Here is a 136,788-nt window from a genome sequence, read left to right on the forward strand (position 1 = left end):
AGCTCAGCGACGTGTCTCACAGATGTCTCCCCCCAGTTTTTGGAAGGCAGTTTACAACAACAGATGTTTCCCATTTCGAGGGAGTGGATTCGCCCGTCGATCCTCGAGTGATTCATGAGTTGTGTGTCTTGCTTAAGAAACCCGTCTCCACCCCAAGGTGAGGCTGGTTTTCACCCAGGCTGCTCCCGCCGGCTGTGCTTTCACGTTTAAGCCCCCCCCCCTCGGGACTGAGGGTGTCCGCGGCGGGGGGTAGACAGCTATTTCACACGCCCCACGTGGGAACACGTTTTCTCAGCCCCGTATACGACACGGCCCCTTCTTCGAAGCGGCCTCTCGGGACATGATTGTCGCCGATCAAACCTCCGTGTCGTCCCTGGTCTGTGCCTGTGCCCTTACCCCGCACCCTGTCTCCTTGATCCACCCACTGCCCACCCACTGCCCACCCACTGCCCCTGCCGCACACTCAAGCCATCACCCGCCGCAGGGCCGCGATTGGGTTGGTGTGGGGGCAGCTCCTTCGTTTGTTTCTTTACGGGTTGTTCTCTGGAGGCGGAGAACGTGCCTCTTCGGTCCCTGTCTCCCCGGGAAGGGCCCGCCGTCCGTCCGACGCCTCGGATGTTGTTTTCTGGCCGTTTTTGTGAGCGATGCCCTGTGAGCCAGGGGGGAAACGCGAAGCCAGGACCCCTTTCCGGCGGGTCTGCCCCGAGCGTCGCGTCACAGCGAGAAGGGGCCGGTGGTCCGCGGGGCCTCCCTGCCCACTTCACCGGGACACGGGAACAGAGCCTTCACTGGGGACTCGACCTCGTCCCCCGGGCGCCCCGGCTTCTCTGAGTGGCCAGGCGGCCCCGCTCCAGGGGGCGGCCCTGTCCCGCCCACCTCCTGGTCCCCCTGCCGCCCACCCCTGGATCCCTGGGGCCCGGGCCCTGCCGAGGCAGTGGGCACCCGCACACGTGGACGGTGGGGGTGGGGGGTGGGGGGGTGGGGGGGGCTGCACCTTCGACGGGCAGGCCGAGGGGCCAAAATCTCCATCTGGGGGAGACGGGAGTGCTAACCCTTCCAGGAACCCCGGCCGCCAGGCACCGGGAGAGCACAACCCGGACGCGGATGGAGCGCGAGCCCCCCCGAGGCGCAGGGTGGTCTCGGGAGCCGACCAGGACCGGGAGCAGCCCAGCCACGGACGCACGACCTCCCTCCGGCCAGCCACTCGGCAGTGGTGACCTCCGCCTGGCCTCTTGGGCCCCAGGACTTGGGAGGGGCAGTCTCCATGGACCCTGTGAATACACAGCACGAAGCACGAAAGACCCCGGGAGCCACGCTCTCGAGGCCGCAGGGAGCAGAGTTGGGTGACCGTGTGTCCTCTCGGCGTGGCGCCTGGACGGGGAGGGCCAGCAGCCCCCGACGGGCCCCGGACGGACACCCATCCCACACAATCGTCCACAGGGGCCCATCCAGGGGGGCCGCAGCTTGTGGCCAAGGCCAGAAACGACGCCGGGCCGCAGAGGGGCTGAGGGCCGTCCCAGGGCCGCCTGCGGCAAAGGCCGGCTGTTGGGCCTGTGACAGGTGCCGGGTACACGGCTCTGGGTCACCGAGGCGGAGGCTGCATCTGGGAACCCAGGGCCCCTTCGGGCCAGAGCTTGGCCGGTGGCCTGTGGGCTCCGAGCCTCCACGGCCCGGAGCTCGGGGCAGCCGGGGGAAGGGGGACAGCTGGGGGAAGGGGGGGCGGCTGGGGGAGGGGGGCGGCTGGGGGAGGGCAGCGGCCGCAACATTCAGACCCCCCCCCGTCACGCACACGACTTCCAGCCCTCGCTGTGAACAGACTCGTCCGATCTGTGGTCACGGTGCTGAGCGCCCCCAACCCCCGTCAAAGGGCTCTTATTACACCCAGTTTTCATGAAGGAAAATGGTGGTTTTCATTAGGTTATTAGGAAAGAGAAACCTATTTTTAACTCTGGAAACTTCTCTACAGCCCCCTGGGGACGCGGGGACCTGGGCGTGCCGGTCGCTGTGGAAGCCCGTGTTTCACAACGTGGGCCTGAGGGGCAGCAACGAGCAGAAATAGCCAAGGCCTCCCGTGGTCTCAGCCCCGACGCGCCGCCCCCCGGCCCCTCTCCTGGGGCTGCGCCCCGGCCCCCACCCCCCGCCGGCCCGGGGAGCCAGGACCCGGGCGGCTGAAATCGAGAAAGCGCTTCCACTGTGCACTCTGGTTTGAAGACCCTTGAATTTTATGAATAATTCCCCTTTGGTTAAAATGTTCCATTGTCGGCTTTTACCTGTAGGTGGTTTCTTGGTTCGTTTTGGAAAATGGGAGGATATTTAACTGTTCGAGAATCAGAATATGAATATATCAATTTTCTAATGGACTTTGTTGAATTTTTAAAAAACTCTCACCTGAGGATACATCGCTGATTTTAGGGAGGGAGGGAGGGAAGGAGAGACGGCGGGGCGGGCGGGGGGCGGGGACACGGATCGGTGGGCTCCCGTGGGGGCCCGGACCGGGCACCAGATCTCCGAGCTCTGGAGCACCGGCGACGCTCCGGCCGCTGGAGACCCCCGGCCGGGGCTACAGGGGGTCTTCTGCAGTCAGAGCCCCGGGGCTTCCGCCCGAGTGTAACGAGAAAGCGAACGAGCAAGCACACCGGTGGGCAAAGCCCAGAGCAGACGGGGGGACCGGAGGCCAGAGAGATGGCCCCCGGGGGGCGCGGGGCAGGCGGAAAGTGGGGGGCACGGTCAGGGGCCCACAGTGTCGTCATCGGCCGCACGGGGCCGGGGACCCCCGACCTGGTGGGGCGACCACACCGACGTGTCGCGTCAGCCCCTGTGCCCCGGACACCGGCGTGCCCAGCCCACGACTCTCCCACGACTGTAATTCAGAGAGACGACGGTGGTCGTCCTGGAAAAACAGGCGCGCCTTCCGCGCGAGAACAGGAGCACAGTCAGCTCGCGGAGCCGGCTCTCTGGGCGCCGGGGGCCAGTGGTCCCCGACCCTGACGGAGGGAGGGCGGGCTCCCGCCGCAGCCAGTGCGCTCCCCTCCCGCCCCCCCCCCACCCCGCAGGGGCGAGGACGGGGCGGGGGAGGGCCGCTCCCGGGCCGCGGTGCCCCGTCTGGAAGTCCCCGGCACTCACGGGGAGCGAAGCCCCCCTGCCCCAGAGGTCCCCTGATTCTCGCCCCCGCCTGCGCCCCACACGGGCTCCGGGGGTCTGCGGGTCCTCCTGCGATTCTCTCTGGGTCTGAGCTCCTCCCCCTGGAGTGGGAGGCAGAGCCCGCCCCTCAGTGTCTGGGAACGTAGGGGGCACGTGCCCCTCGCCCCAGCACAGAAGGACAAACGGCCGAGGGCGCAGGCGGGAGACTGCGGAGGCGGGGCGGGAACCCTCCTGTCAGTTCTGTGGCCGCGTCTCTGTACCGACTCGGTCACTCCTCGGACGACGCCGGTTTCCCTGTGCGCACCCACTGACCAGCGGCCCGTGTCCTCACAGCACAGCTCCCGAGAGGGGCCCGGGGATCCACCCGGCGCGATGCACCATGGTCCCCGGGGCAGACGGGGCCTCTGAGCCCCGGGGCCCGGCAGTGTCCACGTCCGTCCGTCTGCGTGGGACTCAGGTCGTTCTCACACGACCCTGGAGAAGTGTCACCGGCTCTGCTCACTGAGGCTGTGTCTGGTGGGGGGGGCTGCTCTGGGGCAGGACAGAGGATGGCCTGGGCGACCCCCCACCCGGCACCGGGTGCAGGCCCTACCTCCCCCTGGAGCTGGGGAGGGCGGGCGAGCAGGGCCGGGCGGTGACAACCCTGGTGGGACGGTCAGACCGGGAATGTCCACGACACACTTGACACACTTGGCCACGGTCGGCTCAGAAGCACGCTCCCGGCCGTTCCCGGGGGCCCTGTGAGCAGATGCCCCGGAGACCCCGCGGCGCGGCCGGGGCTGCAGCGCGCGCGCACGCACACGCACACACACGCACACGCGCACACACGCACACGCACACACACGCACGCACACGCACACACACGCACACGCAGACCGCGTCGGTGCCAGGGCTGAGGTGCCCCGTGCACAGAGCTTTTCCACTCGCGAAGGCCGGCTGGGCCCGGCCTGGGCCTTCCTGGTAATCAGGACGGCGTGACTAACCAGCGCCCGGTGCCGGCGGTCTCCGCACGCAGACACGGACGAGGCGGAGACGGTCTCTCCACTTCCCCCGGCCCCGAGTGCCCTTCCGGGGGGAGGGTTGGGGGGGTGGGGGTGGGACTGGGGTCCTGGGGGACACGAGACGGAAATTCACCGTTTGCACGAACGGCAGTGGAACACGTCGACCCCGGCAGGCGAAGGGAGACGACGCGAAGACGCCAACGTCGGAGCCCGAGGGGTTTGACTTCAGATCGCCCGAGGGAGGTGGGAGCGGCACGGGGGGGTGGTGGGGTGGCGGAGGTGCTCGGCCACCAGGGGGTCCCCGCGGCCGTGCTGTCCACGCGTCCCCGGCCACCGCCCAGCTGCCGAAGGCCTGGGGTCCCGGCAGACGCCACGCCGAGGTCCCACCACCGGACCCGGGCCAGCCTCTGCCGGGCCTCAGCCTGGGGGCGGGGGGGGGGTGCTTCCGAGGGAGGAAAACCAGCTCCCTGGGCTTCAGGTCCCAGCTCCGCCCCTTCCTGGCTGGAATCCTGTCTTTTTTTGTTTTAACACGTGTGAAGACACTGTGTGACAATATCGGCGACCGCAGCAGGTGGCTTTGCCTCAGACGGCAAGTGGAGTGCGGGGGGCACGAACCTGCGACCCACCGGGGCCGTCTGTCTCTGGGAGGCCCCGCCACGGCCCCGCACGAGGTGCCCGTCCTCCTCCCACCTGGCTCTCCAGCCCCCGTCGCTTCCTCACCATCATTAGGCCGAGGGTGGGACCCCGGGGTGGGGGTCCCCAGTGCGCTCACGAAGCGCCCGCAGAGGGGTGAGGGGGCGCGGTCCTGTCTGGGCACGGAAGCCCCCGCCGGCCGTCCCTCACGTGTGTCCTCGTCAGGAGGAGAGGACGAGCGCAGATGTTCACAGGACACGGCGGGGAGCTGGCTGGAACGTGTCCACTCCCCTCCTGACCGGCTCGCCCGCCTTGGGGGGACGCTCAGCGGGTGGCGGCCTGGAAGCGGCCGTGGAAGGGCAACGGCTTTCCGACCCGTCCCCGGCACAGCGACGTTCGGGACCCGAGGCAGCTGCTCCTCACCGCGAGCCCGCGTCTCCGTCTCCGGAGCCGTTTCTCTGAACTTCAGGTCGCGACACGCAAAACGCGGAGAATTCGACACGGGGGGCCGTGGGGAAGCAGGCGGAGCCGTGCGGAAGCCGCGAGGAAAAGCCACTTCTGCGTCCTTTTGTCCTGAAGACGGAGGCGGTGCTGGGGGAAACCGTGGGAGACCCCTGCAGCCGTGAACACGCGTGGCCCGTGTGGTAGCCGGGGCCGGGCGTGGCCTCGGAGGTCGTCCAGGCGGCTGGGGGGGGGGGGCTGAGCGTGGAGCAGCCAACCGGTCTGAAACCTTCCTTTCCCCGGGACGGCCGCAGGACCCCTCGGCTCCCACACAGACCGAGTCTGGTCACCGTGCCCAGAGCTTCAGCCTGCGCCCCTCCCCTGAACCCGAGATCACTGCCACCGTCAGGGCAACTCCCACAGGCCGGGCAAGGTGGCGCTGGCTGTCTGTGCGTCTGCCCCAAACCCTCACAGACCCTGGACAGCGGGGACTGGGGCAGGGGCAGGGGGAAAAACCCAGAATTATCCTCAGGAGGGCGGCCCCCCACAGCACAGGCTTCTGCCCCGCTGGTGAGTGCTCTGGGGACCCACCTGTGCCAGCACGCCAGCTGGCGTCGTTGTGAGAGGCTGCGTTCGGCTTCAGTGGATTTGCCCATTGCATGATGGGTGGTTTACAAGCGCACCTGCGCACACCTCGCTGAGTGTTCGGCAGTTTCTGACCAAAACCAGCATGACCCCTGGGCCCCACCCTCCCTGTTCACCCAATCTCGCAACTCTTCTGTCCCCCCAGATGGACAAGGCCTCACGGGGGAGCGTTTTGCTGATGTGGAAGAGGTGGCACAGAAACAGCAGAAGCCCTAAAAGTTGGCATCGACATCAATGGGTTCAAGCGCTGTTTTGAGCGGCAGAGAAAACATCTGGACGGACAGGTGTCTCGCATCCCGTGGGGAGGACTCGGGAGGGGACTGAAGTTCAAAGACGTCAGAGTGAGTTCAGGCTCCTCTCGTTCCCTGGGAGGGCGGTTTAGGCAACGAGCTCCGGTTGCCATGGCCCCAGGCGCGTGGTGGTGCCTGTGAACCCCGTGGAGCGGTCACCGCTTCTGCCCGCACCTCCCTTCTCCCCCTGGGGAGGGGGCTCCATGCAGGACGGGTGTTTCGGTCACTGGGGGGCTGTGGCCAGAGCCCGCCCGGGGTCAGTGTGTGCACACGCAGGGGGCGGAGCGGGAGCCGGGGGCCTGGGTGGGTTCAGGCATGACGGGCTGAGGAGCACGGACCCTCCCGTCCTGCGCATGACAGTCGTCACCACGTCACGACGGTCTTTCTCACTGTGGTCGCACACGCCACCACCGGCGTGCGGACAGTCAACCCGTGCTCTCCAGTGCCCTTCGAAGTCCTGCACCCGGAGGTGCTGCAGGTCCAGGCCGGGCCGGGCCGGGCAGGGGCTTCCGGTCCCGAGTTTGCCCTTTGCAGACCTGCCCCGGGGCCAGGGCGCCGGGGTGGACGTCCCAGGACCAGGCCAGCGCACAAGGACGCACCGGGACCTCGGCTCTTGGTAGAGAGGGCTGCATGCTCCCTGGTCCCCTCCCCGCTCCGGAGCACCTCCGTCCCCCACCTGCGGGACAGCGGGGGCCTGGAGGGTCCGTGCGCATGCGGGACCTTCTGAGCCACCGCCAGCCCCCCCAAGGGCTGGCCCCCGGTCCCTCCGCCGCTGGGCCCACAGCCCCTGCCGCTCCTTGAGGGCCTGGCGGTCCGCCCCGGTGCTCCTGGCTGGGCCCGTGGAAAGTGCATTTATCTTTGGCAAATGCCGATACAACTGGGCTTTTTAAAATTCCGGGAGGCTTTAATTGCAGAAAATCACTGAAGGTTGAGTCCTTTATTGTCTTCCTGTGTGTGTGCTCTGGACGCCCGGCGAGGGAGCGGCAGCAAACTCGAGGGTAATGAAAACGCGTTCCCGCTGGACACGGAGCCCGTCTCCCGCCCGCCCTGAATCTTCTGTCCGCGAAGCAGCGCCCAGCGGGCTGCGCGAGGTCAGCAACTGCTTCCAATTTGCACTTCCGACCCCCTTCAGGACACGGGAGGAGAACGCTCGGAAAACACGGGCCGCAACGTGGCCCCGGTCCCCACGGCCCTGCGCGGCCGCGTGACCTTCCGCCGTGTTGGGGACGGGGGAGCAGCAGCCCGAGGGCGAGTGGAGAGCACGCGAGGGGCCCTGCGGGCAGGGAGGGCGGCTCTGCGGCTCCCTGAGGTGCCCGGCGCACCCCTCCGACCGCGGGCGGCCCTGCGACCCACGCGCAGCGCTGGGCAACAGAGTCCAGAGCGGCAGGGCCGCTGCGTAACGACCTGCAAACTCAGAGCCGTGTGCACCTCACGCCAGGCCCCTCACTCCCGGGCCGGCCCCTGGCCGGTCAAAGCCAGGGCGCTCGGTCGGTCAGCCTCGAGTTTCGGACAACCCGGGACCCGGGACGGGGCTTTCGTGGGGGTCCCGGACAGTGCACGGGACGCCGACGCCCCGAGACAGGGCCCGCCGCGAGCTGACCCTGCTGGCGGTCTGCCACGGTCCTCGCTGCCCCCGGTGGCGCTGACCCCCCCCCCCACGAGGCCCACCGTGGGCTGTGCAGGCGGCCGCACCAGCTCGGCTGCCACTCAGTGTCCAGAGACACGATGGCGTGTGCTCGGCAGGCGTGTGGACGCCTGTCCACGTGTCGTTTCTGGGCTCTGAGACAGAGGGGGAGAGGGGCGCGGGGAAGGAGAGCAGAGGGCCAACGGGAACCGGGAGGCCGAGGAGCGAGACTCCTCAGCACACGCCGGTGACAGACCGCAGACACAGACGCGGCCGTGGCCCCGCCCCCACCTCCGGCCGAGGACCAGCCCCGGCCCCGACCCCCGTGCAGGGCGGGCGTCTGCGCCGGGAGCCGCCTGCCCGTCCCTGTGCCGGGCCCGTTCCGCGGAGAGAGGCGTCCGCGCCCCCGTGTTCCTCCAGTACTTGCGCGCACGGGCCGGCCTCCCGTGACTGGCTCACAGGAAGCCGGAGGACCCGACGCCGGGGAACCCAGCGCTGAGGCGCGGAAGCCGCACCCGCGGGTCCCCGCGCAGCCGCAGTGCTGTCCCGACCCCCCCCCCCGCCGTGCCTTCGCTCACGCTCTCCCCCCCACCCCCCTTCTTCCCCAGCCCCCACTCTTCCTGGGGCCTCAGCCCACGTGTCGGATGGGGGACTCTCCCTGCCTCAGCCCCGACGGCTGGCAGCCTCGTAAACCCGCCCGCCTCCCCGACACGCGGTCGCCGGCCACGCCCCTCCCCCTCTGCGGGCAGAGGCAGGTGAGGAGGGCGCCGCTGGGCCTCCGGGGGCCGCCCCCGCCCGTCCCCTCGCAGGCGCACGGGGAGCGTACTCGGACCGCCGAGTGTGCGCGCGGCAGCGACCCCCTCGCACGGCCGGATGTGGCCGAACGAGGGAGGAGAACTCGGCGGAACGTGTCTGATGTTGGTTGTGACCTGGTCTCTCCTTCTGTGTAAAGGGAGGGTCCGGCGTTATTCCAGCACCAAAGGGCGTTGGGTTTTGCTGCTGTTGCTGTTTTCTGGCCCGAAAACGCTGTTCTCCTCGCAGGGAGTGGGGGCGTGGCGGGGACAGAGGACAGAGGTCAGAGGACAGGCACCCCCCCCCCACCCGCACAGGGCCCCCAGGCCGCCGCCGCCGCTGTTGTCGGCGTCAGTAAGCAAAGGGGGGGGGCCTTGACCTCCCTGACCGGCAGTGGCTCCGCTGGGCCCGCAGCTTTGCTTACATCCCCGCCGGTCTGTTTGGTCTGCAGCCGGCCGGGTGGCTCCGGACTCCCCGGGGGCTCTTCAGCAGGGCCGGCCGGCCCCCACGTGACTCGGCCCGTAGCCTCGGTCCCGGCCGAGGGATGTCCCTCGTCCTGGCTGAGGCGCGGGCACTGCTTCCTGCTCGTGCTCCGGGGCGCCGTGCGGCGAGGCCGGGAGGAAGACGGCTGGCTCCCCCACAACCCGGCGCCCAGGTCGGCACCTCGCCTGGGGCGGGCCACGCGCCTCACGCATCTTGTGCCCGGGGGTCCCCTGGGGGTGGACCCATCAGCGAGGGGGTGTCCTGCCAGGGGCAGAGCCGGAGGCCACGCAGACCACGGCCACGGGCCTCTGAAGGCTGCAGGACAACGGGGTTATTCCTGAAACATCCCGTGGGCCTCAGGCCAGGCCCCGAGCCGGACGCGCCCACCTCCGTGACCCACCCAGAGGAGACCCACTCTGTGGGCTCAGCGCCTCTGGCCGGGCCCAGGGCTCTCGCCACCCGCCCTGCCCTGGCGTCCCCCCAAGTCCCGACACGGAGCTGGCCCTGGACGCCCCCACATGGCCATTTCCGGCCAGTTTCCAGCAACACGCAAGAAGGCCCCACAAGGGCTGCGTCGATGCCATTTCCAACGTGTGCAACACCGGCGTTTCCGAAAGCCAGAACTCTTCAGGGAAAACCCGGAAAACCGGCCCCTCCCTCGGGCCCCCGGACGGCCCGCCGCCCACCCCTCCCTTCTGGGGGTCGGCTTCCTGCGTTTCAGTTCCTCCGTCTGGCCCTTGAGTTTGGGTTCTCGGTCGCCAGACAAACACGATCTGTTTTGGTGACCATTTTACTTTCCACCACAGAGTTTTACTGGTTCCCCGCCTGTCTGCCCAGAGCCTTCCCCGCTGTGGCTGACGGGGCTGCTCCGCGGTCGCCCCCGCGGCGTCCACGCAGACCGTCCCTTTTTATCCCCCGCACAACGGCACGTTCTCCTCTCTGTGCCAGGGCCAGACTTCTAAAACTCGCTCTCCCATATTGGACATTTCGGTGGTTTCCAATGTTTTGCAACGGCAAACAGCGCCCCAGCACACGAGCGTGTGTCCGTGTGTGTGCGTGTTGTCGGAGGTGCGTGCTCAGGGCAGACGCCCAGAAGCGGGGTCGCCGGGTCGAAGGGCGCAGGTGTCTGTGTTTGGGTTGGTGCCCAGTTTGCCCCCGGGGGGCGGGGCTGCCCAAGACCCTGGAGAGCACTCCCCGCCTGGGCCGGGTGGTCTCTCGGGAACTGCCCTCTGAGAGTGCACCCCCCCACGTTTCCCCGAGGACTCGGGTCCATGAGGGACCCCGGGCCCGCAGGGCTGGCTCAGGGGAGCGGCGTCGCCCGGTCAGTTACCCGCTCCCTCAGCGTCTCCGAGGGCGCTCTCCGGGGCACGGGCAGCGTGGTCTCCGGGTTTTTGAGCTTCTCCTGGGCGCCCTCCCCACGCGCGCCCTCCCTCGTCCCTCGTCCCCCCCTGGGCCCCCCCCCCCCGTCTCCGCGCCCTTTGTGCACCCACACGTGCCTTCCTCGGCGCCCGTCCTGCCCTGCGCTCCGAGTCCCACCTGCTCGGAGACCCGCCCTGGGGTCCTTTGTTTTCCAGCACGTTCAGGAGATGGCAGAGCCCGTCCTGAACTGAACTGGGCTCCGCCTCCGCTCCCATCGTCCCGGACGGTCAGCAGAGTCGCTGGGTGAGGACCCCGTTGCCCCGGCCCCCCGCCCCAGTCTCCTCTCTCGGGCGTGTGTGTCATTGGTCCTCGGGCCACGCTGCTTCCTGCCTGTGGCACCGGCCGCCTCTGGCCGAGGGACCGGTGTTGTCGTGCCTGACATGCCGCACACTGACATCCGCCCTGCGGGGACTCTCGCCACCGGGGACCCGCTGATGGCGGGGGCGGGGGTGGGGGGGCGTTGGTGCCTGGAAACAGCCTCCTTGAGGTCGGAAAGCATATGGTCCCTTTAAAGGAGCCAGACGTGTTGTGTCCTCAGGTGTCCCCGCTGAGCGGTCGCTCAGTGACCTGTGAGAGGGACAGAGGGCCAAGGGCTCTTCCAGGGCCCTTCCTGCGCACCTGGCCCCGTGGCCCAGACCTCCAGGGCCCGGCCGAGACCTGGGCCGGGGCCGTGCTGCCTGCAGCCCAGGGGGGGCCGCTCCCCCGCAGCCCCAGCCCCGGAGCCCACGGACGCCCGCTCCTCCCCGTCCCCATTGAGTGCACCTGCGTGGCCCCCGGAGGCTGGTCTGGGTGACGCCGGGTGGAGTCAGGCACGTGCAGGTCGAGGAGGAACACGGGGTTTAAAGCAAACTCCCGGGTTCCTGTCTGAGGCCTCGACATCTCACGCCCCCCACTCCCCAGCCCTGCGTCTGCTCGTCCCCCCCTCCCCAGCCGCTCCCACTGCCCTGGCGCCTCGCTCTCGGTTCACGAGCTCACATGCAAGTCACGGGAGTGGAGCCGTGCCCCCAGTGCGGCCCGGGTTTGTGGGGTTCACCTGGCAAGGCCCGGGCTAGGCCTCCCTCCCCTCAAACAGTGAGAACAGACCAGCGGCGCTCCCGGGGCTGGCGGACCGGAGAAGGGGCAGGGGGGTGGCGGGGGTGGGTGGCTGAGACCCAGTTCGCCCCAGAGGTCGGCCGACAGCACTGACGGGGCCGAGTCTCGGGAATCCCCACGGGCGACGGGGCCACAGGTGGCTGGTACCAGCGGCCTCTGGGTCTGTTCAGCTTTCCCACAATAACTGTGGTGTCACAGCCACTCTGTCCCGGGAACCGGTCTGCGTTGGGTTTGGGGAACAGACACCGAGCTTGAAGAAGCCCCGTTTCCTGGTCCCCCCGAGTCTCCCCCAGGTTTTAGGAAGCCGATTCCAGAGCCGTGAGGAGACCAGGCTGCTGCCTGTTCGGCTCCCCAGCGGCTCTGGCCTCGGAAAACCCCTAAAAGTCCCTAAAAGAAACAAATTGCATTTTTAACCTAGAATCCGAAGGAACAAAACAATTAGTGTTTATGCACACTGTGACCCTCCCACAGGCCAATTAAACCACTAAGTGCCAGTAAAGTTGTTTATTTTTCCTTCTGCGCCTGGGGGCGTGCACCTCGTGCAGGGAAGGGCCTCTCCGTCTGCGCCCTTCAGCCCCGCGAGGTCGGCTCGTCCGCCCTCTGCCGGCCCTCGCCTGGCCGGGCCTGTCGGTCCCAATCACCCTCCGTGCGGGGTGAGGGCTGCGGACCCCCACCCAGCTCCTGCCCGCCCCCGAGGGGGCTGGGTCCCGCAGGGTTGCAGGTCACCGGCCTCACCTTTCACCTCTGGGTCAGACGGCTTGACCTCCCCAACGTGTGTACCCTTGGGCACGTCCAGTCCTGGAGCACCCCCTCTCCCCGCGCACCCCGAGAGTGGGCGGCCGGAGGGGGCGCCAGCCCGGAGGGGCTGCTGCGGGATTCAGGTGAAGGACACGGGCGGAGGCCCCAGCCCCGAACCAGGCGCTGGGAGCGGGTCTGTGTGGCTCGGACGCGGATGGAACCCCGGCCGCCCGTCTGGGCGCTGGTGCCGGGTCCCCTCTCGCCCGGCACAGGCCGGGGGCTGCTGCAGGTGCCAGGTGCCAGGTGCCGCCAAGGGGGGGGGCGGGGCAACCCAGGGGCCCCGCCCTGCGCAGCCAATGCCTCCACCGCCCGGACGTTCGGACAGGGCCGCGGGGGCCCGGCACAACCGTGTGTCCCAAAGCACCGCTCACAACGGAGGGGGGGGGCGGGAGAGAGAGAGAGAGAGAGAGAACACACTCATTGCCTGTCCCCCCGAGAGGCCTGTTGTGTTGAGGGCGACTGACCTCACGGCCTGCCTCTGCCATGAAGAGCTCTCCCTCTGAAAAAGGAAAACGTCGATTCCGACCTCAGAGCCCGTTTGTATTTATTTTTCAGAAACGTGCCAGCTCACATGTGCACCCCATCATCGGCTGAAGCGAGGCCGAGGCCGCAGCCACGCGGGGGGCAGCGAGACCTGCGGTGGGCGGGGCCGGAGTGGGCGGGGCCGGCGATCCCGGGCAGCCTGAGGTCATCGTCCGGGAAGGCGCGAGGCCGAGAACCCGGCCGGCGGAGAGGAGCAGGCCCGCCCTCGCTGGACCAGCCCTGGGTCCCGGCCGGGGGCTGGGCTCGGCGGCTGCTGGGGGCCGGTCCCAACCACCCCCTGGGTTACAGGTGCCCCCCCAAGTGTGCTTCTAGGGTCAAACACATCACAAATATCTTAGTCCTGTAGTTCTAGAAGTTTCCCCCTGCTGCCGCCAGGCCGTGCCCCCTAGGCCTCAGGCGGGACATGCCCCGCTGACCTGCGAGGTCTCAGGTCCGAGCCCCATCCCCCCCTCGGCGCCTCCCCTGAAGCCCCGAGAGCTTGGCCGCAGCACCAGGCTCACCGTGAGGGCGTCTCCCCCAGCAGGAGCCCCCAGCCCCTCACAGGACGGCTAATGGGGGGGGCGCGGCTCCAACCTCGTGTTCCCTCCCCCGCAGCCGGTGAGCTGGTGCCGGCGGGCTGACCTGCTGGACGTTCGGCCCTTCACTGGATGAAGCCCGCGTGGGCGTCTCAGAACCGCCCGGTGGGGGTGGGGGTGGGGGCGGGGTGCAGGAACCGCGGTCGCGGCAGGGACGCAGAGAAAACCGTCCACTCCGCGTGGGCTCCCATCGGTCGCCGTGGACGTCACAGCGACCGCGCCAGACCATGCGACGCCCTTCCCTGCAGCACCGATCGCTCAGCCCCAGGGGGCGGCGAAGGCCGCCCCTGCAGAACGGTGTCCGCAGAGAAACGCGTCGGCGGGCGTTTAGGGAACGGAATCCTGCTGCCCTCACTAAAATCTCCGCGCGCACGAAGCCCGGTGGCAAAGTCCGTGGTCTGACGCACCCGCTGGCTTCTCCCGGGGGCCAGGCATGCGAGTTCGCCCGGTCTCCGGGTCTGAGATGGAGCCCCCCCCCCCCACACACATCAAGTCCTGCTGCTTCCTCGGGGAAGGTCCCGCCCAGGGCGCTGCGGCTCGCAGAAAGAATCCGGGGTTGTCCCCCCCCCCCATGTGCTGAGTCACTGCTGGTGGTGACCGGCTTTCTGCACGGACGGCCGTCGAAGATCCAGGGAAATCAGGTTCTTCTGCGGTTTCATGAATGACCACAGCACGAGAGACTCCCCGTTATTCCAGGACCTCGATCGCATCGGATCAGCCATTCGCAATTTCTCGCGTCCGGGAGCACGCACGCAGGTCATCAGGTCGCGCTCCCCGGCGGGGACGTGGGTGCTGTGTTCCGTGCAGGTGTTTGACTCCTGCCGCCGTCTCGGCCGTCGGGTTTAAAGCGCAGGACCGCCTGGTGTGAGCTTCTGGCCCCCACTTCCCGGGGGAAGGGATGGAGGGGCCCTGCCCGGCAGCCGGTGGGCAGAGCCGGGTGGGCATCGGGCGGGCGTGCGCTGCCCCACCTCAGCACCCACACGGTCGGTCGCGGCTCCTTTTATCCTGAGCCGGCGCGACGCTGTTTCTTGTCCCGCTGGGTGCCGTGGGTTCATGGTGCCGTGGGTTCCTCCCCGAGTCGTCTGCTGAGTTCCTGACCCCCCTGCACCTCGGACAGTGGCCTTGTCTGGACAGAGTGTCTTTAAGGAGGCAATCAAGTCTCGTGAGGCCCGATGTGACCGTGTCCCACAGGAAGAGCAGGCGAGGACACAGACACGCACACACACGGGCGGCCACGTGAGGACACGGAGCAGATGGCTGTCCGCCCGCCCGGGAGCGAGGCCTCGGGAGGCACCACCCGCCGGCACCCGGGTCTCGGGCGTCCAGCCTCCAGGACCGCTGGGCTGCAGCGCCCGTGTGTGCGCCCCGCCCGTGGCGCGCCGTCACGGCAGCCCTAGACCGGCTGAGTGCGTGGGTGGGGGACACGGGCAGAAGCCCAGAGGCCAGTGACCCCCCCCGGCTCCCGGGGTGGCCTCCCTCCTCTCCTGGTTCTCGGGGAGTACAGAAGGACAAACAGCACACAGACCGGGCTGCTGTCGGAGGGGTGTCCACTCACCCACCCCGGACACTCGGACGGTGAAGGACGCCGGGCACCCTGCCCTCCGCGGCCTCCGGGTGACGGCACCCGGGGACCTGCTCCTGGGCCTCTGCCCACCGCCCTCCGCCATCCCGGCCCAGGCGGCTCCAGGGAGGGGCCACAGACAGCCCTCTGGCCGCCCAGCGGGGGTGCTCAGGGCCCCAGGCTGGCGCCGGTTCCCTCAGGCCTGTGGTCAGCCGGGTGTTCGGTCTGAACCGGGTATGAGCGCCCTGTGTGGGGGCAGCTCTGGGCCGGCTGCTGGGTTGGCTGGAGCTCGGTGGGGCCTTGGTGGGACTCACCGGGCTCTGGAGCACCTGGGGGTCCAGCCCAGGAGTAAGACACAGCACAGGGGTGAGAGCGGTCCCCAAGGCCCCCCTCCTGGAGCCCAAGGCCCGTGTTTAGCTAGCGGGGAGGCACCCTCCACCCCTGGCGGAAAGGGCATCACAGTCACAGCGCAAATAACTGGGGTGCAGAAAACGTGGAAGAGAGACACACGTTTGCGATCCATTGGGCACGCGCCGCGCACACCAGGGCCTGTCGGGGGGTGCCCTCGGGCTGCTCGGGGGCCCAGAGAGCCCGGCAGGGCAGGCCCAGTGGGGCAGGGGGGCAGGATGAGGCACCTGGCAATCACCAGACGGAACCTCCGTCCGGGCAGAAGCCCCGGTGTTCCCCACCCTGAGCGGTAAGCCTTGGGGAATGCGCTGACACAGCAATCCGCAACCTTTCTCTTCTCGGGACACACGCAGACCAGTTCCTACAATTCCGCGCACACCAAATCATGTGTATTTTTTGCTGACCCAAACCAAAATTTTGATTTTTCACACTGGATGGCTATGGTGCTGGCTGCTGCTGCTCTTCACACCTGACGACCGCGGGAGGCGAGTCGGCGCCCTGACCCAGGTGTCAGGTGCCGCCTGTTGTGGGGACGCCCGTGGAGCGCCGGGCGAGAGCCCAGAGCTGGCGAGCACGGGAGCACACGCACCCACACGTGTGACTTAAGGCCACGCTGCAAGCCAGCGCGGTCTGGCTCCGGCGTGCCGCCAGCCCCCCCCCCCCACTGTGCGGGCTCTCTGGGGCCAGTGCTGTCCCCCCTCAGAGCCTGGGGCTCAGCAGAACCTGGGGCTCAGGACCCGAGGTCGCCGCTCGGGGGGCCCATGTGTTTGCAGGAAATGGTCCCGGTGTCGGGTGTCGGGGTGCACGTTCCTCAGAACACGCGCGCTTTTGTCCATTTCACCCCGAATGAGGTCCCCAAATCCCTGCCTCGCGCCGGCGGGCGGGGGAAGCTTGGGGGCCGACGTGGGGGGGACACTCGAGGCCCCCCGGACCTCCGGACACGCTGGCACCGCGTGTCACGGGAGGCCGCCCCCCCCAGGGCCCCGGACGACGGGCAGAGGAGGACAGGAACCAGGCCCAGAGGACGAGGGTCACTCAGGGCCGTGTGACGTGTCCCCATGGAACCTCCTGTGGGGAGAACAGCGTGCACTCCGGGGCGCGGTCGACACGCAGCCTGGGCTTGTGGGATGCGCGGCGGTTGCTCCCTCGGCGCGACAGACCGTGAACGCCGCCACTGCATGGGTTGTCGCCCCTGAGCCCATCTGCCCGAGGGAGGGAGGGAGGGAGGAGGGAGCCCGAAGGTGCGTCTGGGCCCGGCAGGCTCGCGGGACTTCCGAGGGGCTGCCGGGGGGACGCCGCCATCCTGGGGGCCGCACGTCGTCACGGGCGCCGGCACCGCTCAGTCCTCGTCCTGCGGAAAGGGGACGCGGCCGGCTGCCCAAGTGTCCGAGGCCCCGCCCCGCCGCGCTGACCCGCGGGGGCAGGTGGGCGCCTGATGGGGGGCGGGGGGGGGTTCGCCGTGGGTGGGCGTTGGGTGCGCAGCCCGCTGAGTGGGCCCCCGCAGTGGGGGTCGGCAGCCCCGCAGTCGCCGTGTCCCGTGAGCGGCCGCCGTCACCGCCACCGAGCAGGGGCGTCTCCAGAGGGACTCGAGGCAGACCGGCCGCCTCCACGGGCAGGACGGGCCCCCGAGGGGGGAACTCAGGCCGAGGGCGTGACACACAGCAGGGGCGCGAGGGGCGGGGGGGGCGGAGGAGACGCAGCGAGGAACCCGGGGGCAGTGGGTGGGGGGGCTGGACGTCCAAGCACCTCGGGTTCAAGCCGCAGGAACGGGGCAGAAACCCCATCGGGCCACGCGAGAGCGGGCGTGTCCTCACGTCAGACCTGGCATGCGGCGGCGGGAAGCTACACAGCACCCCCAGCGTGGGCTTTCTCCGCACCCCCAGGAGGAGCCCTCACTTTCCCGGAGCTGGCCTGGGCAGCCGGTCCCCAGATTCCCGGTGCGACGCCGCCACCTGCTGGACAGAGGACCCGGCTGCAGCCGGCCTCTCCGCCCAGTGGCCGTGAACTGCAGGAGCTCAGCCGGGGGGAACCCCCACCACCACCACCACCCAGTCTGTCTCGGGGTTCAGACCGATAACTGAGGCTCGGCCCTGTCTGGTGCTGGCGGAAAGTTCCAGAAGCACTTGAGCTGTCCACCGCGGTGTTGAGATGAGGCCTCCAGAACAGTCCGGAGCACCGAGCAAAGCGTTCGGGTCCCCAGTGCCCCCCACCCTGCTGCACCTGCCCCGGGGAGCGCCCCCCCACCCCCAGCCCCCGCGCCGGCCCTCCCCCGCGCCCGTCTCCGAGCCCCCTGGGGCCTGTCCGCACGCACCTGGCTTACAGTCAGTCACATGTCCGCGCCCGCGCTGCGGCAGCTCGCCAGGTGCTTTCTGAGAGAAGACTCCGGTCTGCGGGCTCCGCCCCCTCGCCCCCTCTGTCCCCAGAGGCTGCTTCTGCGTCCCCCAGGCCTTCGCGGCGGGGGCTGGGCACTCGGGGACAGGGCCGGCCGCGTCCTCACCCGCAGCCGCTCCGAGGGGAATGCGTCCCCGTGCGGGGACAGAGGGCGACGAGGTCCGGGGGATCCACCCCCCCACCCAAGGACAGGTCCCCATTTGCCGCCCGTGCTGGGAGAAGCCCCGACGCCCGGCACGAGGGCCCGGATGGAGGAGGAGCCGACTGGGACGACTTCCTCCTTCCCTCCCCACCGGGGCAGGTGCGGCCCTCACCCTGGCCAGCGGGCCGGGGTCACCCTGGCCGACAGCACCCCGCCAGGCCCGCAGCAGCCGGGGTCCCTCCTCGCTGCGCCCCAGGCCCCGGGCAGCAAGGGGCGCCTGACCTGCGGGGCCCCGAGAGCGGTTGGGGCCCCCGGAGAGGAGGCAGGCGGGACGAGGGTCAGGGGCTTTGGGGGGTGCTTGGTCTCCCCAGCTGGTGCCCTGCTAAGGGGTTTGGGGGCCTCGGAGACCCCGTGCCGATGGCTGACGCCAGAAGAAAGCAGAGCTTCCCGCGGGTCAGGGCCTCGGCCAAGAGCAGGCCCACCTGGCCCTGACCTCGGCCACTGGCCTTCCCGTCGGCGCCTGGACACGGCGAGCCCTCCCCCGAGGCCTCCGCGCAGGGCCTCCCGCCCCAGCACCCGTCCCCACGCCTGCCGGCGGCTGGCCACTCCCTCACATCCCCCCCTACCCCCGCTCCGGGATCGCCTCCCGCCTGTGCGCTGACCCTTCGCTGGCCTCTGTTTCCCTCGCTGCCCCGGCCACTCTCAGAAATGACCCCTTGTCTCCGTGGTCACTGCCCTGCCCCCCTGCCCCCGGACGGACACAGACGGCTCCGTCGGTCCCCTGCCCTGGTGGCGCTGAGACCGCGAGTCCGTCCCAAGCACTCACTGGATGACCCCAGCCTTGACCTGCACCAGACTGTCCTCGGTCACCCAGGACCCCCGGCCTGGTGTCCTCAGAACGGGGGGGATGGCGTCCATCCAGCTGGAACGTCACGGCTCGAGCCCGGTCAAGGCCGCTCTGCGAGAGCAGCAGGCCCCTCTCTCGCCCCGGCGGACGAGTCGGCACGACCCAGGGCCTTTCCATCCAGCTCAGCCCCCCGCGGCCCCGGCACACCCTTCCTGTCCATCGTTCCCAGGGGGCGTCTGTCTGTCTGTCTCCGCCGCGCCCCCGGGGACCCTCCGAGTGGCCCGCGCCCGCAGCTGCCGCAGGGGAGGGGCTGCGCCCGTCGCTAGGGAGGGCAGCGGTCTCCAGGGAAGGCCGGTCGCCCCGGAGGGCTCACGAGGAGCCGGCAGGACACTCCGGACCAGGGCGTGCACCCTCGGGGCGGCTCTGGGCCGCGCTGGAAAAGAGCGGTCTTGGGCCGCACGTTAAACACACACACACTGGCGAACACCGATGAGCAAAAAAAAAGGGTTTTCAGTAAATCGATGATTGTGTGTGGGACCTCGGGCTGGGCACCCCTGCTTTCAACCGAACTGAGTGTCTGGGCCGTGCCGTCCAGAGCGAGGGGGCGCCGTGCCCACAGCTGGGGGACAGTCCACGGGCGACTGGAGACGGAGGAGTAGGCCCATGGGTGCAGAGAGACAGGCAGAGACGGAGGGAGGGACAGTGGGGGGGCAGAGGGGCGGAGGTGGAAACGGGGGGAGAGAGAGAAGGCGGGGCCCTGGCGTGGGGGTGGGGGGCCCAGGGAGGACACCCTGAAACCAATGCCGGCCGTGTCCAGCCCCCCCCACTGCTCAGCGTCAGGCTGTGGGTCGAGACCCCGAAGGGCACGAGGCTCCCTCGGTCAAGGTCCCCCCACTCACGGTTGTCTCCTCGGCCTCGGCCGGGACCCCCAGCGCTGACTGGAGGTCTCTGAGGCGGGAAGGGCGTCTGACCACGTCACACCCGCCACGAGCACCCTTTCCTGCGATGACACAGGGGCGGACGCCCGGCCCACGGCACGGAGTCCTCAGACCACGGGCAGCGAGGACGGGCGAGGGATGGGCCGTGGTGGGGAATGTTCCTGAACGCAGTGAAGGGCGCAGCCCCGCAGAGCCCTGGGCGCATGCCCGGCGGGAGCAGGTGGGGGCGGGGGCAGGGTCCCCACTTGGGGTCTCAGCTGTTCAGTCACTGTGACGACGGACACGGGGACCTCGGGACCGGCCGCCTGGGCCCGAGGACCGGCAGGCCCCTGCGTGCAAACTCACGCAAGGCTCGCGCACAGGAGCGGAGGGAGGGAGGGAGGCGAGCCTGGTGGGGGCCTGACGGGTCCGAGCCCCGCGGGGCGGGCCGGAAGCTCGGGGCAGTGACGGTCCAGCCTGGAGCCTGGAGCCCAGGGCGGGCGGCAGGCGGGAGACAGAGGCCGGTGGTCGGTCCCCTGGCGGCCTGGCGGCCGAGCCGCCTCCCTCCCTCACGGGGTCGGTCCGGCTTTGCTGGGGAGGGGCTGAGACTGGGGGAGGCCGGCCCGCGGGTGTGGGGGTCATTGTCGTACCCGAGTCCCCTGGGTGTGAACCCAGGTGCCCCTGAGGTGCACCTTGAGGGCATCGTCGAGACTGCCCACTGGGCACGGGGCCCGGCCAGGCTGACCGGGAGGCCCGTCCCCTCGGCCCTGCACTCAGAGGACCGGCGCTCGGGCTTGAAAGGGCTTTTCCGCTCGAGGTGCCCCCGGCCCCGCAGACGCGGTCCCCGCCTGGCAGGTCAGCGTGGCCCCGGGTGCCAGGCCCCGGCCCAGGGACCCGGCCGAGGACACGCCCTGCCCGCTGGCTCTCAGCTCTGGGGCTTTTCGCTCCGATTGGTTTTGCGTCACGACCTCCGAGGGTCTGTGTACTCCGTGTTAGAGCCACTTGACCCGGTGACTCTGCCTGCCCCGTCTCCTCCGCGCTTCCGGCCGACGCGGGGCCCTCTCCCCGGTGTGTGAGTCCCTGTGTTCACTTCTTTCCATCAAAAAAAATTTTAGCGACTGACACTCCGCCTGGTTGGTGTGCAGCTGGTGGCCTCACCCGGCCACGGGCAGCCTGGCCTTCGGGCGTGGGCGTGGGCGGGAGCGACAGTCGGCCTTTGTTTCCAGCGCAGACTGACAGGCTCAACGGAACGTTACCTGCTCCAGGCCCAAGCCTGGGAGACCTGCCTTCGCTCTTCCTAGAGCTGCCTGTGGGGCCAGCCGGCTCGGCCGGGTCACCTGCTTGGTCCAGCCCCTCCTCCCGGCCTTCCCAGCCCCCGGCCGGTACCACCCCAGGGAGACGAGCCACGCCCTGGCCCCCAGGCCCGGCCCGCCCTCCTGGCTTCCCCGGTCCCAGCATGAGGCCCCCCAACCCCGGTTGCCCGCCCGGACACGGAGCCAGTCCTGAAAAGCCACCGTGGCTCTGAGCCCAGAGCACCCAACGACGAGGAGCCACGGCCACTGGGCCCTGGCCGTGGCCGCCGGCCATCCTCCCGGGAGCACGCTGCCGGGTCACGTGGGTGGCACCGCTGGGGATGACCCTCACCTCCCACCACTCTGCTCCTGCCCCTGGAAGGGGCGCCGGGCGCTGCCGAGGCTCCGCCTCCAGAACAGCAGGCGGCAGCTCTGGAGCAGGAGAGAGACCCGAACACAGACTCCCAGCCCACTCCGCTGTCCTCGGTTTGGACGCCCTGGGGGGGCGGGGAGCGGTGCCCGGCGGCATGCCCTGCAGGGCCGAGCCCAGCTCGGGTGGTCTGACCCAGTTCGGGGGCCGGAATTCCCTGGAAAGTCTTTTGTCCCCCTTCAGGTGTATTGGTGGCCACAGGTGACAACCCAGACACAAGAACTGGGCGAACGGGTTGCCCGACGCGGGTCTGCTCCCGAGAAACGGACGAGGAGAAACAAACCAGCTCCGCTTGGCCGTCCAGCCCGCGGCCGAGCGAGAGGTGTGCTCGTGGTTTGTGGTCACGGGGAGGGCGCTGCTCTCACCCCCCGCGCGGAAGCTGGGCCGGGAGCCCCGTGCGCTCAGAGGGCACGTCCGTCCGGGAGGAGGAGCCCCACGTGGAACGTGCGCCTCTCGCCTCCAGGAGGCCTGGGAGGACGGCGACAGACCTCGTGCGCACCGCCGCCTCCTCTGCGCATTGATTCGTCCGCGCAAGTGCACTGCGGCGCCGCCGGGGGCGAGGCGGCCCTGGGGGATCCTGACCCCTCAGCGTGTGCCTGCCCCTCCCCCCCACCTTGGGCACGGGCGTGCGGGGCAGGTTCCCACGCGAGCCCCAGACCCGCCAGCCCTGTGACCCGGGGGGCAGGCCCAGCTTCCTTGCAGGGAAACCCGGTGCAGAGCCTTCCGGGCTTCTGCAGGCCTATGAGGCCAGGGCGCCGGCGCACGCGACAGGCGGCTGTGTGCTTCCCACGCAGAAGCACGAGGCCGGGCCGCTGGGACCGGGCTCCGGGGGGAGGCCGCGGGGCTGCGGGGCTGCGGGGCTGCGCTCACGTGCCGGTCACTTTCCGGAGGGATCCTGGCACAGACCGCCAGTCCTCCTGGTCCCCGCGTTCGCCTCTGTTTGGTTTCCAATGGCCCTTCTCCAACTGTTACAACAGCTAACCTCTCTCTGTTGATTTCCAGAGTCCTCATTAAAAAAAACAAACAAACAAAAAAAACAGTCTAGGAAACTTGCACAGATCCCAAACCGAAGTGATCTGTTATTTCCAAATTTGTTATTTGTAACTGTGCCCACCCCCCTTCCTGAGGGGATCTCGGGCGTGGGGGGGGGCGGCAGGGTCGCAGGGTCGCAGGCCTGCTCCAGCGCTCGGGGCGGATGGGGCGGCACACTCCACATTCCTCTTTAATTATGGGGCTGGAGTAAACATCCGCGGGCGCCAGGCCCCGTGGCCGCCGGGGACAGAAGTGCACGGCCGGGGGAGAGGCGGCCCCCTCCGCCCGGCCCCGCGCGGAGATAAAAGTGACGGATGGGCCTGTCATCGCCCTCGGAGGGAGGACGGGGCGCGCGAGGCTCCGTTCTGGCAGTTCCCTTGTTTACAGGGGAGGGCGGGCGGGCGGCGTTTTGTGGCTTCTCCGAACGGCTGCTAGGGATCTTGGCCTCCCCTCCCGCCCATGTGCGGCGCTGGCGCGGGCCCCCGTGAAGACCGAAGACCCTCGCAGGTCCGCCCTGGCCTGGGGGCTGCCCGCAGAAGCTGGGGGGCAGGGGCGGACCCTGGAGGGACTGTGAGGCCCCGGCCCAGCCGTCAGGCCCCCCACTGCGGGCAGCATCCCCCCTCCTCTGCCCCAGCACCCCTGCCCCAGCCCATCATGGGGCGCCCCGGGCCCTGCAGGGGGGGCCTCTCCGGGGTCCTGGCTCAGCCCCGCACCCCCCCTTCACAGCCGGCACCCCACTGCTCCATAGCCATTATGGGTGGACCGTGCCCCCGCCCCACATTCCCAGGGCAGAGTCTCAGGTGCTGGGAGACAGGTCTCTGAAGAGGCGAGTGAGGGAGTGAGGCCACTGGGGTGGGCCCTGCTCTCACGGGGCGGGGCCCTTGGAAGAGGAGATGAGACAGACACAGGTGGGACCGCCCTGCGGGGCGCGGGCGACGGGTGGCCGCCTGCGTGCGGGGAGAGGAGCCAGCCTCAGCTCAGACGGGCGGCCTCTGAGGCCACGGAGGGTGGGTGGCCTGACCGTCGAACCGTCCCACACCTGCAGGCTGGGCCTTTGCACTGCGTGGTGCCACCTCCCGAGGATGGCCCTCCGGTTTTTACGGTGGAGACAGACACGCGCCACGCAGTCCACCACCTTCACCGCTGTGCGTGGGCAGCCTGGCGGCACGGCACGCTCGCAGCGCCGTGTGACGGGTGCCTCGCGCCGTTGCGGAGGCTTTGCCTCGCTGCGCAAGGAGCCCTTGTCCCCAGGAGGCCGTCGCTCCCCGCCTCCCCTCCCCCGCTCCCCGCCACCCCCACCCCCCAGGCCGGCCTGTTCTGCACGCGTCACGTGAACACACCCCACAGCGCGCGCTCCTCGCGCCCAGCGTCTCCTGCTCGCGGTGTGTCTGGAGCTCTCGCTCGCCGTAGCGCGCGCCCTGGGCCCTTTTCAGGGCGGAGCAGCACTCCACTGCGCGCACCCGCGGCTTTGGGTGGCTCCGCTCGCCGGCCGGCCGGCGGGCAGGCGGGCTGCCGGCGCCCTCTGGCGGCTCTGGGCGGCGGCGCCGTGAACACTCGCGGGCGATGCGCGGACACCTGTTCCCCGCTCCTCGGAGCGCAGACCCAGGAGCGGGGCCGCGGGGAAACGCGAGGGTGACCTCGCCACACGGGGTCGTGGCGACGGCCGCACGACAGTGTGAACGTATAAAAAGTCACTGGGCGCACATTTAGATTGGGTGAATTTTACGGCATGTGCGCCAAAACGACGAGAGACGTCCGTCGTTTTAAGAAAGACGGTTTCTTCACGCGGGCGTGCGGCGTTTTACTAGGCTGGCGAACAGGTGCGGGGTGACCCTTCCCCTGTTCTAAAGGCTTCGGCGCCGGCCTGTGTTCACAAAGCCTGCACTCAGGGCCACGTGTCGGCGAGTCTCCAGCGTGAACGTCCAGGCACAGGCCCCGCGACACCCTGATGCCGTTCCGCGCCTTCCCTTCCCCGGGGAAGGTTCAAGGTCGCACACACCGCGAAGGCCAGACCGGCCGGTGGAGCCGCGGCCAGGACGCACGCGTGCTGAGAACCGAGGTGCTCGGGAAAGGCACCAGACCGGCGCGCCTTGGCCAGCCCTGGCGGAGCCGAAGACTGGCAGTTGTTGTGGGAACCATAAAAGTGAAAGAGGGGGATGAGGCCGTCCCCTGAGTTCCTGGAAACGCTATCTTCCAAGGTCATCCGATTGGGCGGCCGGCGCTCCGACGCCTAAAGTAAACAAAGGAGCCGGTCCAGTGCTCGCGGAGTCAAAGCAGGACCTGTCCCTTCTGTGACCCCGGCGCCGCGGGCCCTGAGGTCTGTGCTCGTCTCCCGAAGGAATGGGCTCGGGTATGGCGGGGCAGGGCTGACACTGAACACCTCGGAGGAGGCGACGCCCCAGGACCCTGGGTGGGCGCTTCGGAGACAGGATAGCGGAGGGGCAGCTTGAGCTCCGCAGCAGTCCCTGTGGGACAAGCCCCAGCTCCGGTGCCCGCCTGGGCAGCGTGGGGTCCTCCCCTCCCCGCTTTGCCCCTTGTGGGCTGGGGACAGACGGGGGCGCTGGGGTCGCACAGCCGGCCCTTGCTGAGGCCGGCGGTGGGGGGGCGGGGCAGACCGTCTCGCAGCAGCGCCCCCTGCGGGTGTCACCCGCGAGCGCTGGGGATGCGACAGTGATGGACGACCCTGAGACCCACGCCTCCCCGCGCGCCCCCTGCGGGCCCGGATGCGCGCGCACCCCCTACGGGCGGTCCTTGGACAAAGGGCTTTAGCCCCGGGGCCGCGTCTGAAAATTAAAAAGAAGGTAAACTCCAGTCGGTGCGGCACAACAGCCATTGTGCTGCCATTTCGGGTATTTCTCGTCTACCCCCCGGTGCGTTCGTCTTCTGCAGCGTGGCGCAGCGAGGAGGATGCGGCGGGGCAGGAACGCACGCCCACTCCCTCGGGGAACAGCGGGGTGGGCGCGCAGGGCGGCGTGGGGCCTCCAGGAGCCCGGAGAGCGCGGCTCCCGCAGCAAAACCAGGCTGCGTGGCTCCCCGCCCCCGCGCCCCCCGCAGTTCGGCGCCTGGCGGCTGTAAGGCGCGCGGCCACCAGGGGGCGGCGCTGCCTGCCCGCTCGGCTGCACTGCGCACGCGCCTGGGGCCAGGCCACCCGCTCCACTGGGACCTCCCGTCCAAACCCCGGGCCAAGTGCGGAGGGAGGGACGGGCCCAGGGCCAGTTTGCCAGGTGCAGACGCGGGGCCACGAGGAGGACACGGGGGTGGTGTACACCAGGAAAGAAATACTGTGAAACCAAAACGAGAAGCACCCGTGAAGAGCCAACCCTGCACGGTGTCCCAGGCCCGCCGCCCAGAGTGTCATCACCTGCAGGTGGGCGCGGGCCCCCCGCTGTCGCCGCCGCCGCCAAGCTCGTGCCAGCAGCAAAGCCCTAACCCGCAGGAGCCGCCGACGCGCTCTGGATGACAGAAGCCAGCCGCAGGCTCTGCGGAGGCTGTGTGTGGCTGTCATCAGCGCCCCGGGGGACCGGTGTGGGCGTGTCCCAGCCCGGGGGGCGGGAGGCTGGTGCTCCCCAGGCCCCCGCGGGAGGTGCCGGGCGACGCCCCAGCCCCGGGCTGGCAGCGCAGGGCTGGCAGCCACCTGACACCTGCTTCCTCGCCCCCCTGGACACTGTCTTGCCGGGATCCAGGCCACCTGACTCGGTTGGTGACACAGCGGGCTCCCCAGACAGACATGCTCACCCACACCCCTGCGCACACCCTCCAGCCGTGGTGCCAACAGCAGAAGCAGACGCCTGGAGGAGGGTTACGAAGGTTAATACTTTATTGTTTTCTGACTGTAATGGTGCTGGAAGAGCAGAGACAGCGGCTACACAGAGACCTCACAGAACATTCGTTTACACACTGCATATGCTCTTGCAACATACGAGACGTGGGAACGCCCACTGGCAGTTAAGGCAGATCAGGAGACGCAGGGCGTCTCGACGCCAGGATACACAGGGAGAGGCTTACAGGTGAGCGATGGGGGGACATCGTAGGGGACCGAGGGCTGAAAGGGACCCTGGCTGCGACGCTCACGGGCACACTTCTGGCGAGCGCCCAGGCCTGTGCCTGGTGCCCGGGGCACCCGGAGACCAGGAGCCTGGGGAGGGGTCTGCCCCTGCGTGGAGCCAGGTGGGGGGTGGGGCTCACCCACGGCCTGGCGCCAAGGTCATGGGTGTGTGGTCCTGTGTAATGCGTGTGTAACACGCAAAGAGCCCTGTCACACCAGCTCGTCAGAAGCCGGCGCTGGCTTCCTCAGGAGCCGTCTGCTTGGAGCAAACCTCTGGGGCCCTCGGCCACCGGGAGGTCACGCTGCTGCCAGGTGCCCGGCTTCTCGGCATCCAGGATGCCACCTCGAGGGGGACCCCGGTCTCCGAGTCCCGGGGTCCCGAGTCGCAGACCCACGCCCGCCCGCCCGCCCCCCTCTGCCCGAGAGACGAGGGGCCTGGCCTCTCTGAGTCAGACGTGGGTGCGAGCCATCTCGAGACGAGCCATCTCCCAGGGACAGCTCCAACCCGGCCCCCTCCCCGAGTCTGACAGCGACAGCATGTGTGCCTCCACGGGGACCAGGGCGTGGACCGAAGAGATGCCCGCTGTGTGGCGGACGAGGCCCGCCTTGGGGGACAAGGCGGTCTTTTGGCACAGAAAGGAGGCACTTGGGATTGGAGCTGAGCGGCAGGGCCCCCGCGCCCCCCGGTCCCAGCTCCTCGCCCCGCACCTGAATCTGCTTCACCCGGGGTCCACGAAGCCACCCCACCCCAGCCTGTGGCCCGCCCCTGCCGACTCTGGGGGACAGAGGGGCCGGTGCTCGGCGTCCACAGTGGAGAACTGGAGTTCTGGGCAGAGCCGCTGGCTGCTCCCCAACCCGCGACTGCAGATGGGGCAGGTGACAGGCCGCAGCACTGCCACAGGCGTCCGGGCGGGTGCCTCTCGGACCGTGACTGAGGCGAGGTGGGGCCCCGAACCCCCGTGAGACTGAGACGCCCTCCACCCAGCTCGGGGGGCCGGAAGCACGCAGACCCTCCAGGAGCCCGCAGGCGTGGTCGTGACAGACCAGAGGGGAGCTCCTGGAGGTCAGCCTGTCCCACCCTTCCAGAACCTTCCACTCCAGAAAGGATGTCGCCTGCAGCCTGGAAACGACACTCTGACAGTGGTCACCGCACACAGGAGCCAGTGCACAGTGGCACCCTCTCCTCTGGTGCCTCCGGGCTGAGACACCCCCACAGGCCGCAGTGACAAATGTGACCACAAGTGACTTGGCAAAAAAGCGATAAAGTACGTGGAAATGGCGTTTCACTTCCGTCCTCGCCCCTCCTCTCCGCAGCCGGCACACCTTTGGGCCCCACAGTGACACCCTGGTTCTCACGGGCCATCACCTGGTCCCCTTGTCCAGGCCCCGGCGTTCCGGAAGGGCCCGCGTGAAGCCGCATCACACGTGCGTCCCTGTCCTGGGAGGGTGGTGGCCGAGGGCGTTGGTCGCAGTGCTGGCTGCACTCCGTGGTCACTCGAGCCACGGCCCAGTGGGCCAGGTGCCCCCAGACTCTGGCATGGGAGGTGCACAGGACCCCGCGTTTCCTGGGGCGGTCCTGGGCGTGGAGCTGGGCAGGTGACCTGGTACCCTCTCCTGCCCAGAAAGGGCCGGGCTGCAGACGGACACGGGCACCGTCTGTCTCAGGAAGGGCGCGGGGGCGGGGCAGTGTGGTGCTCGGGAAACGGAAGGAGCCGGAAGGTCAGGGTCACCGCAGGGGCGCGGCGGGCCGCCCCAGCCCCCGGGCGTCTGGAGCCGGCGGGGGGGGGCTCACATCTTCTTGGGGGAGCCAATCATGACCTTCGACACGAAGTTGACGATGGCGCTGGCAGGCTGCTCGGGGTCGTGCTCCGCGAACAGGTGGCACTCGTTGTCCGAGGTGCTGCCCTGCTTCCGGGCCACGAACCCGAAGGCTCTGCAAGGAGAGGCGGTCAGAGCGTCCTGGCCCAGGCGGGGAGGCCGGGAGGGCCAGGGCTCCGCTGCCTGCCACCACCTCCGCTCCCTCCGCCGAGACCATCCAGGCGCAGCGCCACGCGACGGACTCCTGCCCCTCTCCGCAGGCAGGGCCCTGCGGGGCAGCACAAGAGGTGGGGCGGCAGGGCCCTATGGCGGGGCCCTGACCACAGCACCGCCCCACGCCTGGCGCCGTCCTGCAGAGGCTGGTGGGGTGGGGTCGCGAGCCCACTCCCCCGAGTCCTCGCGGAGTCCCACCAGATGGGAACACAGGCCAGGCCGGCACTGTCCCCCCACTGGTGGTTCCTGAGATCGAGGGGGACGCACCGGCCACCTAGATGCCGCCCCCCGCCCCCCACGGGCCCAGGTCCCTCCTCGAGGCTGGAGGCCGACTGCACTGCGTGCCGCGCGGGCGGCGGGAGCCGGGACTTCTCGGCAGAACCGCAGCCGCGATCCGAGCAGGCGCCCGGAAGCCCCGGCTCAGCACAACGCCGCCATTGTTCACGCCCCAGCGCCGGCGGAGGCTCCCTTCCCCCCGCAGAGACATGAAGGGGCTTTTTGTTGGAGTTTAGCGGCCCCCACGCCGCGGGAGGGAGCGGCCCAGGGCACTCGAGTCACCGATGGGGTCGCACATTCCGCGCGGTGGGAGCGCAGCCAGCTCTGCAGCCGAGCGCGGGGCTCGGGCGGCCTCTGAGCCCCTGGTGGGAACCCTGGACAAAGGGGCTGGGGAGTGGGACCCCCGGGAGAGGGCGCTGTGACCGGACATCGCCGAGGTCCACGGCAGGCGATGGGGCCGGCCCCCGGTGGGCGTGCGCTCCGCCCCCGCGCTGCCCGGCCCCAGAGGCAAGGGCGGGAAGCCACGTGCGCCTGCGCCTGCCGCCCCCAAGCACCACGTCTCCGGGCCCCCGGGTAGACCCAGCCCACTGGCATCGCTGAGTCCCTTCCTCACGAGGACCCCTCGTGGGGCCGCGCTGGCAGCTCACCTGGAGCCCACGCCGTCCGCAACCCACCTGGCGAGTTCAAGAGAACGGAAATCGCGTTAGTTTCTGTACGGACTGAGCGGGCGGGCCGCGCACACGCACCCACGCGGGCCTCGCGGGCCTTACTTCCTGCCCTGCGGGTCCAGCGCGCAGAAGATGACGGTGTTCACGGGGTAGTGCTTCCGGAAGAAGAGCCTGCGGGGACGTGGGCGGGTGACCGTGGCGCTGGGGCGGCCCCCAGGAGGACCCGCGCGCGGGCGCCCCCTGGCGGCCTGCAGACCGGCGGAGCGCGCGCCCCCCAGGGTGGCAGAGGCGCGAGCGTCCGGGGAGGGGCAGCGCGCGCCGGAACCCCCACCCCCCTTCCCCGGGAACCGCCCCCGCCGACGCCCGGACAGGAGCCCGCGCCGCCGCACTCACTTCCTCTGGTTGTCCGTCAGGGTGATGCCCTGCGTCGACACCTTGAAGTGCACGACCGTGGACAGGGGCGGCGGCTGCTGCGCCAGCGCGAGGCTCAGGGCCTTCTGGACGGCCTGGTGGCCGGTGAGGGACTCCGTGCCCACGGAGCCCAGGTACCACACGTTGCAGGCTGCGGGGCAGGGGCGCGTGTCAGCTCGTCTGCGGGACACGCAGCGGCGCTGGCGCGTCGGAGGCAGGGCTCCCTGCCCGGTGCCGGGGGTGGGCAGTGAGCAGCCCAGGTCCGTGTGGGGAAGGGACAGAGCACTGGGCCACCGGGGGCTCCAGTGGCCCCGTGTCCGGCCGGAGGCTGGGGCACCTCCTGGGCGTCACCGTGGCCTGGGTGGGACGAGAGCCCGCCCCCGGGGAGAGAAGGGAACCTCCGAGGAGGGGCACGTGGCCTGGGCCCCAAATCACGGCCCTGCCAGGGGCTCTGAGCAGGCGGACACCCGGGAGCAGCCGTGACTCAGGGCTGGTGGCCGCCCAGGGCCTGTGCCTGCCGGCCGGTGCGACCCGGCTGCTTTCACGGAACCGGGGGTCCGCCAGGGCACCGCTCTCCCGGATGGCCCAGCCACGTTTATCGGATCAGAAGAGCCGCCCCCACCGGCCCGGTGTCCCAGAGGTGCTGCCTCTGAGAAGGGACAAGGGACACACCCGTGACACAGGGGTGAAGGTGTCAGCCACGTCACGCCACAGTGGGAAAAGCTGGCAAGTCATGTTCTGACCAAGAGAGCAGCCAACACCCCTCCCCCACAGAGCCCAGAGCAAGCAGCCGGTGGTCACCGTGGAAACCGCGGCCGTGTGGGAACCAGCCGCGGTCAGCGGGACACGCAGGAGGAGGACCGTCTCCGTGCGGAGCCTCCGGCGGGAAGTAAAAGGCATGTGTGTGTGTGTGTGCGTGCGGACAGGCGCTGGCCGGCCGCCTGGAAAATGTAAGGCTGCTCGTGGTCACGAGAGGGAGGGCCTGCGTTTGAGTCTGGTGCTGGGGCGGCTGCCAGGCAGTCCCAGGAGGGGAGCGGAGAAAGAGCTCTGGTCCGGCTGCAGCGAGGCCCCCGGAGCTGGCGCCCTGGGAACCTGGTGCCCACTGGCGCCCACGGGTGGCCGGACCCGCATCCCAGCTTCCTGGTGGTAGCGCCTCCGCCTCTGACAAGCAGCAGGAGGCCGTGTCTGGGGCCCGCTCCCCACGGGCAGAGCCGTGTGGGGCCGTCCGAGCAGACGGGCACTGCCCCCAGTGAGGCCTGGGCAGCTCTGCGGGGCTCACTCCTCCCCCGCAGTGCACAGCCGGGCCTGGCCTGATGCCCCATCCCCCCCAGGGGTGCCCTCGTCTGGGGGGGCCAGGTGTGATGCCCATGGGACACCACACAGTGCCATCACCCCAGCATGGGCGCTCTGTGTGGACGACAGCGACCCGGCTATGGGGAGACCCGTCCACGCGCTCCGGCCAGCCCCACCCTCTGGGACCGTGGGGCCGGGAGGCAGCCGCACGGAGCTCAGCCAAGAGAGTAGCCCAGGAGAGTGGCCTCCCGGTGGACCTCAGGTTCTGCGCCGCCGGAGACAAGCTAGGGGGACAGCCAACCCCAGGGAGCTGGCCGCACGGCGCACCGACCGCCCCTCAGCTGCCGACGCCATGCCCCACGGCTTCAGAACCGCGGCCACGTCGCCACGCCCACGAGGGGCCGTCAGCTGGGGTCTGCGTGTGGCCGCCAGGCCCGCGCCTGAGTCACTCTCCCTTTCTCTCCTGCGTCTCCTTTTTCAGCTTGAAGGACGCGCGTTACTTCATGCGGAAAACACACGTCACACGCAGCCGGTGACGCCGCAGCCCCGAGCCCCGTGGGCAGCGCGCCAGAGGTCGGGGCAGGGGGGGGAGCCCTCCTTTCGGGGCTGGGCCGCATGTGTGTCCCCCCCTCCCCCCCCCGCAGCCCCTCCAGGACCGAGGCTGCGGATGCCGACAGCAGGGCTCGGGGTGGCCCAGACCCATGCTTGGGTCGGATGGAAGGGGCCACACCGGGGAGACGTGGAAATAAGTGTGGCCTCGCGCTCCGGGCTGCCCCCACCCCCGTCTTCCTGGCTCGGCCCCGGCCTCCCCTCGAGGAGCCGGCCCGGCAGAACCCCGGGACGGGCGCAGGTCCGGGAGCGGAGGTTCTGAGTGAACCAGGACAGCGAAGGGGTTCAGTTTAAGAATACCCCCCGCCCCCCCGCCCCAGCAGCTCCAGCCCAGTTCCGTGTCCTGACTCGCTCGCTGGTCTGGTCTTGTCGGCCATGGCGGCTCCTGGGCAGATCCCTCGGCCCCCACCTCCGCCACGCCCCACAGTGACCGTCCACCTAAGCAGAAGACTCCCAGAGGGGACTCGGGGTCTCTGAGCTGTCCCCTCCCACCGAGTCCCTCGTAAACGGGGCCGCCGAGCCGGTATCCGATGCTGCCGAGTGACCAGACCTGCCACGAACCAGCGACCACAGCAAGGTCGCAGGACACAGGCTGGGCGCACGGAAGTCGGCCGCTCTCCTGCACGCCCGCGGGGGACACGGCACGCACACTCGTACCCCACGCCCAGGTGCGAATCCAACAGAACACACACGAGGCCGGTGTGAGGGAAACTACAAAACCGACAAAAACACCGAAGACCAAACCAGTGGCCCGGATGCCGGCCCTTCCCCCGTGACCTGCCGTCAGCCCCGCGGGTTACTGGCAGGGAGGGGCCAGCGGGTCCTGCGCTGAGGAGGGGCCACAGGACACTGCAGGGGAGGGACGGGGGGCGGGCGGGGGGGCCAACTTTCAGACTCGGGGGGACACTGCGGGAAGCCAGCCAGGGCGGCACCGGCGGGAGAGGGGTCAGGGGAGGGGCGGGGAGCCCCGGACAGGACCCCCCAGAAATGTGGACAGCAGGCTGCTCCCCGACACAGGTGCAGAGACGGTCTTTCCCACAAGGCACCGGGGCCGCCGGACTCCCACGCGCAAGAAAGCGCGTCTCGACACAGACCTCGCGCCCTTCTCAAACACCAACTCAACATGGACCGCAGACCTCGGGGTGAAATGCGGAACTCGGAAACTCCTCGAAGCTGACACCTCAGAAAACCCAGACGACCTTGGGCTCAGTGACAGCTTCTCAGGCACGACACCCAAGGCCCCCGAGGCCCGGCCCCAAAAGGAGGAATCGGCAACCCGGGTCGCACTAAAACTCACAGCCCCTGCTCTGCAAGAGACTCCGTCCAGAGACAGGAGACAAGCCACCGGCCGGGAGAAAGTGCGTGAGAAACACGCCTGATGGAGGGCTCCGGTCAAACACACGGAGAACTCCTAACAGGAGGAAAACCAACCCCCGACTTCTTGAAGCAACGGACCGAGGACGGCGGCAGACACCTCGCCAGGGAGGACGTGCAGGTGGCCAGCACGCCCGCGGAAGGACACCGCACCTCAGGAGTCGCCGGGAAACCGTGCACCCCAACGGCAGGGAGACCCCGCAGAGCGCAGCTCAGAACGGCTGCCGCCCGACGCCCCGGCCGCATGTGACTCGGGCAGCAGGGCTGTCCCTCATGTCGGAGGGGCATCGGCAGCCTGGGGCGCCGCCCTCCCGCCAGCTGTGTGTGCGAGGCGCCTCCAAACACACAGAAGGGAAGGCTGGGGCGGGGGGGGGGTGGCCCTGACCCCGCCGGCCGCTGCCCGAGCCCGGAGCCGGACTGACCTGCACCCTGCTTCAGCAGCTCGGCCGCGGAGTTGGCCGCCGTCTGGGGAGAGCTCTCCGAGATTTCCTCCAGCGGATCTGCAGGAGGGAGCGGGGAGACAGGAGGCTGAGTGTGGTCGCTGGGGGACCTCCCACGACGGGAGGGGGGGGACGCTCGTGACCGACTCCTAGACGGCCACCCGCTCTGCAGGAACGAGGGTCCAGCCCAGAGGCGCGCCCACCCCTTTCCCAGCGAGAGCTGGGAGGGCACGGTCCAGCCGGCGTCCTCCGGGCCTCGGGGTGAGCCCCGGTGACGTGACTGGGTGGGGGTAGGCGACGCTGGCCAGGACTCGGACGGCTGGAACCCGGGGCCGGGGCAGGACAGCAGTGGCGCCACCCTGTCACGCCGTCGTGGGCGTGCTCCTTCTCCACTGTCTGTTGGGGGGGGTCTTCCCACAGCCCGAGGGCAGAGAGGAGGCTCACGCAGCACCCCGCTCAGCGGCATCAGTGTTTCCCTGACTCCGCGGACTCATGAAGATGGGCGTCGGGGACCCTGGGGCCTCTGGGTGCCGGCACCTCATCTGTTTGGGCCCCTCAAGAAGCCCAGGGGGGGACAGCGTGGTCGGGGACGTGGGTGCAGCGAGGCCACCTCTCTGGTCCCCGACTCGGGCGCACGGGTGGCACCCTGCAGGCGTCACCCTCGGGGTACAGGGAGGAAGCGCCTCCTGGCCCGGCTCTCCCGCCGGGCCTTTACGAGCTGACCCCGCGTGCCGGACACGCCACGGGGGAGGCCCCGCTGAGCACCAGGGTGGCCCCGGGAGCCGGCCGCGTACCTCTGTGGGGAATGAGCAGCTTGCAGGGCAAGGCCAAGGCCGTGATGGAGTGCTGGCACACCAGGGCTGTCAGGCTCCCTGCAGGACACAAGCGCAGACGAGGGTCAGCGGGACCCTGCAGACGGTGTTCCCCAGCAGGCTGGCCCGCCGGGGGGCCGGGCCAAGGAAGGGCCGGGTCTTCCCAGCAGCTAACGCGCTTTGCCGTCTGAGGGACCGCATGCAAAACCTCGGCAGAGCCGCGGAGGACTGGGGGCGGGGCCCCGGTACGCGTGCGTCGCCGTCGCCGTGGCTCTGTGCGAGCGACCCGCAGCCTGAGACGCAGACGGCAGCGTCCAGGCCTCCAGGCCTCGCCCCGGGCGTCCCGCACAGGGAGGGAGGCTGGGTGGCTCCTGTGCCCGTGGGGTGGCCGCGCTCACCGCCCCTCCCGTCCACACAGGGGCCAGCACGGTGCTTTTCAGGGGGTTCGTGTCCAGACTACGTTAGCTCAGGGCAGTTCAGAGAGGAGGCAACTCCGACTCGGGGACCCAGGGCCCGACCGGGGGTGGAGCTCTCCGCACGCCGGCCCCGCCCCCGGGCCACGCCCTCGCCCGCGCCGCAGCCCCTCACCGAAGTAGGGCTCGTTGGCGCAGCCCTTCAGCCGCACGCCCTTCGGGGTGCACTCGATCAGGAAGTGCCGCACCAGCTCGCTGGCCAGGTCCCCGCCTGTGGTCGGACGGTGGGCGGACAGAAAAGGGACGATCAAAAGCCGAGCTCGAGGGAGGACGGGGCAGGGGCGGCGGGCGGTGCAAGGAGAGGCCACTCTGCGTGGAGGCGGCCGCGCCCGCACGCGAGTCCGCCGTCCGGCCCGCACGGGAGCCGGGCTGCAGGCAGGCACCGCCCTCGCCTCGGGAAGGGGCAGCGCAGGGACCGCTGCCCGCCAGGCCCACTTCGGCCGGGGCGCGGGGACCAGCGCCGTGCGCGCAGCGGGCCCTTCAAGTGAGACCAGAGGGGCGCGGGCGGCCCGCTCAGGGGCGCGGTCCCGGCGAGGCCGGAGGGGACGGGCACGCCTGGCAGCCCCGTCCCCACCCTGGCCGGGGAGAGGGCCGCCCGGTCAGAGCCGCGAGGACAGAGTTAACCTTACGCAGAGTTGACCTTCTGGACCCAGGACGGTGCCTAACGACACGCGGCCGAGTCGGCCGGGACAGGGACCGCCGAGAGCCGCCCCCGTGAGCGCTGCTGCTCTGAGCCGGCCCCCGGCCCTGCCCCCCCGAGGCAGGCACAGAACCGAGAGGCGGGGTGGCGGCCCCCCACACCCACCTTTCTTGTTCAGCTGCAGCACGGAAGGCGGGGGCGTGGCCACCTTCAGGGCCAGGCCGTAGGCGCCGCGGAAGGAGTGGCTGTCCCGGACGACGAACGACCCGGGCTCCTTGTCCTTCAGCATGGCGATGGCTGCAGGGGCGGAGAGGCGAGAGGGCCCGCGGGCACCCGCGAGTTCCCACGCTGAGCCGGACCAGACAGAGTGCCCCCCCGCCCCTGCAAGTGGGGCCCGTTGTGACGCAGGTCGCCGGAGCTTCGGGTCACAACTGTGTCCCACTCCTGTGGAAAGGAGGCCCATCCTTGGGCCAGAGCTGGGGGGGGGGTGGGCCCAGGGCAGGCCGGTCTCGCCCCCGAGTCCCATCCCCAGAAGTTGGGAGGCCGGAAGTGAGGCCACCAGCTCCATGTCCATGGGGGGGGGAGCCTGGGGACAAGGTCAGACTCTTCCTACTGAATGAGCCGGCCAGCACGGCGCGCCGAGGTCAGGGACTGAGCTCCTGCCTGTGCCAGGGGCGACAGGTGGGGGCCTCAGTGTCCGGCTGCGGGGGGTGGAGGGCAGAGCCGTCCTCGGCCTCAGCCACCCCTCCCCCCCCCAGCCTCTGGGGATGGTGGGGCGGGCGAAGTCCCGGGGAGTGCAGCCGGGACGGCTGTGTCCAGCTCTGCTCGGCTGCAGCCGGGTCCCTTAGAAACAGTGCCCAGGGAATACCGTCCCCTCGGAGACAGGGGACAGGTCCCGTTCCGAAAGAGACTCGGGGTTTTCTCTCCCGCGTCTTCCTGAAATGTCACGGTCACTTTGACGGGAAAGGCACAGCCCAGCAGTTAAATCACATCCAAGCCCAGGCCCGCAGGCACGCAGAGGTGACAGGCACGCCCGCAGGACACGTGTCAGTGTGGCCTCAGCCTCACAGAGTGTCTGGCAAGTGACGCTTTAAATTCAGCTGGAGAGACTGCCGCCCAGGACGCAGGGCAGCTGTCCTGAGAGAGGCCCCACCCAAAGGACCCCTCCGCTGTGTGCTGGGGTGGCGGATGGCTGGGGGGCTCCCGGGGCACCGGCTCCCCCACCCACGGCGTGTCGGGTGAGCCATCCCCGCCCACTTCCCACCAGCCGTGGCTGTCCTGGCAGAGGAGGGGGCAGCCAGGCCGGCCCAGCCCCCGGTCTACAAGGCTGTCCTGGTGGAAGGTGGGGTCCACACAGAAGCATCTAGAACACGGGGCTCGACTAGGATGCCTCACAGTCTGTGCTGAGGGCCGAGGTGCCGGGCAGGGCTGCCTGCTGGGCCGTGGGGGTCCTCCCAACCCGGGGTGGGCCTGGAGCCCCCGACAGGCAGTGCTCAGTCGGCCACAAAGGCCGATTCAGGAGGCGAGACGTCCCAGGGCCGCGGGCCACCCCCGTGCTAAGTGACAACAGTGTCATTGAGCCCATGGGAGAAAAGCACATTCTTGCTGTGTTCATCACCGACTCGGCCGAACAGAGGAGTTCCAGTGAGGAGGCTGGCAGAGCTGCTTGCGGCCACCTGCCTCGGTGCCCACGTGTTTCTGGGAATCCCTGGGTGCGAGACCGAGGCGCGGAGGGGCCGGGCGTGGTCCAGGGGCATCGGGGGCTGGGGCACCCACCCTCCGCGAGCAGAGCTGTGACACCTCCTTCTCAGCACCCCCCAGAATGCCCGTGAGGAACTTCATTTCTGGTGCCTTCGCTGCGTCTCCCAGGAGAGAGAGCGCCCCCCCCCGCCATGTGGCTGAGTCACAGCCTCTCCCGGGAGAGCAGGCCCCGTGAGTCGGGCCACCAGGCTGTGGGGACCTCGAGTCCTGCTAAGGGGGGCGGCTGCTGGTCAGCCCAGGGGGACCCCATCTTGGCTCCCTTGGGGACGTGTTTGCCCACGTTCCCATAAAAAGCGACAGGGGACTGAGCTGGCCGAAGCCACGGGTGGCGTGCCTGTGAGCCAGCCAGCTCTTCCCCGCGGGGGTGCGTGTGAGGTGACGCCGGGGGACGCCCGTCCTCCCTCCTGACCCCGGACACGTGCTGGGGGGCGTCTCCTGCCACTGCCTGCAGTTGTGACTAGCCAGGCCTCGGGCTGGGCTGGCGGAAGTCTCTGGAAATCACGCCCTGCGCGCTGGCAGGACCTCGGCGGTGCCCCTTCCCCGGCAGCCCCTCCAGAGGACCTGGCCTCGGATGCGGCGCTCCCAGGTGTATAACGAGGTGCAGGCCTGCTCCGTGCCCTCGTCCCAGGCACGGCCCCAAGGCCCCCCCGGCCCCGCCTGCCACGCACCTTGCTCTCGGGAGATGTCCGCCTTGTACCAGAACTTGGAGGTGTCCTGCACGAAGTTCACCGACACGTGCTTGTCACCAGGGTCACCTGCCGACCGAACCAGAACCGTTGTTGTGAGGGGCGCTGTTTACCACGCGCTCACCGCCCAGGGGACTGAGGGTCTGAGGCCCCCAGGGTGCGGACGGGGAGTCCGGGGAGGGTGCTCTTTGGCAGGGGTGGGGGGGCACGAGACAGAGCAGCGCAGCACCCGGGGCGGGGGGCTCTGTGGACACCCCGGCACCCGGTGTTAGTCGGCACAGAGCGAGGCCGCACTTCAGGGTGCCGGGACCTTCCTCTGGTAACGTGAAACAGTCCGCATTAAGTTTCAAACGAAGCCATTTAGTTCGCAAAACAAAGGTATTTCTGGAGGGCACTAGGGCTGAGTGGATGGAGAGACCCCCCGCCGTGTTTCAGCCATGGGGTGCATCCCATGTGGACAGACGCAGACCCCAGGGTGGGGGAGGGGCCGGGAGGTGGGCGAAGCCCGAGGCGCTGGGACCCGTCTCCGGGGCGCGCTGGGCAGAAGAAGCGGGCCTGCTGGCTCCCAGGCCCCGTGTGACCCCGGGGGTCCCTCCCGAGTGCCCGAGGGGACACAGGCTCCCCCCCACCCCCCCAGGGAGACGCACGTACCCAGAGAGAGGGCGGCCGCCTCGGGCGACCGGGAGAAGTCCGGGAGCACGCTGGGGAAGGGGATGCTGACGGTGCTCCCGCTGCGGGGGCTGGAGAAGCCGCTGGAGGAGGGCGAGGCGGAGCCGCAGGAGCGGTCGCCCTCGGACGCCCGCTTCTTCTCGGGCAGGGGCGGGCCGGGGCCCGGCAGGACGGGGCTGTGGCGGCCGCTGCGCCCGGGCGGCGACGCCAGGTGAAAGCCGTGCGGCAGGAAGCCGTTGTCAGCGGCTGCCCGCGGGGGGCTGAGGGGCTGGGGCGAGCTCTGGGAGCCGGCCGGCGGGGCCCCCGGGGCCTCCCCAGGGGGCAGGCCGGTCCCCACGGAGGCCCCCACGAGAGCCGCGCCGAAGCCCAGGAAGGCCTGGTTGCTTGGGGGATGCAGAACTTCCGGGGGCTCCGCCAGCACCAGCGGGTGGCTGTGGAGAGCAGCCTGGGGCTCAGCAGGTGGGCGGTGCGGCCACCCAGGGCCGGGGCCGTCCTGGAACTCGCCGGGGCCGAGCAGGCTCCCCGGGGACCGGCGGCCCCCCAGCAGGGCCAGCATGGGCCTGGGGCCGGTGTCTGCCCACTGCGGCTCGGCGGATGGGCTGTTTGGGAGACACGGCGGTCAGGGCGGACCCGGGGCAGCATGCGAGCTGGACCCGGGGCAGCACGCGAGCGGGACGCAGCCCAGGCACGGGCACCCCCTCCCGGGAGCCGGTCCCTGCCCACCTGTCCCTCTTTGGGCCGGGGCCGCCGCCGGCGCTGCCGCAGGGGGACAGGAACATCCGAGGGAAGGGCGATGCCGGGGTTCTGGGCCCCAGGGGGCTCTCTGACATCCCCGCAGGGTGACCGAGGACCTCGGGGCAGCCTTGGGGATCTGCAGCGGGACAGGAGAGCAAGGGACATGGTGACGGTTGGAGGTGGTGGAGCGAGGGCAGACCCACCGGCAGGGGAAGCGGGATGTCCCGGAGGCTCCACGTGGCCCAGGGGCCTGGGTCCCGGGACGGGATGGCCCAGGGGACGGCGCGGCTGCTGCTCCCGGCCACGGACCGCGCCCCCGGGGAGCCCGAGGAATGCCGGACCCTTCAGCTCAGAGGCAGCAGGCGGGGCTGGGGGTCCGGAATGAGGCTCTGCCGAGGGGCCAGAGGCAAGCGCGGGTCTGGGGGCCCGGCAGGGGCTGGGACACCGCAGGACGCGGACGCTTGCTGAGGAGGAGGGGCGCAGGGGCCCAGGGGAGGCCCCGCGGGGCCCAGTCTGCTGCCGGGGAGAACATCTCGTCCTCTGGGGGGGGCACGTTCCTCTGGGACCTGCCTCCGTCTGTGTGTCTGTCCTTCTGCTTTCCGGTCAGTCAACCCACCTGTCCTTTATCTGTCGCCTCTCCACCCACCCGCCCACCGGTCCACCCACCCTTCCGTCCGTGTGCAAGGGCCTCGGCCCCTCCCTCCCCTCCCAGGGAGCCCGGGGAGCCCCCCAGGTGGGGCGGAGCTCTGCCCCGCACCCTGTCCCCTGGCCCCAGAGACAGACGGCAGGCGCTCTCCACAGCAGCCGCCAGCTCACAGCTCAGCGCCGACCCGGACCCTCTTCCCAGCAGCAGGCAGTCGAGGACCTGGGCACGGAGACGCGGGCCCCCCGGCCCCCTGTCCCGCCGGCCCAGGCCGCGGGTCCTCAGAGCCGCCCGCCCAGCGGGCTCGTGGCCTCGTGCTGGGGGGGGGGGGGGATGGGGGCGTGCCTTCCGCTCTCAGAGACGCACTGTCCACAGCGTCGGGGGGAGGGAGGCTGCCCCCCCGACACCCGAGCGACCGGCCTTGCCAAGGACCAGCAGATGCTTCTCTCAGCGCCCCCCACACCCGCAGGCACCCCCCCATTCTCCTGCTCCTGCTGCCCCCGAGGCAGGGGGCAGCCTGTGGGGCTCCGACCAGTCTGTTCCTGGTTCCCCCCGTGCCAGCTGGCGCCCCGGCCTGTGGGAGGAGGGTGCCCCGTCCCTCCTGGCGGCTGGCCTCCCCTGCCTGCACTTCCCGTCCCCAGAGCAGGGGCACAGGCGGGTCGCCGGCCGCTCCACCAGGCCCATTTTTATGCCCCCGACGGAGGAGGCCCCCACGGGGGCCAGATGACGGCAGCCCCACTGTGCACTGTTTACGGCTGGACGGTCACAGGACGAAGGGGACCCGCAGGCTCCCCGTCCCACAGCCCGAGGCCCCGCCCGAGGCCGGGACCTGCGCTCGGGGAGCAGCCGGAGAGTGACAGCAGGGGCGGGCGCCGGCCTCAGGCCCATCCAGGGTGCGACTCGGACCCCAGACGCAGGGTCCGGGCCTCAGCAACGCAGGTCAGGGCACGTGACCTTTGACCAACCAGCCAAACAAACAAAAAACCCCAACGTCGCCCGCCTGCCCGACGACGACGCGAAAGCCTCACGAACGTGCACGAATCACTCGCTCGAGTATCGGCTGCTGGTGGTGACCACCAGTGACCCCTGAGCCCCTTGCGTGACCTTCAACTGGAAACAAAGCGAGCCCGACAGAGGACAAGGTCGCACCTGCCCGTCCAGCGGAAGACACCGGGGCTCATGACCTCCGACCTGGGACATGGGACACGCAGCGTCGACCTCTGACCCGGGACACCCAGACCGGCCTCATTCCTAAGAAACCTGAAGGGTGGCTGTCTCCTCCCCCCACTTCCTCCCCTCGGTCCCCTACGCCTGTCGTCTGTCCCCATGTCCATCCCCTACGTCCGCCTGTCCCATCCGTGCACCCTCTGCCCCCGGCCCTGCGCCCTCCCTCCCAGTCCCCCCGGGGTCTGGGCTGCGGGACACGGAGTCCCCTTCACCACCCGAGCGCGACGAGGTCTCCTGTGGGCCACAGACTTGTGTGGAGCCCGCCCTCGGCCCCCACCGTGGGGGGGCGGTGGGGGGGGCACCAGCAGCTCAGTGTGAACGCCCCCCCCATCCCGCCTGGCGCCTGGCTCCAGCTTCTCCAGCAGGGGGCGCAGGCGAGCCCAGGAGAGGCCCCGGGGGACGGTGCGGCCACCGGGACGCACAGCACCGCCCCGGCTCGGGGCAAGCGCATTTTTCTGCGTTTTCTCGGTCCCAGCGGAGGAATGTGCCGGGCCGGGCGCGCCGCCGGCGAGCCGCACATCCGCGAGCCAGGCGCCCCGCGCCCCGCGGCGCCGGCGCGGAGGAGTGCGGCGTTGGACCCCGAGTCTCCGGGACCCGGGGCCGCCCCGAGCGACCGGACGCTGGGACGAGTCGCCCCCCCCCCGCCCCCAGCTTCCCGGCTCCGCACCCCCCCCGCGTCCCCTCCCCCACCGCCCCGAGATCGGGTGTCAGCACGGGCGACCGGCCTGGCCGGCGCGGGGCGGAGGGCCGCTCACCTGGGTCGGCCGCGGGTGGCTCCATCCGCGGAAGGGCCGCAGGCGGCGCGGACCGGGCGGAGGCGCTTCGCGGGCTTGTGCCCCGCGGCCCTGCGTGGGGAGCAGCGTCCCACACCCACCCTGGCAGAGCCGCTCTGGATCCCGGCGTCCCGGGGGAGCTGGGGCGGGGCGCTGGGCGGCCACCTCCCTGGAGGCCCATGCAGAGGGCGGCCGGAGAGCGGGCTGTGGGGGGCCGGGGGGGGGGGAGTCTGGACCGCCGGCGCGGCCTGGGGCTGCGGTGGGCGGGCCGGCCCGTCAGTGCCTCCGGGCGGCGGCTCCGCCTCGCTCCCTCCGCCGCTGGTTCGCTGCCTGTCCCCTCCTTCCCCTTCCCCTTCCCTCCCTTCAGTCTCGGGCAAACGCCCGGCTGAAACCCTCGAACGCTGCCAGCCCCGGGGGCCTGCGTCTCCCAAGGGACAAGCAGCTGGCCCAGGGGAGGTGGCCACTCCTGGGGAGACACCCAGACCGGCCAGGGATGGCCACCTCCCCAGAAGTCCGCCCGAGTCCCTGGGATCCCACACCCACAGGGCAGCAGCCTCCAGCACCCGCCAAGGGCCCCTGGTCAGCTCTGCACCTGGCCGGCTGGGGTCCACACCCTGTCCCTGTCCCTCCCCAGGACCGGGGCGTCGCCTCACCTCTGGCGCCAGCCACCGGCCCAAGGCCCTTCCCTCCAGCCCGCCCTCCCCGCCGGCTCAGCCCTGCAGTCCCTCCCGGCCCAGGTGGGCTCCGCCCGGCCCAGCCCCCACCCGCAGACTCCTGTCTCGGACCCCTCAGCCCTGCTGGCGGCCCTAAGCCCACCCTGGCCCCGTCTGCCCTCCTCTCTCTCGCGTTCCTCCCTCCGTCCGAAAGGCCCATCCCTAAGCCGACGGGTGACGACCCCCTGCACGGCCTCCAAAGCCGTTCCAAACGGCCCCACGCTCTCACAGGACTTGGGGCACCGGGAGGGTGTGCCCCCTCCTCGTGGGCTGCACCCCGATGGGGACAAGTCTGCGCGGCAGACAGGCGGGGCTGTCCCTGTGCCACCTGCACAGCGGGAGCCCCGGGCCGGCAGCGAGACCCCCGGTGCCCAGCCACCAGGCGCGGCGGGCAGTGCGCTCTGGCCCCTGGAGCCTCACGGGTCGGGCACGTCCCACGCCACGGCCAAGCCCTAAGTCCCCCCAGTCCCCCCTGCGAGAGCAGGCCCACGCCCATTCCTCCCGGGCCTCCCCTCCCAGCCCGCAGGCCAGCACTGCCTCCAGCACATCGGACAGGAGCCCGGGCGTCCCCCAGGGCTGCGGACCGGCCCCGTGCCACCTGCGACCCACGGGTCGTCACCTGGGGGGCCTCCGACAGGCGCACGCCCCTCACCGGGAGGTTCCTCACCGGAACCCTCAGCTGCCGCCTCCGCGCTGCAGGCCGGAGAGATCCCCCGGACCCTCCCCCCACCCACCGGGGTCACGCAGGGTCCATCCTGTGCACTGTTTACGCGTCCGCGCCTCGGGGCAGAGAGGGTCTGCCGGAAATGCAGGCTCAGCAGCGGGGGCCGGCCTTTCCCACGGCCCATCGCCCCCGGACAGACAGGAAGGGGGGTGCTGTGCAGCCAGGCCCGGGAGGCTCTGGGACGGATGGACGGATGGACGGAAGGACGGTGCTCCCAGGGCGGGGCCGCAGCCTCACGGAGGAAGAAGGGGAGGGAGGGGGGAGGGGGGAGGAGGAAGACAGGGAGCGGCCTGGGGAAGGCCTGTGGTCTGGGGTGTGGCGGGGAGGGGGCTGGGGGGTCACGGAGGCGGAACGGTCGGCCACGGCACCCTCAGGGGTGCAGAGAAGGGGCGGGTGTTCCCAGGGGCTGCCCCTTCCTGGCCCGGCCACGCCGAGGTCACACCTGGACAGTCTGACGCAGCCCCCCCAGCCTCCCGGCCCCCGGAGCCCAGCGGTCCGTGGGGTCACCTCCCCGTGCCCTGCCTGCCCTCAGCGAAAGGGCACGTGGCCTCCCCCAACCAGGGGCCGTATTGGGGCGTGCTCAGCACGTGGTGCACGCAGGGCCCCGCACAGGAGCTGGGGGCCTTGTGTGTGCGTGAGGGGGTAGGGGGGCCGGGCTTCCCCGGGGGCGCTGGAGGGCGGGGCCCGGGTCAGGGGCCCCCGTGACCGGCACCTGTGACTTCAGTCAGCAAGAGCCCCGCAGCCCCAGAGGAATGTGAGGACGCCCCCATGGGCCAGACACCAGACAGGAGCCCGGGGGCCACTCGGCCGCCCCAGGTCCAGCCCCGTGCCGGGAGGCCCTGCGGGGCTGGGGAGGCGCCGTCGCACGCTCTGCAGAGAATTCCAGACAGGCAGAAGCCGCCCCAGGACCCCCGCTCGGCCCCGACCGCACAGCGGCCCAGCCGCTGGCTCCGCACGCAGCCCAAGCCCAGCAGCTGGCCACACGCGTGTCTCTGTCCTCGCTACCCGCCAGGCCTCCGCGGCGCCCGACCGCGCCTGCGCCGGCGAGAAGGGCGTCCTGTTGCGGCAGCGCGGGGCTCTCGCTTCTCCGGCTTTTCGTCTCTCGGCAGCGCAGCCCTCCTCTCCGTGTGCACGCGCGTGCGTGCTCAGAGAGCCGGGCACCGCAACCACGAACACACGCGTGTGCACGCACCGTCTCGGGTCCGTGAGGCCTCGACCGCGACGAGACCGACCTGAAACGGACGCTGTCCGCCTTCCCCGGGCGCCGGGCCAGGCGTCGGTCGGGGAGGCCCCCTCCTCTGGGGCCCCCGGGTCACCCTGCGAGCTCCCCAAAGGCCCCCACCCCCGCCAGGCGGGGCCCCAGCCAGCAACAAAGGGCAAGAACAGGTGACACGCCCACCCCCACGCCCCTGGTGACGGGGGACGGCTGGCCCTTCTCAGGTCCCACCCCCCAAACGCTGCCCCAGTGGCTGCGGCGGGGTGTGGCGGCGGTTGGAGCAGGGGGGTGGGGGTGGGGGAGGGGGGCAGGCAGCCGAGGGGCAGTGGGGGCGCGTTGCCCGCAGGGCCGGGAAGCAGGGGGCATTCGGAAGGGAGGTGAGCCCCGAAAGGCGCCGACTTCCAGAAGGGGGAACGCCCCGAGTTTTACGCGCCACCCCGTCCTCCCCGGGAACAGGCACCGGCCGAGCTGCGGACGCCGGGTTCCGCCCCCCGCGGCCCCGACCCGTGCCCTGGCTGGCCGCGTCTGCACCCCAGGACGGAGCGTCACGGGGAGCCACAGCCTGGCTCTGTGTGGCCGCACCGAGGACAGGGCCTGGGACGGACGAGCCGGGACTTCCCACCTCCCCTAGGGCAGGAGCTGCGGGCCCCCGTTTCTGAGACGGCCCCGAGGGGCCGTGCACGCAGGGGCCTGACCGCTGCTGCTCAAGTTTACAGGACGTTTCCAGAGGCGGAGCTCTGGCCCCTCCCTGTGCCTGTCACCCCGAGCCCCGGGCCCACTGCCCGCCCCCCCCCCCCCCGCCCGAGGGGCCGGCACCCACGACAGGCGCTGACCCCTGCTGGCCGCACAGGGGACAGAGGGTCCGGCGCTGAGGTCCCAGGACCGCCCACCAGAGGGCCCCCTGAGCTGGCGGGGAACCAGAGACACACGCGTCCCTCCGAGCCCAAAGCAGGGAGACGAGACGGGCTGCACCCGCGTCGGGAAACAGCCACTCGGGTGCGGGCGCAGCCCGCGGCCAGCTGTGGCTGAGGTGTCCGGTCACGCGGGGCGTCCTCTGGGGCTCTCCGAGCTGCCCCTGCTGACCGCGACGGCAGACTGTACACGCACACGCCCGGGCCCAGGCTGCCCGCAGAGCCCGCCCGCCGCAGGCTTCGGGCGCCCACGCTCGCCTGTGTGCTTCCTCTGCACAGACACACGTGGGCCGAACAGGAGCACGCCAGCCGTGCACGCACCTGGACTCGCCCCTCAGCGTCCGCAGACTTGAAGCCGCTGAGGACGCCTGCGAGGGTGACCCGCGCCCCCCCCCGCCCCCGCGCGGGCTCTCGGCCCCAGTGCCACCGCGTTCTCGTGACAAGTTCACGGACCTTCCTCGGGGGAGCCAGTCGGGCGCAGGAGGGGAGGGGGCGCCGGCGGACGCATTTACGTACGGGTAGCTCTGACAGCCTCGAATCAGAACAGGAGGGAGCAAACGCGCGGATCGCCTCGGGGTGCCCCCCCCCCACCGCGCCCGAGGCCCCCGGGGGCTCCCCTCCACTTCCTGCCTCCGGCAGGCGCCGCCCATTCCGGCCTCCGAAAGCAGCCCCAAACCAGCTGGCTCAGGCCTGGACTGGGGGTGGCGCCGGCCTCCCAGAACAAGCCGGGCCGCATGCCCTTCTGTTTTCTGGGGGGGTCGCGTTGGTTCCCTGTTAAATGCCAGTGAGAGCCCCCCCGCCCCGTGGGCCACCGCCTGCACCTGGCCACGCACCTGCCGCAGGGCCTCTGGCTGCTCCCCAGGGCCGGCTGGGAGGTGCGGCCGCTCCACCCGGGGGTGGGGGGGCAGGTGTTCCTGGGACCCCTGGCCACCTGCCCCCACTCTTGCCCGCGTGCCCCAAGGGCCCGGCCTGGCGGCCCTGGGACCCCGCTGGGCTCCTGCCGGACCCAGCCCATTCGAATTGGCCGCCAGCCGCGGGGGCTCTGGGGACGGGGCACCGGGGTTGCGTCTGTCGAGTTGCTGGGCTGCAGAGGAGCCGGCCCGTGGGAGCAGACCTGGCACCCACGGCCCGCGCACCCAGCACCAGCAGGTGCAGCTGTGCCACCCCCACCCTTGGGTCCGACCCCTCGAGAGGGCAGCAGCCTGACCGCCATGGTCTGCGCACCGAGCGGCACCTGCGGCCCTCGGACCCGGGAGGAAGCTGCTTGTTCGGCAGGCGAACGCCGTGCCGGGCGACAGGCAGACACGCACGGCCGATGCCGAACCGGCGAGAGCCACCCCGGCGCCCGCGGCCGAGACGGGGCACGGGACCCCGGAGAGGGGGCTGGCTGCTTACCGTGAGCCGCTCGGCACAGACCGCCGGCGCTGCCGGCGTGCGGCCCGGGCAGGCTGAAGGCCGGGTGGTGCGGGGGCGTGGTCACTGGAAAAGACAGCAGAGCGGGCGGCTGCCCCGGGTCCTTCCTCCCGGAGGGCAGGCCGGGGGCTGGGGGGGTGCGGGGGGGGGGTGCGCTCCGCTCCTTTCTCACCGTACGGGGTCTGCGGGGACACCGGGAACGCCGGCGTGGGCGGCGCGGACTCGCTGCTGCTGCTCTTGCTCAGAGAGAAGATCCCGCTGTCCACCCGGTCCAGGTCGGGGGGGTACCCGGCCATCACCGTCTGAAAGGGACATGGGGGGGTGGTCAGGGGGAGGCCCCCCACCCCCGAGTCCGCTCGCTGAGCGTGGGGATGGGGAGCAGGGCAGCCCCCCCACGCAGGGAGCGGCCGGGGAGCCCTCTGGAGCTGCGCACAATGGCGGGCGCGTGTCAGGGCTGATAGTGACTCTTCTCCGGTCTGCATGGGGTCCCCACTCCTCCCCCCGAGAGTGAGCGAGGCCCGAGTTTGCAAGGGCTCCTGGGGTGGGGGTTTGCCCGCCCGTCTGCCTCCAGTGCTGGGGGGAAGCCTTCCCTGGGCCCCCTGGCAGACGCTGGCCCCGTGACACCCCCGGGGCCCCTCGCCCAGCAGGCCCCACCGTGTGCACGCTGACCCCCGCGTCCTGCTTCCCTCCGTGGCCCCTGAAGACACTGGGGATTCCGTTCACCTGTGCCGCTGCCGACCTCCTGCTGACCCCCCGCCCGCAACCCCTGACCTCCCACGTGCCTGTGGCCCCGCCCCTCAGCCCAAGGTCGCTCCAGGCCCGAGCAGAGGCCCAGGCGGCCGTGTGGCCGGGAGTCGCCCAGACCCGGCGGACGGCACACCTGCCTCCCGGGGGGACGGGGCTCTGGGCAGGGGGGCCGTACCTCTCTGACGTCGGGTGGAGACAGGAAGGGCACCAGGCCCGGAGCCGGCTCCGCACCCGCGGGCTTCCCCCACCCGCCCCGGGAGGAGGCGGGCTGCCCCGCGGCGTTGTTGTCGTACTGCCCGAGGCTCGGCTTCCGGAACCTTCTGCGCAGCGGCTCCTCCCCCGAGGGGCCTGCGAGGAGAGACACGGGGGGCTGCCGCTGGAGTTCCTCCGGGACGCCCCGGGGTACTCTGGCTCCGCTCGGGCCGGTCACCTTCCAGCGGCTGTGGGGTCTGCACTCGCAGCCCAGGACGGACGGCCCAGGGCTGCCCACCAGCGGGCCCGGCCCCAGAGGCCGTGCGCCGGGGCCGAAGCCGGGGGCTGCGGCTCCCAGGCCCGTCCCTGACCCCCACCCCAGCATGGAGGTCTCACCGCGGCCCCCCACCGCCCTTCCCCCACCCCACGTGTCCCTCGGGGCCTCTGTGCAGACCAGCCAGGGTCCCCCCGGCCAGTGCCAGGAACCCAGCCACCCCGAGGCCAGCACCCTCTCAGCAGTGCCTCCGACCTCCCAGGGGCAACCCCCCACCTCTGAGACAAGGCACCGCCGTGTGGCCCTGCGGGGCCCCCTCCACAGGGCCACAGACTGCCCCGGACACGGGCCCACGTCCACGACACCCTGCAGCCGGATGCCACAGCCTGTGCTGCAGCTGGAGGTCCCTGCCCATCCACCACAGCCCCCGCCCCCGGGCCCCCCAGGACGAGCACCTGGGCAGGGAGGCCCGGCCTGGGGCTCACCCGCCACACTCCAGGGGCGAGGGCTGGTGCAGCCCGCCTCCCCGAGCCAGCGCAGCCCCCTGCTGCAGGGGCGCACGTGGGGCCCCCGGCGGCTGCACCCTCGCTGTGCTGGGTCCTGGAGCTGCCCCACGCGGCCTGGACTCGCCGCGCCACCAGTCAGCCCCGTCCGCAGAAGCTGCCCCTCCCCTCCCCTCCCCTCCCCTCCCCTCCTGCTGTCTCCCCACCCCCCAACCCTCCCCCACCCGCTGGCACAGCCCTGTGCTCCGCCGCCTGCTCCCTGCATGGCCAGTTCAGGGACACCCGGCGCACCAGGCTGTGGGGCTACCTTCCTGTCCCCATGAGGCTGCCCCCCAGGGCCGGCTGTCCACCTCCCTCCTCCTCCAGTGGAGGACCGACACGCTGCTCTAGCGTGCCGCTGCGAAACGTGGGCACGCCAGGTGGGCCCCCGGGAACGCCAGCTCACCTTGCTGCGTGGGGCTCCAGCCGGGGTCCTCCCCTCGGTCCTGCAGGCGACCGCCCGCCCGGAGCCCGCCTCCCACGCCGTCCGGGGACGTGGAGCCATTGGCCTGGACGCCCGGCGAGCTCAGGTGGGTGGGGAGGGGCTCGAAGGTGGGGTCCAGCTCCAAGATCAGCCTGTTGAGCTGCTCGATGGACTGGTCGATGTCCAGGGTGGGCGAGCCTGGGGAGGGGTCCGGGCCGGGCCCCGGGCCTGTGCCGTTTGCGAGGCCGACGTCCGGGAACCCGGCTCTCAGCGTGTTGCTGGGAGGAGGCCGCTGGGTGTCGGGCGGAAGTGCCCCGGGGCCTGTGCCCCTCTGCGCGGGCCCCCTGCTGCCAGCCCCCTGGGCGGGGGCCACCGGGAGCCTGGGCAGGGCCTGTGCCAGGCGGGGGCCGTCCCCGGGGCCGCGGCCCACGAGCCTGGCCTCCCCGTCCAGGGCGAGGCCGTACTGGTGGGCGGCCACCATCTGCTGCTGGCGCACCCAGGTCTGCGTGGAGTAGCCGCTCTGCTCGAAGGCCCGCGTCTGCGCGGCCACGCAGGGCGCCCCGAGCGCGGGCGGCGGCCGCCGGGGCTCGTACGGGGGCCCTGCACTGAGGCCCAGGTCCGGGGCCAGCTCGCCGTGCAGGTCCTCCCCGGCGCTGCTGCCGAAGCCCTCGGACAGCAGCGAGTTGTGGCTGCTCGGGGGGCCGGCGAAGGGGCCGGCGGGGGCCGACGGGGGCCCCTCAGAGGAGGACAGGGTCCCAACACTGCTGCCCGCGCTGCGCAGGGCGTGGCCGGGCACCTCGTCGTCCAGGATGTCCGTCTCGCGGTCCCTGGGCGCCGCGTCCCCGTTCACGTGCACCTGCGCCGGCACCACGTGGCGCGTCCCGCCGCGCTGGCCGGGGGCCTCAGCCATGTCCCGCGGGGGGCTCCCAGAGTCGTCCAGGCCGAAGCCGCTGAGCAGCTGGTCCAGCTCGGCCTTCTCCTGGGCGCTCAGGCCCCTGCTGGGCCCCGGGGCCAGGGCCTCCTCGGTCCTGTCCGTCCGCGCGGACGCGGTGGAGTGGCCCGAGTCGCTGCTGACCGACAGGGTGTGGTCGGGGCTGCTGGCGGCGGGGGCGGCCGGGACCCCGCCGGGGACGCCGGGGTCCGAGACGCTCTTCTTCCTCACCTTGGCGTAGAGGCTGCCGTCGACAGGGCCCTGGGTGTGTGGTACTGCGGGGGGGGGAGGGGGGGCGGGAGAGGTCGGTCAGTAAGTCACAGGGGGGGTGCCCAGATGTGACTTCGTCACCAACGACTCACGGTAACGAGGGGCCAACACGCCTCCGGGGTCCCCGGACGGCGGCGAGAAGCAGTTCCCGGGACCAGCGGCGGGACCCCCGGCCTCCCCACCGGGTCCCTCGGAGCCGGCCGCTGGGGGTCGCGTGCCGTGAGGGCGCGCGGGCGGTTCCGGCTCAGCCTGAAGGCCGAGCTCACTCACTCGGCGCGTAACCCCCCGGGACTCGAGAACGGACCGTGCACGAGGTTCAGTGTCCCCCCAGCCCCCGCCCTCCCCCCGCCCCCGCGGCCGAGGCCGGGCAGCCGGTGCTTCTGAATCAGCGACACCAGACGCACGCACCCCCGCTCACGCCCGAGTGTGTCACCCACGGGAAGAGGAAGGGCAGGGGCCGGCCCCGGGTCCAGCTGTCACTGCGGCGTCTCTGGGCCAGAGGCGCCGATGCCAGCGGGGCGGGGCTTGGACGCCGGAGCGGCCCCCGACGCCACGTCTGCCCCCACCGGCGTGGCCCGTGCCGCAGTCCTCACCCTCTGAACCCGACCGTCCACGGGGACGCGGTCGGTGCCCCTGATGCACGGTCGGGCACCGCACGTCCCGCCGATTCTGGCGGCACCGGCGAAAGCCGACCCCCGAGGGTGGCTTAGCTGCGTGTCTTCACCCTCCTTCTGGGCTTTCCGGCACAACCTGCCGGGGCGGCGGCCTGGCTGGGCCACAGCGGCTGACCCGGGGGAGCTACCGGATCCTCGCCCGCCTCACCTGCGGAGGAGTCACCTGGCCCGGGGTGGCCCCCAAGGCCTGCCCGGGGCATCCAGTCCCTCCGAGGACCCAGAGGCCGGGGAACGGGAATGGACTTCTAAAGACTCATTCACGGTCCACGAGCCACGGTGCTGACTCGGGCGGCCCCGGCCCCGGGCACCACGCAGTCCCCCTGTCCTTCGCACCTGGGCCCCGCCACGGCCCACCACGGGCCCGCCCTCACCGGGCCCGCCCCTCCTCGCGGGTGCTGACGGCAGACTCCCCTGCACCTGCGTCGGGTTACTTCCCGCGGCAGAGGGGGCCCAGGGCTTCGGGCTGCCTGCACTCGGGCTTTTGAGGATCTCGCCTTCAAGCGGCAACGCCGGACCCCGGGTGACGGACGGACCCGGGGTTAGAGGACAGGGACCCTTTGCTCCACCTTCGCTTTATTCTTTCATTTGGAGGGGGGCGGGGGAACACAGCGACAAACCACTAAGTCCCCAAGGGCATGGACACAGCCTGCACCCCTGGACAGACAAGCCACCGCTCTCCCCGAGGCGTTCCGGGGACGCCTCCACCTCCGGGCTGCCGGCGGCCTCCCGTCCCCTCAGGGCGCAGCCGGGGCCCCAGTGGGAAGGACGCAGAGCCCCCCCCCCCCGAGCTGCAGGTGGGCGGCTCCGGGCGCTGGCACCCGCACACCTGCCTGCCGTGGCCGCCGAGAAAACCCCCCTTTGGAGCCGAGCCCCGCTCTCGGCTGATGTTTTCCGGAAACGAGCGGGCCCTGCATTCCCGGAGGAGCCCAATTGGGAAAAGAAGTGGGTGGAGGGACGAGGCGTTCCAACCGGAGGCAGACGGCCCCGGGCAGGGGCGCGCCCCACCGTGGGACCCGGCTCCGGGCGGGTCCTGGACCAGCCGACCACCCAGACAGACAGACAGACAGACCGACCACACGATCGACCGTGACTGCGGCCAGCACGGCGCCCGTCCCTCGCCCGACCCGGCCGTGCAGCGGGTGCTCTCGGACACGCCTCGCTCCCACATTCCAGCCCCGGGGCGGAGGCAGCGGCGCCGCTGGCCCGAGATCCACCGCCCCAGGCCTGCGGCCCCTGCTCCCGCCGGCGGGGCCCGGGCTGCGGTCACCGGGCTCCCACCGCCCTCCCCAGCACGCCCCCTGCCCGCGGGGAGCCCAGTCCTCTGCGCGGACAGACCGGCGGCTCTGCCACAGCTCCTCCTGGGTCTGCGGGAGCCACACGCGCACACACATGTGCGCGCACACACACGCAAACACGCACACAGACATGCACACGCACAGACACGCCCCTGCTCACCTCCTGCCCACGCCGCCCAATGGCCCCTTCAGTCTAGGGCTGCGGGACCCGGGACCCAGGTGTGCGGGCAGGGAGAAAGCACCCCGGGCTGGGCGTGCCCCCCGAGGCCCCGCCCCCCGGCCCCCCAGCAGGGAAGGTGGAGGACCTTGCTGGCTGGGGGCAGGGACTCGGACTCTGCCAAAAAGGCCGCGCGGAGTAAACACAGGGGTGGGGCCTGCTGCCGCCAGGTTCGCCGGGGTCTGGTCTCGGAGGCCCGGGAGGCGGAGGCAGGACCCCTCGGGGCAGGGCCGGCAGCCAGGCGCCCAGCCCACCCGGTCCGCAGGCCACAGCGTCCGCGCCCACTGCGTGCCCACAGCCCCGGTGGGGCCTCCCCGCCTCCTCCCCCTGCTGCCGGGCCCCTCGCGCTCCTCCACGGGGCTGTCGTCCGGAGCACGGCCTGGGGTGCTTCCCGCACCACCGCGCCCCACCTCCCGGTTCCCCAGACTCGGGGCCACGCCCCGCCGGCCCTCGCCCCCCCACCCCCAGAAGCCCTGGGTCTCGGACACCCTAAAGGCGGTGCATCTGCCTGGGGTGGGGGTGGGCACGATGACGGGGGGGGGCACTGGCATGTGCACCCCCCGCCCGCTGTGCTCCGGCTTCTGGCTCCGAGTGTCGGATGTCTAACCGATGCCAGTGCTTCCCGGGGCGGCGGCTCCGCCAGGAGGGCTGGGCCGGTCTGGGCGGGAACACGCCCGCAGGGAGTGGCCTGCCGCCTGCCGCCTGCCTCCCGCCGGAAGGGACAGCAAGGGTCCCCACGGAGGACGCGGCAGACGCTAAGCCAGTGTCCCCAGCGGGGGTCCCCGCCAGGAGGGGCGTGACAGTGGTGAGGGGCCGGGCCGGGGCAGCTGCAGGACCCGCCCAGGACGGCTGGAGGCCGTCCGGAGAGCCCCCCCCGCCGGCCGCAGCAGGGTGGAGGGGGCAGAGGAAGGCAGCGTCTGCCCGCAGGGTGCCTGCTGGGGCCAGACCCCTGGGGCCCAGGTGCCCCTGCGCCCTCGTGCCAGGACCCAAGCTGGGGACCGTGGCCACGCTGCCGACACTGATGCGCCCCCGTGGCACCCCAGCCCCGCGCACCTTCGCCGTCGGCGCCCAGGGTCTCGTAGGAGTCCCAGCGGATCAGGGGGTCGGCCGTGTTGAAGTCCACGCTCACGCCGCGGTCGTTGCGCAGGTGCTCGCAGCCTGCACGGGGCGGGGGCGGGGGGACACGCGGCGTCAGCCCGGCCAAGCCGGCAGCTCGGAGCCCAGGAGCCTCCGTCGTGACTCCGAGCTCACTCCACACTCAGCGAGGAGAGCTGAGCCAGGCCCCAGCTGCTGCAGCTCAGTGGACTGAGCGCCGGTCTGCGAACCAAAGGGTCGCCGGTTCGATTCCCGGTCAGGGCACTCGCCTGGGTTGTGGGCCAGGTCCCCGGGGGGGGGGGGGGCGCATGAGAGGCAACTGGTCACATTGACATTTCTCTCCTTCTCTTTCTCCCTTCCTTCCTCCCCATCTCTCTCAAAATAAATAAAGTCTTAGGAAAAAAACGCCGAGTTAGAACGTTCTCCCACAGACAAACGAGCCACGCGCCTCGACGACGAAGGGCTGAGCCTCTCTCGCAGCGTTCTCAGGAAAGAGGGGAGCCCACTTCCCACACGAACGTCTGCAGTTTGCAGACTAAGGGACTCCCGGCGTTCTCCGGCCTCATCCGGCTGTTCGTTCGGGGGAAGAGCCAGCCTCCGGCGTCTTGTCCCCGAGGAGGAGGAGGGACGTGGCCCAGGGACCGAGGCCCGGCCCCGTCCCCCCGCGTCTGACGCCTCCCCGTGGCAAACCACCTCCGATCGTGGGCGAGGGTGGGGGAGGGGACGGAGCCCCCGACGCACCCTCCCCCTCCCCCCGCCGCCAGCGTCCGCCCCGACCCACCTGGCATCCGCTCGGGCGTGGCCGAGAACACCAGCTCCACCTTCCCGTCGGCGGGGAAGCGGCCATCTGCAACGGAAGCCCCCCGTCAGCCGGCACAGGGGGGAGGGGCCGGCACAGGGGCGAGGGGCCGGCACAGTGGGGGCGGACGGACGGCGGGTGCCCCGGGGGCCAGGACCACCCCGCCCAGGGGAAGGTCGGTGGTCCGCCGTCCCTCTGGCAAGCTGTCTTGCGGGGTCGACTGGCAGCCTTCCCGGGGGCGGGGGGCACGGGGAGTCACGGGGTGGCGGGGGGGCTCTCACCGCTGCAGGCGCCGTCCAGGTCCTCCTTCCCGAACACCAGGCGGGGGCCCTGCACGGCCCCCGTGTGGAACTGCAGCCGGAACACGGCATCGCGGGTGGCGGCGCGGTACTTCTTGTGGTAGCACTTCACCTGCGGCGGAGACAGGCGTGACGGCTGCGGGGACGGCCCCTCCCCGGGGGGGGGTGACTCCCAGGGGGGCCCACAGGGCGGCGGCTCTCGGACGCAGCAGGGGCGGCCGGGACGGCGGTGCCCCTCGCTGCTGGTCCTCCCCCCGCCCCAGGCTGTCCCCGCGGAACCCCGGCGCCCCACGTCACGGTCCGCAGCCCCCCGACAGGCCACGCCAACGCTGCAGACCCCCGGAAGGGGGCCTCCTGGGGGCACAACCGCCCAAGGGAACCCTACGGCTCTTCGCTAAACCTGAACGGCGGACTGCATGTGAGGACGGCCTTTCGCCCCCCGTTCCGACCCAGGGACCCAGGGCCTTTCCGGTTCCCACGGAGGAGCGGGTGGCCGTGACCGCCTGTATCGTGCTGTGTGCATTTGCGTGTGCTACGATTTAGGGACAGGCAGGGGAGGGAGACGCCGAGACACAGAGACACAGAGAGAGAGGGTGACAGCTGAGAGGTGGGTGCAGGTGGGGCAGAGGGACGGGGAGGCCGGCCGGGCTGCATGCACACCCTGGGGTGCACGCCCTGGGGTGGTAGTGAGAGACCAGCCTCAGAATCACCAGGGATGCGGTTGGACTCAGGCCCCTTCTGGGGTCCCCAGTGGTCCCTGTCCCTGCAAGCAGAGCGTGGGGGGGTGCCTCTCTGGTGGGGAACAGGAGGTGGGGCCGGGGGCTTTCAGAAGCAGTGACCTTCCCAAAAGACTCGCCCTGGAGGAAGCCGGGCTTATGACCCAGTGGGGTCACAGAGGTCCCTGGCAGTGCCGGCATCAGCGGCCCAGTGGCCCGGGGAGGCTGGCGGGGAGCTTCTGAGCCGCCACCCAGAGGAGCTGTCGCCCGCAAGGGAGGGCGGACCCGGAGGCCTACCTCTGGGCCACTGGCCAGGACCTGGACGGAGGGACGGGGGCGCCCTGCAGTGACAACCGTGCTGAGCTGTCACCACGGGACCCAGACCTGGGCCGGCCGGGGCCCCGGGCCAGGGCGTCCGTCTGCAGCCACAGACCAGGGCTGCGGTGGCAGTGCGGCCGCTCCCACTCGCTCGCCCCCTCGCCCTCGGGGCGCCTCTCGCCCCACGGGCCCTGCCGGCTGTCCAGCGAGGCCCCTAGCCCACGCCTCGGAGGAGACCCCCCACACAGATCCTCCCGCCCGCACGTGCACGGGACTAAGGGTCCCGCCTCCACGCCTGCCGCTCCCCACCAGTGTCTGGGACGTGGGGCCCCGGGGGCGACCACAGGGGCAGGAGGTGAGGCTGCGGCCACGCGGCTCTCACAGGCCCTCAAACACTGAGGAGAACGAAGGCTTTAAAATGACAGGCCGAGGGGGCGCAGCCCCGGGGAGCCCACGAGAGGGGCCTGGGGCGCCGGGACCGAAGGTGGTTGCACCGCAACCCTTTCCCACCAAGTCCCTCCTGCTGCTGGGTCTCCCCACGAGGAGGAGTCCCCGGGGGCCCCACGCCCGGGCCCCTGGCCTGTCACCAGCCCCCCGCCCGGCGGCTGCTCCCGGAGGAGCCCCTCACGACCCGTGTCCAGCCTGCACCCACGCCCACCATGTCGGCCTCACCCCCCCAACGAGCACGCCTGCCTGCGCCCCAGGGTAAACCCTGTGCCCTCGGGGACCGCGGCCCGAGTGCCCCCTGCACCTCGGTGTCCCCTAGGTGAACACACACGCACACACAGCGGCCACAGTCCCACGTGACGGAGTCCCGCCTCGGGCGACCCTGATCCCGTGTTGACGGAGGCTGCCCAGAGGAATGTTTCCTCCAAACCTCCGTCAGCCACCGAAGAGCACTCAGGCCGGGGGGTGGGGTGGGGACAGAGGTTTGGGGATGAGCCCCGGGCCGCCTGCCCCACAGCGCCCAGGGCTGCTGCCGCCGCAGGCGGGGCTGAGGCCCAGGCGGGTCCGGGAGACCGGGGGCAGCACGGGGGGGGGGGGGTGGACACACACACACACACACGGAGGCGCGGAGCAGCGCAGGGCCGGGCGGGAGTGGCCAGGGCCCTGCAGCCACCTGCCTGGGAGCAAAGGTCAGAGCCAGAGGGAGGGGCCCGCCGCTGGCTCCCCCCGGGGGCGCACAAGGGCCTCGCGGGGAACCACGCACAGAGGCCCTATTTGTCCGCCCGGACTCCCGGGGGGGGGCGGCGCTCCGCCCGGGGTCCGGTCAGGGAGCCCCTCGGCCCGGAGCACAGGCCGCAGCGGCCGCAGCGGGGGCGGCAGGACCAGGCACGCAGGCCGGGCGTGTTCACTGGGCGAGCGGGCTCTGGACGCCCGCCAGGCTGCGCCCGGCCTGCCCGGCACATTCCTCCCCGGGTTACATAACCCGGCGTGTTTACGGAGCACCTGAGGCCCCGCCCGTCCCCAGGGCGGACGGCAGGCCGACCTTCCCGTGAGCTCGCCCGGGCGGAGGGTCCCGCGCGCAGGGGAGGGGGCGTGGGGGGAGCAGAGCTCGGACCTGGGTGCGAGGGCTGCTGCCACCCTGCCTCCCCAGCAGCCCCCGGCGCCTCCACGGGCCCCGAGCTGGAGGACCTCGGGCACAGCCCCGCCCCCAGTAACTTTCCACGCCGGTCACGGTGGCCGCAGACGCACCTCCTGGGGCCCCGCCCGCAGAACTCCCATCAGGGGTGCAGCAGGGGTGCCTGTGCACGAGGCAGACCCTTAGCAAAGCCACTCGGGGGAGGCCAGAGAGGACAGGAGGCCGTTGGGGAGGCCCGGGACCAAGGACACCCGGCATTCCCGGGGCCGAGGCCCACCCTGAGCCCGGCGCCGGCCAACCCGGCACAGAGGGGGCCGAGGCAGAGCCATGGCCAGGTCCTTGAGGACAAACGGGAGGCCGGGCGTCCGGACCTTCGCACAGAGCAGGCCCCGAGACGCCTCCCGCACCGGCCGCCTCCCCGGCGCCGCGCCCTCCAGCTCGCAGTGCGGCGCCAGGTTCCCCGCCAAACCCGGGGCGGCAGCGCCCGCATGCCCGGCAGGTCACGGCCACCGGCAGCGTCCTGCCCATCAGAAGCTCGGCAGACCAGGCCAACCCCTCGCAGGGGGGCGGGGGGGCCCCACCACTGTCTGGGAACCTCTGCCAACATCTGAGGACACTCCGGGCATTTCCTCCCGGTGGGGCCCCGGGGTCATTTCCAGGAGGAACCGCGGCCCTGGATCCCGGGTCGCCCCCCTCCCCGAGTCCTGTCCTCCTCGGACTCGCTGGGACTGCCCTCCCCCCCCAAGGACACTGCAGCTCCCCCCGCCCAGGGGAGGGGCAGGCACGCCAGCTGCCCTTGCCCCACAGACCTCCACCTGCAGCTCCCCGGCGGCTGGAGCCTGCGCTCCCGCGAGTCGGGTCTGTGCGGGGCCCAGCGGCCGTGAGCACACCGTGCCGTGTGGTGCTGGCGCGGGCCTGGCCGTGCCGCCAGTCGCCAGGGCGGGGGAGGGGGCACTCACCATGATGTCCCCCTTCAGCAGCTGGGCTGGCTCGATGGCGATGCAGACGCGACTCGGGCTGTCCGGGCCGATGTTGCTTTGGGACAGACCAGGACATGCGTCATTGTGGCCCCCAGGGTCCAGGGAGGAACATGGCCCCAGGAAAGCCCCCCGAGCGGGAGCTGGGAACGCGGGCCCGGGGCCGTCACACAGACACCCCGCGGGGCCCGGGGCCCGGCCCCAAGACTGCCCCTGGGGTGAGTTGGACAGAGTGAAAGTTGCCGGGCCGGCCGGGCGCTGACCACGCCGGCCACCCCGGGGCCCCGCGCCCGAGGGCTCTGTGGTCAGCGGGGGCGGGGGGGGTGGAAGGCCATCACCCCGGACGGACACGTCGTGAGCCCAGAGCCGAGACAGAGGCTCGTGCTGAGTGATGGTGACACCGTGTGGGGCGTTTTTCACTCCTGTTCCCTTTCCGTCGTCGTCCACAAAACGCTTCGCGGCCCCACGCCGGAAACGCCCAGAAGTTCACACAAGTGCTGGGAATGCGCGTCTCTCTCGGGAACTCGAGGGAGCAAAGGGCCTGCGCGAAGGGCCCTGTCGCGGGGCTGGCCGTGCTTCTTTCCGACGGCCCGTGGCTCCCTCCGCCCCCAGGCCCACAGACCACGCCCCTCGGGGACGCCGTGACGACAGCCGGGCAGCGCGAGGGCAGCAACGCTGGGTTGGGACGCAGACCCCCGGCCACCCACAGGGTGCCGGCCCAGGGCTCCCCGCTGTACCCCTGGCCCCGCCCGCAGAGAGCCGGCCCAGGCCGCTCCGCTGCCTCCCCCTCCCCAGCCCCCGAGGCGGCGGGCACACTCACTAGATCCCGGACGTGTGCACGGGCTGCATGGCCTGGTACAGCTTCAGGAAGGGCCGGCACGCTGCGAGGGCCGGGGAGGGGGGTGTGAGGCGGGACCCCGAGGTGCCCCACTGTCCTGCCCCCGACCAGCCAGCAGCCCGCCCCATGCAGACGCTCTGTCCAGTCCGGGGCGGGGACGGCCCCCCAATGGCCGTGCGGGGCGCTCACCTCCGCCAGCGTCGAAGCTGGGGGTGCCGTGCAGCACGACGAAGTGCAGGAAGAGCGGCGAGGCGTTCATCTTCACCGTGCCCGCCAGCAGCCCGCTCAGGAACTGCACGTACCTGCGGGCGCAGCCGGCTGAGCTGCGGCGGGCCGGGGGGCGGGCCAGCGCCAGGGCACATGCCGCCCCCCGCGTCCACGCCGGCCGCACACTCTGCCTGCGCACGTGGCCGCCAGGGGGACATTTTTCCTGGGAGGGGGCACCTTGGACGGCGTGTGGCCCCACCACACGGCCCCACCACCCTGCCTGGCCCGGGCCACCCCTCCTCCCGGCGAGCCCGGCCGTGCACACAGGGGGCCCCCGCGGTGCCCGCTGTCCGGTGCGCGTCCGGCACCGGGTCTCCCGTGCCGGCGCGGAGCCCAGCAGAGGCAGGACGGGGCCCAGGCCGCTCCCCCAGTCGAGGGCACGTGGTGCCCCACCTCCAGCCACCAGCGGGCAGAGCCTCACTCGTGTCAAAAACAAGAGAAGTCTGTGGTTTGCGCCTGCAATTCGCACACTGGGGCCCGTCGTCCGGGCTGCTGGGTTTGCGCACAGACTAACCGGAGAGGGGACCGTTCCTAGTGGACACCGAGAGTCAAGTTCAAAAACCCCGTTCCCAGCCCATCCCCGTAGAGAAAGGCCAGGGAACCGCATGGGCCTCCCTCGGGTCCCGGCTGCAGCGTCTGCACCGTCCTGGGGGCAGCTGCCTCTCCGCTCTCGCGGCGCAACCAGGAGAAGCTCCCCGAAGTCGCCAGGCGGACGGAAACCCGGGGCGGGGGGCAGGTGGCCGGCCACAGCTGGGGTCCCGGCCCCCAGAGGGCTCCAACGCCCCCTCGGCCCCGCTGTGTGCACACCGGGGGTGGCCGCGTGACCCGGTCACGGCCTCTGGACCCCTACTGACACGCACTGCCGGCTCCAAGGCTGCCAGCTCCGGGGTTCTGGGCGAAGGGAAGGGGGTCGAGGACACTGGGGGCCCAGGGCTGTCTCTGCCCTGGTCGCCTCGGCCTGGCCAGCGTGTTGGGGGCGCGGCCCGGCGTGTGCGCCCCGTGGGCTGCAGCCACCTGCTCCAGTGGTCGGCCGTGGCCACCCCCGCGAGGCGCCCCTGGCTCTCTGGGCACCCTGGGCTCGGCCAGCCCGTGGACGTTTCTGGGTCACGTTTTCACAGCGTAAACCGAAAGCGTATCCTGCCGCCGGGACCTGCGGGCTACCGGCCGCGGAGGCCGATTTCAGCCGAGCCCCGAGCCGCCACCGTCCCGGGAGGGGCGTCTCTCCCGACCAGAGGCACCCAGCCCGGCGGCACGGCGTCCGCCGTCCCCACGAGGGGCCGCCCTCCGCCCGCCGGGGGCGGGGTCACCGCCGCCCCCTGGGACCCGCCCTCCGGTGCCGCTCGTGCGCGCGTTTGCGCACGTGACACCTCGCCCGCCCCGCGCCCGGCCGGGGACGCCCTACCTACCGTTTCTGGGACGGCTGCATGAGGGCGGAGACTTTGTCGTCGTAGTACTTCTTCATCGCGAACCTGTCCAGGGCCTGGTCGGCGCTGGGGGGCGCGAGCGGCAGAGAGCGGGGGCGTCACGAATCCTGGGACGCCGCTGGGGGGGGCGGGGGGGGCGCCTGGGAGGAGCCCCGCGTCCGCCACGCCCGCAGGACCCGCTTCGGCGTCTCCCCTCGGAACCCAGCCCCCCCCCCACAGACACACGCCGAGGCCGCAGAGGACGCCGGGCCTCCCAGCCTCAGGCTCCCCGCCCCCGCATCTCCCCCCACCCCCCACCCCCCCGAGTGGGAGCCGAACGGGAGGCAGAGGCGCCTGCCGCTGCCTCCAGGGCCCGAGGGACAAGGGCCCAGGATGCCAAGTGCTTCCTGGTGCCCCGGACGCGTGCACCCCCAAGACGGACCCGTTTCTCTTCGTAGGGGCCCGGTTTCCACGGAGACGGAGACCGCACCGACCTCGCTCTGGGCAGAGGCGCAGCCCAGCAGGCCCCACTGGGCGGCTCTCCCTCACTCACCCCCAAGGCCTCCGCGTGCGGCCCCGGCGGTGTCTGTCTCCCGCGGCTCGGCCCCCGCCGCCGGGGCTGGGTTCCCGGGACTCCTGCGCCCGCCCCCCCCCCCGCCCCCCAGAGCGCAGACGCCGCCCCTACCTGGCGGAGACGTTGGTGAAGTGCATGTAGGAGGAGAGGACGACTCCGATGCGCCCCTTCCCGCCCTGCGGAGACAGAAGAGCAGCCCGGTCCCCTCAACGCCCTTGGCAGAGGGGGCTGCGTAGGGACGGCGCTCGCTCGGGGGCGGGAGCACAGAAAGAGTGGGCTCGGGAGGGGGGCTGGCAGCGCCTGCAGACCCCCGCCTGCAGACCCCCGGGGGAGCGGCTGTGGAGGCCACCAGGGGAGCACCCGCGGGGCCCCGGGGCCGGGGCTCACCCTGCAGTGGATGACCACCACGTGCTGCGGGTCACTGTTCAGCCAGGACTCCTGGGCCTTGCAGATGGTGCACACCTTGTCCAGCGGCGGCGCGTGCAGCTCGGGCCAGCCCACGTCCAGGATCTGCGGGGACACGGCCTCCTCAGTGCCCACCCCGGGCCCGGGGGGCGGGGCCCAGGGGGGCTGCCTCCCTGACACGTGTCGTGTCGCTGGAGGGCGCAGACCCGGCAGCGTGGGCCAGGAAGGGACCAGAAGGACTCGGTCGCCCCAGGAGACCTCCGTCCCCGGAGACCTCCGTCCCCAGTCTTATCTGCCGCCCGGAGCTGGCTGCGGGTTCCGGGAAGGGCTCCCAGGGGCCGCCGGGCTGGGACTCGGGGGGCGGGTGAGGCCCGAAGCCCGGGTCTGCCCCCTCAGACCCTGTCTGGGACGCCACAGCGACCTTTCTCCCCGGGACCCAGACACAGATAACCCCGCAGGGCCCCCCGCTGGGGACACGGGCGCCCCTACCCCGGCCCCGTCCACAGGAGGAAGGCCGGTGGGTGTCCAGCACCAGCCGGTCCTGACTCATTTCCCCTTTCCTCTCGTTCGGGGCGGGGGCGGGCAGGGAGACAGAGCTCTGTCTTACTACAAAAGCACTGGAAATAGCGTCAAATGATGGAAGGTTCCAGAAAATGAATGGCCGGGAAGCAGAAGCCACACTACCCGCACAGCACGCAGTGGCGATGACCCCCCAGGCCTCCGGCTCGGTCAGAGCCGAGACACCGGTGCCGTGCACCCCGGTCCTGCCTTTGTCCGCCAGCAACCGGGCCGCTCGCCGGGCCGCTGCCTGTCCGTCCTGACAGCCGTGGGCCGCAGGCACCGTCAGCGGCGTCAGGAGGGGGCCCCGGGCGGGGGGCAGCGCCCCACGGGTGTGTGTGCGCCCAGGGGGGTGAGAGCGCCCGGGGGCCGCACTCCCACCGGCCGCCGGCCTGGGCGCCTCACTCTCACTGCGCAGGGCGTCACACTGGAGTGGGGGGGGACGGGCCCAGAGGCCCAGGGGATCTCTCTGCACTATTTCCGCAGGTTCCTATGTCTCTCCAGTGATTTTCAACTAAAAAAGATCCGGTTTAAAAAGGAACCAGGGACATGAACAGTTCCTCAGGGCACGTCAGCGCCTGCGGGACCAGCTTCCCTGTGACACCCCCAGACCCGGGGCGTGGAGGGCCATGGGCCTACCTTGGGGTTCAGCTTCGCGAGGTCGTACCTCTTCTCCGACAGGTTCAGCACCTGCGGGGGGTGGGGGCGAGAAGCTGTCAGACAAGCCGCTGCCCTGGGGACGGAGGGCAAACGGCCTTCCACGCGCAGTTGCCCCCTCCAGGTGGACGACAGAGGGCTGGACTGTGTGCCGCTGTCACGGACCCAAAGACAAAAACGTCCGCTGGGCGAGGTGTCCCGGGCCCACGGCCCGTGGGCAGAGGACGCCATGCGGGTGGGTGTGCGCAGGAGACAGGACCGGCCCGGGCCCTCCGCTCAGGGCGTCACGGGACACACACGTCACTGGAGATTTTTTAAAAAAAGGTCCTTGTGCCCATAACGGCAGGGACCCCCGCCCTGTGTCTGCGACCCCAGCGAGGCCCCATCCAGAGGAAAGGGGGGGCTCCAGAGGGCAGCCCTGCTGCTCGGGCCCCCAGCTCCTCAGGCGGAGGGGACTCCCAGTGGTCCCCCAGCTCCCAGAGAAAGGGGGACGCCCCCAAGACCCAGAGAACGGCTGCAGTGATGGGGGGGGCGCGTCCCCACGCTGTCCCTCCTGGAACGGGGGCGGGGAGCCGCCTCAGGCCACGCAGACAGCTGCCGTGAGTCAGCGGGCGTCGCCTCGTGCAGCCGGCTTAGTCACCGGAGGCGCCGATAAGGATGACAATGAGGCCTTGTCGGCGAAGATTAGCCGCCCGCCCGCAGATAAGGAGGCCTGCGGCGGGTCGGGGGTGGGGGTGGGGGTGGGGTTTCGCGCGGCAGCCACCCCGCGGGGCCGCGGGGCCCCTCCACCTGGTGGCGCCAGGGAGCACGGGGAGCAGGCGCTGAGGACCTGCTGGAGATGCAGGTCACGGTGCCGTGGCCCGCCCGTGGAACGCCCACCCGGTCCTCCGCCGGCACTTCCGGAGGGAGCCGGCCGTCCCTGCCGGGGGAAGACCAGGGCCCTCTACAGCACCGGGGGTGGGGCAGCAAGACAGAGGTCACCGTGCCTCTGCCCAGGCCCCGGAGCTCCAGGATCTGGTCCCTGGGACCCTCGGGGACGCGCTGCACCCACACGGCAGCCCGCGAGTCCCCAGGACTCTGGGCACATCCAGGTCTCGGCAAACTTCCGGCTGCACCCACGCGCGGTGTCCCCGCTCTGTGTCCCCACACTGTCCCCACACCGTCCCCTTGCCGTCCCCACGCTCACTGTCCCCGAGCTGTGTCCCCACACCGTCCCCTCACCGTCCCCTCGCCGTCCCCACGCTCACTGTCCCCGCTCTGTGTCCCCACACCGTCCCCACACCGTCCCCTCGCCGTCCCCACGCTCACTGTCCCTGAGCTGTGTCCCCACGCCGTCCTCACACCGTCCCCTCGCCGTCCCCACGCTCACTGTCCCCGAGCTGTGTCCCCACGCCGTCCCCGAGCTCCGCCCCGCCCGCTCACCAGGTAGTTGTCCCCGTGCTTGGACCGCAGCATGCGCGTCACCTCCTGCAGGCCGTGCAGGTAGGCCTCCTCGGAGCCGCCCGCGGGGAAGGACACGGCGATGATGCGCTCGGTGACGTAGGTGAGGTCCAGCGCGGGGCCGTCCTCCATGGCGGGGCTCAGCGCCGCCGGCCTGGGAGACAGGGCCGGTCGGCTTCGGGCCGGGCAGCAGAGGACCGCGTGGAGGGGCGCGGCCCCCGGGCCCACGCGGACCCCGAGCCCGGGTGCTGGGGCCCCCCCGAGTCGAGTCTGCCTGTGGAGGGTGGTCTCCTCGCGGACGCCCTGTCCCGCTGTCCCTCACCCTCGTGGCTGGGACCACGGGCTCCTGGCAGCGGACGGACAGGAGGTCCCTGCCGTGCGGGACACGTGGGCCCTCCCTGTGGGGTCCCTCCCTGTGGGGCCCCAGGCGGCTGAGAACCAGCGCGCCAGGCGGGGCACAGGCCTCGCCCCTGCGGGAGGCAGGTGTGGAGAGGGGAGGGCCTCAGGGCAGGGAGGAGGCCAGCTGCCCCCGCGGAGGGAGGCCGGGAAGGAATTCATTCCCGGTGGGAAGGGCTGGGACGGGTGTCACCGGAGGAGGGCACAGGGGTGAGGAGGGGTGTGGGGGAGCGGGCAGGGCAGGGCACCAGGCACCTCCAGCGGGGACTGTGCAGGGGGACCACGGGCCGGGGCCGGGCCCGCGGGTGGCGTCCAGGGTGGAAGGGGAAGAGCCCAGGGGACAGGCGGCGAGGTCGCCCCCAGGCGAGAGACAGCCGGCAGTGGAACCGCGCACCTCAAGGGGTGCGGGGCATCGGGGTGCGGGACACGGGGAATGGGAGGACTGGGGGGCGGTTTGGGGCCCTCACGACCGTTGCCACCAGCTCCGGGGGGCCGTGGCTGCTGCCGACTTGTTTACTGCCCTTGTCACCTGCGTCACGCCTGGTGTCGGAAAAACTCGACAACCGCCAGGTACCCACCCTCTCTGACCTAGGAACTGACACTCGGCCCATCCCCCCACCCCTGCTATGGCCGGCACGCCACAGCTTCGGAGAAATCCCAGGTGGTCTTCCACTTCATCCACAAACACTCCCGTGTTCGTTTCCAGGAGATGAAGACCCACCGGAGAGGTGGCCAGGACACCAGCATCTCACCCGGGAGGGGCGGTGCCGCCGGTAACCCAACGCCGTAAACTCACTCCTCGAAGTTGGTTTGCTCAGATCAGGAAGCAGACCGTCACCGGGCTCCAGCCCCTCTGACCTCAGGCACCAGACGCAGTGCAGGAGGGCGGGGCCGCTTGTCAGTTCCGAGCCCAGTGTCTCTGAGCACCGGTGGACGGTGGATACCGTGCCCCCTCCTCCGGCCGCGGCCCCCGAGGGGCCGTCCACGCGCCGGCTCCGAGGGAGCCTGCTGCCCTGCCGGAGCCACGCCGGGGGCGCCCTCAAAACCACGGCCGCCCAGCACCCCCCCACAACCATTTATAAAGACCATCCCATCCAGAGGACCTGGGTTCCCAAAGCTGGGAGGCCGCACGGACACGCCAAGGTAACACGTGTGCACCGCCTCTGGACATACGCTTCAGAAACCACAGCAGGAGTGACGGCCACTGCAGAGCAGACCGGCCCCAGGCCCCCGGCCTCCCGGCCTCCCGGCCTCCCCGCCCCCCCGGCCGAGCGAGGGCAGCGGCGGACACTCACCTGGACGGCCTGTCGCAGCAGGGAGCAGCGGACGGCGAGGCACCCCCCGGCGCCTGCGGACGACAAAGCACAGGTCACACTGGCGTCTCCTGCCCCGGCGGCCCACACCCGCATGCCCCCCGCTGGGGCGGCTGGCGGCTGCTCCCCCGTTCACTCCTGGACGGGCGGCCCAGGGCACTGCCAGCCGCCGGCCCATGGCGCCGCCGGCCAGGACGTGCGGTCTGTCCGCCGGACAGCTCGGCCCTGGGAGCGGCGTCGAGAGTCCAGGCACCGGCTCGGTCAGCGTGGGCGACCGGCATGGACGGGAAAGAACCAGTTCGGACACTGGAAGCGTTCCGTCCCTGCCCTCACCGACACCTGTCCCACAGGAGGACGCTTCTAGTCCCACCACCCTTCCCTGGGTGGGCGTGCGAGTGTGCACGTGGCCGAGTGTGCACGTGGGCGAGACACACCGGGGCCACACCGACCACACTGTCCCAGGAGAGGCTCCAGCAGCCTGCGCATCGGAACTGTCCCCACGGGGCACCGGGGCTCACGGGGATGCAGGGCACTGGTGCGCACGGCAGCAGCGGGGCGACCCACAGCTCCCCGACACCCCTCTGGCCGGAGGGTCCCGTCTCTCCTGACTTCCGGGGAGCAGTCCCAGCCCCACCCCCGCCGGGTCCTGCTCCGTGGACAGCCAGGCAGTGGGGGCTGCGGGGTGGTGTGGACAGAGCCCCTTCCCAGACGGGGCTGGACGCCCGGGGGCCGTCGGTGGGCGTGTCCCACGGGAGCCCTGGTGACCGACCGGCACCCGCGGGGACGAAATGTGGGTGCGCCGGGAGGGCCGAGACGCGCACACGCCCTCCCTGGCACACGCCCTCCCTGGCACACGCCCTCCCTGGCACACGCATGCACACCGGGATGGCCGCACAGGCCGAGGGCTCACGGGCAGCTGTTGCTCCGGAATGTTCTGTGGCAGGTTTCCCCTGGGTGCATGTTCTCCCCGTCCACCGGGAGCACGGCTGACCCCCGCAGCGGGGGGGTGGGGGGGACGGGCCCGGCCTGCAGGGTCGGCTCCCGGGGAGTCCCGGCTCCCAGGGGGGCGTCTAGGCGATGCCCCCCAGCCCCAGTCCTGGGGGGGGTGCCTCCCTGTCACTGACTGCGGCTGCAGTCCCAGGGGGCAGGCAGCGAGGGAGCCTCCGGGGGGGGACCCTGGGCATTTGGAACGAGAGCCTGCCAGGCCCGCTGGGGTCCCTGTCTGTGTGGGGTCTCGGAGTGGGGTCCCCGGGCCCCACCCACTGCCCTGCCTCCCTCGCCGCTGGCCTGCCCCTCCCCACAGACCCTCCCGTCCCTGCCTGGGGACCGCGTCCTGCCGGCTGACCCCAATCAGCTGGGACCGTGCTTGGGGACCTCCGTGCCCAGCGGCAGCGGCCTCGAACCCGGAGCTCACCCAGCGCCTGCCGTGTCCAGAACACACACGGCTAACTGCTCGCCGGGCGGCTGGGGGGGGGGCGCCCTCCTGAAAGGATGACGCCCGTGGGACCCGCGCTGGGAAGGCGCACTGGCCCGGGGTCCACCTGTCCCCAGGTCGGAGCAGTCGGCCAGCTGCCCCGATGCCCAGGTGCCCAGGATGCGCCCGAGTGCCCGGCACTCGCTGCTGCCTCGACCAGGGGTCGGCGCCGAGTCGGGAGCGGACACAACAGCGGCTCTGCGGCCATGGACGTGAGCCCGCCTGCGGCCACCGGCCAGTGGAGGACGGTGGTCTGAGGTGTGCATGCCACCCCACTCCACTCCTGGGAGCGGGCAGGAGCCGGGAGCAGTTTGCGGGGCGTCGGCCGCGGGCGGGAGGCCGGCCGCACGGGGAAACGGGCTCCCTTTGCACAGACGGCCTGGAGGCTCCTCGGTCTGCCGGCCCACGCCGGTCACCCGGCGCCCCTCAGCAGGGACCCCAGCCCCTGCGTCACCAGGGCGGGGGACCCTGCGGCCGTCACCCCCGCAGAGGCCAGCAGGTGGCGCCTCGGCAGGGTCACCGGGGGTCACAGCAGGGCCCGCAGGGGGCAAAGGCCTCCAGGACCTCCTCTCACGGGGCCTCCGGGGACCGAGAGCTGGGCGCCAGGGATGGTGGCCGCCGGAGGAAGTGCCTGACGGCGGGGGGGGGGGGTCACGCGGTGTCATGCGCCAAGGGCAGGGCGGCCACCTCATCCTGCAGACGTGCACACACACGCACACACGTGCAACCACACGCCTCGCCTGGGGGTGCAGCCTGCAGGCAGACGGGAGGGAGTCCAGGGCGCACGCTGCAGCCGTGTCCCCGCGTCCACTGCTGTAGGCCCCGCGTCCACGGCCTCTGCACGCGCCGGGCAGTCCCGCGGGCTCCCACCCACCTGTGTGGGGGCCTCACCTGGCCTACACCTCCCAACGCCCCACCTCTGGGCTCAGACAGCACCTCCCGGCACTGGGACCCTGGTGCCCGGCCCACCTGCGTGCCCCGCGGCTCTGGCCTCTGCTTGTATCACGCCCCTCACCCGAGGATGTGTTCACTGAGGTTCAGAGAGAGAGAGAGCAAGGGGGCGGGGGGGAGAGAGAGAGAGAGCGCGCGCACCATCGGCCGGCTGCCTCCCACACACACCCTGGAACCGGACCCCCAAAGCCAGTGCGCGCCCTGCCGGGACTGAACCTCGGTGTCCCTCGCGCACAGGAAGGAGAGCACTGGATGGGCGGGCGGCCTCCCGTTCCCGCGCTGCGTCCCCAGAGGACACCCCTGCTCGGCCCCGTCGGCCCTCAGCCGCTGCAGCCGTGTCCGCACGGACCTCGGGCCTGCAGGACGGAGGAGGGGCTGCCGACCGCCGATGCCCAGGTCAGACATTTCCGTGACGAGTCCCTAGTTGGCGCTCCTCCTCAGGTGACAGAAGACACCTGAGCGGCCCCCACGGACCTGCCCTCTCCCAGGAGGACGAGAGGCCAGGCTGTGAGGTGTGGGACCCGTGGGTGAGGGCCGTCCAGGGACGGGAGCTTCAGCGTCAGGCACCCCCGGGGATGTCACCCCGGCCGGCTCCCGCCTGCCCGCAATGGGGGTGCTGCTCACTGATGGGTGGGGCTCAGCGGCCGTGCCTGCCGGGGCTCGGCCACAGCCCGCGAGTTCTGGCCGCGGCCTCCCAGACGCCCTGCCTCCCCGGGACGGCCTCTGCAGGGCCACCCCGCGCCCCTGCTCACCTGGGGAAGGGCAGCACCGGGTCCCCGAGCCCTGCCGCCCGCCTGCCCCTGGGCTCTCTGGCGTGTGGGTGCGAAGCACAGAAGGCCCTTTGGCAGCTGCCATCCGCGGGGTCTGGGCCGGGCCCGGGCGCGCGAGGGGGGCGCCAGCTTCCCGGAGCCGCCGGGCCGGGCGCCGCTGTCAGAGTGCCGGCCGCCGGGACGCGGCGAAAAAAACGAAAGCGAGTTGCTCAACCGGAGCCGGACTGAAGAGGAAGCGCCGCCACTGCCGCCGGGCTCCAGTGCGGGCCGGCCGCGGCCTCGGGGACAGGCCGGCTGGAATGCCTCCCTCCCTCCCTCCGGCAGACGCAGGGGCGGGCGGGCGGGTGTCACGTGCGCCCGCTGCGGAATCCCGAGGCCTGGGCTCGAAGCCGCCGCCGCCACCCTCCAAACTGTCCCACCGGGAGCTCACCCGGCCTCCCCGTGACTCCGCCCCCTCGTCTGGGACGGGGGACACCCGCGGGCAGGGCTGGCTGGGCGTCTGGCCCGGCCTCAGCGCTAAGCGCACACCAGTTAGGAACTCACTCCATCATTGTGGGGGTGGGGGGCCCAGCGGGGACGGGCCCAGAGTGACCGCCTCCCCGCCGTCCATCCTGAATGCGCGGCCGGCCGAGGCGGCGCCGTCCACAGCCGGAGAAGGAGGCCGGACGGGGCATGTGCGTTTGCGAAGCCAGGGCGAGCCCCGCACCCTCCCTCCCAGCACGAGGGACACGTCCACCCCCCGGGATGGCCGACCTCGAGTCGTCCGCTCTTGACACCCGGCGGCGAGGGCCCAGCGCAGACGGGCCAGCACAGCGGCCAGAAAGCTGCCCGGGTGCAGCCAGGGGCCCACGCCACCTCACTCCGCCCCAGAGCCCCGCCAGCAGCCGGGGGTGTTCAGGCCGGGACCGGGCCTTCGGGCACGTGTCACCCAGACCCGGGGGTTCTGGGCCTCCTGGGAGGAGCTGCTGGCCACGGCAGACCAGCGGGGGCGGGGGGGGCGGGGGGAGGGACCTGTCCCAGAGCTTCTGCAGCGCAGCCTGAGGTCCCTGGAGGGGCTGGCGGGGCGGCGTCAGGGGGCTTTCACTGCCGACCCGGAGAGCCAGGGCCCGGAGCACCTGGACCCGCTGCTGAGGGAAGTGGCCGGGCCCCTCCCTCCTCCCTGCACTGGCCTGACGGGGCCTCGGCCAGAGGGGCAGGCCAACCGGTGGGACGGCCCGCAGCAGGGGGGGGGGACGGCTGGGTGCAGGCCGGCACTGGGGACCCCAGGAGATACCGCACGGAGCACAGAGCAGGGGCTGAGTGGCTGGGCCCTCCCTGGGGTGCAGAGGTGGGGGCACAGGCGGGGTCTCCTGTCCCCCCGAGTCCCCCCAGGACAGACGCCTGCTGCGGGTTCCCAGGCGGGCTGGTGCTCAGCCTGTGCCTCTGAGCCAGTCGGGTACCTGCTGTCCCTCCTGCCCCCCCCCCGCCTCCCTCCTCCGTCCTTTTTCAATGATGCAAAACCAGGAAACAAAGAGAAAAACACAAGGTCGGCGTGTGGAACCAACCAGAAACAAGAGGCGGGGGTGGGGGGGCCCCCCCCCCGTCCAGCTCTGCTCATGCCAAAGCCACCAGGTGCTCCCCTGCTCCCAGAGGCCCAGGACCTCACCTGCAGGGGGTGGGGCAAGGGAGGCCTCACAGGTGCCCCTACCCGTGTGAGGCAGGTGTGATTCGGTCACTTGACACCCAGAGGTCACGCTGATGGGGAAAGGACAGCAGCCAGCAGGAGCCGCCAGAACCAGCCCCGTCTGCCTTCGCCCCTCACCGACCCAGGAGCTGGGCGGGGGGCCCTTCCTGGGGGGGGGGCGGGGGGAGAGCAGGGGAGGGGGAGCTGCAGCAGGTCGGCACTGGAGGGCCCGGGCGGCCAGGTGGTTGGCTCCCCCGGCACGGTGCCCAGCTCGGCACAGCCCGCGGGCACCCCGTCCGGCTGCCCGGCTACCAGCCAGCACCCGGCACCCTTGCCCGCCCCGCCTGCCCCGCAGGTTCTCGCCCGGCTCCTGGAGGCCAGAGGGGCCGTGTGGCCGAGTGCCGGCCCGCAGGCGACCTTGCTGTGCACGGTGTCAACGGGAGAGGGCCACACCCCCAGAGGGGCTCCGCCACCCGCAGCCCCCCACCCCCGGGCACCCAGCGGCACCCCAGGGCGCAGCTTCCTGACCCGGCCCCGAACGCGCCGACTGAAGCAGACTGGCGCTGCGGGGCCACCGCTGCTCACCGCAGTGTGGCCGGCACCGCGCCGCGCGGCGGAGTGCGGCGCCCCCGCCCCCGAGTGCTCTCTGGTCCCCGGCACCCTCCTCCTCGGGCTGCCACCCGCCCGCGTCCTCTGCTCCAGGGCCGGGTCCCGGGAGCCTCTGGGCCCACCCCTGGGAGGCACAGCCTGTCCCTTCCAGGACCGCGCACAGTGCTCGGGCGGGAGCCGGTGCCCCGAGGGTGAGCCAGTCCGTTTGCTCCTCGCCCACCTAAGGGCACCTGGCCCCTCCCCAAGGAGGCGTCACCTTGGCACAGCCGCAGAGGGCTCCAGGTGCGCGTGTGGCCACGAAGCCAGCGTCCCGAACACCGGGGACACGGAGACGACGCGCCTCCGCTCCTCTCTGCATGCATGCAGCCCCCCCCCCCCCCCCGTCAGTGCCGGACCGCCGACGGGCAGAACTCGGCCCCAGACGCGAACCCCGTAACAAGAGTCACGGCCCCCGCACCCGCACGGTCTCCAACGGCCTCGGGGCAGGTGTGTGCAGACAGACGGAGGCGCTCGCGCCCCGGCCCCCGGCCAGCCCCCCGCTCTGGGTCCCTGCAGGACGTGAGGGCTGGCGGGCAGCCGGACACAGCGGGTGGGAGGTGCCCAGGTGCAGAACGCAAAGGGTCCCCGCGTGAGAAGTCAGCTGTCCTTTCTGACCCGGACACCCACCCCTTTGCGCTGCCCCCCCCCCCCATCAGGCGAGTTTCAGGGCCACTAAAGCGGCGTGAGGACCGGCTCTGAGCTGGAGGCGGACCAGGAGGCCTCAGGTCCTCCGCAGACCAGCCACCGCGGCGGCTACTTCCCCAGCAGCACTTCCTCCGTGTGGGGACCCGCTGCGGCTGTGTGGGCACGGGCCTCCCACACCCGGGGACCCGCGGTGAGAGCAGCCGACGCGGAGAGACAGGGAGGGCCGTGAGCGTGGCCCGGAGCGCTGCCCGGCACGGGTCCCGTCCAGGAGCAGACGGACCGTGCTGACAGACCGGAGAAAGCCACGCCAGAGCGCCAGCACTTACCGCCCGCCGGCCGCAGCTCCGCTGCACCTGCCCCCGGTTCTCCCCAGAGTCTCGGGGGAGCTGCCCGCCTGGCCGGCCTCCCCGCTGCGAGCCAGCCCGCTCACTGGATGACGTGCCCCGGTCCTCCCAGCCGCCCCGGCGCCCTGCAAGCCGACCGAGAGCCCACGTGGCTGCTCCCCAGCCCGTTCACGCCAGCAGAGCCGGCTGCTGCCAGAGTCTGCAGGGTGCTGCTCGCACCGGCCGGGCGTGAGCCTGGGGGGAAAGGGCCCCGCTGTTGCCCGGGGCACAGACCCCAGGCCCCAAGGGTGGGGCACGCCCTGGGCTCCGCCCTGAGGCAGGGTCTGGAGACGGCGGAGACTCGGGCCAGCGTGGGCGGTGGGCGCGGTCAGGTTGCCTCCTCAGCCGCCGCGGCCTTTCACAAGGAACGGCTCCCGGAGGCCGACGGGGAATTCTGGAGGTTCAGCGCGGGCGCGGGTTGTGCAAGAGCAGCGCAGGGGAACCCCAGCCCCGGGCCTGACCTCACGGGCAGGGCGGGCGGCACCTCAAAGGCAGACCGGGACGGGTGTCTGTTTCCAGACACAATCAAGGGCTAAAGTTTAACATGAAAGAAGCCCGTGAGTGAGGGTGCCACTGGCTAGCGACCCTTCACTTCCACGGCCACCCACAGGCCCTGACTGTTTTCAGACGTCGGGCTCAGGGGGAGAGGGACAGCAAATGGGGGGCGGGGGGGGACGGGCCAGCGCCTGTCACCCGAGTCACTGGTGTCACCCAACAGAACAGTAGCGGTCCCAGCAGCGCCCACCCCCGCTGCTCGGGCCCAGAGCGACGCCCCGGGGGGTCCCTGCACCGTCCCTCACCGCCGGTCCTGAGCCGGGGCCCCGACACTCCCCTCTGCCAGAAGGGGGCTGAGGACCAGGCCCCGGCGAACACAGGCGTCAGGGCCCCGGCCCCCTGACAGGGACACGCGGCCTCCACCTGACGGTCCCCCGGCCGTCCTGCCCGCTTGCTCCGGGCCTGCGTGCGTCTCCCGCCGCCGCCGGGCACCGGCCCACGCCCACCTCTGGGCTTGGTGCGCCTCCGCTGGCGTCCGACCGGGCCCAGCCAAGGGGCCGCCTGTCCCTCCCGCAAGGCCCCGGTGACCCCGCCAGCTTCCTCCTCTGACCGCGGAGGGGTCGGAGGGTCAAGGCCGAGAGTGATGTGAAACCTGATACTCTGTCACTTTCCCCGTCAGGGCTGAACCGGAGGGGCACCCCGTGCGAGGGGACACGGGGGCACGCTCGCCGGCTCCTCCTCACCCGCCGGTTTCAGGACGCACGGGCTCCCCGGCACCTCCCGGGGGTGAGCAGGGCAGCTTGGCTGGTGTTTTCTTTTCTGCTTTCTTTTCTGTTTAGTGAGCACTTTTGAAGATCTGCTGTGCGGATCAGAACCTGACGTCGCTGCCCCTGGGTTCAGGCCTTGTCCACACTCTGAGCTCAGCCCCAGGGCCGGTGGGGGGCACAGGCCCCCGCGGTCCCCATGCTCCCAGGTCCCCGGGAAGGCATCCCCCGTGGGGACGGCCGCTGGCCACCGCTGGGGGAGCCAGCAGCGGACACCGGGGGCCCAGAACCACACGGCCCTCCCAGTCGGTCTGACCGGCTGAGTCTCGAAATGGGACGTGGTTTCCACTAAGGACGAAGTTTCCTTTTTTAAAAATTTGCTTGAAGATTTTATTTATTGTTAGAGAGGGGGGAAGGGAGGGAGAAAGAGAAGGAGAGAAACATCCATGTGAGAGAGAAACATTGATTGGTTGCCTCTACGCCCCCTACTGGGGATGTGGCCCGCAGCCCGGGCATGTGTCCTGACTGGGACTGGAACTGGCGACCCTCTGGCCCCAGGCCAGTGCTCAGCCAGGCTCCCAGCACCCCCTGCTGCCCCGCCCTCCCCGCCGGCACCAGCTGGCACCAGGTGACCCGGCTGCTGCGACCCAATCCCGGCTGCAAAGGGGAGGCTGGTGGCGGGAGGCTCCGCAAGGAGGAGTGTCTCTTTCGTCTGTGGGGTCGGGGGGTTCCCCTCCTCAGCAGATCACTCGGAAGGAAGGTGGAGCCAGAGTTCCCGCCACGGGACCGAACGCTCCCAGCGCCTCCCGGCTCACGGTCTTTCCCAGAAACCTGGCGACTCCTCGCCCGCCCTCGGGGCCAGGAGACGGGGCAGGGTGTGGTTTCAGGCGTGGGAGGGGCGGCGAATCTGTGCAGGGGGTCGGCCTGCGGTCAGAAAGCGTGGGCAGCTCCGGGGTCCTGGAGATCTCAGCCCAGCCAGGGGCCAGGGGCCAAGGCCGGGGCCCCTTCCTGCAGCCCGGGAGCCAGGACTGGCTCCAGGACCTGGCCTGGGCTCTGACCGGGGTCCAGCCTGGGTCCTGCTGGTCCCTGGAAGGAAGGGGAGGGGGTCCCTGACTTCACGCCCGTCGGCGCGCGGGGCTCTGCAGGGCTTCCCCCGAGGAGGGCCTCGGGGTGCTGGAGACCCCTCACCCCACCCACCCCCACGCTCACACCCGAGTCCCCTCCACACGGTTCCCGAGAGCAGCGACCCCTGCCCCGTGTGGCCACGGGCCTGGCCCAGCACCCGGTCTGAGGCATCTGCTCGGTGGGCGGGGACGGAGGCTCCGGACCAGCGCCCAGGTCCAGGTCCCTGCTCCACGAGCACCATGGTGGTTTTTTTTGGTTTTTTTCTTTTGTCTGAAAGGCCAACTGTGATTTTGGGGAAGTGGCTGGGCGCGGCCCTGCGCCCTCCCGACCCCCTGGGCTCCGACCCGGAGAGAGTCGCCCGTGCCGGACGACTGTGGAGAGGACGCAGGGGGCGGGGCACACGTCTGGGCTCCATAGGACGGTGGCCTCGGCTCGCCTCCCCGCAGGCCCTGGGGCTCCCCTGGGGCCCCGACCCCACCGAGGGCCCCGAGGACGGGCCGGGCTGAAGGGCAGCACCCGAGTCCCTGAGCAGCGGGGCCTCACCACCCGCCGGGGACAGCGGCCTGCCCCGACCGCCCTTGGGGGGCTGGTGGGGACTGCACCACAGTGTGTCGGGGTGGGGGGGCCGGGGAGGCCAGCCGCCTCTCTGCTCACCCTCGGCTTTTCCTAAGCCCCCCCGCTCTCGCCCCATGTCGTGACACCTGGGACACTCCTGACCCGGCCGGTGTGGGCGCCCACTCAGACCAGCAGCCGCGGACGAGGGCCTGGGGCCCCCCCGAGCAGACACCCTCCGGGCGCCACGGCCCTGGCCTCGCGCCCGCCCACCTTTCTAGCTGTGGGGCCTGAGGCGTGTCCCCGCCTGCGGGGCCCCGTGTACTCAGCACCTGCCCCGCCCTCCCCAGCCCCCCCACGTGTCCCGCTACAGCAGGGGTCCTCCGTGGGACCCTGGGCACACATGCACACACCACGCACGCACACGCACCAGGCGCGTGCATGGGCACAGAGGTGCAGCCAGCGGACCGGGCCGGGACGCTGGGGCCGCGGGTGGGGCCCCCTGAGACCCGGTGTCGCCTTTCGCGGGAACCACCGCCGCCCTGGCTCTGATGACACAGCAGAAGCGAAGCCGCGAGCGCAGGGAGCTCGGCCTCGGGTTTCAGAAGCCGTTCTTCGACAGCCTGTCCCCCCCCCCCCCCGCCCCCGCCCGTCCCCGGGGTGGGAAACCACAACACAGGGGAACCAATCGCCCGCACACACCGCCCGGCGGGGGCTCGCACCTGCGCCCCAGGCTGGGCCGCACCGCCCCGCCCACCCCCGCACCCCGCCGCTGCCGCCGGAAGGCAGGGACAGGGCCTCTGTCCTGGTTGGGGCCCCCCTGGAAACGGTGACCTTGTCAGACTGGCCCCCCCCCGCCAGGCTGGCCGCCCCCCAGCACGCCCTGCCCCCAGGCCACCGAGAGCCGCCCCGGAGGGCTGGCTGTGTGGGTGTTCTCACGGGGGGGCGGGGGGGGGTGCTCCACGTCGACCCGGCGAGAGCCGCGCCTGCGCCTGGGAACGAGTCTGCGCCGGTGTGCGGTCAGGGCCAGCGTTCACGGACGGCACGTGAAAGGCCGAGATAAGGCGGAAAGACAAACAGGCCAGCGCTCGGACGCCACGCCGAGCCGTCGGCCTGGACCGGGCCGCTGCGTCCTGAGCGGGCCCAGCCACCCACCCACCCAGGGCTGCCTGCCACCTCCGGCGCCATCCGCGGAGTCTCCAGACGAGGGTGTGGGGGTCCATCGCTCCCTCGAGCACACGGGGAGCCCCCGGACTGACCAGAGACCGGCCTGACCCCTCCGGACAGCGGGGGGACGGCCGGGCTCTCCGACCAGGTGTTCCCTGCGCACCACGGCACTGAGGGGGGTCACCTGCCACTTCAGTCCAGCCCCACGGCCACCGCCAGGGGCCTGGCCTGCCTGAAGCCCACGCATGTGACCGCTTCACGCCCACGCTCGTCCGTGTGTGAGACACACGTGATGCACATACACGTCAGTCCACAGGAAGAGCTGGAGCACACGTGACTCTGTCGTAGGGAACCGCACCCCGCCCTTACCTCTAAGGACTATGGTCGCCCCAGAAACTCGGTGACGCTCGGCTCTGCCACCCACAGGCCGCGGGAGGGTGGCACGACCCGGCGGCGAGCCCCTGGCCGTCCACTCCCTCTCTGTGTGGCGCCCACGGCGGCCACAGGAACCACGGGCCCTGGCGCAGCAGCACCGAGGCTGGGCTCCGACTCCCCGGCGACGGCCCCAGAGCAGGGCTGTGGTCCCGCACGTCCTGGCCCCCCCGCGGGACCCCCAGCACAGCTTCCCGCCCGCCCCTCGGTCCTCGCAGAGCAGGGGCCTCCAGCCACAGGGGAGGGCGGAGCCGGGCTGCTCGCGTCCCGGTGGGTGGACGAGACGAAGGTGGCACACCCCAGGCCTTTGCGGGGGCCCCTCGGGGGCGCTCTGGTCTGTGGGTCAGTGCGGCCCCGTGCCCCACAGTGGAGCCATCACAGCAGGCGGGGCTCCACTCCCCAGTCACAGGGGGCAGCACCAGGCACACGGCTGGGGGCCCAGGGCCGCCCTCCCCCGAGGGTCCCGCCGCCCAGGTGTCGCAGAGCTGCCGGCAGACGGTGCGGCCCCGGGAGTTCCGGTGGACCCGCGGCGCGGGAGTTCAGAGGGAGACGCGGCCACCCAGGCACCTGTCGGGGGGCTCCCAGCAGGCCGGCGCCGTCTGCAGAGCAGGGGTGTCCCCGAGGGGGAGGTCCCCCCCGCAGGGTGGAGCAGAGCGGCGTCCGGGCACAGGCAGGACACGGAGGGGCCGGAGGGACAGTCCCACCCGAGCCCACCCCCGCCCGCAGCCGGGGAGGGGGGCAAGCAGATGAGTCCCCCCCACCGACCACGGGTAAACGAGAGAGCAGGGGGGTGGGGGCAAGGGGGCAGGACAGAGTGTCCCTCGGTGTCCCCACTCTCGTCCCCGAGGTCACCTCGAGAAGACGTCCTCGCGACACCCGCGGCTCCGAGGCCCAGACACACCCTCCCAGGGGTCGGCCACCGGGCACGGCGTGCCCACCGGCATCCTCTGGAGCTCCGGGGACAGGACACGGGGGCCCGTCCCGCACAGGGGACCCCGACTTACAAGTGCGGCGAGTGGGCCCCAGAAGCAGCCGCAACAGAGCCGCACGCAAGCCTGCCTGCCCCACCGAGGGCCGAAGGGGTGCCCTCCCGGGCCCCCAGGCTGCCCAGGCCTCCCAGCCACACCCGGGCCCTGCGCCCTCAACAACACATTCTGCCGCCCCCAGGGCCACGTCCACACGTGGGACTGGGCGCAGAGTCTCGGCGTGGCCTCGTCACATGGGCACCCTTCCCAGGCCGGAGCCCTCGAGGCCCCGGAGTCGTGCTCCCAGGCACCAGGTGGACTGATGCCGCGGAGAGGAAGACCCAGAGCCCTGGGCGCCCGAGGGGCCCAACCTGCCCTGGGGCCTCGGGCTTGTGTCTCTCGGGGCCTGGGCTCCCCCATCTCAGAGCCGAGGTCACAGGAGCCAGCGGTGCTCAGGGCGCCCACGGGGACGCCGGGCCGTCCCTGGGGAGCACGGGCTGCTGGTGGCGAGGGGCCGGCGGGACGCAGCCGCCCAGGCGCAGCCCCCGGCTCTCCTCCGCGGCACCTGCAGCCGGTCCTCAGAGTCCCCTGTGCCCAGCCGGGCGCAGGAAAGCCCCGGGGCCTGCCTGACTGCCCCTGTGGCCGCGGTGGGCGGCTGCACCGCCCCGGATCCGGCCGTGGGGACTATTTATAACTCCCCTGCTCGTGTTACTAAGTTCCTCCAGGAAGATGACACACGGCCGTTCCCTCGTCTGGGACCTGCTGTTACTGCTCCAGGGCTCTGACTCACGCGCCCGTCTGGGGCGGGGGCACGCTCCGTGGGGCTGGGCCCTCTCTGCTGACACATGCACACACACGCACACACACGCACACGCAGCAGCCCCTCTGCTCTCCGGCTGCTGTCACGGCTGGCTCCCCCGAGACCGCTGGCCTGCGAGTCCTCAGACCCACGAGGGCAGTGCAGTCTGACGAGGGCGCGTGGACAAGCGAACGGAACAGGGAACACGGACCGAGAGAACGAGTGGCTCCGGCAGGCCGTCGGGGGAGGGGGGAGTGGCAGCGGACGGGCACCCGTGGTCAGTGGGCCACTGAGGCGGACCCCAGCCCCTGCGCAGCGGCCCCTCGGCCGCCTGAGCCCCCCGGGGTGGGGGGCGTTCCTGACAAGGGTGACACGTCCGAGGACTCGGAGGCCCGGCCTTTGAGGAGCCGCGGGCCGCACACCCGCCCCGGGGTCTCGCTCGGCCCCGGAGAGAAAAGCGCAGCCGCCCCGGGAACAGACACGGAGGAGCCGGAGACCCACGCCTGTGGGAGACGCCCGTCCGCACGGCCGGCGCCCCGGCCGAGTCCCGCCCTGCGGCTCTGCGGGAGGCCCAGGGCAGAGCCGGCCAGGGCAGTGGTGCCCGGGAGCAGAGGGCCGGACGGGCGAACGGTGAGCGCGGAGGGGGCTCGGGGCCGAGGAAAACGCTGCAGCAGGGCCCCGCGCCGCCCTGCACTCCGCAAACACACAGAGAACGCACCACCGCCGGGACCAACCCTGCAGCAAACGGGTCGGCGGTCGGTTAACAACAACATTGTATCGAGTGTACCTGCCGGGCTCTGTGCACGCTGGTCAGTTTCCCTGACCTCAAGTCCGTGGTTACTTTCTAACCGGCTGTCTGCGAGCACACGGAAGCCCTGAGAGCTGCCAGGACCTGCGTCGTACGAACAGCAGCAGCAGCAGGGCGCAGCCAGAGCCAGCACGGCCCCCCGCGCCCTCATGTCCCCCTGCGGTCAGATGGGGTGCAGCAGCACTGCCCATGCGATCTGACCCGGGGTGTCGTCCCCCAAGAACCAGCGCGCTCTGTGGGGCCCCAAACTCGTCACACAGCACCGGCCACACCCCCGCCCCGTCCGCCGACCTCGGTCCGGCCGGCCCGCCATGCGGCCACCGGCTTCCACTGAGCGCCTCCCTGGCCAGGCAGCCCGTCCCTCATGGAGATAAACAAGACGGACATGTGCTGGGGGGGGCGGTCCCCAGTCTGAGGGGGCGGGGCCTGGGGCAGGGCGCCGGGTCCCCAGCTCGGCCACTGCGCCTCCGCGTCCACCGTCGGGACTGCAGCCCCCACCCCGCCCTGTCGGTCCGTCTACACGTGAGCCTCGAGGAGTCTCAGACACGGACGTCTGGGGGAGACCTCCAGTTAGAGCCGATTCGCCCTGAAAACGCACGAGAGCCACCCCAGAGGAGGGGGTGGTCCGGGGGGCAAGAGAAGCCAGGGCTCTCGCGGGAGCTGCCCACGCCTCACTGACTGCGGCCGCCAGCCAGGGGACGCGGCGGCCCTCGCTCCCTCCCCACGGCCCCACCCCACCCCGGGAGGGAGACCGCGTGAGCTGGGCCCTCGAGGCCAGTCTCTGCCCTCCAGGGAGAGGGGCAGCGGCCCCCATGCAGCGGAGCGGTGAGTGGAGGAGGGCCAGGACGCACTCCTCTGTCCACCGGGCCGCCCTGCTGGGTGTTAGGAACACGGGGGCCAGGCACCAGGACCCCCGGGTGACCCGAGGGGCGGAGTGTGTGGCTGCTGCCCACACCCTGCACCCAGGCTGGAGCCCACCCGGGCCCAGGCCCTCTGCCCCACCCTTACACCTGCCCCTCTAACAGCGGCCCGCTGCCCCTCCCCCTGGAGCAGCACCTTCTTATCACAGAGTCGCCCGGTGACTCCCCGGGGCGGCAGGGTGGGGGGTCAGGCCAGGGCGCCAGCTGCTCACCTGCTCTCTCCCCGCTCCCGCCGGCTCTGCCCCCGGGCCCCGCGAGCCCGGGCTCTCCCGCTGTGTCCAGGGTGGGGGGGGCCAGAGGAAATGCCCCTGGGGCATGCCCAAGTCAGCTGGGCCTCCCCCGGCAGGAAGGACCCCGGGGTTCCGCAGGCGCCCGCCCCTCTTCCAACGGAGCTGAAGGCCAGCACGCGGCCACAGCCACCCCACAGGCTGGGGACACCGCCCGCCACACACGCTGCCCGCAGAGCCCCGAGTGCTGGCCCTGGGCCTGGGCAGGCCCCTCACTGAGCACCCAGCCTGTGCTGTGAGGAAGGGGGAGGGGGCACAGGCAGGGACGGCACAGGCCCCGCCCCCACGGGGCGCACTCACGGGGCTGACGTCACAGCAGGTACGGGGCTCTCATCCCAACCACCGGGCATGTCCTGCAGGGGCCGCTGGCGGGCAGATCAGGGAGGAGGGGGCCTCTGCTGGGTGGGAACTCCACGTGCCCCCCCCGAAGGAGGGGCTCCTCTCTCAGCAGAAGGCGCCCCGGGGGGAGCAGTGGGGAGAGGCGACCACGGGGACACGGCAGGGCGGCAGGGCGGCACCCGCCGGGGAGCAGGAAGTCCCCCGAGGCCCGGAGGCCACGGCCACTTTACGGCCCCGCGGTGGCCCCGCGCGGGCCCCGTCCCGGTTGCCAGGGCGAGGGCAAACAAACAGGCCACGCCTGCCGCACCTGCCAACGGGGCACCTGCGGCCGCCGCCGGCAGCCCGGCCCCCGGGCGGCAGGTGCACAGGCCAGCGGGCCGGGCCGGGACCCGGGCGGCTGCACCCCGGGGTGAGCGAGCCGGGGGTGGGCGGGAGTGGGCAGGAGTGGGCGTGCCCGGCTGCGTGTGCCCGTCCGCAGGAGTGGAGTTACGAGTGTGCGAGGGGCTGGGCGTGTGTGCCCGGCCGGGCCCTGCCCCTCCGCGCCCGGGGCCCCTGAGGCTTGTTCTCCAGGAGCGGGACGGCCTCTCGCCGCCCGACCGGGTCCCCGCCGACCCCGACGGGGACGTCCTTGGCAGGGGGGACCGCAGCTGGGCACCGCACGCGCGTCACGGCGACGGCTGCTTCCGTCGGAGGGGCCGCCGCGCAGGCGCCGAGACCCACGGGCCGGTGCCCACTGCGGGGCTGGAGGTCAGGCGCTGGCCTCCCTGCTCCTCTCTCCGTGGGTCCCGCGGCTGCAGGGCTTCCCCACTCGAGTCCACGCCGCGTCCGTGCGGGCCCACGCGGTGCAGGCCTGGGCTTCGGCTGAGGTTGTCCCGCCCGTGGGGACGGAGAGTCCGGGGTCCCCAGCCTCCAGCAACTGCACTGGAATTATGGGACTTCCCCAAACCTCAAGAGCGAGCCTCCCCACGAAGAGGAGCTGAGAGAGCGCCATCTACAGGTGGACGGAGGGAAGTGCTGCTCGCCCTCCTGACCCCTGAAGAAACCGCAGCCCCCAGGGCTGGACTTGCTGCAGCAGACCGGCCCCCCACCTCCCCCCGGGGGCTCCCAGGGCTCTGCCTCTGGGTCTCCCCGACGGCAAGCACAGCCTCACCCAGGGGATGCGCTGCCTGGGGGCCAGCCAGAGCGTGGTGGCCCCGGTCCGCACTCCGGCACCCAGCCCACAGCCTGGCCTCCCACGGGGCCGCCGGCCCACGAGCAGCCTGGTCCGTGCAGGACGGCCCCCCCCCCAGCAGCCGCTCCACAGAGGGGTGTCCCCCCCACCCCGGGCCTGGTCGGGAGCCTCTGGCGGCGGCTGCTGCCCAGAGGGCGATGACCACAGCATGTCCCCGGACGCCAGCCTGCTCGGAGGAGCTCGCTGGTTCGCCCTTTCCTGCGATGTTCCCGCCAGGCCTGGAGACCACCCCGGAGGGGACCCGAGGCGGCGCCAGCCCAGGGCAGCAGGGGCCGGACCGCGTCGGGAGTGAGGCCGGGGCATCGCCGTCTCCGAGAAACCCGGCGCGCCAGCGCTGAGAGAGGCGCCGACCTCGGGCCCAGCCGTGTGGCACAGCCACGTCTCGGCGGCGCCCCCACCGGTCTCCAGGGGCGGCTGAGGGCTCTCGGCCCCCCCGACCCCCCGGCGGCGGCGGCAGGGCTCGGGAATAAGGAGGGTCTTTGTTGCGGCTGGTGGCACTCTCCCTGGCCCCGCGAAGCCGCATTCCCGAGAAAAAGGAGTGTGGACGCGGTTCCCCGACCGCGACCTGGCGCGGGGAGAAGCTTGTCTGCCGCGCAGCAGGCCGCCAACTCCTGCGGCCGGGAGCGCCGCGGTCGGCAACAGCATGGACCCCCGGCGCCGCAGCCTTTGAACCCGAGAACCCGTCCCCCCGGGGGCTGGCTGGGCCTCGGCGGAGGAACGGAGCCGACTGCCACGCGGTCAGGCCTGCGGCCGCGGCCAGTCAGGGTGTCCGGGCCGCAGTGCCGTCACAGGTGTGCACGCCCCCACACACGCACACACACACACTCAGTACCATCACAGGTGTGCACGCCCGCACACATATGCCTGGTGCATGTGCACACACACACACAGTGCCACCACACACACCCACACCCGCACAGGCACACAACACAAACCCACCCGTGCACTGGCGTGCACACCTGCGCACTAACACAGTCCACGCTCACAAACACGCGGTGCCACGCACACTCACATACCCATACACAGTGCACACACATTTACACACACATTACACCCATGTGTGTACAATACAGACACAAATGCACACAGACACATGCCCAGGGGCAGTAGGATGCACGCCTGCACACTAACACACACACACAGAACACTCCCACAAACATGCACTGCCATGCGTGTCCACACACGTGGCCCGTGCTGTGGTGCACTCACAAACACACGAGGCACGCGTGCACGCACACACACTCACTCGGGCACTGGCATGCACACTCCCGCACAAATGCAGGAGGGACACAGGAAGGCGGCCCCACTGGGGTGGCCCCCTCGCGGCCCCCACTCCCTGCGGCGATGAGTCCCAGGCCGTGCCGGAAGAGGCTGCCCACGGAGGAGACCCTCAGAGCCGGGGCTCGTCTCGGCGGTGACGAGAGAGCGGGGAAAGCCCTCTCTGAAAGCTGAAGCCTCCCCCAGGGGGGCATTTACGCCCTCACCGCCCCCGCCCCCCGCTCACGGGAACCTCTGCTCCCCCCGGGACTCGGTGCCAGTGCAGAGCGCACCGGGCGATGCCCTGTGGGCGCGGCCGACCTGGACCGCACTGGCCAGCAGGCAGCCCGCCCCCGAGTGTGTGCGAGCAGGCGCCTCCCGCAGAGAGGGCCAGCCGTCCCCACGGCGAGGCCGGAAGTGAGACCGCAAGTGACAGCAGAGGCGCCCACAGCCCCGCCGCAGACGCCGGCGCTGGCAACGGTGGAAATCGCAGATCACGGGGCGTCTCGGAAGAGGCCGCCAGGGACGGGGGCTTGGGAGAGAGAGCCCAGGAGGGGCTGCAGGTGGGGGGCTGGGTGACAGGATGGGGCGGGGGGGGGGGTCGTACCACTCTGCACCTGTCCCCCGTTCTCCGTGGGGAAGTTTAAAACGAAAGTCATCTAACCTCTTTCCTGAAAAAAAAAAAACCCAAAAAACCACAGGGCTGGGCTTGCCTGTAGTTCTTACTTTGTGTGTGTGTGCATGCGACACAAATATGTGTGTGCACTGTATTTGTGCACGTCTGTGAGTGTGTGAGTGGGAATAGCATGTGTGTGCCTGCAGGCACCCATCTGTGTGTGCACGAGTGTACACTGTGCATTTGTGCACCGGTGTGCATGTCTGTGAGTGTGTGCGCAAGGGTGAACTGCATGTGTGCCCGCAGGCGTCCACCTGTGTGTACACATCACATGTCTGTTACACACATGTGAGAGTGCATGTGTGGATACCACATGTCTGTGTTACATGCGTATGTGAGTATGTGTGCTTGCATGTATCTGTGTGTGTGCATGGCGGGAGGGGAGGAAATCAGGCCCCCAGGCCCTCACGTGCAGCCAGCTCACGGTGCCGTGAAGCTGCCCCCTGCACAGGCCGCGACCCCCCACCCCGCCCCAGCGGGGGACCAGCGGGGACTCTCCGGCAGAGCAGGCCCTCGAGGCCCACAGCGGCAGCAAACCGCCAACACCCCGACCCCGAGTCCCTGGGCCGCCTGCACAGGGGCCTGAGGGACAGCGGACGGGCCCCCAGAGAGGCGGGCGCCCCGCAGGGAGCACTGCGTCTGGACAACGCGGGGACACGGGGACTGTGCAGAGGACCGGGGTCCCCCCCCCCGGGGTGCCAGCAGCTTCCCGTGTGTCGCCTCGTTTCCCTACGAACCGGACCCTGAACCCGCCCAGGCACTCCAGGCCCCCGGGGCTTCCTGCCGCCCGCCGGCTACTCAAGCCTCCAGGGAGCACGCAAAAGCAAGGCCACGACCCCCATCCAGGGCCCCCGACTTCCGCAACAGTGGAGAGCCCCAAGCCCCCTGTGGCCCACTACTCGGGAAGAAGCCAGCCGGCTCCTCGGGGCCGGGGGTCGACCCGGGACCCTGGCCCTGGCCCCCCGTGCCCCGAGAGACAGAGCGTCGGCGTCCCACAGAAGGGACCGCGGGTGACGGAGACAGGGCCGTGACGTGGCCAGGACCCGGCGGGAGGGTCCCGTCGGAAACCAGACGCCCGATCGCCGTCTTCTGTGGCCCAGAACACGGCTCCGCAGCTCCCAGCTCCTCGTGGAGAGGAGACCACACGCCCTCTCAGCAGCCCCGAGCAGCCCTTTCTGGAGTCCCCTCGGGGGCCGCGGTCCCGAGGGGCCCCTCCCAGGCGTGTCGTGCGCGCGGCGAAGGGAGGAGGGGCGGGGGCAGCGGCCGCTTACCTTGGCTTCACATCGCCTGTGGCAGGAGTACTTGCAGGCTGGAAGAGAAGAGAGACACCTCAGCGGCCGGGGCAGCGAGACCCGCTCCAGTCCCCACGCCCGGCAGCACACGGACAGCCCGGGTCGGGGGAGGCTGCCGGCCGCTGAGGCCGCGCTGCAGCTCGCGGCGTGCGGGGACGTGTGTGCAAGGACCCGTCCCCACCCTGCGGGCAGCCGCGTCCAGGTGGCCGGTGGGGACTGCCCCGGGGGTGCAGGCGGCCAGACCGGAGCCCTGGAGCTCAGGGGCCGGAACCCTGCGCAGCCAGACGCACGGACGTCCGCCTGGAAACCACAGCGTCTCCCAGAAGGACGCGGAGACGCTGGAAGACGCCCCGGAAGATGCGGCCCGAGGTCCCCTCTCCCCGCGGTCCGGGAGCCGCACCCTCCTGCCGCCTCCAGGGGACAGCCAAGGACCGAGTGCTGGCCTGGACCCTCGGCTGAGTTACTGTGGGACCCTCCCTGGGGCCGCCGGGCGAGCCAGAGCGGCAGGGGTCAGCCCGGAGGCCCGACCACGCAGACTTCCGGGAAAACTGATCGGCTTTCACAGGCCCTGCCCCCCGGAGGCTGCAGCTGTGCTGGCACCCCCAGCCCCACCCCCGCGAGGGGGGGACCCGCAGAGCAGGCCTGGCCGCCACCCCCCGTGTTTCCAGGCAGAGACGGCAGGACACGCGGGGGAAGGGGGCGCACGCCCCAGCATCCTGCTGCAGGCTCCCCGGGGGCCCACACAGGCCCCCTCACGCCCCAGTGAGCCCCAGGGAAGGACAGGGGCCCCCCGGGCGTGGGGGCATGTGAGACGGGTTCCCGGCCCCCTACAGCTGGGCTGCCCGGGGCGGGGCCAGCGACCTCTCTGGTCTGTTCTGGCCCCAGGTTATTGCGGTGCCACCAGGGAGCCCTTCCAGGCACCTGCTTCCAAGTGACGGGAAGCGTGGGGGGTTCTGGGGGGCCAGGGCCTCACAGGTCAAAACCCCGCCCCAGGTCTGGTCAGCTGCTGGGGCCCAAGCTTTTCACCCCCCTTTCCCTCTCCTCCCCAGGAGCTGGGCCTGGAGGTGCTGGCCTCGCCCAGGTCCCGGTGTAGGGCGGCCAGCGGCCCTCGGCCCCCAGACCCCGGGGGAAGTGGCTGGGGTGTTTTCTCCAGGGGCCCTCCTCTCCGAACTGTCCGTGCCTCTGAGGTCTGGGGGGGACGGACTCTGCGCCCTCGAAGGCAAAGGTGATGAGAGAGTCTGGTCAAGGCCAGGTTGGCGACTCGGACCAAGAGTGGCCGACCCCTGCCTCTCCGGGCGCAGGAGGGGGCCGCCACCCCGATTGCCTCTCTGCACGGCGCGGCCCCCAGGAAGAGGGGAGGCCACAGCGCACCAGCACCGCCTCCAAAACCGCGTCTCCACGCCACACGCCACACAGGCCCAGGAGGACAGGACGTCCGCCGGTCGGTGCTTCTCCCCGCTGAGGCAGGATCCACAAGGGACACCACGCGGTCACGGTGGGCGGCGTGGGGGTGTGCCACAGGCACGTGGTGAAATTCTCAGCACAACCACGTCCCCTCCGCCACCGCACGCGGAGGAGCACCGACAGGTGGGGCGGAGGCAGCGGGCTGTCCTGCCTCCCCCTGCCCTCCCCCACAGCAGCAGCGGGCTTCGCCCGACCCCGTCTGGGCCGGGATGGCGGACAGGGTGGGGGAGCGGGGCTCTTCTCCCTGCCTGCCCGCGTCCCGGCTGCAACACGGGGTCCTCCGCGCTGGGACTCGGGCCGGAGCTACGCGGGGCTCGCTGGTCTCCAGCTCCCCGCCTGCAGGGGGTGGGGCCCCCCTCAGCCCCGATGACCGCATTCGCGAGTCCGAGCACCGCACGTCCTTCCCCGTGGGCGCCCCAGTGGCCCCGTCTCTCGGCGGAGTCTGTCACGGAAGAGCCAAAACCTCCCGCCCAGCGCTGCTCCACCCCCCTCCCCCAGGGGTGGCACGGCCCCTGGAACCAGCGGTGTCACCGATTCCCGCCTGCCAGGGAAACCGGAAATTACCCCAGCCGTAGAAAAAGCTATGTAGCCGCAGATAAAACACTGGGCAGCTCGGAAAAATCCCGTTCCCTGTTCCAGAAACTAACGTGTGGCGGTGATTGCAACCAGCAAGGGGAGAAAGCTGGAAAAGCCCGCGCGACACGGGACAAACTCGGACAGCACACGCGTGCGTGCCAGAGGCTGGTCCAGGGAGAGAGAGGGTGGAGCGCGGGGAAGGCCCGGCCCCTCCCGTCGGGGCTGGCTTCCCCGCCCCCCCACCCGCCTGCTCCCTCCCCCAGCGGGGCTCCACGGTCACGGGGAAGAACCCTGGTGCCCCCGGCGGCGGCGACGGCGGCGGCAGTGCCCAGAGCATCTGGCGCTGACTCGGCCGGCATTTTTCCGCGTTGCCCTGGAACTGCTATTCTCCGTGCGTCTCCAGAGCCTCGGGAATCCGGGCCCCGTCCTGCGGGCCGGTCGGAGCTTGACTCAACGCTCTGCACGTATTTGCCAAGCGAGAGACGGGCCCTGGGCGTCACCGCTGCCCCACCCGCCCGCGTCCCCGGACCTGGCTGCACGGGACGCGAGGGGACCAGGCGGCCTTGGCAGAGGCAGGCTGTCCGACGGCTCGGTCGCTGCCTGGCCACCTCGCTCCCTCCGTGCCCGCCCTGCGTGGCGCCCCAGGCTTGGCCGTGACGGTGGCACGGCCGGAGGCAGCAGGGGAAGCGGAGAGAGATCGGAGCTGGCTCATCCTGGTCCTGCTGCGGATGCACCAGGCTCCCCCCGCCACCCCGAGTGCCAGCCAGGTCCGAGAGCGCCGGCTGGGCTCTCCCGGGGGCACGAGAGGCCCCCGTGCGCCGGCTGCCAGACCCAGGCGGTGTGCACGCCCAGCAGGGGCTGCGGCCTCACACTCGCCTTGCACACGTGCACACTAGCAGATACCCAATGTTCTGTGTTCACTGCCCCCCAGCTCCTGTGTCCCCACGTAAAGCCGTGTCGACTGTGAGCCCTGCGGCCTGGAGGACACGGGCGCGCTGTCCCCGCCGGGCCCCCGGTCCACCCTCCGTGTCCGGGCAGACACTCGAGCTTCCCTGACGCTCGTGGCTGATTTCTGCCGAGAGCGCTCGCTGGCAGAGGCCGTGACCTGGCCGGTCCGGGGGGCCCACAGGGGGCCTCTCTGGGTACAGGGTGACAACTCCCGGGGAGGGAGAACCCCTGGGAAAAAGCAGGAGGGTCCTGAGCTCTCCGAGAAGCAGGTGGAGGCCCCAAGGAGCATCAGCTCCAACACAGAGACACCTGGGGGTCCCAGGGGGGAGGGGACTCCTCGCAGGTGCCCAGGGGGCTGCAGCCAGGGGCAAAGCGGCTCTCAGGTCCTCTACCTCGGACAGAGGCCGGGAGAGGCCCCGGGGTCGCATCCTCGCCCCACAGAGGTCGGACAGCGCCACTCAGCCAACCCCGCCCAATGGCCGCCTGACCCCTCGGCAGCCAGCGGCACGCCTGCCAGGGGTCCCCCGGGGTCTGGGAGGCCGTCCCAACACCAGAGAAGTCCACTGGCCAGACCCCGCCCGTGTCCCAGGTGGGAGACCCCAAACCCACCCACCGGAGGCCGCAGAAGAGCCCCACGCGTCCCCTGGGGTCGCGCCCCCAGCCCTCCTCTGCGCTGTGACGCAGACCCGCGCCCCCCAGCCCCGACTCTGGGGCTCGGGGGGCAGGACAGGGCTCTCACCTGTCCACCTCAGACACGGCAACACGCCAGCACAACCACCAGCAGGTCCCAGGGACACCTGGTGCTGAGCGGAGCCGGTGGCTCCGTTCAGTGACGGGGAAGGGGCTGGCAAAGCCTTGGGGGACCACCACTCCCTGAGCCCTGGCGCTGGGGGCCGACACGCTTCATCGCAAACCTTGGCAGAAGACCGGAAGGGGCAGACGAGTCACCCCAGCCACACGGAGACCGCCGTGCGGCCCCGCCCCCCGCCGGTGGCGCAGCGCTTTCGGGGAGATCCCCTCCCGCGCACCTGCCTGCGTGAACACGGCCCCGGCCCGGCCCCGGGAGGCCGGGGGGCCAGCGGGCCAGGAAGGGGAATTCCGCGGTTTAACTTTCGGAAACCCCCGGAGGGTTCTCGTTTTTGTTCCGTGTTTGTTGCCTGTGCCGCTTCGCTGAGCCGGCGGGAGGACGAACATGCGACGCGACTCACCCCGGCACGAAACCCCTCGGCCGTCGATGGTCTGCTTGCAGACCCCGCAGACCCGGGCTCTCCTGAAGACCTTGCTCTTAAAACTGTGCAGGCTCCCTGCCGAGTCTTCCGGCTGGAAAGGCAAAGGGAGAAACGGTCACAGCTCCGCGAGGCCTCGCCCGCTTGCTTTCCCAGCTCCCTGTCGAGGACGGTGCCCCTGGCGGAGCTGTCAGGGGCTGGGGCTGGGGCTGGGGCTGGGGCGGCCCGGGCGAAGAGGGAGTGAGCAGCCGCCCTGCCGACGCGGGGTCCCCACGGGGCCTCGGACGCCCGGCCAGCGGTCCCCACGCTGGAAGTGCACACTCGCCCGGCGTGCAGACCCCGTGTAAAGTGCGTCAGGGGCTGCGCCCAAACCAGCATCGCTCACGGGAGCGGGTTCCAGCTCCCAGACCAGAGGCCTACAGCACCCACCCCCAAGACAAAGTGACCCCCGTGCGCCCCCAGAGGCTGCACGCTTGTTCTCCTGGAAAAAGCAACTGGAGAAAGCGAGGAGCGAACAGCACAGTTCTGTGCAGAAGCCGCTGCGTCACCGACTCCCCTGCCCCCCGCCTCGTGGAGCGGACGGACGGCACTGGGGAGAGGGAGAGGCAGTCCCGAGGCCAGCACGAGGAGACGCCGGCTTCCTCCTCCAGCCAGGGTGACATCGAGCCGTCACGTGCACTGTCACTCGGGGGAAAGGAGCCTCTCGTCACCCACTGGGGTCGTGTCTGTGGACTCCGGGCTCACAGCTGTGTGATGACCTCGGGCAACCGCGATTTGCTTTGGAGTCCGAGTGCCACCCACTGCACCCACTTCGGTGCACACACGGGACAGTGTGTCCTGTCAGTGACCGGCACCCACGGGGGCTCTCCGAGGCCACCACTCACCACCGGAGCGACTGAGATTTCCCGCGAAGGGGAACCGGTAGCAAGAATCTGATGAGCAGACTGAACTCACGAGGAGAACAGGGACGGACTCACAGGTGGAGGGCAGGATGACAGCCAGTGGGGTGGGGGAGGTCGGGGGGAAAATAAAGAGAACTTTTTTGGTTCTTTCTAAAGATACATAAATATAAAACAGAATGTGAAACAGATAGTACACCTACTTTGGGAAACTGTTTAGCAATTTCTTATAAGTGGTTTTAAATCTGCCCCAACCCCATGACTCAACGATTCCACTCCTCCAGGCACCAGAAAAAAAAAAACATGCAAATGTCCCCAAACTCTTGTGCAAGAGTGGCCACGGCCCCCTGACGTGGAAGTGCTCCTGGCAGAAAATAACCCATGCATCCGTGCAGAGACGCCTGGGCAGAGCACCCGCGGTTCGTGCACGCAATGCACACGGTTCCAACATACACACGCGCAAACGCCGACACACGCACCGTCACGGGCGGACACTGAGAGCGGCGTTGCACTGAGTGACAGAGCCAGACACCAGAGCGTACTGAGTGGTGCTATTTATAGGAGGTCCACGGGCGGGCACACGGATCCACCCGGTTCCTCTGAGGCAGGAAAAGCGAGGTGAGCGCGGCGACTGCCCCGGACTCCTGCGCCCAGAGCGTCTCCAGGACGCAGGGGGAAGCGGGAACCAGCGCCCGCCTGGGCCGAGGAGGAGCTCCGAATTCGGGCCCAGCCAGACGGCGAGGACTCACCGGATGGCAGAGCGCCGGGCAGGCGACAGCGCGCTGAACTGAGAACGCAAGATCTCCGTGGAGACCCTCTGACATGCACACACGTGTGCACACACATGTACGAGCGAGCCGCATGGAGCTCAGCACCCCGCAGAGCAGGGAGTGGTGCTCCTGCAGCCAGACCCAAGGGCTCCAGCGGTAAGGGCTGCTTGGACGGAAGGACCCTGCCCTAACTGTGGGGGGCGGCGACCTCCAGGCTGGGGACTGCTCCTGTCCGGCCTGAAATCAGTAGACGAGGGGCCACACCACCTCCAGGAGACTCAGCTGCATTCCAGAACACGGCGGGAACACTGTAGGAATTTGAAAAGTACGCAGAACGCAACTCGGTGGAACTCACGGTGCCCGGTGCCCAGTGGGAGGCATCAGGCACGAGAAGCAGCAGCAAACCCAGCCCACGATGGGGCTCGAGGGGTTGAAACTGACCCCGAGCCGACGGAATTGGCAGGGGAGACATCAAAGGGGCTGTTATAACCGTGTTCCGTACGCTCGAGAGGTGAACAGGGACCTCGATGGCATAAAGCCATCTGCACGGAAGGTCTGTGGAAAACACGCAGCCGTCAGACCGGCCACTGCCGGAGACACGCCAGCGGCCTCCAAGACATCACAGCACAAGCCCCTGCAATGAGGCGCAGAAAGGGGAGGCGACCTCGGGGAAGGGACAGCTAGGTCAACACACAGACGGTGTCGCTGGGGTGGCTTTAAGAAGCCTAACCTGTGTGTGACTAGAGTCTGGGAAAAAGGGGGGGGGCGGGGGAGCATCTGAAGGAAAAACGGCTGAATCTTTTCCAAACCCTCACCCCGCAGATCCAAGGAACTCAACACATCTCGAGTACAAGACAGACATGTAACAAAACGAACACCCAGGCACACGGTAATCAAAACGCTCGCACCCAGCGACAAAGAACAACAAATCACAAAATTACACAGGGTGAGAAAAAAGACGCCTTACATCCACAAACCAGCCTTCAGCCAAACAGCAGGCTGCTCCACCAGAAAGACACGAGGAAAAGCAGCGAGAAGCCAGCGGATCGATACGAGGGACCCGGAGAAACTCTGCCAACCTGGAATTAGGTGCCCAGCAAAAGCATCTCCCGACAGTGAAGGTGAAGTCGGGAATTCTGCACACACGAAAGCTTCAGCCACCGCAACCTTCCCAATGTCCCCTGCTGCGGCTCCAGCCGCCGCGGGCCCCGCCCGCCCCCAGCGCCTCCCGGAGCTCCAGCTCCTCGGTGTCTGGTCGCTCAACCAGCATCTCCCGGTGTCTCCGCGGATGGGCCTGGTTCCGGGCAAGTGAGGGAAGGCTTCCGGCACCAACCACGAGAAGCTTCGGCCCCCACGGCACCGCTGTGACCCCCGGCACGCCGCAGAGCACACCCTCCTCTCCGGGCGGCTCACAGCTGGACAGGCCAGACGCCAAGGCACTGTCCAGCCATGGGCACTGGCAGCCGGTGGGAACCACCGGGGCGAGGTTCTAAAGCAGCCCCACCTGCGTACACCGCACCCCAGACGAACCCAAGGGCGCTCGTGGGGGCGGGGGTGGGGACAGAAAGGGACTTTTTCAGAGCTCACCCCCGACCCCGGGCCCAGCGCTGCCACTGGGCAGCGGGCTGTGTTCTAAAGCTCTCTTCTGCATGCACACGGGCCCTGTCGCTGCGGGCGTCTGCACGCGAGTGTGTCTGGTCTCCCCAGGGGCACGCGCTCGTGGTGCGGGCGGGCGCCTGTGTCCCGGCACTGCCGTCGGGATCGTGCACACACCCGCCGAGCCCTCCTGGGCCGGAGCCCTGGTCCTCACTGACCGCCCCCCACCCCCCGCAGTGGGCTGGTCGCATGGAGACGAAGGCCACACAGCCCAGGGACGAGGGGTGTGGGCTCAGGCCCGGCCCACCCTGTCCCGCCGCACACAGGAGGGGCTTTCAGGCATCGGACAGACGCAGCCCTCTGTCTGTCCCGACCCCCTGGCGGGCACACACGCCCCTCAGACCCGGGCACTGGGGCACAGGCCCCCTCTGCGGTCTGCACCGCCAGCCCCCAGGCCCAGGACACGGGGCCCTTGTCCCTCTGGCCCCCGACGCTCTGCCCGGCGCCTGCGGACAGGGAGCCGGGGCCTCAATTAATATTTGTTGACCGAATGAATCGGCCCCAGTCTGCGGGCCAAGGCCGGACACTGCGACCTTCTGTTCCGCACAAGCGCTCCTCTCCCTCCCCCCGGGGGAGAGAGAGGCTGTGTTCCCCCAGCCGGGCCCCGCCGGGAGGCGCGGGAGGAAGCGGCGGGCTGCTGGGGGGGGGGGGAACGGGGTGGGGGGGGTCACCGCGGACAGCACCGCGCCGTCGCGGCCTCTGCTCGCGGCCTCTGCACGAAGCGTCTCCGCAGGCAGAGGAGCGCAGCCGCCCGGGTTAGCCGGCCTTTGTTCTCCCCTGGGGTCTGCTTTCGCTTCTCCCGCGGAGGTGGTGGCGCCCCTGAGCAGGGGGGGGAGGGGAGGCTGCCTGGGCGCAGCCCCTTGGCAGGCTCGGGCGCAGGAATCTGAATGGCATTTGATTGTTCGGCGCAGACAGTGGGGAGGGAGCGAGCTGGTCTGTGGGGTCCACGAGGGCTCCCTGGGGGGATGCTGGTCTCCACTGCCAGCTTTTTATTTATTTTATTTATTTTTTTTTTAAGGAAAAGCCTCTGCCAGGCTGAGCGGGGAAGCGCTGGATGTGAGTGCAGACCAGGCCCCTGCTGCTGGGCAGACTCGGGGCCGTGTGCCCTCAGGAAGGGGACCGGGCGGGCGTTCTGGTGCCCGGGAGAGCGGGGGTGGGGGGAGCCTTCCAGGGAGGCGGACACCGAGCAAACCACAGACCGGCTCGACGCTGCAGCTCGACGCCCCGAAAACGCCCCCCAAGGGCAGCGCGGACCCCACACCTGTGGGAGGGGGGTCCTGCCCGTGGCCACGTTCACCCCCAGCAGCCACAGGACTCACGGCCCGCGGGACACACTTCGTCCCCCGCTCCCAGCAGCAGGCAGCACCGGGCTGTCAGCCTGAAGCGCAGAAGGCGGCCGGGCTGGAAGCGAGGTCGGGCAGCTGACACTCGGCCGCCCCTCCAGCCCCGGAACCTCACAGCAGTTTCGGGGAAGGGGACCAGAGAGAGGCCTAAGCAGCGGACGCAGAGGAAGCGCCGCGCAGCCTGGCGGGGAGCCCCTCCCACCTCTGCGGGGTCCAAGGTAGGCCCGGGAGGGTGTGCGCGGGCGGGAGGGGGTTTGTGCCGGCGGCCAGGAGGCGGAATGTGCCCCGAGAGCCCGCACTCCTCCCGCAGCGAGCCCGCACACCGCAGCGTCCGCCGGGGCTCGGGGCCTCTCCCCCGCAGAAACCGGCCGCCGCGGGGCGTCTGCGGAGGGGCCGAAGCGCTGCCTCCTCGCCGGACGTGGAGTCCAGGGAAGCGAGTTCGAGGGGCGGCTGGGTTACAAAGTTAAGCCGTAACTGTCTCCCATTCCACGGGGCTCACCAGGGCGCCCGCCGCCCACCAGGCAAGGCCCCCCTTCTCTCCCCCCCACGTGCGCACACACGCGCGGGCACACGGCGCCCACGCGCGCACATACAAGGGCACACCGGCACGCGCACAGACTCGCACAAGAGCGCACAGACCAGGGCATGAGCGCACCCCGGACGCGCGCAGCAGCCCGGAAGAGCTCCTCGGAGCGCCGCGAGACCGCCCCCCGCCCCCGCAACCCCCGCTCCGAGCGCCCCGCGCTCACTCACTCGGCGCCGCTGCCGGCGCGCCCGGGCCCCGCGCGCGCATCCTCCGGGCGGCCCCCGAGTCAGGGCGCGCAGCCGCATGGCCACTCCCGGCACCCGCGGAGAGCCCGGCCGGTCCAGGCAAGGGACGGCGGGGGCGGCGACCCTCTGGCGGCCGTGCCCCGCAGGGGTGCCTCCTGCGCCGCCGCGCCTGGGAGTCCCAGGAAAAGTTCGACGCCTGCAGGCCCGAGAGGAGGCGTCTGCAACCTCCACTTCCACTCCGTGCGCTGGAGTCAGACGCAGGGAACAAAAGCCAGGCAGTCCGCGAGCGAGCGCACGGTCCCCGGCGAACCTCCATCTGACACGAATTAGCCCTCCCTCCCCCCACCCCGGGGCCGCAGCCCCTGAGAGGAGGGTAAGGCTTCTCAGCCAAACCCAGGGAGGGTGGTGCAGGAACGCCCCCGGGCGGGGTGGGGGCGACCCTGCTCGGACTGGGTTTCCCGCGCCCTGGGCTAGGGTGCAGCCTGAGTGGGACTGCAGACGCGCCCAGCGTGCTGACCCAGGGGTGAGGACCCACACCCACAGGCCCTTTGGCCTGGGGATTTTAAATCTCAGTGTGTGCAGGCACCCCGCACGGGCGGCGGCCAGCACCGAAAAAGGAAGACCCTCCGCGGAAGGCTCTCCTTCCCAGTTCGCCCCCCCACCTCAGGACACAGGGCGCTGCCTCACTGGGGGAGTGAGGGGTGGGGGCCTGCAGCAAGCTCAACCCCCAGCTCCCTCCTCGTCTGCACCATCCCTGGTGCCGCCCAGCTTCCCAAAAATCACATCCTGTTTCCAGCCCCGTTTTCCTGTCCCGGCTGGCGATTTTAGGGGGATGCTCAAGCCTGGAGGGGAGTCTGGGAGGGGAAGGGGACCGGAGGGGGGGGGGCAGGGCTCCACGTGGGGAAGCCGACACCTGGGGCGCGGGAGGGTCACTCTGCGTGCAGGACAGCCAGGGGGGGCGGGCTGGGTCCACGGGTCTGTCCACCGCCTGTCAGACCCCACGGGACGGAGCCGTCACGGGCTGTTGTCACCGGTGCCATCGAGAGGAATGCAGCTGCGCTTCGCGCTGGGAGAAGCTCCGCCACCCGGGGCGCAGGGGAGGCAGGAAAGCTGCCCGATGGCGGACGTGTCCGCTGAGGCCACGGCTTGGCTTCTGTGGCTCCCAGTGGCCCTCGTGGCCCGACCCGCCTTGGTGCCCGGCCGTGGGCAGCCCTAGCGACCTGCGACGCCCCCTCCGCTGGGGCCGGCCGGGTGCAGCCAGACCTCAGATCCGCCACTCTGCTTGCAACTGCCCAGGCCTTCGCTCTGCGCGCAGTCTGGGTGGGCTAGACAGGCCTTTATGGCTAACACATGTGCGGATTCCAGCCGCGGGCTCGGGTGGCCTTAACCGCTCAGGGTCTGGCACGGAACTCCCGACGCTCCGTTTCCGCCGTGGCGCAGCAGAGCTGCGGGGGCCTCCGACCGGGTGCCAGGGGAGCTCGCCCCGGGGGGCCCGAGTCCCCGCCGCCCCGCAGACACCAGTCCCTTTGGGGCTCCTGCCGCCCCTTCCGTTCACTCAGTAGTTCGTTCCCTGGGTGCGTTCGTTGTCCTCCACTTCTTCCACGGCGCGTGCAGACTGCGGTCCCCACCCACCAACGTCTCCCGGTCCCGTCTCTGCAGACACAGCCCCACCCCCAGACTGCGGGGGTCCCCGGACACGTCTGAGGGGCATCCGCGTCTGACCCCCAGCGTCGCACACAGACCAGGCACACGGCGGTGTGGACAGGCCAGCGGGGGCGCCCAGTGCACCCCCCTTCCAGGAGCCAGCTGGGCCCCGCAGACGGCAGGTGGCCCCAACATGGTGGAGGCCGTGGGGCCCCGGACGCGGTGCGGCCCAGCCCAGGCCTGCCAGACGGGAGACCCCTGGTCACCTCCCGCTTGTTTAGAAGGTGCGACATTCGGAAGACCCCCGCACTGTCACTAATGATAGGTCACGTGCATGGGACGCGCCTCCCAGATGGGGACACCAGACGGGGTGTCGCACCAGCAGGGGAGAGACAGCCACTGGGGCGTGGTCTCGGGGCCTAGCCCAGCCCACCGCAGCCGGCAAAGTGAACTCCCCAAACGCAACACTGGGGACCCCACTTTGCCAGCGCCTTCCCCGCCCCCAGCCTCCTCCGGCACCTGCCACCCCAGCTCCGCTCACCCCCTGGCTCCTGCTGCTCCGTGCCATGCCCCGCAGACTGCGGCCCGGCCTGCACTGGGGTTCACACCCGCCCCTCCCCGCCCACCTCGGCCTCGGCTGCCGGCCCTGGCATGTGGTCCTCTGCCTCCTGCCCGCCCCCCTCTCCCTCCGCGCAAGCCCCGACCTTTGTCCGGGGTTCTCCACACATGAAACAGAGCGGGGGCAGCAGAGGCTCCGCTCTCATCTCACGCTGCCGGACGCTGGTCTCGCAGTCACCCCGAGGGTTCGGGGGCTGCTGAGTGTCGGGGCCCCCGGAGGAAGCCGGCTCCTTCAGGTGCAAGCTGCCTGCCTCCCTGGCCCCCCCTGCGAGGGGCCGCTAACCGGGCCTGCGCCTCCCAAGGGCCAGCCCTCCATCCCTCGCTCTGGCCCCACCTCTACCTCTGGCACCTGGGTCCCCAGCACTAAGGCGAGGCCCTCCCAACAGGGGGTGGACTTCAGGGGCGCCGGGGCCCTGACTGGGGACCAGCTCCGGCCTCGGGCCTCGGGCTGCGTCCCTTGTCTGGGGCTGGGAACCCAGGGCTCTGGGGGCGGCAGCCCCGCATGCGGCCGACTCCGACACCCATGCAAGGGCCGGCGACAGACGACACTGGGTCACAAACCAGTTCACAAAGTCGGCATCCAGGAGCCCGGGAGCCCCACTCGTAGGAGTTAATGAGCCCAGGGAGGGGCAGCCCTCCCGGTGCCCCCCACCCACCTGGAGGGACAGGCAGGGCAGGGAGGAGGCTCGCAGGGAACCGGGGGGGCTCAGCTCCGGTGTGCCCCGGGATCTCAGGCAGCCACATCTGCCATCTGTCACTGCCACTCTGGAGGGGCTCTGCACAGTCTCAAGTCACCTCCCTCATCCGCTCCCGGAGGGGAAGGAGTGTTTCTGCAGTAGGGAGGGCTGGCCCGGCCGCCGTCACCGGGGGCTCACCGGGGGGCCGGACTGACCCTGGCCTTGGGCGGGACGCAGGCGCCGTGGCAGCACCGCTCTGCGGCTGGCACCCCCCGCAAGGGCACGGCCTGACCCCAGCGGTGAGCAGGCGTCACCAGACCCCCACGCGGGGCCTGGGCGCTGACCTCCCACAGCCCCCGCCCTCGGCCCGTGCAAGCTCCCAGCCCGGTGTCTGCGGGGAAGCCACCGGGTGCCTGGGGCAACCGCCTCCCGTCTGCACCGCCCAGCCCCCGAGGCGGGGACACCGGCCACGGGCGGGTCCCACGCACCACGGCTCTGTGGCCGGGAGTGCTGGACGTCTCCGAGAGCCACCGTTACAAACACTCGGGCTCCGAAAACGGGAAGGACCCTCAGCTGACGGAGTCCCTGCCCCGTCTGCACAGGCCTCTGCACGGGCCTCTCCTCCTGGCCCTGCCGACGCCGGGGACGCGGGCACGCGAGTCGCGCCCCCGGCCTCGTTCAGGCCCAGACCTCGGGCGCAGCCTCCCTCACCCTCCCTGCCACCTGCCACCCGCAGGCTCCGGCTCCGCCCACGCCCGGGAGCACCGGCCACGGGTCAGCGGCTCCTGCGGGGAGCACCGACCCCGAGGGGAGACCGAGGCCCCAGGGGCCTGGAAGGCAGCGAGCCGGGGCGCTGGCAGGGCCCCCAGGGGAGCATAAGCTCATCCCCTGACCCGGGATGCCCTTTGGGCCAGGGGGCCACCGCGCAGGGCGTGTTAGCACTAAAGGAGCTGCCAGCCCCGCGAGGACACCACCGGTGCCGGGGGACCCCTCCTGGGGAGCACGGGGCAGAGGCCACGCCCCCACTGCGGCTTCCTCTTGTGCGACATGTCCCTCTGCTTCTCGAGAAGGTCACGCAGGTGCCCGGTGAGCCAGGGAAGGACGCACGTGTCCCGTGGCGTCACGGGAGGTCACTCGGTCCAGCCAATTTAACCAAAACAGCCTGGCCATTGGCCACAGGACTCCAGGCAACTCCCGGGGGGCCTGCAGCCCCTCCCGCATCAGGTGGGTTCGCAGGAGGGACTCGGCGGTGACGTCGGACAGGCTCAGCACCCCGGGGTTTGCTCAGGACGCAGCATTTGTTCCCATTTCCCGGTTCCCCGTCTCCATTCCCTTCCCCCTCCCTCAAAGTGCAGGAAAAAGACCTTCTCTCTGCTAAGTCAGTTTCCAGTAAGTGCTTTCCCCGAGTCCCTGGTCCAAAACAGCAACTGTTTCATTCAAGGACTCGCAGAGCAGGGCAACAACAAAAAAAAAAGGTGAAATGAGAGGGCACCCCCATTCAGCGGCACCCCCTCCCGTCCCGGCCAGGCACCCGCCCCGCTTTCCTCCTCGGCCTCCTGGTCTCCCCCCAGCCCGCCGTCCGAAGGAAGAAGGGGCCGGCAGACCCAGGGCTGCCTCCCCATGGGCGGCACCCAGGGGTGAGACCTGCCGGGGTGCCCACCGAGGCCTCACCCTCGAGCAGGAGAAAGCAAGCCGCCCCCTGCCACCTCCATGTCACCCTCTGAGGCTGGCCTGAGGTCGCAGAGCTGACCACCAGGACCCGCTCGCCCACAGCCCCTTATAGTCCGGGCCCCAGGGGGCGGCACGAGCCAGCCCTGCCCCGCCCCTCCCCACCCTAGTTACCCTCAGCACCGAGCCCCCTGCTCCGTCTCGGGGCCTGGGGGTCACAGCTGTCCAGGGCTCCACCAAGCTCTCTGCACCACCGCTTGCTCCACTAATACACACACAAGCACGCACACACACACTCATCTGCATACACACAAAACGGGAACCGGTTAGTTCCTCCCCAAAACTGCAAGGCCCCCACTTGGGACAGATTCTGCTGCTCTCAGCACGGGGTACTCTGGGGACCGTCCATGGGCAGCTGCTGCCCTCTGGCCTTTCAAGCTCGTCCCCACAGACTCCCAGTCGGACGACTTCACGCTGAACTGAGAGCAGAACCAGCAGGCCGGGCCAGGCCCGTGGGGGGCAGGGCGTCCTCCACACCCTTGCCTTCCTGCTTCTCGCCGACCAGCGGGGGCTCCGGGCCCACGGCGCAGCGGGTCCTAGGGAAGTGGTCGGGGCAGAGCGAGGGCACAGTGAGGACACAGGGACCCACCCCCCACTGGCCCTGTGCTAGAGGCTCCTGGCCCGGGGCTCCACATCTGCCCCGGCTCTGCCAGGGCCTGGCTCGGAGGGTGACAGGGGACAGACGGAGACAAGGAACCCCCGACTGACTCCAGCCTGTCGCTGCCCCCAGCCGCTCCCAGGCGGAGAAGGCTCCACCGTCCCCAGCTTGCAGCAGACTCGTCGAGGCCGCCCCCCAGCTCTGGAACTCGGCCGGGACTTGGCCCCGGAGCACCCAGTGCGGCCCTCAGGGTCCCGCCTGGCACCCACCGTTCCCAGCCTCCCCGTGGGCCTGCGGCAGGCAACCGGCTCAAGGAGCACTGGGCACCACACCCAGGTGACAGGGCCCTTCCGCCACCCGCTGAGCGACTGCAGGTCCCCTCCCAGGGGGCTGACATGTCAGCACCAACCCCCAGCCCCACCCGACCGACTGCTGGTGAGACTCCCGCGGATCACACACAGGGGGCTGTCCCGTGACGTCACCGACACTCCCGCTACGGGGTGCCCGAGCACGGAGGCGGAGCCCCTCCCCGGAATCGGAACAGAACCGAGCAGACGCTGAGGCCGTTCGGGGTCCCCTCGACGAGCAAGTTTTGACTGCCTGTTCCTGACGCTTTTAAAAGCGCAAAGATGTGCCCTTCCTCGTCGCTTCTGCGAGTCCACGTCTCCATTCCCCGAGGGCACGCCCCCGATGTGCCAAACCTGTTACGATTTCTAGTTTTAAAGAAATAAAGCTTTTTTAATCGTGAAACAAATATTTTATCCGAGTCACAATACTTCTAAGCTTCTTTCCATCGCGAGGTTGCCCGATTTTAAAACCGACCGACCCGTTCTCACGTTTGCAGACAAGACACTAAAGCAACTCCCAAGGGTCTGGGTTTCCGTTCGCGGCGCTGTCACTGCGCTCACGAGTGGGGACGGCGGCGAAGCCACAGCGCTGCCCGGGCGGAGAGGCAGCGTGGGCTGGGCGCTCGCTCGTCAGAGGCGCCCGTTCACGGAAGCGCGTTAACGGAATCGTGGGAGTTAACGCCGCCGCGCACAGAAACCAAACGCCACGAGGTAACTAGATCCAGCAGAACAGCCGGAGCCACTCCCGACTGGACCGGCGGGGGCGGGGCGTACGGGGGCGGGGCGTTGGGGCGTATGGGGCGGGGCGTTGGGCAGAGGGGCGTGCAGGGGGCGGGGCGTTGGGCGGAGAGACGTGCGGGGGCGGGGCGTACGGGGCGGGGCGTTGGGCGGAGGGGCGGTCCTTCGCGGGTGCGCAGAGGTGGCGCCGCAGCCCTGAGACAGAGCGCTCTGCTCCGTCCGCGACGCCCCAATTAAAATAAACGTGAAACAAAACAGAGTGAAGGTCAGCGCCGGGTCCTGATCCTTCCGTCGGGACGCGGCCCAAGCCTCCCGGGCAGCCCCAACGGGGAGGGCGGGGCAGGGTCCCGGGCGCTGTTATCTGTGCGTCCCCGGGGGGCTGCCTCGGACCCCGGGACGAAGGTTAAATAGAAGCAGGGAAAGCGAAGAGGCCACAGACGTTCTGGTCTGGGTAAGAAAAGTTCAAGTTGGTGAGTCTGCGTGTGTACGACCCTCTCAACCCCCCCGGATGAGTTTTAAGTGGTTCCCGTCCCAGCACGGGGGGCTTCTCCGGTGGCAGGGGGTCCCAGCTCCGTCACCGCCCCTGCAGGGCGGGCGGAGGACGCGCCACACAGCGGGGCCACTCGCCGTCACCGCCCTGTGCTCGGGGACCCGCTCGGGCCGCTCGCCAGCCCTCCGCTTCTCCGCACCGCAGGTCCGCCAGGACGCACGTGGCTTCGGGAAGGAGGGCTGGGAACCGACACAGGCAGGCGCCCAGGCACCGAGGCCACTCCCTGCCGTCACGCCCGGCCGGGCCCTGGGGCTGGGTCCTGGTATCAGGCTGCCCTTTGGTTCCCGATTAGCTGCAGGGCGGTGGTTCCGCCCAGCCCTCCGCCCATCCACTCGGCCTCAGGTCCCGGAGGGAGGGAGGACGCAGCCTGAGGGGGAGGTGCCTCGGCAACCAGGAGGAGGGGCGGGCTGGGCCGGCGGAAACAGGGGCTCCAGGCCCCAGGGCCCAAGGCGGGAGGGCGCGGGGCCGGCAGAGGGGTCCAGGGTTCCCACCATCGAGAGGGCAGTGGGACCACGCTGGAGGCTGACCCCTCCACTGACCCGGGGGTTGTGGGACAAGGAGCGGTCTCCGGAGAGGAGACAGGCCTGCTGGGACAGAGCCCCCAGGTCACCAGCCCCAGGGAGCTCCGGGGAGACCAGCCGGCCTGCTTTTGCCGAAATCAAGGTGGGGGAGGGGCGGGCCCTGGACACCCCTGCTCCCGGGGTCCGGGCCACCACCAGCACAGGTCACAGGGGCCACCGACTGTCCCATCAGCAGGCCAGGCCCACACTGTGCGCCTGCTGAATAAAAGGTCAGCAAGGCAAAGGTCAGGGACACCCGCCAAGGTCACGGCCAACAAGACAAAGTCCCTGTCCTCAAAGAACCTTCGTTTTCCTGGGAGAACGAGCTGGGACAGGAGACCGGGACAGGAGACGTGTGACCTGCTCCCAAAGAAAACAAAGCAACGCGATTGCGCCCGAGGCAGCGAGGCGGCAGGCGGGGCGGTCTGAGGTTTCCCAGTGGGGCAGGGAGCACAGAGCCAGAGGTGGTGACCTGTCACTGCAGGTCGCACCCAGGGGGAGACAGCGTGTGGGGTCTTACTGTGGGAGGGGCCCGGCCAGCGGCCCTGGGAAGGACATGGTCTGTGGCAGGGAGAGAAACAAAAGTGGAGGGAAGGTTAGAGCAAAGGAGCGATGGGGGTGGTGGCCTGGGTGAGGCCACTGGGTTGGGGGCGTGGGAGCAGGGCTTGGGCAGCCCTGCAGGGCAGCGAAGAGCCTTCGGCCAGCCAGTGACCAGAACTGTGGCAGGAGACCCCCGGGAGGGACAGCCAGTGACTGGGGAGCAATGCAAGCCTAGGCATCCAGGGCTCTGCTCGCTCCAGCGTCCCGGGAGGGAGGGGTCCCAAGACAGGCGACCGGCCACGCCCTCGGGAACAGCGGGAGGGACAGAGCCCACCCACCAGGGGGAGGCGTGGAGGCTGGCGAAGGGAGGGGCGCAGGGACGCATCCCACAAACCTGACAGCGCCAGTGGAGCAGACCCGTGAATGGGACGTTATGTAACCGTTAATCCTCACATCGCCCAGACGGTGCGGCAACAAAAGAATGATGTCTGCTTTGGCATGTTGAGGGGAACATGCAAACTATGTTGCAGTTATGAAAAGAGACTCAACAATGTTTCTTTGTGAGCAAGGCAGGCAGCGAGCCCTCCCACCCTCGCGGGGTGGGCAGCTGCGCCTGGAGACCCCCAAAGGGGACAGGCAGCAGCACCAAGGACGCGTCGGGTGCCTCTGTGTTTGCAGACACCCCGTCCTATCAGACTTTCTGACGCCCTCCCATTCGTGATTTCCGTGCATTTCCCCCTGAAGTGATCGTGGCTGCGAGACAGGCTTGCGCGGGGCAGCAGGGACTTGACCAATCCAAGGACCGTGTGAGGGTGCGTCCGAGGTCCTCCCTCCCGCCCAGCCAGGAAGCGGCCTGGAACTCGGCACCGACGGACGGACGGACGGAGCTCGGGAAACACTGTGCCTGGGGACACAGACAATAGCGGCCGATGACGCAATCCCTGCTCTCTGCCCCGTCTCGGAACCAGCAACACCTGCACACACGCACAAACACGCCCCCACACACAAACACATGCACGTACTGCACCATACATGCCTGCGTGCCCTGCAGACATGTGACTTGTGGGTATGAGTACACATGCTTACATGTGTGTGCATGCACAGGCATGTGCGCGCAGATGGTCATGATGTGTGCATGAGTGCACACGTGCACACGTGTGCACTGACAAGAGGGGGCAGGCGGGGTCTGTGTTTGGACCCTCGCCAACCCCAGTTCCCTCTTTTATGAACAAGCCCCACTGGGTGCACATCTATCTGCAAATAACGGATTTTTTTTTTTAAAGAGCAGCGGCACCTTGTAGAAGGCTGTGGAAGTCCCTTCATCGCCGTCCATTTTTGCGCACACTGACCGACTGCCCGGCCGGCTGCACGGGACACTCCTGCCCGGCCCAGCGCGGCGCGGCGGGCTGTGCATCGTCCCCCAACGCAGAAGTCGCCGGCCCCGGGCCCGGTCCGGGCGTGTGTGCCTGGGGTGCGGGTTCAGCCTCCAGTCGGGGCGCCCACGAGATGTCTCTCTCTCGGATCGAGGTTCCTCTCCCTCTCTTCACCCTCCCCCCCTAAAAATAACAACTACGACCTCACACAGGACACTTGGGGGCATTTGGAAACATCGGGGAAACCTTCCCCTTTGAACCCTCACCGTGACCCCCAGTGGGGGGAGGCGGGGGGCGCCACGAAGAGGTGGGCGACCCTCCGACACGGAGCCCTGCGCCCCGAGTGCCGTGCAGCGTGCACTTGAGGGCTAAGGAATCGTCCACAGCTCGAAGGGAGATGGCACGGAATTTTCCAGAGAGAGCCACCAGCTGGAGGGATGCCTGATTTGGGGAGGCGGGGTGAAGGAGGGGCGAACCGGGCTGCAGGACTCCTCCCCGCCCGCCCCCCTCCGGTTCCGAGTCTCTGCCCACTCCGACGCCCGCCACTGAGGCCTCGGCAGGTGGGCCGGCCCGGCCAGACCCTGCCTTGCCCCCTCCCCACCCCCTGCTGCGGGCAACAGCGCGCAGGCTGCCAGCCTCGGGGCCCGTGGGGGCTGCCGGCACGCACGGGAGGGTGCTGGGTGGCGAGCCTCGGCAAGCCCAGGGCGCGGGATCAAAGCAGCGGGGCCACCCCCGGTAATCCCCGCCAGGGACACTTCCTCCACTCACTGTTCCCCCCCTCTTCTTCGCCGAAGGCCAAGCTGCTGCCTTCCTGCTCTCAAATGACCTGGCGCTCCGCTGAGGGTCCCACACCGCCACCCCGAGATGTCCCCCCCGGAGGCTGCGCGGGGCTCCTCTGGGCAGCCCTGGGAGGTGGGAAGGGCTCCTCTGGGCAGCCCCGGGAGGGGGGAAGGGCCAGGGTTTGATGCCAGGAAGTGGGGTTCAGGCCGCCTGCCCTCAGTGGCTCCCACTTTCTGTTCCCTGGCCGCGTGGCCGGACTGAGTCACTCCTGAGGGATCCGCAGGCGTCCGTCCGGGGCGCAGGGAAGGGGCCGGGGCAGGGGAAGGGCGGGGGCTGCGGGGAGGGGCTGGGCTCGCTCCGTCCTGCCTCCGTCCTTCCACGCCCACGGACACCGCTGTGGGACCACTGGCCGGCGCCCCCCAGGGCCCAAACGCCCCGTGGGAGCCGGGAAGGCGGAGGCGGCGGAGTGAACCGACAGCTGCCCTTTGGGCGGGCGACCTCCCTCCCGCGTCAGGGCCGGACTCGAGTGCATCCTGGAGTTACCCTGCGGACGTGAGGCTCGCTCTCTCACTTCAGTGCCGGTGTTCCCTGGGAGCACTGACGCACGGCAGGACGAAGGCCGCTGTCGGCCTCCAGGAACGCCCTGGTCCCGGAGTCACGGCCCCTGCCCCACCCCCGTCCCAGAGTCATGCCCCCCCGCACAGAGACCAGAGGACCCGGAGGACACACAGGCCCTGCCAGCCACGGAAAACCACCTTCCTGCCTTCTCCCCCTCTCAGGCCTCCGTCAAGGTCAAGGGCCTGACCCCTGACCCGCCCTGACATCACTTCCCGGGGTGGGGGGGGGATCTGAGGTCTGCTCCCCACCCTGGCTGCCTCTGCAGCCTGGACCCGGGACAGGCCTCCGCCCCCACCCACCCAGCGCCTCAGGCTGGGGCCTGGTCCGCTCCGGATCCTGACTCCGGATCCTGACTCCGGATCCGGACTCGCTGCGGGCGACCCGGGGAATCTGAATACAGTGCAGCGAGTGGGCATGGCCGGCCAGCCGCCAGGTCAGACACCGCGACTGTGCGAGCAAAGAGCGGGACCTCCAGAGAGTGCCGCCCGGGTGTGCAGGGCGACCCCACGCTGGCCCCCGGTCTCGGGGGTCCTGTTTCTTCCGCTGCGGGGACTGCTGGGACACCGTTGTGATGCGAGGTCTCTCGGAAGGAAACCAGCCCGGACACCAGGGAGGCCGGGCCGGCCTCAGGCCTGCGGGGAGCTCCAGCCAGGGGCCCGTCCTGCGCTCGAGGGGGCGTCCCAACCGCCCTGCACAACGACCGCACCCGCGACGGCGCCCCACGGCGCAGACGGGGAAACCGAGGCTTGGACTGGCCGGGATGGCGGCAAGCTGCCGGGGACCGCTAGTGCCCTTTCTGCAGAGCCTGGGGGGGGGGGCCCACCTGGGCACAGGTGGCTGTCCCACCTGCTGGCTGCACAAAAGCCGGGAGCAGGAAAACAGAGGGAGAAACAAAGGAGCCGCTCTGGACCGCCAGGGTCAGCATCAATGATTCATGCGGCTCCGCCCACCTGCCCCACCGCCCTCGAGTGACTCCTTTGTCCTCAGCGAGGAGGCTGAGGTTTGTGAACCGACCCCCCCCACCGCGGGTTCACAGCAAGGCCGGGAGGAGCTGCGGTCCCCAGGCAAGGACAGGGACCAGCGGTGGGGGGGACAGTGCCCGGCCAGGCCCGTGGCCTCCAGCAAAGCCGCACGCCTGGGACCAGTGGGCCGCAGGCACCGGCCGTATCTCACGGCGAAAGGAAACGGCTCCCAGACCCGGCCGGTTTGTACGTGGGCCCAGCTCCCGAGAAAGAGCTCTCGTGAGCGCCCCCCGGGCAGCGAGGGACCGAGGTGACGCACTTGCTGGACGCCAGGAACAAACCCTCATTCACACGTGAGACGGGCGGCCACAGGGCGCTCGGGGGCCTGCGTCCCCCTGGGGGGCCTGCGTCCAGGCCGGACCGGGTCTGGGCAGGAGACAAAGGGGAGCCCCGGGCCCGGCACAGCATGGGTCCCAAGGGCCCCCCAGCCCTACCCGCCGGCCAACACGCTCTGTCCAAGGAGCGCCCTGCTGCCCTGAGGAGAGGAAAGCGGCGGCTAGGCACGGCCGCTCTCGCCCGGGCTCCTGCGTCCCCGGCAGCCACTTGCCGCTGACTTCAACGATGTGACCACGCGACACTTTCCCAGGAACCAACCTCGGGCCGGGTTCCCGCGTCCGTCAGGCGCGCGCCAGGGCCCTCTTCTGACGCAGGACGCCAGCAGCACCCCGTGGTGGCCCCGGCGGGGGGGGGGGGTCACGATATCTCGAGGACGCGGCCTGCACCGCACTCTCGTCCGGGAAAGACCCGCTTCCGGCAGGCTGCTCTGCGGGCTGCGCACCGGCCTTCTGCCATGGGGACGAGGGGGAGGCCCCAGGGGCGGCCCGCCTGGCCCAAGGTCACCCTGCTCCCTCCAAAGCGCTTATCACGCGCAGGCGGGCGCAGCCTTGGTCCTCGTCCTTGGGAGAGCTCAGATGTGAGTGAGGACAGACGGGGCGCCGGGGCCCCGCCCGACCCCCGCGGTGTCAGAGGAGGCAGGGCAGGCTCCCAGGGCCGCAGGCGGGGTGGCGCGGGGCTGCGGTGCTCGGGGCCCCGCCCGGACCCGGCCAGCTCCAGCCCCCGGCCCACCGGCTGCCCCGGAGGCCTGTCTCGGGGACGTGAGTTCATGTGACAGAAGGGACCCTCGTACGCGTGCGGCCATCGTCCAGCTGTGGGCATGTCTCTGGCAGCAAAGAGAACACCGTGAAAGCGTGTTGTCTCCTACACGTGACCTACACGCTGAGTGATGCTGGCTTATTCATTTTTTAAATATTTTATTTATTTATTATTTTTAGAGAGGGGAAGGGAGAGAAACATCAGTGTGGTTGCCTCTCACGCGCCCCCCACTGGGGACCTGGCCCACAACCCAGGCCTGTGCCCTGACTGGGAATCGAACCGGCGACCCTTCAGGTCGCAGGCTGGCGTTCAGTCGGCTGAGCCACACTGGCCGGGGAGGTGATTCTGATTTAAACGGGGTGGGGAGGCGTAAAGCCACATAAACGCTTCCTGTTGTTGCCACTCTTCCTGCCCGGAGGTTTCATGCCTGGCATTGGGTTGAACCGCCGCCCCCCGGGGGGCGAGGGCAAAGGTCGCTGGGGGGCCCTGCAGGCAGCCAGGGCTGCCGTGGGAACTGGGGCACAGACGCCACCGCCGCTTCTGGAAAACGAGGCCCAGGTGCCGCCGATGTCTCTCCGCGCGGCCCCCCCACTGGGAGCCCCCTCCTCAGGGCGGCCCTCCTGGACTCCCCACAGCGAAGGGACTGGACCCCGAGTGCTGGGGCCCCCACCGCCGCCCGCCCGCCGCCCTGTCTCTCCACAAGACAGCAGGACCAGCGCGAGCCCCTCCCTCCTGCAGGAACAGGGGGCACCCCGGCTTCCGCTGCAGCCAGGCCCGTGGCCCCGTGCCCACCCCCGGGCCTGGTGTGCCTCCTTCCCGGCCTCCGGGTCTTCGTGCTTCCACCCCACACAGCAGAAACGGAGCAGCTCCTGGCCCCACAGAGCTCCCGGACCTGGTCCGCCCGCCCCCTGCGGGCTGGGCTCCGGGCCACCCCTGGCAAGCCTGCCTGGCCCAGGGCACCTGGGACACGCGGAGGACGGAGGACCGGTGGGAGGACGGCCCTGCCCGCGCCTTCCACACCTGAGCGCTCCTGCAGAGGGCCCGGCGGGCGGGAGCCCCGGTCCAGTGCGTGCGGGGGGGGAGGGCCGCTGGCTGGTGTTCCCGGCCGGGAACACATTCTCACGGGTAAAAATTAACCAGCGGCCTCCAGGTCGGCCTCGGGCCCGCCCTCCAGCCGCCGGCCAGCCCTCCCCGTCCCCCCCCCCCGGACAGGCCCTCCTGGCCACGTTGTCGCCGTGTCACCGGGTGGAAGCGGGGCACCCGGGTCCGTCCCCCGAAAAGTGGCAAAGGAGCCCCAGGGAGTGGTTCTCACAGATCACAGCCTCTGGCAGCGGCTCCCAGACGGAACCTCTTACCCAAATTAAAACCAGCCTCCAGAAACAAAATCAGGCCCTTTTAATTGAAAATAAAACCCGGCAACCCCGATGGCTCTCTCTCTCTCTCCTTTAAGTGAAAGGCATTCTTCCTGCTTTCTCGTTGCGTCAGCCACTGAGTTTACACAATCTGTCCAAACAGCCAGGGGACACGGTCCCTCTTCCGTCTCCCAGGCCCCGCCCCGCCCGCACCAGGGACACGGGGTGGACGGGCCCGGATCTGATGGCTGCAGGCCGTCTCGGCTGCACCGGGCCATGCGCGGCGAGGGCCTTCACGAGGCCTGCGCTCCCTCCTGGGCTCAAACCCCGGGGGAACGCAGGGGAAGGGCCACAGCGGCAGCCGAAGCACGGAGGCTGCCCTGGTGCCCGTCACCACGTGGACGGACAAACACCCGCGGTCCACGCGCACGGTGGACCGGCACACAGCCCTGAGGGGGGAGGTGACCCCGACCCCGGCCGCCACCTGGATGGGCCCTGGGGACACGGTGCTGAGTCACACAAGCCAGACACAGGAGGACAGACACGGCGAGCACCCACTTACATCTGAGGGCCCCAATCCACAGGGACAGGGAGCGGATGGTGGGCTCTAGGGGCCGGGGTGGGGAGGGGTGGGGACAGAGGTCAGGGCTGCGGGGGAGGAGCTCGGGGGAGGGGCGCGGTGACGGCCCCACGGCAGTGGGGACGGGCCCGGTGCCGCTGGGCTGTGCGCTCAGAAAGGACCGGAACAGTGAATCTGCCCCGCGGGTGTTCCCGCCACCGAGGTCGGTGCCCTTTGACCTCGAGCAGCCTCCAGAGGCCCCGCGAGGACGCGGCCAGCCAGGCTCGTGCCCCACGATGACCGAGAAGGGCTGCGCAGGCCGCGGTGGCCGGAGGACAGATGGCCGCCGTGCACCAGACCGCAGGTCCACGCACGGGGCACCGGGCCGCCGCCGCCGGGGTGGGAGCGCAGCCGCGCACGGCGGGGAATGGCTCTCACTGCCCCGCGGACTCAATGCCGTGCAGGACGCGGAGTCGCACACCGCGGCCCCCCCACGCGGGGGGGGGGGGTCAGGACGCCTGGCCGCGTCCTGGGCGTTCCTCTGCCTTTCCCGAGACGACAGCTCGCGCCTCTCGGTGACAACCCCCCCCAGGGGACACTCGTCGGAGAACAGCCCAGCAGCAAAGGCAGGTCCGTGAGCCGAGCATCTTCGCTGCCCCCGAGCCACGCGGGTGACGGAGGCCCCCCCCCCGGCACCCCCAGGGCAGCGGAAGTGGGGACACGCCTGTCCCGGATCACACCCCGGCGGCCACGGCGCCCAGGTCCTCCCCCGCTGCCTCGCAGGCCTGCCTGCGGGGACCGGGCAGGACAGCAGGGACCCTCCAGCAGGAGCCCAGCACACAGGAGCCCCGGGGCTGCAGGCCCGCCCAGCACCGCGTCACACAGGACCGCAGCCCGCGGGGAGCACTGGTGTGAGTCCCTGTCTCCCCCCGCCCTCCACCCCCCGCCCCCGGTGCAGGTGGGGGGCCTCGGGGACAGGCGGGGCGACCGAGGGAGGCCCTCCCCCAGGTCTGCGGCCCCTGGAGCCCCCTGTTCCCTCCCAGCTGCTGCCTGACGGGCACCTTTGATCTGGGTCCAGCATCGCCCTGGTGAGGGCTGGGCGCGCAGGAGCCCGGCGAGGGGATGGATTACACGCGGGGAGAGTGCCAGGGCCCGGTCAATGGGCCTTTCTGTCCCCGGGCTCCGGCAGGAATGTGTGTGCGCCCCGGCGAACGGCCCGGCCCGGCCCCCGGGCGACGCACAGCCAGCTGCCGGCCTGCTCCCGTGCCCAGGGCCGCGGAGAGTGTGAGGACACCCCACAGGCAGGCGTGTCCAGGGCAGTGGGGGAGTGGCCCCCCAGGCCCCCCGGGGCCAGGACAGCCTGCGCCTCAGCCACGTTTCGGGACCACCTGCCTCTCTCTGTCACCCTGGACCCGGGCCACTCTCCCGTCCCCCAGGCCTCACGGGCCGGGTCCCATCACTCGTGACCCGCCTCAGGGCACCCACACCCACGGGCGCTGAGACTCGAGGCGGGGAGGTGTGGCCCCTGCGCTGTCCCGCCGGAGGGACGCCCGTGGTGCGCCCGCCCGGGAAGCTGGGAGGAGCCCTTCCAGCCCCGAGCGCCAGGCCGCTGCGGAGGGCTGTGGGGCGCTGTCCTCTCTCCGGGGAGAAGAGGAAGAGGAAGGCAGGCCACGACCGCATGCCAGCGTCAGGGCCAGGATTAGCGCCTGGGGAGGAAGGAAGGGGCCTTACAGAGAGGCACGGGCCGCCTCCAGGAAGCAGCTGTGGCCGGAGCCCTGGCCAGCTGCGGCTGCTGCGGCTCCCGAGGCTGGCCTGCGTGCCCGGAGCGGGGTGGGGGGCGGGTGGGAGGGCCCTGGAGACCCCCGATCTCGGGAAGAAGACCCAGCACCGCACAGGGACCTGGGTTCCGACCGGACCCCACGCCCACCTGCAGACTGGAGCCCCTAGAACCTGGGGGGGCGCTCACCCTCTGCGGGCCCAGGCCCAGGCTCGGTCCTCACCCCTGGGCCCCGGCCGACCCAGGCCCACCGGCCCTGGGACGACAGGGCAGCTGGTCCGGCCCCGGGAGCCTCAGAGCCCAGACAGGAAGGAGACAATGCTGCCTCGTGGGAGGCTGGGGAGCAGCCAGTCCCGTTGCGCCCCCCACACACTGCCAGTCAGAAGAAGGCGCAGCTCCTACAAGGCTGCTGGGCTGGAGGCCGGGGAGAGCCCGCCGCTCACCCCCACCCTGGAGACCGGGGCGTCCAGCAGAGAGAGGTCCGCCCCCTGGGGCGGGGGGCCCTGAGGAGCACGTCCCCCCTGCACAGCTGGGGGCCAGTCCACGGGGCGGGGGGGTCCGTGACCACTGACGGGGCCCCTGAAACATGCATTTTTCATTATTGAGCCCATTTGGAACAAAATACATTATTTCCAGGCCACTGCCTTCTTTCTTTTTAATCAACATAACTCTTTTTAAATGCCTAGGGGTCACCATCACGGCCATCAGACATCCCCTAGGTGACACTGACAGCTCCTCGCGGCAGCCACCCACCCGCCCTCACTGGCCTCCTCCCTCCCTCCCTCCCACCCAGCCGGGGCAGCCGAGTGGGCGCCGGGGACACCAGGTGGGGGACGCCGGGCGGGGGCACTCCTCCCGGAGCCGCAGCGGTCCCTGCTACGGGGCGTTCGCGGAACACAGCCCCCGAGTGTGCCCAGCGCTGTCCCGAGGGGTCCCGTGTTCTGCGGAGACAGGGACCCAGCCGAGAGCAGGCGTCACGGTCGCTGCCCGAGCTCGCCGGCGGCACCGCCCCGGGCGCTGAGAGAAGCCGACTCCGCCGGCAGCGGCGGCGGCGTTTCGGGCGGTGGTTGTCACGGCCCTGCTGGCGTGGAAACGCGGGCCTTTCAGAGCGGCGGGCCGGGTGCCAGCCCCAGTCCCGCGAGGGCGTCCCTGGGATGAGGGGCCACCCCCCACCCCCTTCCCATGAGGCCGACAGGGGTGCCCGCACCTGGGCGGCTGGGACAGCGCGCAGACCCGAGAGTGCGCCCCAGACCGGCTCCGCACACGCGAACAGTCAGCCGGGCACCTGCTCGCCCCCCGCCTGACCGGAGCCCGTACTGGGGGTCAACAGGGACAGCCGCGGGGGACTCCAGCAGGCGGGCCTGGCTCCCCGCCACTGGGACCCCTGTCTCCCGCCCGGGGTCCCGCAGGAAAGGGGCCCCTCACCCCCGGGACGCCCCCCCACCCGGCTCCTGCTGCCTGAGCAGACCCAGCCGCAAGCTGGGGCCTTGTGCCCCCAGAAAGCCTCGCTCCCCAGGGAGTCTGCAGGTTCTCTGGCAGGAGTTCCGGGGGCGGGGGAGGGGCGGGAAGGGGGGGAGCAAGAGGCCCCCCCTGAAGCCCTGGCGGTGTGTGTCCGCCTGAGGCTGGAGGGTGGCAGAGGGCCGGTCCGGCCCCTCCCTCGTGGGTCCCTCGCCTGTAACATGGGCCTTCACCAGCACGGGGTCAGAACCCCCCCATCTGGGCCCCTCCCCTCCCGTCTGGCTTCCCGCCCCCCCCACAGGCTTTCTGTGCCCCCACCCTGCAGTCCAGGAACAGACTCTGACCCCGTGACCTCCAGCTCCCGGGGTCCCATTTGCAAGTGGCTCCGTTCGAAACCCCGAGGTGCCACAGCTGCTTAGGGAGAGACCACCCGTTCGCATCCCAGGAGCAGGAGACCCCCTGAGGCCCGGCTTTCCTCCCCGCTGGCTGGCGGTTTGCAAAGGAGGGACTCCTGGGCGGCCCCCGCCCCTCCGCCCCACCTCAGCGGGGACTTGCTTCCAGCACAGGACCCACTGCAGCCCACAGCGGCGGCCGCAGCACCCCCTGTCCCCACCGTCCCCACCGTCCAGGTCCAGGCCGGAGCCCTGGCGACAGCACCCCAGGCTTCATCCACTCCGCCCTCTACTTCTGGCCCTTTGCCTCTGCACATCTGTAAAATGGGTCTTAGCCCGAACTGCACCCCCCCCCAGGGTGGTTGTTATTCGGGTGAAACGAACGCGCAGGCAGAGGCTGGGCCAGACCCACCCCCACAAGCAGGGGTCGCTCCAGGCTCCCCGTTTGTGTCTGCCACCGAGCAAGGCCGCCGGGACTCGTCTTGGGGGTCAGGGGTCTGGCCACCTGCCCGTGCCGGCCAGCCCAGCGCCAAGGGGTCCGACCCGCCCAGCCCAGCAGGCCCCTCACAGAAATGCCTCTCTCGGCGCTCGCTGATTGATCTGCAAACCCGCCCTCCCAGGGCCCGAAGAGGGAAGGGAAACCGCGAGGCGAAGCAAATCTGCTTCCCAAGGCAGAAGCCGCGGCGGCCGGGAGAGGAAGACTCTGCACAGACTGCGTGGAGCCTGCCCGGGGAAGTGCGCCCGAGTGGCACAGAGGTCGGTTCTGGAGGGCGGGCCGCGCCGCTGCGCTCGCTCTGCCTCTCTCTGCCGCGCGCGGCTCAGTTCGTTTCCAGTCCTGGGGGCGGACGTGCCTCCGTGTTACAGGGAGCCACAAACACGGCGAAGCTCTGCCGGAAGGTCAAAGCCGGCGCGGGCTCGGGCACCCTGCAGGGGTCGGGGGGCTCCTCCGGCGGGAGCCACGCCCTCCGAGGTGTTCCGGGTGTCCCCCCGCCCCCCCCCACTTTTCCGTTCCCCCAAGTAAGAGAGTGGGGGTCGCCCGCTTGCCCTGGCTCGGGAACGCAGGGGGCTCTCCGTCCTCCCCGCCACACGCACGCGCACACACAGACTTTCAGGTCGCTCCCAGCAGAGGAGCCGGCTCAGGGGTCCGCGCGGGTGCGCGGGACCCGCGTCCCCTCCGCCCGCTTGTCAGCCGCGCGGGCGGGCACATGCCACAGGTGGCCCGGCCGCCCCCGCCCCCGCCCCCTCCCGCGGCCCCGGAGGAAGGCGGGCAGCTGCCGGGACGCGGCCTCACGCCCACCGCAGGGAAAGGGGCGGACGGGCGCTCCGCGGGGGCTGCCGGCCCAGGCGGAAGAGGGTGCCCAGCGCTCCCGGGCCGGCCCCCGCTCCGCTCGCGCCCTGCAGTCTCGGGGGCGTCCCGGAGAGTGAAGTCCGCCCCGGCGCTCGCGACAGTGCGGCTCCGGCCTGCGCCCGAGACCCGGACCGCGTCCCCGGGTCTCCTCCCCTGGCTGCTCCGGCCGGCGCCCCCGAGCCCAACCCCGGCCAAGCAAAGTTCCTGCGCGCCGGGATCCCGCTTCCCGCGCACCCGGACTCTGTCCCCGCACCCCCGGCTCCGAACCCCGGCCGAGCCCGGTTCCCGGGCGCCGCGATCGCCCTCCCGGATCGCGCTCTCCGCACCAGAGGCGCGGACGCCGGCGCGGGACCCGAAACAAAGGCGGCGGCGGCGGCGCGGGGGCCCCCCTGTACCTGGGCGAGCGGCGGCGCGGTCCCGCGGGGCGATGGCGCAGCAGGCTGGGCGCCGAGCAGCGCGCGGGCGGGCCGTCCTCCTGGCTCGCGGCCGCCGCAGGGCCCCCTCGAGGCGGCGAAGGGCAATCGCGCCGCCCGCGCCGGGCCGGCCGGTCACCTGGCCTCGCCGCCCTAACAATGCGGCCGTTTCGGGCGGGCCGAGGCCCCGTGGGCCCCTGGGGCCTCCCGGCGGTGGCCAGGTGGACGGGGGACTATCAGACCCACGGAGCAGCCGGCCTCCAGGTGTTCGCCGGGCGCGTCCGGGTGGGCGGGCCCGGCCTGGTTCCTGCACAACAGCCCTCCCTCCTTCCCTCCCTCCTTCCTCCCTTCCTCCCTTCCTTCCTCCCTCCCTCCTCGCGGCCTGCCTCCTTTCTTTCCCCGAACTGCTTGCGCTCTCAGGGAGTGAACCTCCCTGCCCGCCTGCTGCTTCCAGTCTCGTCAGGGCCTTCCACACCCCAAGTGATTCAGCAGGGACCAGGAGAACCCAAGATGCTGGGGACCACCCCCGCCCCAGTGTCCCACGGGTGGAGGGAGGGAGGCAGGGCAGGACTTTGGAGGTCGCACGACGATGCCGTGGAGTGAGCAGAATGCAGGCTGGGAGCGGACGGGGAGGGAGCTCCCGGGTGGGGGGATGCCCCGTCTCTGAGATCCAGAGGCCCCCCCCACCTCAGCCTCGGTTTCCCCACTCCCGAAATCTGTGCGGAGCGCGGCCCACTCTCCAAGACGCCCCACAGAAGGAGATGTGCTCTTACTCCTACTCAAGGAGCAGCTTTGCGGACACCTGTGGTCGCCCGGAGCCCCAAGGACCCCCGGGGTCACGAGGAGGGGGTCTGCAGGAAAGCACGGTGCCCACCCCCTGCAGACCGGAGCCGGGACTGTGGCTGCCGCCTGGACAGGGCGCCCTCAGAGCACCGCCCCCCCCCCCCGCCGAAGGAGGCTGGGGGCCTGGAGTGTTCGGCCACGAATGGCCCCCGTGCAGGGGAGCAGCACCCAGCCCACCCCTGCCCTGGGGGCCAGCCCTGTGGGCGCTGCCCGTGCGGGGACTGTCAGGAGCAGCGGAGAACCGGAGCCGGCGAGCCCCGGCCGAAGGACGCGCCCACACAGGCCCCGGGGTCCTCCCAGAGAGGGGGGGCCCAGGCCCTCCCGCTCCCACTCGGCCCTGCAAGGCCCCTTTGGGGATGCCAGCGCGGGGGCAGCGTGATTGCTGGCTCCTCCCCCGCCTGGGCTGGTCGGTCATTCCCTGAGGCGAAGGCTTCCGGAGCCCCAGGCCGCAGGCTGGGCCGCAGACAGACCGCTTGCCCAGGAGGCCACCAAGGAGGCAGGAAGTCCCAGGGAGGGGGTCGGGAGCCTCAGCCGGCTGACCCCACAGTGGGGGCGAGGCTGGCGCCTTTTCGGTCCCCTCTTTATTGGCAGGGAGACACTTAAAGCCCTAGGTAACTCGCCCGAAGCCCCCTGCCTGGGCAGCAGCAGGGCACCAGGGCCGAGGGCCATCCGGCCAGCAAGCGCCCGGGCCCTCCGTGGCCCGCCCTGCGCCACCCACAGGCCCCACACGACGGAGCCGACTTGTCTCTGTGGTGCAACGCCCCTCGAACTAGGCGGGGACCTGCAGACCCCGAGCCCACAGTGCTGGCCCGTCCGGCGTGGCGGAGCCCGTCACGGGGGCTGGGTCCTCCTGGGCTGGAGGACCCAGCGCACTTGAGCTTCACCAGGTGCTAGACTGACGAGTCTGCCCAAGACCTCGCAGCTCGAAAGCTGAGCAGCCTCCCCTAGGATCCCCACCCTCCGTTCTCTTGCCCCCCGCAGCGGGTCCCCCCGCCCTGCCATCCCCTGCCGGGCCGGCCGGGGTGGGGGGCCCACACCCTCATCTCTGGGACCGCGGCATCTTGGACGCCCGTGCTCACGGTGCTGTCCTCACGCCCCGCGTGGGCCCAGAAGGGGGAAAGCACCCTGGACGCCAGCCCGTGCGGTGGCCCCCCCAAATTTCCCAAGCGCAGATGCCCCCCCTCCCCAGAGTGGGCAGGAGCTTTGGGTGCCAGGCCTCCCACCTCACAGGCCGCAACTGTGCGTTTCCAAGAATTCAAACAAAAACACGGCACACGGCAATTATCTGGAGGAGGGAGAGCACATTTTTTCCATTCTTACCATCCAAAAATACCTCAACTCTGAAAACAAAAGTCTCACACCAGTTCAGCGGAGGGGAAGCAGCCGACCCAGGGCTGCGGGCTGGGGGGGGGGCAGGGGCAGGACGACCCCCCCACCATCACCCTTCCCTCCCCTCCCCTGCCCCCAGCCCTCTCGGCTCCCCAGGAGTTCTGAAAGAACTTTCTGGAAGCATGTTCTTGCCATAAAGATGGCCTTGGCAAAGGCCAGGGCCTGATGACTTTGTGTCCCGGGGTCAAAGGAAGTGTGTGAGCAATGACATGGATATGTCATTATTTTCTTACTTTTTGTTCCTTGCACCAAAAATCATTCCCCAAAGAGCTGCTTGAACAGGCAGCAAGAAACGGGGCCGGGGGCGAGTTTCTGGGTCCGAGATGCTGACGAGCCTGGGCCCCCGTCCGCGTGGTCCCTTGGGACACGTGACCCTCGGCGGCGCCCAGGGACACGCCAGCCTCCCCTCCCGCCCCAAAGGCACGAGTGCTCACCTGGCCGTCTGGGGCGCCTCGGTCCCCTCTCCCGGGAAGGTCCGCACCCCGGCTCTGCAGAATGGGCCCTGGGAGCCCACAGTCTGGACGCAGCCGAGTCCCCACCCACCGCTGGCCGGGCCCTGGGACGCGGGTGGGGTTGGGGGACGGGTCACACCGAGGGGCCGCGCCGTCCCGGGCCCATGCGGGTCGGTGCTGGTGCGAGCCCGCAGAAGCCCGGGACCCCAGATGAGGCCCCCGTCACGGCAGCAGCGGCCGTCACCGAGGGGGGCTGCCGTCCGCGTCGCCGAGAAGAGCGTCACAGGTGGAGGGGGGAGCGCGTGAGCCGGCCCCCTGTCTGCCCCAGAGAGCGTGAGCTCTCCGCGGCAGCCGAGAGTCCGGGTTTGCAGCCGTGAGTGCACGGAGTTTATCCTTGTGCTGCTATTTATTAATTATCGTGTTATTTTCCATAATGCAAACCCTGAACGGCAACATCCGACTTTCATCCTGAGGAAATAAAAGGAAAGATACAATCATCTGACTTGCTGCATTTCACAAAATGAATGAGTGACTCAGCAGCGTTTCATAATATTAATAATAATAACAGCAATTGAATCACGAGCAAACGTATTTCCTTCTGATTCCTTTATCCTGTGCGTGTGTCTAATTGGCAGAACCAGCTGGGTCAGTGACGCCGGTCAGAATCCGGTCCCCGAGGCCGCGGCTGCCCTCTTCCCGTTGGGCTCCGAACCCCAGAACACCGAAGGGTGAGCGGCGCCCGCACACAGTTCCCGCACGGCGCCAGCGCCGGGCCCCAGAGACCCGGGTCGCCCCACACAGCCTGCAGGAAGGGAGCTCAGGGTCCGCCCTCGGGCTGCGGACCTGTGTCCTGGGGCCGGGGCTGGGGGGGCTCTGCCGCAGGGCTGGGACAGTGGGGAGCTTCAGTCCCCCACCGAGGCCACAGACAAGGGCCCGGCGGAGGGGGGGTCTCAGCCTTGCGCACCGTCCTCGCCGACACGCAGGGTCCCTCCCGACGGCCCACCGGACAGCTGTGCTGCTTTCCCACCCAAGAAGAGAAGGACGAAGCTGTTCGGGACAGGAGACCCTGCCGCCACGCACCCACAGACACGTCCCGTGCCCACAGCCCCCAACCCCCCACCGGCAGGGCTCGGACAGAACCGCGTGCTGGGCCCGGAGGGCACCCGCCCCGGGAAGGTGGGCTCCTGCCCTCACTAAGCCCCTCCGCTTGGCGGGCTGGGGCGGGGCGTTCGCACACCCGGCTGCACCCCAGGCCCGGCCTTCGGAGGGGAGTCAGGGGGTGGAGCCAGCCTGCCAGCTCCGAGGACCCCGCCGGAACCGGGTCGACTCGGCTGCACAGAGCCCCGGCCAGCAGATCGCATGTACCCACACCCACAGGGGCCCCTGGAGCTCTGGGCTCGAGCGGCCACGTGGGGGGCAGCGGGGGGCTCACCCGCCAGGAGCCCCATCCAACACCACCTCCCCACACACCCTGGGCACCTCGCTCGGGTGCCCCCCTGCATCTGCAGCCACGCCTGGCTTGGGGCACCGACCAGCAGCTGTAAGGGGCGGAGCTGTGTCCCCCAACACCCTCGTGCCGGGGTCCTGACCCCCAGGACCGCACAACGTGGTGGGGGCGGGGACAGGCCTGCTCAGAGGGGTGAGCGTACGACGAGGCCAGTGGAGCGTCCAGTCTGACCGGCGTCCGTTAGCAGGAGGAGGAGACCGGGACTCCGACGCACAGCTGGCAGCCACGCGAGGACACGGGGAGCAGGTGGCCATCTCCACGCCGGGGCGGGGGGCCTCGGGAGGAACCAGCCCTGTGACATGCTGGCCTCGACGTCCGGCCTCCAGGACCGGGAGGGAGGGGTGGGTTCAGGGCTGGGTGGACCATGACCGTGGACTTGAGCCGCACGGCGGAGCCCCGGCTTCTCTCCTTCGTGCACAGGTGGTGCGAGCTCTTTCCTCCCCGCGTCCTGCATCCGGCCAGCAGATGCCCACTGTGTGTGGGCGCGTGCCCGCGAGCCTGTCAGGTGCTGGCCGCACCGCCGGCCCAAGGCTTCAGAGCACGCACGGGCCACCGAGACACGAGCAGCGGGGCAGGCGGCCCGCTGGCCTGGGGCCTGGGGTCTGCGTTGCTCTGCGCACGGTCACGACCGCAGAGGAGCCGCTCGGGTGCCTCCCAGCAGCTCCCCGCGAGGCGCCCCAGGCCCTGAGCAAGCAGCGATGGGGCCGGACCCGTCACCTTGCCGGGCTGGGCCTCTCCTCGCCCTGGACCATCCCCGGACGCCCCGGTCCCAGGGTCCCCGAGTCCCGTCTGCCCGCCCCATCCCATCAGGCCGTGTCTGCTCCCGCCCAGACCTCCGCCGCCGCAGAGCTCCCCGCGGTTGGGAGCCACGCTCCTCCCCACGACAGCCTTCCAACGCCCACGCTCGGTGCCCTCTGCGCGGCGACCCCAGCTCTGAGACTCGGCCCACAGCCGCAGTGCCCCGGGCGTGTTCTGCTGACGGGCGGGTCCTCCTCCTGGCGGGAGGAGGGGCGAGCCCACCGGCACCCGCATGGCACGGTCCCCGAGGGCTGGCCAGGCCCCGCTGACGTCACTGGCAGCTCGGTGGACGATGACCTTTAACCTCCTTGGGACCTAGAGCTAAGCAGGTTCTCGTCACAAGCACCCGCACAGAACACACTGGGCGCCTCGGCGGGGGTCTCCCCCTCAGCAGCCACCAGAAGGGGGCGGAGAGCAGCCGGGGAGGGGCTGGGGCGGGCGCCGCCCTCGCTCAGCTCCCTACGTCGCTGGGACCCGGCGGCCACAGCCGGGGGAGCAACAGAGTCAGGCACCTGGACGGTGAGACTCGAGACACCCGGGAACTGTGTCGCTCGCTCTCTCTCTCCCTCTCTCTCTGTCCAGAGTCACGTGCTCACACAACACACAGACGCTTGGCTGGGAATTACCTGTGAAGCCGTACCAGGTCCCAGAGGGGCAGTGAACACTAGACTCCCTGTAAGCCTGCCTTCCTTTGAAAATGGAACATACGGTCGATTTTTAGAAACACGTGTGCAACCTCTCAGGAATGCGTCTGAGCCGCTTGGAGCCCCCCACCCCCCCGCTGGACGCCCTGGGGTAGGTTGGTACCTGGCGGGGGGCAGTGCCCACACCCACTCACAGACCGCGTCCGGGACACCTGTGACCTCAGGCCCCGTGCCGCCCGGTGTCGGTTCCGGTTCTGGTTTGAGAGGGTGCCCTTGCTGGGCAAGTGCGCCGGCCTACAGGAAGGACCCAGGCCGGGGCTCTCCCTCCGGCCCCCGGGTCTCTGCAGAGCCGGGACCCCGCAGCCCCTCACCAGCCGCGCGGTGTTTTCCTGCCCGCGGGCCCCGGGTCTCACCTGAGAGCTCTCTGGGCCCGGCCTGGAGCCGGCAGCCAGCCTGGACTTGAAATCCTAGCGTGGCCAGCGGCCCACTGGGTGGCTCTGGCAAGTGAGTCACCCTCTCTGTGCCTCCGTGTCAAGTGGGGACAGCAACAGAGCCAAGTCAACGGGGCTGTCGTGAGCACAGAGCGGGGCGCCCGTGTGTGCTGGGTGCCGGGTGCTGGGTGCTGCGTGCTGAGTGTCGGGTGCTGGGTGCTGCGTGCTGGGTGCTGCGTGCTGGGTGCCGGCTGCCGGGTGCTGGGTGCTGCGTGCTGGGTGCTGCGTGCTGGGTGCCGGGTGCTGGGTGCTGCGTGCTGGATACTGTGTGCTGGGTGCTGGGTGCCGGGTGCTGGGTGCACAGCCGTGCGCAGCGCTCAGGGCCGCCCCGGGCCCGGAATGTGACCAGCACGCAGGCCCTGCGCCTCCACCGAGGGGAGCTGCTGGCTTCCCTCCGGCCTCGCCTCACCTCGCCCCTCCTCCCAGATGCCAGAGGAGCCTCTGGCCGGGACTCGGATTCCAGACCCGCCGCTCAGCCCCGCTGCGGGGGGAGGGGCGGCTGAGCAGGCAGATTCCTGAGCCAGCGCTCGGGATTCCGGGGCTGGGTCCAGGAATGCGCCCCATTGAAGGGGCCTGCCTGGTTTTGTCATCGCCGCCTCGGGCAGGGCGTGGGCGGGTGGGGGGGGGGCCAAGCACTGCCCCCGAGGGTCCCCGGGAGCCCCTCTCTCCGTCTCACTGCGGGGAGGCCTGTCCATGGTGGAGGAGTTGGGGTTGGATGGCCGAGTCCCGGCAGGGCCTGGTGCCTGGGCCCGGCTACCCGCCACCCCCACCCCCTCCGGGCTGCCGCCTGATTCAGGGCAGCAGGAGGGGGCTTCCAAACTGCAGACCCTGAGAGCCGCCTGGGCACGGGGGGAGAGGCAGCATGTCCAGCTCAGAAAGGCAGGAGAGTGTCCCCAGGTGTGTCCCTCGCGCGGCCCCCCGGAATCCGTCCGTCTCTGCGGCCCAGGCTCCCACGCTCTGCCGAGTCTCTGCCCTTCCTCAGCCCCCGCAGGGCGTCAGCCGGCCAGCTTGCCCGGAGCCTGCCAAACGGCACCCGAGGAACCCTAGCCGCCGACTACTGTGACAGATGGCACTTCTCAAACGTGTGGGGGCCACGCACGAGGGGCCCTGTGCCCCGAAGGCCTCGACTGCGCGGATGGGGGCGCTCCGGTGGCCGCGAGACTGCCCAGCCAGGACGCGCTGGAAGAGTCGCCCCAGAAAGGAATGTTGGCGACTCGGGCTGTTTACTTGGAGGCTGGCGTCGAGGTTGGTCGGGGGACTTTCCAGGCGCTGTGGGAGAGTTCCGGCATCCCAGCTATGCGGCGGGAGCTGACCGGGGCGAGGAAGCTGCTTTACGTCCAGTCCCCAGCGACGTGACCTCTGCTCTGCTCAGACAGAGCGTCCACACATGGCCCAGGGGCCGGCGGAGGGGCGCACAGCCCACGGCCGCTCTGGTCTGGCCTCACGGTGGGGCCTGCTGGGCGCTCGGGGCCCACCTGCCCGCCATCCTGGGCCCACCCAGGGGAGCGTGGCTGGCACCCCCCTGAGTGTGAGAGCTCCAGCCGGCAAATCACACGCTGAGACAGGAGCCTGCCCTCTCCAGGGTTCTGTCCAGTGGCGTCGGAGCAGGGGAGCAGGTAGACCAGATGACCGGGAGAGGATGCGTGCACGTGTGTGTGTGTGTGTGTGTGTGACTCCATCTGTGGGGCGGACTGCTGGGTTCGGGGGCCACGGGACAGAGGAGCCAGGGCACGTCAGCAGGTCTCGGGGGGTGGGGCGGGGCTGGTCAAAGAAGGGGCGCTGGGGCCGGTGGCGGGGGAGCGACCCAGGGCCGGCAGCAGCTTTGTCTCTGAAGCACTTCCTTGTCCCCGCTGAGGGTGGCCCCAGGCGCCGGCCGGGCCTGCGGTGGTGACGGCCATGGGTCAGCTGCCTCTCAGTTAGGTCGGGGACAGACGCGTCAGGCCTCTTCTTCTAGGTCCCTCTGCCAGAGAGAGACACAGGGTCCTCTGAGGCCATGGGATTATTAACCTTTTGCAGCTAGTGATGGCATTTTGTTATCATCAGTCTTCTGAACACGGACTGTCATGCATCCGCCCTTCTGGTCCTCGGAACCGCTCCATGGGAAGCCTTTCGTCGCGGCCCCCAGGGCGAAGCCAGAGACTCTAGTGGGGCGCTAGGGGCCGTGCTGCAGGCCGGGCCTGGGGTACAAACCAGGGGCCAGGCCTCCCTCCCCTCCACGACCTTGGAGGCTCTGCCAAGGTCAGGCAGTAACCAGCACCCCCCTGGGCTCACGGTGGACTCTTCCCACCCGAGAGCAAGGAAGGGGCGGCCCCTCCCCTCCAGCTTCCCAGGCCTGGGGTGCACTCGGCTCTCAGGGCGAGGCCGCAGGCAGCCCCGCCAGCGCTGGGTCGCCGGGAGGGCGCCGGGCCCCACGGAGGGAGCACAGGCACTCCGAGAGGAAATGCCGGGACAGAGGGGGCGGCGCCACAGCCCGTGGCTTGGGGTGTGTGCGTGCAGCCCCCTGGGGGCCGAGGCCCCGACTGCCCCGCCGGTGGCGTCAGGAAGGAGGTCGGGGGTCCTGCCACTCCTGGTGTCCGACACTGCCCGTTCTCGGGAAAGGGTCACGTCTCCACGGTGCACGCCACGGGGGAGCGGCAGAGAGCAGCCCCCACTCCTTTCACACTGACCGGCGGCTCTCGGGCAGCCCGGGGCCCGGTCCTCGGTCCTGCCCCCGCTGCGGGGGCTCTGCTACGAGGCCACTGTGCGGCTGGCGGCTCAGCGGGGGGCGGGTTCTGCCCCCCCAGCCCCAGGGCGGTTGTGGGTCGGCAGGAACCTCCCCTGGGACTCCGTTTCCTTGCCCAGCCACCCCCTTCAGCCAGGCCAGTTTCTCCTGTCCCGTGGGCTCGCCACGCCACCCGAGTCCTGGCATTCTGACCACGTGTGTGTGTCCGTCTGGCGGGGACTGCAGCCAGCGTCCCGGCCCGGAAAGAGGAAGCTGGGGGACCCACAGTCACAGCCCCTCAGGACGGCCCCTCAGGATGGCGGCGGTGAACCTGCCCCGTCCCACACGCCTCCAGCTCCCAGCGTGCCCACCGGGGCGGTGCCCCCTCCCGGGAGAATTCCTGGCTAGAGCCGCCCCCCACAGGACAGGCCAAAGCCGCGGGACTGGCCGCCCGCGGGGCCGTCGGGGCGGGAGGAGCCCGGGCTGTGTGACCTTCGCCCTCCGAGCAGGGCTTTCCCCAGGCGCGAGCTCCCCGGCTGCGGGCGCACCCAAGAAGTGACGGGAGCCACCGCCACAGGGCGCCCGCTCTCGCAGGGACAGAGGTGGCCCCGGAGCTGCGGGAAGGGACGGGGAACAGCCTGGCCTTCGGACCCCCCACCCGCCATGGGCCGGCAGAGAGAAGCGGGGCCCCCCTCCACGCGGACCCTCGAGCGCCCCCTGCTGCCGGAAGTGGCCGCAGGCGACCAGACCGGCTCCCTGGGCGGCGAGTCACGTGTGTGGGGGGCAGGGAGGGGAGGGAGGCACGGCGGCCGTGGGAGGTCACGGACTGCGGTGTCACTCGGTCCCTGGTGCCTGAGCCGGAGCCCACAGGTCACAGGGGCCGACGGACGCATTTCCAGGCATCTTGGAAAACTGTCCCGCGCTCCCAGTCGGAGCAGTCGCGTGGGAACGGAGGCAGCAAGCCCCGCCCCCAAGCCGCCCTGCCGGCCTCCCCGCTGCTCCTGCTCCTGCTCCTCCCCGCTGCTCCTGCTGCTGCTGCCGCTCCTGCTGCCGCTCCTGGGGAAACCCCTGGCGTTCAGGCGTTTGGGGAAATCCTGGGGGGGGGGCGGGGGGAGCCTCCCCAGCCCCGTTCACTGGCCGCAGCCTGCTGGGGGGCCACCTCCCTGGGGGGGGGGGGGGGGGCTGGTGCACAGAAACCGGCCCGAGCTGCCGTGAGCTGGCTGTCCCTGGGCGGGGCAGGAGGGGCGCCCGCCGGCGTCTCGTGGCCTCGGGCGCTGGCTCCGTTGTGGAGGAGATTTGGGCAGACTTAGAAAAACTCTGTAAACACTAACTCTTTCATGTTCAAGAGTCTCAAAAGGAGCCGGAGCCAAGTCCCGAGATGGGAAGGCCATCGGGCTGCCCACGTGGCGTCCAGCAGGTGGGAGGAGCCCGCCAGGCCCCGCCCACCAGCCAGCTCGCCCCGCCTCCTCACCGGCCCTGGGCCGCGTCCCCAGTTTCCACCAGAGCATCTGAGTGACTCGGGAAGGACACAGGTGACGGGCAGATCTCGGGCACCCGGGTCCAGGGCCGGAAGGCGGATGGTCAGCGCCCATTTACTGTCTGTCCTCTCCGCGTCCACGGCCGACTCCGGCCACTTCTCCTCCCGTCCCCACCCTGAGAGACTCCCACGGGTGGAGATGTGGCGGGACCGTGCAGCCTGGGCCGCCTGTCCCCACCTGGAACCCTCCCTTAAGGGGACGTTTGCCGTCTGCGTCTCCTCTGTTCTTTTTCCTGAATCTAAGACACTCATCTGTAATTTTGATTCAACAGAGAACAGAGCGTCAACATTTTGCAGGACTAAATAAAGTCATTGGATTCACTTGGGAATCATATTCAGCGCCAAAATATTCTTAAGTGAATATTTTTCTAAGTTTTCTTTCCTTCGTTCTGTTTTTCTGGACCACCCAGAACTAGAGCACGAAGTCCGGGACCCCACAGACCAGTGCGCTCCAACTCCCCCCCCGCCCCGCAGGTGAGACATTCTCTTACGTAGCCCGGGCCACACTGTCACACGTGAGGAAGACACAGGGGTTCCCTGTGCGGTCCGCTCTCCTGCCATGCCTGGGTGTCCCCAGAGCCGTCCGGACGCCTGTCAGTCGTTTCCCTGCCGCCCGGAGCAGAATCGACTCAGCCCACTGCACCCCAAACCCCCAGCTGTTCCTGCTCTCCTCCCCCCTGCCCCCCGGGGTCCCCTCCTCCACCCCCTGCCCGCCTCCTTGCACAGCACCTGCACTATTTCTCTCAAACACGGCCCCCGGGGGTTCACCTGAAACCTCAGCAGCTGCACGTGACGGCTGCAGGGGGCTGGGGGCCCTGGGGCTGGGGGCCCTGGGGCTGGTGCCCCCAGCTCTCCTGCTTTCTGGACCTGCCCTGACCAACTCCCAGCTCCTGGGAGACCCACCCCCGTGGAGCTCCCTCCCAGCGGCACCTGCGATGGCCCAGGGGCCTCTCGCTGGGACCCCCGCCTTTCCCTCCTGAAACTCCCCCTGCCCTTGTCCCCCACGAGTTTCCTCCCCTCTACAAGCGCGTGTTGTGTGGGGCGTGGGCCCCCGAGGGGCTGGATCCGGTGCTCCCACCGGCAGGGCGCAGCTCCTGGGCTGCCATGCAGGACACCCGCTCAGACACAGGTGTGGGGCCCTTCCTCCACCTCTGGATCAGCTCTGATGCTCGCCCAGCGGGTGGGCATGAGAGGGCGGCCACGGCTGACCGCACAGCCGATGGAGAGAGGCAGACACAGGCGAGCACACCCTGCATGAGGCTCCAGAGCAAGCGGGGGCAGGGACGGGTGTGCCGGCTGGGCAGAGCCACACACGCTGGGGATGGGGGACCTGCTCCTCGGCCTCCTTGAGGGGTGCATGGTGCTCATCTCACAGGACCGGACAGCGGGGGGAGCCTGAGAAGCCCCCGCTGAACCCCTCTTTCCTCCTGGCCTGTGCGCATGTGTCCTGTTCCGCTGGAGCCCTGCACCCTGTGGGGCCCGGGGTTCCGGGGGTCCCCTCTGCAGCCGAGACCGTCACCTTGCATGCTCGGGCAGGCCCGGCCCCTGCACCCAGCGCTCCCTCAGCTGAACGCAAAGCTCCTTCTCCCCGCAGAGGAAACCATGGGGTGGGGGTGGGGGGTGGCCCCAGCCAGAGACCCCACGTCCGTGCCTGTCACGGGCTCCGGCCGGCAGCCTCCGGGGGCCTGGGGCCGGGGAGAGACGCTGTCCTCTCGCGAGGGCGCGGCGTTCCGCCACCTGCCGGTCGGGTCATTGGAGGCGGCCGCGTGGTGCCTTCCATCCGTTGGTGTGTCTGTGGGCCCTCGTCTGGGAGGTCGGGGCGCTTGCAGCCCGTCTTCCTGCACACGAGGTGTCCACCACGCCCCCCCCACGCTCCTCCCCCGCGGGGCTCCCCGACGGCTGGCGGCTGTCTGTCTGCTCTGCCGGCCTGCGCCCTGCAGGCGGGTTCCCTCGCTCCCCTCTCCATCCGAGGGCTCCTCCGCGGGCTCCTCTGCGGGCTCCTCCGCGGGCTCCTCCTCGGCCTGGACTTCCAGCCCCCGCCTGCGCGATCGCGGCTCCCCCCCCCCTCCCCCCACAGAGCCTCCTCCAGCTCCCTCCTGTCGGTCATGGGTCCAGAATTCCCGGGTGGCTTCTTTCTGTGGCTTCGCCCTCTCGTTGGCACTGAGACTCTGTTCCTGTCTCGTTTTTCTGGGTTCCGTTCGCTCTTCCCAGGTGTTTCTTTTTACCCCGTGCAGCTCGTCCGCGAGCAGGCGTTTCGAAGGGTCTGCCTGGCGGGTCCGCGGGCTGTCTCTCTGCCGCGGGTGGGGGCGTGATTCACGCAGTTGATCCTGTTCCCCTGGGTGGGCCGCGTCCCCTCCCTCCTCCCAGGCCCTGCAGCTTCACTGAGGCTCAGGGCGCTGGGTGTCGGAGACCACGGCCTCCCTGCCCCGTCTTTGCAGATCGGCTGTGGGCTGGGCGGGCTGGGGGGGGGGCCCTCCCTAGTGGGGGGGGAGTGTCCCAAGCTTCGGACCCACCTGGGCTGGTCTCCTCAGGCCTCCCCTCCAGGCCTGGGTGGGCCTCCGCTCCTGGCTTCTCCTGTACAAACGGCCGCTTTGAAAAGTCTCCGTCTCCAAAACAGTCTCATGCCGGCGTCTTCTCGGGGGTTCGATGTCTGTTGAACTGCTCTGCTAGTGCCCACCCCCCCACCCCGGGGATCTGGGGGCCTGCAGTCCCCCCGAAACGGGGACGAGCGGATCCGCCGCCTCCAGGGTTCCCCCCAGACCAAGTCCCAGCTGTGCCACCTTCTCACTCCCACGCCCCAGGGCGGGTGACAGGGACGCCCTCCAGGCGGCCCCCGGGCCCTGGCACGTAGGCCGCTCTGCTGCCTCTGGGTTCAGGGGTTCGGGGAGCGGGGCCCCGCGTTCTCCTGGGTGCACTGTGCCGGGGTGGGGGGCAGGGACAAGGGCGACGGAGGACGCGGCACAATTCCCCACCGAGTCCGGACCAGCCTTCTCTGTGTGGGCTGACCCCCAGAACCTCCGTGCAGCCCCCCGCCAGCCCCCCGCCAGCCGGCTGCGGTTTTCCCCAGCGTTTCTGTGAAAGCCTCGGCCCGCGCTTCCCTGGTCGCCGCCCTGCTCGCGTCACTCCGCGCTGACGCCCCCCGGAGTTCTGTTTCTGTCGCTGCGCCTGGGACAGCCCCGTGGATGCCTTCCTCGTACAGCCGGGCGCGTTCACAGTCAGAGGGGTCGCCGCGTCCCCCGTTCACGCTGGAAGTGCGTGACCTGCGCCCGGGCCGCAGCCCCCGCATCCCGCTCCGTGAGCCCCCCGGAGCGGAGCTGCCGGAACCGGGCGGCACACACAGCACGGGGCAGGGGCCCGGCGGAAGGTGGGCTCCAACTCCCGAGGTGGGGGGGGGGAGGGGGGACGAGACCGAACTTCCTCGCGAACACCCACGGGAGGCGCCGCGGTGGAGGCTCCAGCCGCCTGGGGGAGAGAGCGGCCCCCACGTGCTCTCCGGCCACCTCGGTGGCTGCGCAGGGCGAGCTGCTTGCTGTGGGATGCGGCTGAGCAGGGAGACGCCTTCCCCAGGGAGGGGGGGAGCGGGAGAGGACGGGAGACGCAGGGTTCCGGGGGGCCCTGCCTCGGCAGGGAAGGCACCCAGTTCAAATGCGACCCCAGACTTCCCCGAGGCCTGGGCCACACCTCGGAACCCCAGAGCACCCCTCCTGGGGGTCTGCGTCTCGGAGACCCGGGGCTGACGTCTCAACTCCCTGCCTGTCCCGCCAGCGCCCCCAGGGCAGCCAGTCTGCAGTGACCCCTGGAGAAGTGTGTCCCCTGGACAGTGATGTCCCTTGGACAGCGACGTCCCCTGGACAGCGGGCAGGCAGCGGCCTCCCCGGGGAAGGCAAGCCCATCCACCATGCGAGACCGACGTGGTGCCTCGGGGCGAAGCTGCCACGTGGGTGTCAGAGAGAGGCCCCGGGGCGCACCCGTGCCCATGAGAGGCAGCCACCAGGGACCGGGGTCTGGGGTCTACCCGGGGTGGGGGGCGGGTGGGACTGTCTGGGCGTGGAGCAGCGGCGGGCCGAGGCAGCACAGTCAGGTGCCCGACGGCGTGTCCCAGGCCTCAGGACTCAGCTGCGTGACCCTGGGTCACCCGCAGGGCACGGGGCCGCCTGTGACACACACGGGAGTGTCGGCCAGGGGTGGCTGTGGCTCGGATGACACTCTTGCTGGACACCAGCTGCGCTCTTGGGCAGGAGAAGCCGGGACGGCGTGAGGGACACGGCGGGGGGGAGGGGGGGCGGGCAGCTGCCATTCCCGACTCCTCCCCGGCCCAGGACTCGCCTCTCGGGGGTCAGCTGCTGACGGAAGGTCGGCCCAGGACCGCGGTCCTGCCTGCCGCCCCTACTTGCCTGGGGTCCTGCACTTTGTCGCCTCTGGTTTCATCAGGAGACGTTGTCACCGCACTGGGAGTGTCCTGTGCGAACAGAGTCCGGTCCTGTGGGGGGATTTAGAAACACAGTGTTGGTGCACCTTTGTTCTGACAGACCCAGTGCGGAGAGGGGAGAGGTGGGGACGGGCTCAGCCCACCTTGCGCTGTGGGGACTCCAGGGGCCGACTCCGTCACCCACAGAACCGCACTGTCCAGGCCTCCTGCACCGCCCGAGGCCCGGCTGCGTGGTTAGCCCTGCCCGCACTCACGGCCAGCAGGAGGGAGCGAAACAGACACCGGAGAAATGACCAGAGTAGATGGCCCCCACGCCCGCTCCGGGGGAACTCGGGGCCTGGGCCCCCCAACCGGCCCCTTTCCAGAGACAGCCTCAGTTTCAGGGCTGACATGACCTTCCCTCCCGCCCTCCAGCCGCAGGGCCACAGTGGGAGCGTTCGCCTTTCCTGCTCTGGGCCGGCCGGCGGGTCTCAGCGGCGGGCGAGGGGGGGCCCTGGTCTGAGGTCCCGTTTCCGGCTCTGAAACCCCGTGCATTCCACGGAGTCTCCACAAGGACAGGGTCCCGGTCCTCGTCTCCCAGGCAACGCCACGCTACGGGGGACCAGCGGGCGTGCGACTGGACTATGGCCTGGCCGGAGTCCACCCCAAACACCCAGGACGGAGACGACCACGCATCTGCACCCCCCCGGGGGCCCGCAGAGGGGGAGCAGGGGCGTGGGACAGGCTCAGACCGGCTCCAGGGGGGGTGGGGCCCTTTGGCCGGCGGAGGCCGCCTGGCTGTGCCCTTGAGGCCCTCGTCGCACCAGACCGCAGGGGACAGTGGCTTCCGCTCCAGCGTGTCTCCCGCTTCGCTGAGACAGTCGCACTCGGGTTTCAGAGCCCGTCTGGGCCGCGTCTGGAGACCGGCACCTCACTCCCGATGCAGCCCGGGGGCCCCCGGGTCCTCCCCGTCGTGGGGCAGGTCTCTGCCTCGACGCCAGGCCCCAGGCTCCCCCCGCCGCCCCTGTGAGGGGCCTGGCGCCCCTGGAGGACTGCCCCAGGTTCCCAGGCGTGAGCAGCCCCCGCTGGCTCACTCAGAGGCCTGGGCTCCTGGGGGGGTGGGGGGCAGCGGCAATCAGTCCTCCCGCCCCGACGCCCATGGGTGGCCCATCGCCCAAGGCCACCACTTCACGGGGGCTGCGTTTAAATTCCCTCGTTGTACACTTTGGCGAATCAGAGATGACAGCCCTGCGTGACAGCTGCTCTGGGGGACAGATCCCTGGGGTGAACGGGGATTGTTAGGAAGTGAGCACATTAAACTATTAAAATTCCCCGGCTTGGGGGAGGGGTCAGGTCACGGCTATGACACGCACCCTGAACCTCGCGGAAGATGACCTCTGCCCTCTGCCCTTCCTCCCACACCGGCCGCCGAACCGAGTCCTCCCTTCTTCTCTCTCCCTGCAAGCTGTTAACAAGGACATTTTTTGCTTAATTTGGTGAAAAAAAAAGACCTAAAACCCAACGTGACGGTGAGGGTTGTTATCCACACAGCTAATCGTTTTTAGATAAAGAAATGCTCCCGGGACCCCGTGCCCCCTCCCCCCGTCTGTCACGCCTGTCACGCGACACCAGGGGTGAAGGCAACACTGTGAAACACTCACACGAGCAGGTCCCTGAACAGCCTGAAAATTACAGGACGCCCGTGGGACCCAAGGACGGCCGAGGTTCCCACGGCCGAGCCCGGCCCGGGGGTGGTGGGTGTGGGGAGGGGCCGGCACCCCGCTTGGGGGAGGATCCTGGGGTTGCCCAGTCCTACGCCCCAGGGAGGGCCACCCGGGGACGCTGAGCAGAATCCTGGCTAGGTGGTCCTCTGGCCCCACCCCAGGGTGCGGGGTGCGGGGTGCAGGCTGGGAGCTCCTAGCCTCACATCCCCGGCGGATGGCAGGGTGGGGACCGAGTTGGCAGAGGAGGGCGGCTCTGGGAGGCCGGTCGTGGTCAGGACAGTGGTCATTTGTGGGGGCCGCGGGGGTGGGCACTGGGAGGCGGTTCCCTGGGTGTGTCCCCCCCGGTGACAGCCCACTGGGACTCTGGGGCCCTGTCCTGGAGCTGTGTCCCCCTCAGACGCCCCGTGGAGGGGACAGAGACGAGGTCCATCTGCCACGACATCAACCCCATGTCCTCGGTGGTTTCCTGGGTGGCCGGTCAGGAAAGGAAGGACACTTTAAAGAGACGTATACATGATGTTTCTGGGAAGTTTTTAGCCGGACCGAGATGCCGTCGGCCCCCATTGCCGTGTGCGCTGGGGTCAGCGGCGCAGCCGAGGAGCTGAGCTCCACACACGGTGAGTGTGGTTGGCAGCCCCCACACAGGCATGATTTTAAACATATTTTATTTATTTATTTTCAGAGGGAAGGGAGGGAGAGAGAGAGAGAAACATCCATGTGTGGTTGCCTCCCGTGTGCCCCTGACAGGGGACCTGGCCTGCAACCCAGGCTTGTGCCCTGACTGGGAATTGAACCGGTGACCCTTTGGTTCACGGGCTGGTGCTCAGTCCACTGAGCCACACCAGCTGGGGCTAGGCATGATTTTTTTAGAAAACAAAACAAATCTTTTTCTGAGAACCCCTAGGATTTCCTTTGTGGGCGACCTTCCCGCTCACCAGCCTGCTGGCCACAGTCCCCTGCAGGTGACACCCGTCCTTCGCCTGCCGGAGGCCGGAAGTTTGCACCTTCGGGCCCCTTCACCCATTTGCCCCCCCACCCCGTTCCCCCTTCCCCCTGCAACCACCGTCTGCTCTCTGTTTCTGCGTGTGTGTGTGTGTGCGTGTGCGTGTGTGTGTGTGTGAAGGTTCCACGAGCCCGAGAGACCACACGGGACTCGTCTCTCTCCGTCTGACAGGCTCGCGGAGCACGGCGCCCTCAGGGTCAGCCGCGGGGCCGCAGGTGGTGGGTTTCACGCTTTCTGTGGCCGCCTCGTCGGCCGCGGCACCTGCAGGTGTGTGTGCACATGCAGCCCCTCCTCCCCCCGCAGTGGGGCTGCCATGAACAATGCCTGAAACTGGGGTGCAGACGTGGGGGGGGCGAGTGTGTTCTGAGCTGGTGTTTTCTTTCCTTTAGAGTTTTGCCCGGGAGTGGGGTCGCTGGGTCACCCGGCCGTGGTGTTTTAATTACCGGAGGAGCCTCCGCCCTGTCCCTGCAGCGGCTGCGGCAGTCGGGGCCCCTGGTTGCCGCCCGGGCTCGAGAGCCGCAGCCACACGCACTTCCCGCTGGCCGCGGTCCCTTCTCCCGGCGCTGGACCGCACGGCCCGCGAGTGTCCAGTGCCCGCTACCCGGCCCTTCCTGGGAGAGTCGGGGACGCCGTGTCGCGAGTTCTCTCCCTTCCTTCCCTGTTCAGACTTCGGTTTCCATTACACAGAGCCAGCCCCCCCGCCCCAGTTTCTTTTCTCCCCGAAACAGTCGGGGCACACTCGAAACACACGTGGGAGTGGCCAGACCGAGGCAGGAACCGCAGCCACCTGCCCGCCACCTGCGGCGCCGCCCCCACCCCCGCCCCGAGGTCCCGGTTCCTGCTTTCCGTTCCGGCGCTGGTGCTATTCTCGGCCCGGCCCCGGCCCTCCGTCAGCAGCTGCAAAGTCAGCGCCAGCGGGTCCGCCGCGAGGGGTCCACCGGGGGCTGAGTTTCCTCGACCTTCCTGACTGTCTTCTGAGTTCTCCACCACAAGGGGCACTGCCCAGTGAGGAGGACGCCTCGGCAGGGTTAGGGTCAGGGGAGGCCAGAGCCCATCCCGGAGCCGCATCTGGCAAGGAGGGCCACACCCAGTGTTTCTCCCCTCCCCCACCTCGCTGCAGGCCGGCCTCTCCTGCACCTGGGGGGCTGGGGACGGGGTGGGACTTCCACACGGTACCGCGTGGCCCCGGAGGGTCTAGTGAGGGAGACAGGGGTGGCCGTGTGCAACCAGCATTTACAATGGCCGGTGCAGGGCGGGGCGAGCAGCAGGGGGAGGGGACAGGCAGTGGGGGTGGTGGCGTGCCCCTGGGGGCACCACGGGACACACGTCTCCAGCCGTGGTGGCTGCGCTGGAGTCTGCGGACGGGGGCTTCTGAGTGTGGGGCAGCGTGGACCGCCCCCCCCCGTCCATCTGTCCGTCTGAGGGGCGGGGCCTGGACTCGCTTCCACGCGGGGCTGAGTGAGTGGAGGCTCCCGGCAGGGCCTCTGGCAGAGCTCTGTGTCCCGGGACGGGGGCGGGAAGCGGTGACGCGCCCCCTCACGGCGGCCACCCACTCAGACATCCCCGCCGCGGGGAAGGGCACCTCCCAGCTACCCCCGGGGCCGTCACTGCCCTGGCAGCAGCCCTTCCGGCCGGTGCAGAGAGACTGCCCCGGGCCTCGTGCGCCCAGGTGCCACCGCGAGTCCTTGGCGTGTGGCGTCCCTGCAGGCCTCTGCCCCGCCCCACCCCTCGCCTTTCACGCGCTGTCTGCAGAGCAAAGTGGAGGGCCAGCGTTGGCAGCGAGGGGCGGGCGGTGGCTCCCGGGGGCCGTCCGTGAGGAGGGGGCAGCTCTGGGTCTGGTCGCTGCGGCGGCCACAGGGGTCTCCCGCGGGAGCACAGTCCCAGAAGCACACCCGCTGACGCAGGCCGCTCTCCTGGCCGGACGCTGGGCCGCGCGCAGGTCGGAGGGCCGGGGACCCGAGGACCAGAGGGGGTGCAGAGCTGCTGTGGCGTCCCGCGGACCCGTCCCTGCCCCTGCCCCGAGGACAAAGGGGCGCAGCCAGAGCCAGCCTGCTGACTGCAGGAGGGCAAGACCCAGGGCGGCCGTCTCACCTCTGCCCCCTTCCCCGCCCACCGCCCCGCCCCCAGTGCGGAGCACCCGCCCGTCCTCCAGCGGCCACGTCGCCCACGGGTGCGAGGGCTCCGCATCGGGTCCCTGAAGGGAACAGAACGTCATCGCACGGGAGGGGGGAGACCCGAGGGACGTGAGGGTGGCGGGGAGGCCCCCCCACCAGGCGACTGGGCTGAGCGGAGCCGCAGGGAGCAGCTGACCGCCCCACCCCCAGCCTGTCCCCTGTCCCGTGTCCCCGCCCGGGCCGCCTCTGTGCTGAGTGACAAGGGTCCTGATGAGAAGCAATAAAGGCTAATTGTCCCGGGTTTGACGGGCGTTTCTCAACACTCCGGCATCAAAGCGCGGACCACCCACTGGCCCCCGGACGGCAGCAGCCGGGAGGCTCCTGCCTGTGGCTCAAACCCGTCAGGGGGCCGTGACAGGGGCCGTGACAGGGGCCGGGGACCTGGGGGGGGCCTGTCCCAGCCAGGAAGGCCACCGAAGAGAGGCCGCTGGTTAAGGGCGAGCAGGGCAGCGTGAGCCCACGTGCGGGCCACCTCCCTGTCCCTTCGAGCGGCAGCCGGGGGGATGGGCAAGCCCCGAGCGGGGGCACCTCCACGGGCAAGGCCCAGTTGCGGGCCCATCTGGGCAGGGCGGGCGCCCAGGCTCAGGCACCCGCAGTCCTGTCTCTGCTGCGGGGTCCAGGCCCGGGCCGGGGGAGGGGCCGCAACTACAGCGCCTTCCCACGGGGTCGCCCACGCTGAGGGGCCCTGAGACGCGCCTGGCTCTGCCTGGGGGGACCACAATGCGACCCCACCTCACAGGCCAGGCACTGAGGTCTGGCCAGGCCCTGCTCAGCACGGTGACAGTCCCCAGGACAGTCTGCACGGGGGCCGCTGGCCACGCCGTCCTCTCTGCAACTCCCTGGGGTCGTCCCCCTCCGTCGGAGGAGGCCCTGGGCCGGAGGGCGGGCACATGGAGGGGCCCGTCCCTGCTCCCTCCACCCCGGCGCCCCGGCTGTCAAGGGGCCTTCCTGGGCTCCCAGCACGCAGCCCGGGCTGCGCCTGCCCCGCCCCCCTCCCCCGAGGGCCCCGAGTCCGTGGGCGCCGGTCTCTGCCATTTCCAGAGACGACTTCCCCACCCCAACACTGTCAGCCGTCCACGTGGCAAACCGGGGAAGTGCCGAGTTCACCGGGCAGAACTCCCGGTGGCGGGGGAGGCGTACACCCACGAGGCGGCAGCGACAACACGTTCCGTGTCGTGTGTCAGCAAGAGGGCCGCCCCGCCGCCCCGGGACCTCCGCCCGCTGGGAGTGTATTTAGTTGTGTGATGGCTTGTTTCTTAGCCGTGCCATCTGATCACCGGGCGGCGACGGGCGCGTGACGGAGCGACCGCGTGCACCGCAGTCGATGGCACGCGGTCCTGTTCACCGTCAGCTGCTGGTTCACTCGCTCGCTGGGGACCCTGCGTGCCGGCTTT

The 136,788-nt window shown here is 70.5% G+C and overlaps 1 protein-coding gene and 1 long non-coding RNA gene across 10 annotated transcripts in view; one reads left to right on the plus strand and one right to left on the minus strand.

Moving 5' to 3' along the window:
• The window catches only part of LOC123812185, a 10,520-nt gene extending 8,838 nt beyond the window's left edge, over positions 1 to 1,682 (plus strand). For 2 of the 3 annotated variants that reach the window (XR_006784488.1, XR_006784490.1), the window contains one exon: positions 1 to 899. This exon is cut by the window's left edge. This is a non-coding gene — a long non-coding RNA (uncharacterized LOC123812185). Of the gene's footprint in view, positions 900 to 1,060 lie in introns of those variants that run through there. The other variant, XR_006784489.1, reaches the window with a different exon arrangement.
• A 24,609-nt stretch (positions 1,683 to 26,291) lies between these two features.
• On the minus strand, positions 26,292 to 116,016 carry TNS3 (tensin 3). Of its 7 annotated transcripts, none has more exons than XM_045827112.1 (30): positions 115,706 to 115,854; positions 90,083 to 90,194; positions 85,866 to 85,903; positions 66,226 to 66,278; positions 64,517 to 64,688; positions 63,077 to 63,127; positions 61,862 to 61,984; positions 61,586 to 61,650; positions 60,904 to 60,987; positions 59,420 to 59,532; positions 59,213 to 59,273; positions 58,375 to 58,450; positions 54,782 to 54,911; positions 54,483 to 54,548; positions 53,660 to 53,764; positions 49,202 to 50,425; positions 47,963 to 48,135; positions 47,213 to 47,342; positions 47,023 to 47,106; positions 39,409 to 39,556; positions 38,668 to 39,284; positions 37,999 to 38,085; positions 35,735 to 35,866; positions 35,045 to 35,140; positions 34,439 to 34,516; positions 33,627 to 33,704; positions 29,911 to 30,079; positions 29,620 to 29,688; positions 29,497 to 29,523; positions 26,292 to 28,475 (listed from the first exon to the last, which is right to left on the minus strand). In XM_045827112.1, the coding sequence occupies exons 5-30, from the start codon at positions 64,664 to 64,666 to the stop codon at positions 28,331 to 28,333; spliced, it is 4,281 nt and encodes a 1,426-aa protein (XP_045683068.1). In that variant the 5' UTR covers positions 64,667 to 64,688; positions 66,226 to 66,278; positions 85,866 to 85,903; positions 90,083 to 90,194; positions 115,706 to 115,854; the 3' UTR covers positions 26,292 to 28,330. The 7 variants fall into 7 exon arrangements, with proteins under 7 accessions (XP_045683068.1, XP_045683069.1, XP_045683066.1 ...); XM_045827113.1 differs by lacking the exon at positions 115,706 to 115,854 and adding an exon at positions 100,321 to 100,412; XM_045827110.1 differs by lacking the exon at positions 90,083 to 90,194 and having other exon boundaries at positions 115,706 to 116,016.
• Positions 116,017 to 136,788: the final 20,772 nt, after the last annotated feature.

The sequence above is a fragment of the Phyllostomus hastatus genome, unplaced genomic scaffold (assembly GCF_019186645.2).
Source record: "Phyllostomus hastatus isolate PE091 unplaced genomic scaffold, TTU_PhHast_1.1 phas_scaffold_78, whole genome shotgun sequence".
NCBI classification, from domain to species: Eukaryota; Metazoa; Chordata; class Mammalia; order Chiroptera; family Phyllostomidae; genus Phyllostomus; species Phyllostomus hastatus.

What these genes read in the sequence shown, in the direction of transcription:
- TNS3 (XM_045827108.1), bottom strand. Translation starts at nt 81,121, where the DNA reads ATGCCCCAGGGGCATTTCCTCTGGCCCCCCCCACCCTGGACACAGCGG. An exon ending in CTCCACCCGACGTCAGAGAG is followed by an intron (nt 47,343 to 47,962) that starts GTACGGCCCCCC and finishes TGTCCCTTTCAG; the next exon opens with ACGGTGATGGCCGGGTACCC. An exon ending in CCCGGCCCAAAGAGGGACAG is followed by an intron (nt 39,285 to 39,408) that starts GTGGGCAGGGAC and finishes TCTCCCAAACAG; the next exon opens with CCCATCCGCCGAGCCGCAGT.